Raw genomic sequence first — 121,896 nt, forward strand, 5'->3', positions numbered from 1 at the left:
CAAAACCAAGAACGACAAATGTTGGAGAGGTTGTGGAGAAAGAGGAACCCTCATACACTGTTGGTGGGAATGCAAACTGGTACAGCCACTATGGAAAACAGTATGGAGATTTCTCAAAAAGTTAAAAATAGAAATACCCTATGACCCAGCCATCCCATTACTGGGTATCTATCCTAAGAACCTGATATCAGAAATCTCAAGAGTCCGTTGCACCCCTATGTTCATTGCAGCATTATTTACAATAGCCAAGACGTGGAACCAGCCTACATGCCCAGAAACTAATGATTGGATAAAGAAGATGTGGTATATATACACAATGGAATACTACTCAGCCATAAAAAAAGACGAAATTGGCCCATTCACAACAATGTGGATGGACCTCGAGGGTATTATGTTAAGCGAAATAAGTCAGTCAGAGAAAGACGAACTCTATATGACTCCACTCATAGGTGGAAATTAGTATATTGAGAAGGAGATCTGATTGGTGGTTACCAGGGAAAAGGGGGGGTGGGGGGAGGGTACGGAGGGGGAAGTGGTGTACCCACAACATGACTAACAAAAATGTACAACTGAAATCTCACAAGGTTGTAATCTATCATAACATTAATAAAAAAAAAAAAAAAAAAAATGAACTCTTAGGCATAGCCTTAGTAAGAAAAGGGATTCGTCCAGGGTTGTAAGATCAGTCAATCATCTCAAACTGCTGAGCAATCGTTACTCTAGCTTGCATGCCAATCATACAACACTGAGAAAACAGTAATTAGTTTGAATATTATGACTAATACAAGAATTCCAAGGAGTAATAGAAATAGAAATTGCAATCTAGGTCACAAATGGAAGCCAATACCAGAAGGGAGCCAACTAAACAAATCAAAACCACATATAAGATTGCTTAAGGCATTTACCTGCTTTTTTTTTTTTTTAATGTGCTTTAGCAGAAATGATACATGGACGGACTCGTCAGGTATAAAAACACAGCATTCAGTTAAATGATATATGTATGTACCACCTTGGGATGCTGTAAGAATATCTAAGGTCATTCTATTTTGAAGGCCAGCCTTTCCTGCTTGACTACTGTTAAGGGCCTCTGTATGTGATATGACATCCTCCAGCCCCAAAGGAGGAAGAACTATGGCTGGCTTCTTGGTAGAACACTGAACGATCTCATCAGGCCTTAAAGAGAGGGAGATTGGCAACAGATGTTGCCTCAGTCTGAATCCTTCCTTGCATCCAAAGGAAACTCAGGGTGCAGTGTTTTAGCCATCCAGGCAGGAACCAAGGCCAGAGATTTGTTCCCTATAACCACTGAGTTCCATTATGAGCCAGCCATAAATAAATGTCTGGCCTTCAAGACCAGTCTGTTCCAAATCAGTCAGTTTCTTCAAGCATGATAGTGTTTTGAAACCTTAAATGGAACAAATATAACATAGGTATACAGTTTAAGCATAACAAAGGTTTAAATGTGGAGACACAAGTTTGGGAATACAGGCCTGGTCTGGAGTCTTGGGACAGCTGTCTACAACAGATGCCGTCTTCTTCTCATCCTGGTATGGTCCTTTCCAACAGGCTGCGAAGACGCTTTTATTTGATGCCTGACAAATAAAAATGGCAAGCAATAGGATATATTGGAGCATATGAGGAAGCCATTTGGTGTAAACCTAATTCAGCCTGACCTTGTTTTTCCAAAAGGGCCTGACCGAGGCCGATGAGCATGCACTGTATATCTGCTTTAGATATTCCCTATGGCAAGAGCAAAGACCCTTGAGATAAAGGTGCAACTTCCCTCCCCCTCCCAACGTTGGCATTTCTTTAAGGATTAAACATCTTTCCTTAGGCTAGAAACTGATTGCTGCTGTACTCACCTGTGACCACCCAGCTCAAGACAATGGACTTGCCTCCTGCTACGCCCTCCGAGAGAGCAGCCCCACTACCTGCTGTGTCCATCAAGCGCTGTGCTGACAGGGCAATCTTGTGACTATTGTGGGAGGGACATTTCAATCATATGTGAAACGTCATGTATGGGGGTATATAACCACTCTGTACACCTTACTTCCTTGGTGCCCTTTCTTCCTTCGGGAAGAAAGGCCCCGGGCCATGGTCCTCAGATTTCAGCTCAGAATAAACTCACCCAAATTTTCATTTATAGATTGGTTATGGATTATTTTTGTCGACATGCCTCTTTTGGTAAATAAGTTCTTGGGGTTCTAGTCCATAATCCTTAAGGTCTGGGAGCTCTGTGAAAAGCATCAGCTACCAACCTGTCACTTAAGCGTCTCAATGGGACCCTGATAACAACGTAATATCTCCCTTAAGCAAAGTCGGTTCGTATATTTCCTCATCTAATTGCATAGGCTGTCCAGTTATCATCTCGAAAGGAGACAGTCAGTGCTAACCAAAGGGTGTAGATCTAAGATTGAGGAGCTTTTGGCCATGAGAGATTAAATGCTCTGAAAGCTTTGCCAATTACGTTTGATTATGCTGTTAGTTCCCTCCACCAATCCTGAGGGTCAGGGAGAGTAAGGGCGGTGGAAATGCTGCATTATTGGCCAAATGTTACAAATAGATTTAATTATCTGTCCAGTGAAAAGAGCTCCCTAGTCACCGTGTAACTCAGTAGGAATTCCTCAAACAAGAATTATCCTTTTCAATAATAATTTACCTAAAGCCGTGGCTCTCCTGACGGAAAAGCTTCAAGTTAACATGAGAACACACAGATCATTACAAGATGTTTATCCTCGAGATGGTGGCATTTGGACAAAGTCCAATTGTCACACCTCAAAGGTTTCCTTAGGAAGAGCAAAGTGGCCTTGTGACTCATGAAATCATTTCTCTAGATTATATTTTGGGCATGTAGCACAATGAGTATAGGCTTTATGAGCCACTGTGGGAAAAAGTTTCCAGAAATATTGTTTCCCTCCTTTTGTTGCCACCTTTATTTCTTCTCTTCCGTGGTGATTTCTTGAGCCTGTAGAAGGAAAGCTCTTAGTGGGTTAGCAGAGGTAATGGAAAGTAGCTGGCATTCTTGAGGCTGCACAGCATATCCAGCTTGATAACATCCTTGCTTATAGTTTAAGTAAGGCTTACCTGTAAAGCAATTAAATAATAGAATGCAGCTGTGGTTTGTTCCCCTTGTGATGTTGGAAGCAAGGTAGCAGGGTTAAAATAGTGAATAATCTTTACCTACACAATATAACCAAAGAAGGTTTATCATCATTTACTTGACAATGCTTCCCATGCAATTTAGCATTCCCAACAAGCCTAATTAGTATCCCCCCCTTTATAGGAAGAGAACAAATCTCTTTGAGAAGTCCCAGGGGCCCTCTGAAAACCCTCAGAGAAATTCTCTTCCTTCTTTCAGGTCAAAAGAAAGCCTTCATTCAGGATTTGAATATTTTTTTGAGGGAGAAGCTTGCCAAAAATATCAAAAGGTTTTCAAACACTTGTTCAAATAGGAAACAACACTCTGTGAAACAATGCTCAGGTGTGCATTCAAAAGGACAGCAGAAACAGTCAAGAGCAAACGGTTAACACAGTCACAGAAATCTTTTGTTTTTTTAAAGATTGGCACCTGAGCTAACAACTGTTGCCAATCTTCTTTTTTTGTTTTTTCTCTTTCTGCTTTTTCTCCCCAAATCTCCCCAGTACATAGTTGTGTATATATATTTTTTAGTGGTGGGTCCTTCTAGTTGTGGCATGTATGATGCCGCGTCAGCACATGACGAGTGGTGCCATGTCTGAACCCAAGATCTGAACCAGCAAAACCCTGGGCCACTGAAGCAGAGCACATGAACTTAACCACTTGGCCATGGGGCCAGCCCCAAAAGAATTTTAATAGAGAGACCTCAGTCCTTTTGAACATAGGAAATTATTTTAACAAAACATAGATTTTCTATCTTTTAGGTAGACTTTACTCAAAGAAAAACCTTTTATAACCTCTTTATCAGGAACAGACCAAAAGTTCAAGAAAATGATCCTTTAGAGAGAGAAAACCAAATTTTAGTTTTTGCACCAGCTTATTTTTGACATTGAAACTCAGTTACTTAATTGGATTTCCTTTAATCTTAGCCAACTTGACCAGGCATAACACTCTCTCAGACCTTCTCTTTCACAAACCTTCTATAAGTTTCTTTTTACATTCGGAATTTGTCCCATTCTTTCATTCTTCTGTTCTAGTACTTTAGTACAAATTTATCTTTCTTAACCCAACAAACAAAAATACTTCCATTCTGGGGTCTGCCCGGTGGTGCAGCGGTTAAGTGTGTACTTTCTGCTTCAGCAGCCCTGGGGTTCTCCAGTTCTGATCCCGGGTGCGGACATGGCACCAAGTGGCAAGCCACGCTGTGGCAGGCATCCTACATATAAAGTAGAGGAAGATGCACGGATGTTAGCTCAGGGCCAGTCTTCCTCAGCAAAAAGAGGAGGATTGGCAGCAGTTAGCTCAGGGCTAATCTTCCTCAAAAAAAACAAAACAAAAAACTTCCATTCTTTATACCTTCTTTACTGAAAACAAATTTTACTTTCCTTGTATACAGAGCTGTTTTCCTTACTAATTTTTAGTAGCTTTAATTACGTATATTAATTAGAACGTTTAACCCTTACAGACCTTAATTTCTAAGTAAAAACTAAGTAAGCAATTATAAACTTTCTTTTACATTAGCATTTTGGGGCAAATTTATAACTACCTTTTATAATTTCTAGAAACATGTTACCTTTGTAGTACAATCTTTCAGTAAAACACAAGACATGTTTCCTAATAGACCCAAACACTTTTTAGTTTCTCTGTAATAAGAAGCCAAAAGTAGATAAACTTAGATACATTTAGCAATAATGTTTCAGTATTTTATCTTATTTGAAAATGACCCAGACACTCAACAAGTTTTTATCATTTAACTGAATCCACCAAAACTCCAAAGTTTCAAGTTACCAAAAGGATTTGAAAGCTGGTTTTTTTTAAGTATTAAGACCATAAAACATAATTATTGTACCCACAAACTCTTACTCATTTTTATCTGTCTGAATCATTTGTTTCCAACAATTATATTCAGCTTACCCTCAAAAACTTCATGAGACATTAGACTAAATTAGCCATCATTTAAAGCTGTTATTTTGCTGATGAATTTGTAACAGACAACACGAGATTATTTGACTACTAAACCCTGGCTGCACGTCTGCATCATATCCAAATATTGTCTGAGGACAGCCTATTTCAATCAAACCAGCAAACTTAAACAAGTTTTCAGTTACCAAAGATTAATCTTTATCATGTTAACTTAAAAGACATTGGGTTAATTTCTATTACATTTAGAATTTATGTAAGCGCTTACTTTAAACCAATTAAACAGAGCTCTTGATTTTGGCCACACTGTCCAGAGGTAAAATATCACACACGTGTAACATACACATAGACACACATACATGGAGTCTCCACAGCTATTCTTTTAAAATTACTGCCATGAATCAGGTACAGTAATATAAAGGTCCCTAGTTGTGAATCCAAATTTTGTTTTACGCCTTTTTACGAATATTTGTGGAGAAGACACTAAAGATGCTAGATTTGGGGTGAGGCTGCTCTTATGGCCATTTTTCTGGTCTTTTTCGCTTTTTTTTTTCTTTAGTTTTAGGAATTGGTGATGAGCTAGATAACAGTTCTTAGAGAGGCAAGGCCACAATCCTTTTTGAGATAAAGGAACCAGGTGGAATCTGAACTGCCTCTAGAACTGCTTTTCCAGTCTTACAGGGATTTGTAAGTTGAGGACACCTGTCCAACCCCATCACCCTAATTTGCTTTTTTTTTTCCCTTCTGGGTACTTAGTTTTAATTTAACTTAGGGAAGAAGGCCTGGAAAGAAAATTGCTATCAGACTCTGAATATCAGCTTCCAGTTTAGCTAAATTTCTGATCCTAAGTTGCTTAAATCCTTTCAAACACCTTGTCGGTTTCAGCCACGACCAGCAGTAACTACCTGGCAGTGTGGAACAGCTCCAGTAATCTTTAGCATAGCAGTTTCCCAGAAAATCTCTCAGTCTCATTAACTCATAGATTACGGGGTTGTTGTAAAGTCATGGCCTAATATATTCCTTTGCTTACTACTTATAACATAGCTTTTTGCAGCAAAACTTTCAATAAGATTATTGGAATGTTGAAGTTTTTGCTTTTTAAGTGCACTTTTTAAGTGATCTTATCTAAGGGGAACGTTCCTTTAAGGGCCAACGTAATTCCTCTGAGGCTGGCAGCTCGGTAGGACTCTTAGCCACAAATGGAGTGCAATCCACATTTCTCTCTGACTATCTCTGACTGCAAAATGGGGTACAGTGCATTTTGTCTGACCATATTTCAGGACCTCTAATCTGACAATTATTAAGCCAAGCCCTCAGGACATGAAACAAGCTTGGTAAAATATTTTTTTGCAGTTCTTTGTAAATATTTACAGTTTACAGAACCTTTAGTTTTTGAGCAATTGTGCTGGAAGTTGGCAAGCTTGGCTTTTTAAAAATTTCTTTGTTTCCTTGCTCTTAAAAAGGAGCTCCACAGTGGCCACTGTAATTTCAAATTATCCCGGTTATCTTGCCAGCCATTTATAGCTATCCTTATTTCACTAAGTACTTGCGAGTCACAGCCTGAAGCCAGCCGGAGCTTGGAGGTGAGGCTGCCCATTTGGGAACTGGTCAGCTTTTAGAAGCTTGATTTCCCACTTTCCTATTAGTTTGTTTTGCTATAAAGTCTGAACAATTCCTAGGGACAGTGTAGTAGGTCAGAAATGTGCTGCTTGTGACTGTTACTCCCTAAAGAAAGATCGTAAACACTCTCTTACATGCCTCGGTTTCTCCTGCTGGCATCCTAAAACCGTCGTGGGGGCTCAGAGCTCAGGTGACCAACCCTTTCTGAGCTTCCCCGGATGAGCCTGTAATTAATTAACGTGAATGATAGTGGAGCTCCCTATGGGGCCGCTGCACGTTGTGAGGATTTCACCCCCAATGCTCCTGCTAAGGTTCTTAGTCACTTGAGAACGCCTTTCGGCCTGGAGGAGCTGATGTCCCTTTTTTTCAGAGCTGAACACATTCAGTCTGTCATTTCTCTATCAAGCAGTTTGTTCAGACTTTAGATAAACACAATTCTTTACAATTTAAAGCCAAATTGAAAAGGTCAGCCTGCCCCGTTCACTCCAGACTTCCTTCCGGGTTCCCCTGGCCTGGGAATTCCCTCCAGGTTCCTCTTACCTAGGGTGTGTACTAGTACCCCCTTAAGACGCCTAGTCTTAGGGTTTGAAACAGCTCATATAAACTCTGGACCATCGACTTGAAATAGGGAGGTCTGGGTTTCAGGAGAGCTCACCAGGGTCACCTGAAGAATGTCGTGATCCAGAGGGGCTCAATGGGCCCCTATCGGTACTGAATGCCAGTTCAGTCTAGATTTCAGGTGGTCTCTGGTGGGTTTCTCTGAAATCCTTCGGTGACTACACGAAGAAATGTTGATGCAAATAATCCATAACCAACCTATAAATCAAAACTGGGGTGAGTTTATTATGAGCCAGAGTGAGGATTATAACTGGGAAGGCCTTAGAAGGCGTTCCAGAGAAGCATGGGTTTCACTACTGTCTTATATCTTTTCAGAACAAAGAAGATACATTAAACACACCCAGGACACATTTTCAAAGAGGTAGTCAGTTGCAAATTAGCAGGTCAACATGACCGTGATGCCAGGAAAGGGACTAATCCAGGTGTCACCAATAGGGTGTTACCAAGAGGGCATAGGAGGTGAAGCATGCATTCTTTATCCTGAGTGCTTTCCTTACTTTAATGGACAAGCAGATCTACAGTGTATGTTTGGCAGGCCATAAATCAGCCTTTCTAGTTCAAGCCGAATCAGTTTTGAACTCATTAGTTACCCCATATATGTCAACACGTGAAAATCTCTTGTCACCACCCACTTCCAAAAAAATTGGCTATGAAAACCCTATGAATAGCAGCAGAGCATTGTCTGATATAGCGCCAGAAGGTGAGAAGATGGCACAAAAAGACCAGGCAGGGTTCTCCTCTGCTGTCCACAGGAGTGGTACGAGTCAGAATCGACTCCACAGCACTAATGATAAATAAATGACAAGCAACAGGATACACGGAAGTATAAGAGAAAGCCAGGTGGGTTAAAACTAATCTGGCCCGACCTTGTTTTTCCAAAAGGTCCCGATGTGGCCTGTTGAGCATGCATTGTATATCTGCTTTAAGTATTTACTATGTCCCGAAGACGAGAACAATGCCCTTAAAGATAAGGATGTAACTTCCCCCACACTGGCATTTCTTTAAGGATAAGCATTTCTCCCTAGAGTAAGGATTAACTGCTGACTTGCTGTGCTCATCGGTGACCACTCATCTTGTGACCACCAGCCTGCTGTGCTCATCGTACCGCTGTGCCAGAAAAGCAGTCTCCTGACTAGCATAATAAGGGACCTTCCTCTCACACGTGATGCATGCTCTTGGATGGTGTATAGCCACCTGTACACCCCCCTTCTTTGGAATGCTTCCTCCATTTGTGAAAGGACTCTCCCAGGCCGTATGGACATGGTCCTCAGAGTTGGCTCATAATAAACTCTCCCCCATTTTAATTTATAGATTGGTTATGGATTATTTGCATCAACACTAACAACAAACAGCTCAATAATAATAAGACAAATAAATCAATTAAAATATGGTCAGAGGATTTGACTAGACATTTCTTCAAAGATGATCTTTGAATGGCTAATAAGCATATGAAGAGATGCTCAAGGTCCTTAGCCATCAAGGAAACAAAAATCAAAACCACAACCATACCAGTTCACACACACATAGAATGGGTATAATAGAAAAGATAGACAACAAATTTTGGCGAGAATGTGGAAATTGAAACCCTCAGGTATTGCTGGTGGGAGTGTGGAATGGGCAGCCACTCTGGAAAACACTTTGGCAATTCCTCCAAAATTTAAACATAGAGTGACGTACAACCCGGTAATTAAACTTCTAGGTATTTACTCAAGAGAAATGAAAACATATGTCCACACAAAACTTGGATTCAAATGTTCGCAGCAGCGTTATTCATAATAGCCTAAAAGTGGAAACAACCCATAATATGAAATTATGAATGGAAAAGCAAAGTGCAGTATCTCCATACAATGGAGTGTTAATATTCAGCAATAAAAAGGAATGAAGCACTGATCCATGCTACAACAGGAAATATTGGAAATATTATCGTGAGAGGTAGAAGCCAGTCACAAAAGACCTTGTATGATATGATCTCATTTACATAAAGTGTCCAGAATATGCAAATCTGTAGAAACAGAACGTAGATTGATGATTGCTGCCAGCTGGGAGGGGAAGGAGAGAGTTGGGCGAGGGGGTGACTATTTTTTTTTAAAGATTTTATTTTTTCCTTTTTCTCCCCAACGCCCCCCGGTACATAGTTGTGTATTCTTCGTTGTGGGTTCTTCTAGTTGTGGCATGTGGGACGCTGCCTCAGCGTGGTCTGATGAGCAGTGTCATGTCCGCGCCCAGGATTTGAACCAACGAAACACTGGGCCTCCTGCAGCGGAGCGCGCGAACTTAACCACTCGGCCACGGGGCCAGCCCCGAGGGGGTGACTATTAATGAGCATGATGAGAATGTTTTAAAATTAGATTATGATGATGGTTATACTACTCTGTAAATACACTGAAATCCACTGAATTGTACACTTAAGTGGGTGAGCTATATAGTAGACAAATTCTATCTCAATTAGACTGTTAGAAAAACAGTTAGAAGTGGGTCTGGTACAGAAAACAGAATTAGAGAAAACAAGGCACATAGTGGGGGCATTGAATGCATTTCCCACCATCTCCAACAAGGTGACTTCTAGAAAGTTGAGCCTCTTTCCACTTAATCCAGCTAAGTCATCAAGTGGATTTTCCAGCAGAAGGATCCAATGAATGACACTTGTCAAGAATTCCAGTCCCGGAGCAGTTCCAAGGTGCGCACACTCTAGAAAACCATGGTGCTTCGATGGAAAAGTGTGCGTCGGCTAGAGGCCGCGCCTCCAGCTCTGCAGATTTTAGCCTTCCTTGTCTTTGCACTATTTTACCCCTCCGTAAATTATATGTTGTTGATAGACATGCAAATTCTGCCCTGTCTGTGATTTCCCTTCTCCCTGTGGAAAAACCAGTTTTGCTCTCATTTGCAATTCATTTTAACAATCCTTACTCTGTATTAATTTGGGCTTCTGTGCTTTTCTTTTGAACCGGTTATTACATCTGCCTAGTTCTCTCATGAGTAGACTAAAATCTCCAACACATTTTCATGTTTCCTATCTATATGACAGTCATGACTTTCCCTTTTACTGAAAATTGTCTTTTTACAACTCTTCTCTGCATGTAGGGTCTCGCACGTGCTGCTGGCTGGGATATAAGGAAGACTAACGTCAAAAGCTTCAACTTAAAAAGGAGAGGTAAACAGACCTACCAAACGTGAAAATTGTGATATGTTTGAAAAACTATTGGAAAGTCAGTTTCCACTAAAACATTCTGCCAGGCACACACGACAGCAGCATTGGGCTGGAACCTGAGAACTAAGAAACTAGAACCCTGGATTATCCCGCCGCCACCAGTTGGCTTCAAGAACTCCAAGTTCAGCTCACGCCCGAGGTGGTGAGAGGCACAGATTGCGTACAGGAGCTCAGTTTGCACCCAGGAGCTCAACTAGATCTCCACGCTCTGTGGAAGTCAGAGAGAACACTGGCAGCCAGTGCCTTCTTCAAAACACGGGGTGAGATGAAACCAACGCTGTGGGTAAGAAAATGCCTTCCCACTGTGCACTTCATCCGCCTAGCATTGCAGACAGGCACCAGGGCGTAGGGTAATTGCTTGTGCCAAGTGTGCAGGCGAACTCGGGCAAAGAGTGATGGCCTGACACAGGTCTGTTCAGAAAATGTTTCTAGAGTCAGCGTGTGAGCACTTACAGGTTAGGTGTGCTGAGAGAGAGAGCATGCGAGTGAGACTGAATCAGTACTAAGATGTTCCTCTGCTCTCAGCCCATCCCCTGAAGTAACGCCACAAGTTACAGCGTGCGGGGTCGGGGGAAGGGAGCCCACAAGTTGTTTGTATGACTCCCAGCCTCTCAGAAACACGTTCTTACCTTTTTCATCATCCCTGGGGAAGGTGTTCTGAGCATTTATTGGTGCAAGCCCTGGGCAAAGACCAAGGACTTTGGGTACAGAAATGGAAGCTGTGCATTCGGAGGACTGCACACTTCATGTGTGAGCAACAAGGCCAGGTCCGAACCCTCCAAAGCCCCCCTCCTGCAAGCTGCCCCTTTCCCCTCCAGCTGCTGGAAAACCCCTGGGGGGTTCAACCTACTGTAGGCAATATTCTTAATACTGACAACCCATAATACTTTATGAAGGGCTGCTTCTCTGACTTTTCTATTTTCTGCAACTGATCTTGATATCTTTTCTCCAAGTTGTACATTTTCCCCAAACATTGTGTTTTGTTTTGTTTTTCATATCAAGGCAGAGTTAATGATTTCTCAGAGGCGCTGCTGCGCAGTGGGGAAGAACACAGAGTCTCGGTCAGTCGGATCAGGTCCCCACGCCAGGGGCTCCCTCCGTGATCATGGGCAGGCTGCTCACTCACAGAGGCGATTTCCTCGACTGTAAAATGGAGTTGATAATAGGGCCAGCTCCTCGAGGGGCTGTGCGTGAAGCAGTTCACGGTGCTGGCTCAGAGCACAGGTACGGGTCGTTGTCGTCATGGTCGTGACTTCCGATGAGAAGGGTGAACACATGTCAGGGGCCTGCCGTGACCGACGGTCTCTTTAGTGGTGTCTTCCTAACAAGCCCACAGGCTAGATGCCTCTGCTTTTCTCATTTTGCAGGTGAGGCAGGAAGGTTAAGCAACTTGTCCAAGGTCACGGTAGGAAGGTAGCAGCTCACAGAAGTCTGTGGAAAGTTCACAAAGTATACATTCTTTGCGCCAGGTTCTGACAAACACTGTATAACAGAATTTTGTTCATTTAAAAATACTGCTGTGGCAACCCTTAGTGCCTATAAATCAGTGGTTCTCAACTTGGCCACGCATCAGGAATTTAAAAAATAACCCACGCCTGGAAAAATACCTGTCCCCAGAGATTCTAGTTTAATTGGTTGGGATACAATGTGGGTATCGGGACTTTTGAAGCTTCCCAGGTGATTCTAATGTGCACCCAAGATTGAGAGAAGACGCTCTAAAAACCAAGGAAATGAGAGGTTCTCGTAGCTGCAGTCTGTGGTTGCACAATGGATGTTTCGGGAAAGATTGCTAGGGGACCCCAAACCTAAATGGATTCCCTGTATTTTCCTCAATAAAACTCGTGTTGAGCTCGGAGGCCATGCGAGGGTCTTCCAGTCCATGCACTTGCGCAGGGTCCCTAAGGGTTGGAACCTGATGAAAGTGAGGTTCTGTATAACGTGTGTATGTTTCTCATAAAGTTCTGCGTTCAGAAATTGGCTTCAGAGACAAAGGAAGGTGAACTTGTTTGGACAGAAGGAGTTTCTCTTCCTTTCAGCCACGCCAGCCTGTGAGCCTTCATAAAGCAGTGCAAGTGGCTCCTCCTTTCTTTGGCAGACACTGAGAGACTCAGCATTCACCAGTGGCCCGTTTCTAAGACAAAGGGTGTGCACTCCCTGGCCAGGAGACCCGCGCAGTGAAACTATTTCCTCTCTGCATCAAGGCCCCAGGATATGCAGAAATTTGCTGCAGGGCCGGAACCGCCACCATGGGGCCCTGCCTGCGGAGGCTCAGCCGTCTGGGCCAGGCTGTCCAGTGGCTCTTGCTTCTGGCTGTGTTGCTCTTCTTTCTCTTCACCCTGCCCTCCTTTATTAAGGAGCCCAGTACAAAGCCTGTCAGGTAAGACTGCGATCCTTTCCAAATTCTCCATGGTTTATCAGAGGAAATTGAAAATCTCTATCCCAGGGAGGATGGAAACTCGGAGACACTACTGTGTCCACGTGGTGGTGCTGGGAGCGAGGAAGCCCCGGGGGCCGTAGAGCCTGTCTAGAGAGGAAATGGAGGCAGGAGTTTGAGAACTATTGGACTGGGTCTCCAGGAGGCATAGATAGAGAACAAGGCTATTTCCCCCTCTGCAACTGTGAGTAATAAGAGCAGCTTTGGGGTTAGTTCTTACATGCCGTTCTCTATGTCCTACAGCAAAAGTCTTACCACGTGGGTTCCATTCATTTCAAAGTTACCCTCTCCCTGAGAAGTTTGCAAGTAAGACGGGAGGCCTCTCACCTAGGGAGGCGGCTTAAATTCCGGGCCCCAAGTAAATCCTTCAAAAGGACCTTCTCTGCCATTTTTCTTATAAAATAAACACATCCAGCAGTGAGAGGCCCCTTTCTTTCCAGACTCAATGTACTTTGAATGATTCGTTTCACTATTCTTAAAATGTGAAAGTAATACATGCTCTCACAAAATTAAAAATACAGAAAAATGAAGCAAGGGGTGAGGGGCTCTCCAGTGTACTCCCATCTCTCCCCACTCTTCAGGGATGACCGCTCCATACTTTAGGGTACATATAATTATTATGCTATTGCGGCTAACACTTCTACAGCGTTCGCTATATGCCAGGGACTATTCTAAATGCTGCATGTATATTAACCTACTAATGCTTATGCAGATGAGTGTTCTGAGACGTGGAGAGCTTACATGAATCACCCAGGTTCACCCCGCAAGTCAGGGCCAGGATTCAAACCCAGGTGCTTGGGTTCCATAGTCTGTGCTCTTCTGTCATACAAGCCCTTACAACAGATGGATAAACAGATAGGTAAATGGATGGATGGATGGATGGATGGATGGATAGATAGATAAATAGGTAATTACACTCTACACATTGTTCCACAGGTTGACTTTTTAAATCAACACTGTATCATGGATATCCTCCAGCCTGGGCACATGCAGATCCACTCCCTTCTTTTTCTTGGCTGTATAGCGTTCTATAGAACGGATATAGTTTATTCAACCTGTCCCTCTCAATTGACACTTGGCTTGCCACTCATTGTTCACACATCTTGTGCACTTGTGTAAATATTTCTGTAGCTAGATTTCTAGAAGTGGAATTGCCAAGACAATGGATATATTCATATTAAATGTCAATGGATACCATTAAATTGTCCTCTGAAAAAGCGACACCAGCAGGTGTGAGAGTTCACTTTCTGCCCCTCTGTGGCCACACCAGATATCATTTTTAGAGTTTGATCATCTGACAGGTAGAAGCGTGTTTCTCTTTTTAATTTGCATTTCTTAGGCCGCCGGTGAATCTGAGGATCCTCTTTAGTTTACTAACATTTGCATTTTTCTATGATGACCTGTTCACATCTCTTGCTCTTTTATAAAATTAAATTATTTACCTTTTTATTATTAGTAGGAGCTTTTGTGTATTAGGGATATTAACCCTTTTCTATTACATATGTTACAATACTTCAAGTGTTTTCTGCAGCCTGATATTTATTTCTTTTTATTGCCTTGTTTATGGTATCTTACGTCATACGTAAGTAATTTTTATGTGGATAAAATTTGTCTATCTTTTCCTTTATGGCCGCTGGTCTTTGTGCAATCTTTAGAAAGTCTGTCTCACTCCAAAATTATATAAATTGCCTTCTACATTTTCTACTAATATTTTTGTACTTTTGTTCTTTAAGCTAAATAGTTAATCTATCTGAAAGTTATTTTTGTGTATGGTGTGAATATGGGTTTGTACATGTTGGAACTCTTTTGATAGCAAGAGACAAAAATCCAACTCAATCTAGCCTGGATAAGAGGAGAAGGGAGAGGGAGAAGCTCAGAGATTACTGTACTCCTGGCGAGACACTTCAGGGGGGAGTGGGATGCGGGGGGAGGATAGCTCATTGTGACTGGGGAGCCTGGTCTCCTTCCCCAGTCCATGCCATGTGTCCCGGAGTTAAGGTGAGATGTAGGTAGACTGATGCCTGTTTCTGGTCTAAAGATTTCTGAAGGCGTGATGTAATGTATCTGGGAAGAAGACCGGAACCGCCCTGCCCCATCCCAGGGTCTTCACGGTCCAGCAGGCTGTGGAGGGCAGCTCAGTACTTCCTGAAGTGCCGTGGAAGGATCAGAGCTCCAGAACTGCCCAGTTACCTGCTGGAGCCAAGGAATGGGTCACCGACTCTAGGAAAGTGCTTTCCCGTGGTTTATGAAGGTTATCGTTCTGGTGGCATTTGCACTTTTATGGCACATCAATATCATTTGGTAAAAGAATAAAAATACTAATCTTGGACAACAATTGTGAAGATCAGAAACAATGCAGGGAAAGCTCCCAGAGCATAGTTCTTACTCAGAAATCTTCTCCAACTCCCAAATGATATTGACGTGTCATAAAAGTGCAAACACCGCCTGAACGATGACCTTCACAAACCACGGGAAAGCACGAGCCGGGTCCGTTTCGTTTCTGATTTGACTCTCGCCGGCTGCCCGGGCAGCACTGTGGCGAAGGTGGGCCACCACCCGTCTCCAAATCACAAAAATCCCATCGCTTTGGCCTCTTCCTCTCTCACCCCTCTCCTTCAGAATAGCTCTTGACTTTTCCCTTCCTCCCAGTCCACTGTCGCTGTCAGGCCAGATCCTCTTCACGTTATGTTTCAGTGGCCAAAGTTGCCTCCCACGGCATTCGTCAGCCTCGGTCCCTCCCTGGAGTCAGGATAATCTGCTGTGAGGTCTGTCCGTCTCTCGCCCTTGGTTGCCGCCGCTGGTTAGGCCACAGTGGTGACTCACTCCTTCCAATCTATCCTGTTCACTGCTGACCGACCAATTGTCTTAAAATACGCTTTCCTGAGGCCGCCTCCCTGCCTCAAAGCCTTTCGTAGCCCCCGCGGCCCCACCTTCTTACGTGCCCTCTGCTCCCCAGATAAGCCCTTCATTTCTGTGGGGCATCTTCTTCCATGGCTCAGCACAGAGGTCAGGTTTTCGGGTCGGCCTCCCTGTTTGTCTGTTCTCACCACACACCTTTCCCCTAGACGCCCCTCCAAGCCCGGTCTGTCTCCCACACGCCATCTTCTCTTTGAAGCTTTCAACGGTCACAGACTCCTATCCTCTGAGTAAGAACTATGCTCTGGGAGCTTTCCCTGCATTATTTCTGATCTTCACAATTGTTGTCCAAGATTAGTATTTTTATTCTTTTACCAAAATGAAGCCTACAAGGCTCAATAAGTCAAAGCCAAGGGGCCGGCCTGGTGGTGCAGCGGCTAAGTTCGCATGTTCCACGTCGGCAGCCCAGGGTTCGCCGGTTCGGATCCCGGGTGTTGACCCATGCACCCCTTGGCACGCCATGCTGTGGTAGGCGTCCCACATATGAAGTAGAGGAAGATGGGCACGGATGTTAGCTCAGGGCCAGTCTTCCTCAGCAAAAAGAGGATTGGCGGCAGATGTTAGCTCAGGGCTAATCTTCCTCCAAAAAAAAAGTTAAAGCCGAATTCCACCCAGCCAGGAAGTAGCAAAACGGATGTTTAAATTCAGAGGATTTGGGTCCAAATCCATGCTTCTCTACTACGTCGTATGTGTTGACTCTTGAGAACTGAAAGCCTACTGGAGGAGAGAGGCAGGCACCAAGCGCAGGCATGCGCGGATGTTATCAGTAGTGGTAACCGCAGTGGAGTCAAATGCGACAACTGCTATGGGAGCAAACTGAGGATTCATTCCAACCAGAGGACGGGGGAGGGACAACAAGGTGGAGACGGTAGCATTTGCATAATGCCTGAAGGCTGTGTGACATTTCAGCAAGCAGGAACGTCGCAAACTAAAGAAACAGCGTAAGCAGTGGTGCAGAAAAGGGACAAGGCAGGATGCGTTCAGAAATGAGAGGTGATTGACGACCAATGCAACGAACACTGGTACGGCGCTCACAGTGTGCCAGGTTACCAACGGCACATCAAGCCTTTCAGGTAGAAACTATTATCGTCATTAACCCCTCTTACAGAAAAAAGAGGTTGGGTAACTCACCCAAAGTCACCTGGTCACTCACGTTCAAACCCAGGCAGGCCAGCTGCGGAGTCCACGCTCCCAGCCCAGAGAGCAGGCTACCACCCTCCGCCTCCCTCTACCACATCCATCGTGACATCACGTCACAAACCCAAAGGCTGATTTTTCTGCCAGACTATGAATTTTCTCGTGGGTAGGAATTGTCTCATTTGTCTCCATTTCTCCCGTAATTTAAACAGGTCCTGGACCGTGTAGGTGTAACACGGTGTAAACGCTTGTTCGTGAAAGAATGAACATGTGGCCTTAAATAACACCCCAAAAGTTTAAACTTTATTCTATAGCTATTAAACATTTTAGAGTAAGGGAGTAACTTGATTAAATTTGCGCTTTATGCAGATAACTCTGTTAATAGATTGTAGGGTAGATGGTGGGGGGAGGTGGTTTTGTGGGGGAGGTCAGAGGCCCTTGCAGTGGTTTACTCAATGAGGCCCTGGGCAGGGAGGGTATGGTGGCAGTGGGACTCGGAAGAAAGGACTGAGAATAAATCAAATCAGCTGGATTTGGCAACAAATAGGATGGAGGTGGGGCTGGGGACTCGAAGACAATTCTAGGATTTCAAACCGAGGTTATGGGGCCACTCCTCATATCACATTAAGACAAACCCAGGTGCACCAAAATGGCGAAAATTTTGGTCCCAGTCCCCAATTTACTCCCTGATACGTAGATATAATCTAAGACCATGTCTGCCTGTTTGGCTTTCCTAGTCTGGAATAACGTGTTTTGGAAGATTTTATGCCTTGTTTTGGCTTTAAAGATGATCATTAAGAGTGAACTGTAATGGGGCCAGCCTGGTGGTACAGCGCTAAGTGCCCACATTCTGCTTTGGTGGCCTGGGGTTCGCCGGTTCGGATCCCGTGTGTGGACACGGCACTGCTTGGCAAGCCATGCTGTGGTAGGCGTCCCACACATAAAGTAGAGGAAAATGGGCACAGATGTTAGCTCAGGGCCAATCTTCCTTAGCAAAAAGAGGACAATTGGCAGAGACGTTAGCTCAGGGCTAATCTTCCTCAAAAAAAAAAAAAAAAAAAAAAAGAGCGAGCTGTAAAATCAGACCTATGGATTCTATTTTCTTTCTTTTTTTTTTTTTGAGGAAGATTAGCTGTGAGCTAACATCTGCTGCCAATCCTCCTCTTTTTGTTAATGAAGACTGGCCCTGAGCTAACATCTGTGCCCATCTTCCTCTACTTTATACCTGGGACACCTGCCACAGCATGGCTTGCCAAGCGGTGCCGTGTCTGCACCCGGGATCCGAACCAGGGAACCCCAGGCCACTGAAGTGGAACGTGTGCACTTAACCACTGCGCCACGGGGCCGGCCCTTTTTATTTTGTTTTGGTGTAAGAAATACAACTTTATTTTCTATAACCTCCTAATTTCTGATTCTGGAGCCCCATTCACCAAGCTGCAGGAAAACGTAATCTCGGCCATTCTTCCTCCTCTGCTCCATCCCCGGGATGGCATAAAGGGCTCCAGGACAGCTGATGCTGTGCCGAGGCATGAGAGGGGACAGCTGATTCTTAGCCAGGAGCTGCTGTGAGACATCCGTCATCCCTGCCTTTTGGCTCTTCACGTCCCCCTGGCTTAGGTGTGGGAAGTGTCTGTGACGCTGTCCATGGTTCCACATTTCTAGGTTCAGCATGCCGCCATTCCCTTTCGGGGGTCTTGTTAGACCCTTGGAACACTACCAGGAAGTAAGGTCTCTGACCTTGGGACCCACAGATCCCTGTCTTCTCTCCCTTTCGCACTCCTCCCCTATAAATCTTCTAGGGAGGGGATGATGGTGGTAGGAAATGGAAAAGTCCTTCTCCAAGATATTTTCTCTTTTTCACCAAATCTCCCCTATTTAGGGCTTAGATACTTGGTGGGGAAAGCCAGAGGTCTTACACGGTCTTCCGTATTTTCCGGCTCTCATTTGCCTCATGTGTCCATGGAGGTAATGAAGGTGGAGCTGACTCTTAACACCTGGTGGTAGGTGGGAGGCAGGTAGCAACGGGGAAGGGAGAAAACACGGAGAGGAAAAGAATTAAATAAAGTTCCAAAATAGTATACAACTGCATTTGTGAGTATAACAGGCATAGACCAAGGGTCTGGATGTTCACACTCTAAGGTGCCAACAGCAGGTTCTTTGAGGGCGTGTGGTTCCAGGGGGACATCCTTTTAGGCTTAAATTCATGTTCTGCTTTTTCAGCAATGAGCACATTATCACCTTTATAAAAGGAAAACTAATTCAGAAGAGTTCGTTTCTGAAGAAAGACTCCGGAGAAAAAGACCCAGTTTAGGTCTCGCCTCCATATTGAAGTGCCCCTTGAAGCAGAACGGTCCCCCCGGGTTGTAATCCAGTGTCTCCCACACATACGACTGACATGGCCCTTCCCCTAACACCTTGTTGCAGCTCTTTATATTCATGCCTGCTCCCCATTAGATCGTGAGCTTCTTAAGATCAGTGATCACAGCCTTTTCATCTCTGATCCCTGACAGATAGCTCGAAATGCCTCGCATATAAGTACCAATCAATAAATATTTGTGGAATAAATGTTGCACTGTGCTTTCAAATTCTCATAGAATTTCCAATAAGATGTCTCATTTAGTTTTCAGAGTTTTCCCTTTAACTTTTTACTTTTGTTAAGGAAATGTGCAAATTTTTAAGTCAAATAGTATTATGAGGCTTACGTCCAAACAGAGCAGTCCCCGTGTCCCCTCCCTGCTCCAGGATCCTGATTCCCAATGCAGCTGCTTCAGCTCTCTCTGCTGCTCTTTTTGGGACTTACTGCCATGTTTCTAAGTGCCATGCCCACCTCTAGTTCCTGATATCTAAATCAAGTGGTTAAGTGGCATAAATGAAATATGATTTACCTATGGCCTCGAAGCCTGTCACCCCTTTAGATTTTCCTCTCTAGGCACATGAACTGAGAGGCAAGCCAATGGGGCCTCTAACCGTCGCTGTGTGTCTTACAGTGTTAGCCCCCAATCCAGCTTGACCAGCTACATTTATAGGACATAGCTTTTCTCAAAGTGCCTTTTAGCACCTGGCTTGTAAAATGCTCACAACTGTTTTGTGAGATGGTTATTAAGATTCTCATTTAATGGATGAGAAAACTGAGGCTCAAAGGGTTGTGCGACTTGCCCAAGATCACACGGCTGGCCAGCAGTGGATGGGGAAGGAATATTATTTTTCCCCCAAAGTCATTATCTCAAAAATGCCAAGATAAAAATGTCACTTAAGGGGCTGGCCCCGTGGCCGAGTGGTTAAGTTCGCGCGCTCCGCTGCAGGTGGCCCAGTGTTTCGTTGGTTCGAATCCTGGGCGCGGACATGGCACTGCTCATCAAGCCATGCTGAGGTAGCGTCCCACATGCCACAACTAGAAGGACCCACAACAAAGAATATACAACTATGTACTGGGGGGACTCTGGGGAGAAAAAGGAAAAATATAAAATCTTAAAAAAAAAAAAAAATCACTTAACCTTGGGATAACCCCTGAGACAAATTTTACTCTCAGGTCTGATCATCCCCCCTTAGGGGATTATCTAGGTGCCAGATGTAGGTGATCAAAATTGGCTTTGCTTTAAACAACCTTCATTTGAGAGTGAGAGTTCCTAGCCACGGGGCCACACAGGTCTCATCTCGTATCTGTGACTCTTGACCTATACCTGCCATTATTTTATTTAAAATGTTTTCTTACCTGCTTATCTTGGTCCCTCCCATCCGCCACCCCTTTCAAGGTCTTCCCTCAACGCCTTCGCCCTATAATTCTGTAACTCCCTCTGTGAGTCACTCTTTAACGAGCCTGTGGGTCTGGGGAGAGCTGTGTGTTTCTGAATGTGAGTATTCTAGGGAGGGAGAATGTCCAACTTTTAAGCCAGTTTTCCATCCTCCTGGCCCACAGTGAGTCCGGCTGGGTGAATGGCATCGCAGACAGTGCTCGGGACTCCTCTGTTCAGGAGAAGCTTTGGAAATTGGATCCAGCCAGTGAACCGCGACTATACGCGTATCGCTCCCATTGGATTTAATTGGCCGAAAACAAAACAAAACAAAGAATTGGCTTTAAATTGAAAAAAAAGAACACTCAGAATAACAACAGAATACAGATTTCTGGCTGTTTTTTTCAGCACACAAGAGAATGAAGGCAAATTAAAGGCAGAGTACAGCTTTTAGTCATCGAAGCAACTTGTAGATGCATCTGAAGTTTCAAAGTAGAGTGCGAAAACTTTCAGGATTTCCCAGGAAAAATAAACTTCAAAGTTTGAAAAGAAAAGCAGATACGACCGGAGACCCTGAAGAACTGTGTGGACACCAAGGAGTTTCGGGAACTCAGGGCCGGGCTGACGAGGTGGGGTGCTGGAGGCGAGAGCCGCCCCATGTGGAGGGTGCTCAGCAGGGAGTGAGAAAGGGCGCTACTGGGGAGCCAAGAGTTTGCCCCACTTTCAGGGAGAAGCAGAAGGGAAGCTGGGGGACCCGGAAGTGTAACATGGAAGAGGAAAGCACGCTCTAACGGAGGGGCCGAGATACAGTGAGCAAGTGAGCAGTGAAGCTGATGGTGGGGATTGCTGAGAGAGTCCAAGACTGGAGGATGTGGAGTGGAGGCACACGTGTGACCAGCCACTCGCCGTGGTGCAAGCACACCTGGCCTGGAGCCTCTTGCAGTGTCTGGACCAGAGAGACGCAGAGCCCAGAATTATTTAGGTGATCAAAGAGGTCTTCTGAGTTCTCTTCTCCTTGACAACACAATCTGCTAATCCTGCTGGGTTCGTTAGTACCTTTGATTTGGGTGTTATTGCCAAAGTTTGTTTTGGACAACCTCTTATGAACTGTGGACTTCACAGTTCCCTGTTATTTCTATTATCTCTCTCCCTATTAACTCTAGGGCTGTATTCTTGGGAAAACACTGCTTTCTTGCCAACAGTCGTTTCACGGCTTCAGGTATAAATGAACTTTGAACCTTTTGCCATTTCTCTGCTTCCAAATGCCCCCTGGTGATGTGTACTTAAGAATTTAGAGAGAGGAGGATGCCAGATAATTATTCTTTTGTTGTTTTTTTCATTTATTGAATAGGGCTGTATGATCTCTGCTAATGATAAACGTTAATGGCTTGGGTGCGATCCGTGACTGACCTGCCTGTGCCTCTGACCTGGAGGCCCTTCATAGAAAACAGCTTGCCCTCCCGCTGCAGTCCGGCCCGCGGTGCGCAAGTTCGGCGTTGCACAGGGTCTAGACAGGACAAACGCGGGGCATTCAGCAAATGCACACAATTTGAGCATTCAGGAAATACCGTGTCTGAGCACAAGGAAATACATCAACGTCTGCATCCCCAGCAATCATAGGTGTCTTTAATTACAGGGATTTGAAACGAAACTTAATGACACAATTTTGTCTCAACCTGGGTCATTGCTGCAACTTCCTGTAAAATTGAACCGAGTCATCAATAACCCGCAGCATCTGCAGGCAGAACAGTCCTGCTGGGTGTCCTTGCACGACTCTTGCCTCTAGACAGGGCTGCAGAGAGGACAGCCGTGTGCTGCATCTTTCAGGGCCGCCGTGACCACTAGGCAGATGGCCAGCTGTCCACGCTGTATGTTTGAGGTGTGTTATGTTAAGACCACCCCTGCCTCATCATCTCCCCAGTCACGGCCACGTGAAGGTGCTTGCGGTTTGGAAGGAGAACGTTTCTAGGCCCCTGGAGGTTTGGGGTGGGAAGTGGACGTAGGGATAATCCACCAGGAGTCAGAGCTGAGTAACAAGGGCTGTTTGCTAAGTGGGGTTGACACCTAGGCTTTTGTTTTGCCGAGCAGTGCATGCGAGTTTAGAGCTTAAGCTCAATTGTCAGATTAAAGAGGGGCAGAGCCGAGTCTCACCCCAGGATCCCAGTGCCAGAACCTTCCGAGTGACAAACAAATCAAACAAGAAAATGCTCTGGACTAACCAGCTCTCCACTCTGCAAAGTGGTATTCTTTCAGAACGAATACTTTGGGAGTGTCTTCCTAGCTCATGAGCCAATAACTCCCTCTTTCTCTTGAAACTGTTCTCCTCCCATGCACAGCGTGGACCCCAGGATGTCATGAACCATGTGACCCAGACCCCTGGCCAAGGATGGAGGAGGGATCCAAGCGGGCCAGAATGTCTCCCCTGAAAATTAAAAGTTAGGAGCAAAGAGAGCCAACAGTTCCCAAAACAGGTGTTACGGGGTGGCCACCCTCTATCCCCATGTGGGCTGAAGAGTGGAGAGGGAAGGAAAGAGCAGAAGAAAGTAGACTCGGAGGGAGCAGAGGTAGGAACAGAGACAAAGTCTAGAGGGAGACTCCTGCTTCCAGGCCCTTCCGGAGGTTCAAGCACTTCTTGCTCTTGGGTTCCTCGAGACACTTTCTATTCTTATAATAAATTTCCCTTTTTTTTCTTAGTTAAAAGTGAAAAACAAAAAAGAATAAGAACTTGAAGGCTTGAAGGCTGTTACCCTTTCCAGGCTGTTCCATGTCACAGTCCAACCCTGTCCCATAGCCTTTCTCTCCTTTCTGCTCTGAAGTATCTCCCACTCAAGCTACTTCTTTGAGCCGTGTAATAAAGGCAGAGGCATTGGCTACATAAGGCCAGTTAAAAATGATGTGTGTTCCAAGGAGGAAGGACCCCTGGGAGATGAGGAGCAAGGACACCACAGCCAGCCCTTCCCAGCTACCTTCAGAGGATTTAGGTCCTCGCTCAGTTTCAAGGTCAGAACAGAGAGTGGCCCTCCTGGATGACCTGAACAAATGTGTTTCCTTGGGGCCAAGGAAGGCAGGAAATACTGTCCCAACCAAAAGAGCTGGCCACAACTCAGGAAGGAGGCCGTAAAGGAGGAAGGGTTAGCAGAGGTAATCTGTGGAGGGTGTGTATCGCCTGGGCCAGCCCTGCATTTCTCCAGCAATGAAAGAGCGCCTTTGTCTCCCACCTTTCGTAACAATCACTGCGTATTCCATGGTCCAAGGTCTGTGACTAATTCAAATTTGTATTCCAAGGACCTACACATTGCACAGAGTAGACATTTAGTAAACATTTGTTGAATGAGACATTCTTCCGCATGTACATATTTCAGATTCTATTCCACTTCTGTTTAAATCCCTTTCCTTTTGGGCTCAGAAAGCCTGTGGAGAGCACTGATGTGACGTGGCACTGTGATAGGCTTAGTAGCAAGGGCTGCTTAGAATGACTTCTGCCTCCTTGGAGTTTGTACTTTAAGAAAGAGACGACATTGCCATTGAACAGACACAACCCACGAAACATAACTAATTCGATGACAAGTAGAATTTTAGCATCAACGTTGTCACAGGAAATAGAGCTTGGGTCAGGCCACCTCCCTGGCCTCTTCATGCTCACCCATTTCCTAGCACGTCTCCCAATTACAATTGACATTTATTTGTGTGACGACTTGTCGTCCCCTTTGTATCTTGGGCTCCACGGGGAGAGGGATGTGTCTGTTTAAGCTCATCGCTGAAGCCCCAGTAACTAGCACATAGGACGTGCTCAATAAATATTTGCTGCATAAAAGAAGGGACGAGGAACTGTTGAGCTGGGCAGTGGGTAGAAGTCAAAGTAGCAACTGGAGGAACTGGAGACCGGGCCAAGGAGGTCTCCAGCTTACACATGCTGTGTCAAGAACGATTGAGAACCAAGAGCCTCAGTGGGGGCGAGAAGGGATGGAACCTATATCGGGTGAGCACGTATTTTGTGCCAGGTGCTGAACGCACATCATCAGCTACCACTCACAGCAGACTTCTCTCAGAAGCAAAAGGCAGCAGCCCATTTTACAGATAAGAAAACCGGGGGTCAGCTACATTAAGAAGATTTCTCCCCGTCACACCAGCTAATAAGCAGAAGGGCCAGCATTCTTGCTCAGGGCTATCTGGCTACACATTTCATGCTTTCTTTTTCTCTTCCTGTAGCCTCAGTACGTCTATTACGTATAGCTCAGAAGAAGACTGGTAGAAACAGAAAAAGGACAAGACTGACCAGGACAAGTCAGGGGGGCCTCGGGCACCAGGGGATTAGTACAGAGGCAGGAGTTAAGGACACCTGGAAATCCATCTGGGTCATGGCTAAATTGTGAGAGAGGAAGATGCTTTTTCCAAAGCTCCCAGGGATCCCCCCCAAAACCAGTGTAGAACGGAGTCCCCACCCCAGATTCCAGTTAGAGAGCTATGCAGAGCAGAGAGTCCAGGCTCTTCTCAGCAGAACACCTGATGCTAACTTGCATAGATTGATATTTTCAAAACCTCACATAAAAGCAGAAAATATAAAGAAAATAAAGTCAATACAATTCCTGCGGGCAAAACCTTGAGTGCCAGAAGTCAGACCAGCCACCCTGAATCGATCTTCTACCACTGCCAGAAGCAGCATTCTAGGATGGGAATCAGCTTATGTGCCCCACTCCCTTCTTTCGACAACACCCGCCCCCATCTCCTACTTGAAATTCTTCGATGGCTCCTCCTGGATGAGTAGACCAATGATGAAGTCCAAACTCCTTGGCCCAACATACAGTGCAAATAACAACCTGACCCTGCCCACCTGTTGGGACCGTCACCTGCCTCACGGCCCCCATCCCCACTCTGCTTTGTAATTACTCAACAGCTCCAGCGCCATGAGCTTTCACGCTTCTGGGACTCACACTTCCTCCTCCCTACTCCTAGTCATCTTTGGAAAGGAGCCTTTCTGGGAAGCCTTGCTCACTCCCATGGTGTCCCTTTGTGCTTCCATCGAGCTTGCACGTCCCCCGGGGCTATCCGTGTTTTGTATCATAATTCATGACAATCCCTTCACCAGAGTTCCTCTTGCCTGTGGCTGGGAAACAGGCCTTTCACTCGTGATCTCCAGCACCTAACATGAGATGTGGCAAATACAGTGGGCCCCCCCCCGCAAATATTTGCTGAGTATGTATATTTTTCCTAACAGTGCCAACAAGCAACAGTTTGCTTTTAAGCGGTGTTGGACTCATGACAGCGTTTAAAGTGAATCTTTAAGACAGATCTTTCAAAATCATTTCCCACTTCCTCATGAACAAGGTTACCTTTGTTACCTATACTTCATTTAAAAAAACAAAAAAAGGATCAACTGACTCACACAGTTATTAGGTGGCAGGCCCAGGGTCACACAGACAACCCTAGAACTCACAGTCCAGAACACAGTGTACGCCGGGAGCCAGCACAGAGAGGTCTAGGGGTGCAACATTGGTGAGCATTTCAGCTCTGCTCTTGGCACCCGGTTCCAGCACCCGAAACTCCCTGCCACCACTAAGGTTTCTTTACGGGTCAGAGGTCAGCTTCCAGAGCGCTTGCCAACGGGGGCAGCTTAATTTTTGGTGGTGGACGGTAGTAGTCATTCCCCTCATCTCTTAGGGAAACTGGTTGAAGTCTACCTGAGGCACAAGTCTAGATACTGGTCATGCTTCTGACCTGTGTCCACAATCTTCAGCTTCACCAAGTTATCTCTGTCCCTAGGCATCAATATATACAGAACATTAAAGAAAGGTCCCCAGAGTTGCTACAAAAGTCTGTGTCCCAGTCGCCGCCAATGGGAAGTAGGACCATCGTGCGTGTAGAGTCAGCGCAAGAGAAGAGCGTGCCGGACACGCGCCCCACGGCCAAGGCCCGCACCGCTGCCGATGGTGGAGGAACAGAGGCGGGCAGGGCCGCGGCGGAGCAGCGGGGCAGTGCGCCCAGCACAGCAAGGACGGGGGCACCGAAGAGTTGGGAGAGGAAGGACATCGCGGTGGACACACTCTCCCCGAGAAGTCAGGATGGCGGGGTGGCCTCTGACAGGACAGAGGCACTGAGGCTGAAGAGTCAGAAAGCGAGGACAACTAAGGGAATGGGGGACCAGATGAAGAAGGCAGAAGCTGCAAAGACGGTGCCAGTGAAGCCTCAGGGCAAAGCAGCAGTGACAGCAAAGATACCCATTCGGGAAAGCGAGGCCAGGGCCCTGACCACCACAGCAGCAGGGTCAACGAGGAGGAGAACGAAAGGAGCGACCACGGCGCTTGTCCCGCCCAAGCAGAGAGCCCAGGCCACGCCAGCCTCTGCCGGTTCCCAGAGCTCCACCACTCAGAGAAGCCAAAGCCTGAAGGCCGCCAACTTCAAGTCTGAGCCTCGGTGGGATTTTGAGGAAAACTATAGTTTGGACGTGGGGGGCCTACAGACGGTGAGTTTTTCTGCCACAGCTGCCCTTACACCTCGGGCTCTGAAGCCTCTCCTGCAGACAGCCCACCCCACCCCTCCCTCACCTCCCAGGCTCCACTCCTCAGCTTTGCCTTGTCCCACCCTACACGGCTCTCGTCCCATCCTTCCTTTTGACAATGGCCGCAATGGGGGAGGAGGAGGCAGGCTCCAGAATCCTGGCCCCGGCAGCCCGGGGAGTTGTGAGCAAGAAGGGCCTGCCCCGGAACCTCTAGAAGGCCTGGGGGTCCTCAATTGGGGTGCAAGAGTGGACCTGCTCTGGGACTTGACTCCTGAGCTCCCAGCCTCTGTCAGGGGGCAGAGGTGACAGCTGAAGGGTGGCATGGAGGGAGCAGGGACTAACAGACAAGATGCCCTGGGGATGCCTTGTCTCCCCTACATAGAAAATCCTACAACTGTCACTCTCTTCCAACCCTAAGGAAAACAGCCTGGGCCCACACCCAGAGGAAGGAAGGGTTCACAATGTGTTTGTTTATGCACTAAGGAAAACAGCCTGGGCCCACACCCACAGGAAGGAGGCGTTCACAATATGTATGTTTACACACATAATTGTGACCATGCACCACGACAGCACACTGGGACGCATTCCACCTTCACAGGCTCTTCCATTCTTCTCTCGCTGACATGGGGGCATTCGCCTTGAGGGCCAAGAACCGTCCATTCCCTGGGGACCTCCAGGACCGCAGCGGGCCTGGGCAACGGCAAGGGAGGGTCAAGGAAAAGGAGGGAAGAGATAGCAGAGGCAGGGCCTTCCGAGCTTTGAGGGCGCTTTCTGCCCCCTGCGCCCCGCCCAGCCCCCGGCCATGGCCTTCCCGGGCCTCTCCCCGCCTGACCCATCCTCCTGCATGTAGACCTGCTCTGACTCGGTGAAGGTCAAAGCTTCCAAGTCACTCTGGCTCCAGAATCTCTTTCTGCCCAACCTCACCCTCTTCCTGGACTCCAGCCGCTTCAACCAGAGTGAGTGGGACCGCCTGGAACACTTCGCACCGCCCTTTGGCTTCATGGAGCTCAATCACTCCCGTGAGTCCTTGCCCCGGGGGTTGCCTGGCTCTGCACTAGGCCGTGGCCGAGGGCAGCTGGCTTTCTTCTCTGGTCTGCCTCTTCCCTGGGGCCGCCAGCCCTGGGAGAAATGATGGGCCCTTCCAGGGCTCTCAATGGAGCCCCTCCTTGTTCCAGTGGTGCAGAAGGTTGTGACACGCTTCCCTCCAGTGCCCCAGCAGCAGCTGCTCCTGGCCAGCCTCCCTCCTGGGAGCTCCCAGTGCATCACCTGTGCAGTGGTGGGCAATGGGGGCATCCTGAACGACTCCCGCATGGGCCAAGAGATAGACAGCCACGACCACGTGTTCCGGTAAGCTGCCCCTCCCCTGTGCCCCCTCCAGCCTCTCTCCTGCAGAGAAGGGCTCTCTGAGAGATCTGAGAGGGTGTTCCAGGCCTGTATCTGGAAGAAATTCCAGAGAACTGCTGCAGAGAACTACTGCCTCCCCCGTTTCTCCTTCCTTTCCCCATCCTCCTCCACGCGTCTCCCTCCTGCGCCCAGGTGTGCTGTCTGGTTCTGTCTTTCTGTATAGGTTGAGCGGAGCTGTCATTAAGGGCTATGAACAGGACGTGGGCACTCGGACGTCTTTCTACGGCTTTACTGCCTTCTCCCTGACCCAGTCACTCCTTATATTGGGCAATCGGGGCTTCCGGCACCCACCTCTAGGGAAGGTGAGCAAAGAGGAGTGGGCCTGGCCACACACAGACTCTGGGTAAGGGAGCACGCAGTGAGAAAGGGAGACGAGCATCCTGCGTCTGGAGTCTGGGGTTGGCACAGGCGCTGTTCCTACGAGGGCTGAGGACAGGGAGGACAGCCAGGCCAGGCTTGAGAAGAGCAAGCGGGCAGTCTGGAGTCAGAGCCGGGCCGCCCCAGCCGGTAGTCCTGAAGGCAGTACTCGTGGACCACTCGCTGTCCTTGGTCCTCAGGATGTCCGCTACCTGCACTTCCTGGAAGGCACCCGGGACTATGAGTGGCTGGAAGCGCTGCTTCTGAATCAGACCCTGGTGAAACAGAACCTTTTCTGGTTCAGGTACCCAGTGCCCGCTCCCCTTTCCCCAGGCTGAGCTGTGTAGTGAGCAGCTGTGAAGGCTTGACAGGTGGGAATGGTGTTAGCTGTCACCTGGAGATGGGGTACCGGTTACGCCCATGACCCTGACCTGGCCCACATGGGAGGAGGTCAGAGAACCGAGCCTGCTGACCCGCTCCTGCCCACAGGCGCAGGCCCCAGGAAGCTTTTCAGGAAGCCTTGCAGCTGGACAGGTACCTGCTGCTGCACCCAGACTTGCTCCGATACATGAAGAACAGGTGAGAGCAGGGAGCTGTGGAAGGGGCCGGCCCCTCTCATCCTTGCAGCTCCTGACAGCTGCGGGGGCTGGGATGTTTCACAGGTTTTTGAGGTCTAAGACCCTGGACTCTGTCCACTGGAGAATATACCGCCCCACCACTGGGGCCCTCCTGCTGCTCACTGCCCTGCAGCTCTGTGACCAGGTAAGACTCTGCTTCAGGAGCAGGAGTGCCTGCAGAAACAGCTCTGGGGGACTCCTGGCCAGCTCAGCATGGCATGATGGCTGGACTGGGTGCCCACCCTTCTGGGGTGAGGAAAGTGGGTGTGTGTATGGATGCATGCATGCGTGCAAGTGTGCATCCAGGGGGGCCTGCACTGATCCCTAAGGATGGAACCAGGATAAAGGGACCCCCCAACCCCTCGACACACAGAGAGCTAGCCCATGAGAAGAAGCCTGGGAGAGAGCAACTACAGGCCTTATTTCTCCTCCAACCTTGACGTAGGTGAGTGCCTACGGCTTCATCACCGAGGGCCATGAGCGCTTCTCTGACCACTACTATGACAAGTCATGGAAACGAACCATCTTTTACATCAACCATGACTTCAAGTTGGAGAGAACACTCTGGAAACGGCTACATGATGAAGGTATCATCCGGCTGTACCAGCGTCCTGTAACTTCCAAACCTCAGCTCTGACTGGAGCCTGGGCTGCAGCAGTCTCCTTGACCATGCAAGGTGCAGTGGGAGCCTTGAGACTCTTCTGCCGTTTTCCCAGCGCTCAGACCAGGCTTCCAGCCCCTCCAGGCTTCCGCGGGGGCAGGAGCGCTGGTCCAGAGGAGGAGACGCCCTCAGGGCGGCAAATGACTGGCTGAGGTTTTGGAGACCTTGAAAAGTCGCTACCTTGGAAAGTTCTGTTCCCTGGAGGGGGATCTCCCTTCTTGAGACCCAGGAACTTTAACTAAATGGGGTGGTGAGCGGTCAATACCACAAACCTCTGTGGAAAATCCCCCTTCTCTGGCCCAAAGCTACTGGACACAGAGGAAAAAGCTGGAACTTACGGAGACATATAGATTTGCGTTTGAATTCCAGATCTTCTCCTTAGCAGCTGTGAAATCTTGAAGGTATTACTTAAGTTCCCCCTGGATTGAAGCTTCCAGGGGTTATTGATTCTAGAAGGGTCGGCACCTGTGTTTTGTCTTCGAGCTATTTGACAAGTCTCTGGGTTGTAAAAAACTGATAGTAATAAAAATGATTCTTGTCCATGGGAGATGCAAATAAATTTCGTGCAACGAAGACACAGGTAATTGTTCCCCTGTGGATAGTGACCAGTTTTGTACCTATCAGCAAATTCGTTTATCGTTCCTGACTGCCTATATGCGTGTCCATACTTGGGGTTCTCAAGTGAACAGTTTTTACATCTTACTAGTTCCTTCATTAATTAATGAGCTAGATAAAATATTTGACATGTGGGGGCTGGCCCCATGGCCGAGCGGTTAAGTTCGCACCGCTCTGCTGCAGGCGGCCCAGTGTTTCGTTGGTTCGAATCCTGGGCACAGACATGGCACTGCTCATCAAGCCACGCTGAGGCAGTGTCCCACATGCCACAACTAGAAGGACTCACAACAAAGAATATACAACTATGTACTGGGGGGATTTGGGGAGAAAAAGGAAAAAAATAAAATCTTAAAAAAAAAAATATTTGACATGTGTTCATTTTATATCTGTAGCAGAGTCACAATTTTACCCTTTAAAAAAATTATCCTTTGGGGCTGGCCTGGTAGCACAGTGGTTAAGTTTACACACTCCAGTTCAGCGGCCCGGGGTTCAAGGGTTTGGATTCTGGGCACAGACCTACACATCGCTCACCAAGCCAGGCTGTGGCAGTGTCCCACATACAAAACAGAGGAAGACTGTCACAGACGTCAGCTGTCAGCTCAGCGACAATGTTCCTCACCAGAAAACAAAAAAAATTATCCTTCAATATTGCCTTAGGCCACCACTTTCTCATCTGTAAAATGACTTTTGGGGTATTCACTTCATAAAGATTTTTTAAAGTGCTGTATGTCAAAAGCCTGATGCAACAAGGAATTCGTTTTCCTCCTGCTTTTACTCTTCTATCCTCCCATCAATCTGCATTTTCTCAAACCCCACGATGAGAATTTGGGCTCAGCCAAAGACGGTTCAGTTCACCTTACCCCTTTGAGTTCTGTCTCCAGGATTTGAACTCTGAACTCTGAAGGTGCTAACAGAATAAAGACCCTCGGTGAGGGCATGGAAGGCAAAAAAAAAAAAAAAAAAGCAAATTTCCTTTTAGACCTAATGCTCGGGATTCAAAAGCTAATTAATACCGATAGGTCCGGATTTGCGTTGCTCAGAAAGGGTGCAGTACCAGCTCCGAGCAGCAGGTGGCGGCATCGTGGTGCCCAGCTTTCCTTTTTCAGGTTTTGCTAGCTATTTTTACACGTTCATTCTTACCTACGAATTTTAGTATCCCGTTAGGATCATTACTATCAGCAGAGGACCCCCAAATCCGCCTCCTCCGATTTCAGTTCAGGCCACCCAAACATGAAGGCTGAGCCTCAGTTATCTGGGTCCAAAATGGTCCTGGAGGTGTCAGTCAAAAGAACCAGAAAAGAGAAATCAGTTAGAGGCATACGAATTAGAAAAGAATCCCTGTGCAGATGATACGATAGTATATGAAAGAATACACTATGTATTATCGATATAGTAAGGTAGCAGGGTATAAAATGAGCATACAGAAATCAATAGCCTTCATAAACATCAAAAATAGCCAGGGAGAGGATACAGTAATGCAGAGAAAACTCGCTTACAATAGCATCAATGAAAACAAAATATTTTGCAATAAATTTAACAAGAAATGTTCAAAATCTGTATGAGGAAAACATTAAAATCTTCCTGAAAGGCACAAAAGTAGTTTTGGACAAATGGAGAGTCATCTTTTGTCCTTGTAAAGGACGACTCAGTGTAATCAATTTGTTAGTTCTCCCCAAGAAAATGGATAAATACAAGGCAATGCCAATAAAAATACCAAAACATTTTTTCTAGATCCTAAACAGATACTAAAATTCGTATGGAAAAATAAACATGTAAGACTAACTGGGAAAACCTGAAAAAGGAAAGCCATGATGAATGTCTAGCTCTACCAAGCATTGAGACATACTATAAAGTCTCTATTATTGAAACAGTGTGGGACCACTGCATGAATAGACAGATGACCAGCGGAGTGGAAGAGAAAGTCCGGAAGTCTACCCAGGTACACACAGAAATCACTGGGTCACTGGGTCAGACGACCTTGCGGCTAATGGTGCTCAGACAGCCAGATAGCCATGTGGAAAGAGATCAGCCCGGATCTATAACTTACATAACCAAGAATAAACTCCAGATGGCTCAGAGCTCTGAATGTGAAAAATGAAATGATAAGAGAACTAAGAATTTAGAGGTGAATACCTCTTTGACTAGAGTGTAGGAAAAAGTTCTGTATATGACTCAAAATCCAGAGGCAATAAAAGATTGATAAATTCGACTACATAAAAATAATAAAATTTTGTGTGGCAAAAAATCACCATAAGCCTAAAAGCCAAATAAAAAATTGGGAAAAAATATTTGCCACATATATCATAGATAAAGGGTTAATATCTCTAATATATACATAAAGGACTCATAAAAATGGAAGGACGTAAGACCCAAAACCCAATGGGCACAAAACACGAAAAGCAAGGCTCTTAAAAAAGATATAAAAACGACCCTTAACTGTGTGAAAAAATGTTCAACTTGACTCATAGTAAGAGAAATACAAATTGAAATTACTCTAAGACACCATTTTTCACCTATCAGATTGGCAAAAATTAAGCAGCTTGACAACCATTTTATTGGCAAGGCTGTAGGAGACAGGAACTTGTATGAGTAACTAGCGGGAATGCCAAGGGACCCAGCCCTTGTGGGGGAATTCGGCACCACCAACCAAAACCACCTGCATGCTTATCTCTTGCCCAAAAAACCCCTTCTCTAGGAATTGACCCTGAAGGTGCATCTCCAACAACACAAAAGTAAATGTGCTCAAGGTTATTCAGGACAGTTCTGTTTGAAATTGCAGAATATAGGAAACTTGAGGGATGTAAATATAAGGAATGGTGCAGCTCACAGTGGAGTATTGCGCGGCTGAAATAGAATAGGGAGGATCCACATGAATTGACATAGTTGAAAGTTTAAAAAAGTAGACACAAAAGAGTTTTTATAGTATTTATACCTTTTATGTAGGAAAGAAGAAGAAATAAGAAAATATACATGTATCCGCTTATTTTTGCAAAAAGAAATATGAGGAAAAGATACCCAAAAGTAGAGAGATTGGTTACCTAAGGGGGGTGAAGAGAAACAGGGCGGAGGGGATGAGAGGGTAGGAAAGGATGGTGGGAGGGAGTGACGCTTCTGTGAATACCCTTTTTGCATAATTTTGCCTTTGTTCCTGATATACTAAAAAAAAATAAAATCAATAAAGATGGGGGAAAAACGCTAAAATGGAATACAAAGAGAAACAAATGAACCTACCCATATTAAAATGTTATTCATAACCACACAGAAGGGGCAAAGCTACCTTTCAACTATAACATCTTCAGAATAAAGACAGAAAGAATTGCAAACAAACACTGGGTCTAATCGGTAGGTTGGTTTCATGTGTGCTGTGGCTTAGTAGTTCTGAAACCACTTTCAGTGCATTATAGGATTAAGCAAGTAAGCAAATATATTAAGGATAATGGGAACCAATTTTCTCATCAGAAAAGAAAGTTGCAAATATGGAAAGACGCAAGACTGGAATGAACAAGGAGCCTTCTGGTGTTGGACTGGGACTGGAGGCATCAGTATGAACCTGAAATTTAGGTAGACAGAGAGACAGAGACAGAGTTACCTGTAAGGGTGTGTGTGTATGTGTGTATGTGCACACATACATATATTTATTAGCTCTGTCAACTATTAGGGCCTAGAAGTAATGAAACTCCAGTAACAATGACCACATATGGTGCCCAGATCTTGGTACTACACGGTTCCTAAATACCATTTTCCTCTATAAGGAACCAGGGCTTTTTGGAGAAACGGCTGATTCCAGGGCTAGGGTAAGGAAGGGACAAGATGCACCTGGAATATTTTATTAACCCAGGAAGTAAGGAAGCACTTAAGAAACGGGAGACACATCAGAAGAACATAGAAGCCAGCCTTCTCGAAGGAGCTCCCGCTGGCTAAATACAGGACGATTTGAGAATGAAAATAAATAATGATAGTAACGAATTTCAGCACATCGACTGTAACGGGAATCCATGAGTCCGTACTGCGGGAAGGAAGAAATGCTTTTTCTCATAGTGGAATACTACCAAATAATTGTAAATGGAACGAAGTTAGAAAATCGCTGTTTGACGAACGTCATACAGCTGGTCCCCGACTTCCAGTGGTCCCACTTCATTAGAAGTGGCATTCAGTAGAAATCGTGCTTCGCTTTTTGCGTTTCGATCTTTTCCAGGGCTAGCGATCTGCCGTCGGATCCTCTCTCGTGATGCTGGGCGGCAGCAGCACCCGCAGCTCCCCGTCAGCCACGCGATCACGAGGGTAAACAACCCATACACTGACAACCATTCTGCACCCACACGACCATTCTGTTTCTCACTTTCAGTCCAGTAATCAGTGAATTACATGAGACGTTCAGCACACGATCATAAAATAGACTTTGTGTTAGGTGACTTTGCCCAACCGCAGACTAACGTAAGGGTTCTGAGCACATTTAAGGCAGGCTGGGCTAAGCTGTGGCGCTCGGTGGGTTGCACATGTTAAATGCATTTCAGCTTACGATATTTTCAAGTTACGATGGCTTCATTGGGACGTAACTCCATTTAAGTCGAGGAAGATCTGTATTTATAGATTCAAGCAAGATCATTAATGGATGCTGAAACTAATGAAAGTCTGATGGGGAATAAGATATCTACATAGTCTCAAACTATCTCCCACAAAATACCTACCGGTTAAAGGGCAAACTAGTGCTTTGCAGTGGAGAAGGCTGCTAGACTCCACCTGTACCAAGGGATCAAAACCAACATCATTAGCAACGGAGCAAACCAACATCACGCGCTTCTGAGAAGGACACGACGTCACTTTTGTGGAATTCCTGCTGAAAAGGCGTAATAACTTCTATCCAATCCCAAGGAAATCTCAAAAGAACCCAGATTGAGGAATATTCTAGAGAACGATTGACCTGTTATCTTAAAAGATGCTAGAGTCATGAAAAGCAAAGACAGACTGAGAAACTGCTCAAGACTGAGAGAGACCAAGAGCCATGAGGACTAAATGCAGTGTGTTATCTTGGAATGGACCCTGGACTGGATTTTTATTGTATTTTACTCGCTACTAAAAACTATTGGGACAATTGGCAAATATGAATAAAACCTGTAAATTAGACAATATTATTATGCCAATGCTAATCACCTGATTTTTAAAATAATTGTGTTGTGGTTGTATAAGAGAATATCCTTGTTCTTGGCAAATACAGACTGAAGTATTTAGGAATGAAGGGGCATTATGTCTGCAACTTGACTTAAAAATTGTTCAGGGAAAATCATGCAGGAAAGAGAATGATAAAGGAAATGTGGCAAAATATTAACACCTGGAGAATCCGGATGAAGTGAGTATGAGAGTTCTTTGTACTATTCTTGCAACTTCTCTGTAAATAGGAAATTGTTTCAAAATTAAAAATAAATAAAAGCAAGGATTTTAAAGGTACAGGATTTCCTCTATGGGCAGGATAGGGCCCTCCTACAACAAAACAATTATATCCTGGAGAATAGAAGTCTTTGAAATGCATCGCTGGGCTCTTAGTAAGGGAGATCTCCATTCCTGTGCTACCCACCCTTCTCCCCCTCCTCCCCCAAATCTCAGCTGAACCAGAGCTAGGAAAGGGAAGCATCCGGCCCTCAAGAAATACAGACTTGTTTTGAGGGCAAATGTCAATATCAGGACTGCAATCTACAGAAAGACTGAGTCCTGGGAGGGGCTGAACCTGGTGCTTTCATGTTAGCTGAGACCCTAGAAGGAGAAGAAAGTCTGCAGAGCTCCCTGGCTGCCAGCGGAGCCAATGGAAATCCTCTCGGGAAGGAGATGACTCCACTTTAGGCCCCAGGATTCCCTTCCATGAAGATCAGCAAAACCTGAGTCCCCATCCCCCGAGGGTTTCAGATACGGGAGTAATCAGATACAAACCATAGGGTACAGATGTGTGAAATCTTTAAAGGAATTAAAGATGCAATTCCCCGGGCCAGCCCAGTGGCACAGTGGTTAAGTTCACATGTTCCACTTCGGCAGCCGGGGGTTCACTGGTTTGGATCTTGGGTGTGGGCCTACCCACCGCTTAGCAAGCCATGCCGTGGCAGGTGCCCCACGTATAAAGTAGAGGAAGATGGGCACGGATGTTAGCTCAGGGCCAGTCTTCCTTAGCAAAAAGAGGAGGAGGATTGGTGGCAGATGTTAGCTCAGGGCTAATCTTCCTCAAAAAAACCAAAACAAAATGCAGTTCCACAAATGAGTAAATGAGAGACTATAGAAACGATCAGACTGAGCTGATTAAGAACTAAATGGAACTTCTAGAAATAAGGGAATATGATTGTTGGGGGGAAAAACCCTCAGTGAATGAGTGAGACAACAGATTCTACACAGTTGAAGAGAAGAGTGAATTAGTGAACTGAGAGAGAGAGCTGAAGAAATTTCCCAGAGTAGACAAACAGAGATATAAGGACATTGAAATTAAGAGAGGTTAGGGGCTGGCCCTGTGGCCAAGTGGTTCAGTTCGTGGGCTCCACTTCGGTGGCCTGGGGTTTTGCTGGTTCAGATCCCAGGTGCAGACATGGCACCGTTTATCAGGCCACGCTGGGGCAGTGTCCCACATAGCACCACCAGAGGCACTCACCACCAGGTTATACAAGTGTGTACCGGGGGCTTTGGGGAGAAGAACAAGAAAAAAAAAGAGAGAAGAGAGGTTAAAGAATATAGAAGACGGAATAAAAAAGCTACTATAAGCCTAAACAGAGTCTCAGAAGAAAACAAAAGAAAGAGAATGGAGTTAAGATAATCTTATAGGAGACAAAGGCTGACCATCCTCGACATGTGACAGACGATCTGAATCTGCAGCACAGGAAGCACACATACTAAGCAGGATAAATGAAAAAGAAATCCACGCTTAGACACACTGTGGTGACCTGCACAGCACCAAAGGCAAAGAAAAGATCTTAAAAGTAGCCAGAGAGAAAAATACAAAACACCCGCAAAGGACTTATAGATTGATAGCCGACTTCTCAACAGTAATAACACAAGTTGGAAGGCAGTAGAATCACATCTTCAAAACGCCCAGAGAAGACGACCTGGACCTGTGTACCCAGGAAAACTATTAAGAACAGGCTGACCCCACGATATTGTCAGATATCTAAAAGCTGTGTTTACCGCTCACAGGAAATTCACTATAAGAACTTCCACAGAATGCATTTCTGGAAGAAAGAAAATGATCCTAACAAGGTCTGAAAAGTGAGAAGGAGTGGCGAGTAAAGAAATTGGTGAATGTGAGATAATAGAAAATATGTTTTGGTCTCTGCCTCCGGTCCCTGGCACGGGGCTCCCTTGTAATCTTGTAAGTAATGAGAGCACGAGGAGCATCTTTTGTTCTAACGTTTGGCCTCTGCCCCTGGTTCCTGACTCCAAGCTCTTATGTCCCTTGGAATTTCCTGGGTGACAGGAGCATCTTTTGTTCTAAGGAGGTGACTTTGAGTGGGCTCCTGGATGGGGCTGGTCACCAGAAAGACCAAGCCGTGATTAGAGGCTTGGAAATTTCAGCCCCACTGCTATCCTCCAAAGAGGGCAGAAGGGCTGGAAACAGAGTTGATAACTGACCAAGCCTGTGTGAGGAAGCCTCCATAGAGTACCAATAGGATGGGGTTGCGAGAGCTTCCAGAGGGTGAGCACATCCACACACCAGGAGGGTGACACCCCAACTCCAAGGGGATGGAAGCTCCTGTGCTTGGGACCCTCCCAGACCTCACCCTGCATATCTCTTAATCTGGCCGCTCCTCTGCATCCTTTATCATATCCTTTAATAAACTGGCGATAATAAGCATTTCCTTGAGTTCTGTGAGCCATTCTAACAAATTAATCACACCTGAGGAGGGAGTCATGGGAACCTCAGATTTATAGCCGATCAGTCCGAAGCACAGGTGACAACCTCGACTTGCGATTGGCATCTGAAGTGAGCTGGGAGGAGTCTGGTGGGACTGAGCCCTTAACCTGTGGGATCTGCCGCTACCTCCAGGTAGATAATGTCAGAATTGAGTTAAATTGCAGGACACTCAGCTGGTGTAGCAGAATTGCTCGGTGTGGGGAAAACCCCGCCACGTTTGGTGACCAGAAGTGTCAGAAGTGAAGTGTTCTGTGTGAAAGTGTAAGTGCGCAAAAGTGAGGCCATCTTGTTTCGCTAAACGGCCCCAGCCCCTCCTCCGTGTGACTACTCGCTGCTCTGCACACACTCTAAAAACTTCACCTGCTCTCCTAATTTACGGCCTCCACTTATGCACGTACTCCTCGATGGCTTGATAAATTAAAACTTTGTTCTATGAGTTTCTCTCCGGGAAAAGGCTAACTACAGGCAGGAAACATACTTACAAGGGGTCCATCACAGTTGACAGAAGACTGGAACCATAAAAGACCCTGGAGACCGTCACGGCTGAAGGAAACCCCCTCCTTACTCCCATTTTCCCTGTATAGCTGCCTCAAGATTCTCTAATCTGTAATGACGAGTTTTTGAGACATTAGTCACCTGTCTTCCAATTTGCAGGCTAATCTAATTAAACTTCCTTTCTCCGTCTCTAACTCGTGATTAATTTGCTCAGATCTCGGCGAGCAGAGCCAGCCCATTGCTTGGTATCGAAGGTAAAGGAGACACGCAGAGGTTGACTGGGTTTTTCTTTTTTCTTTTCTTTTTTTTAATTTTTCTTTTTTTCAGATGTACATCATATTTCGAATTCTGTATACATTACATCATGTTCACCACAAAAAAATTGGGTTTTTCTAATATAGTAAATATATAGGAAAATTTAACAATTTTGTGAATATGCCAAACCATATAGTAAAATCCACTGAATTGTACTCCTTAAAGGATTCAATAAAAATGTTATCTATCTTCCTGGGAAATAAGGAGAACCTTTAAAAATGCTCTAAGACCCATTCTAGTAAAGATGCAGAGAATGGAGTTCCTCCACCCTCATCACACATCACTAGACACATCTAAAGATTATCCTACATTGCGGGTGGGAAAATATATATATATAGATATATATCACTTAGCATTCATCGATTAGAGTCATTTTTACAAACTTCTCCTTCAGAGGCTTACCAAAAATCATCGCCAGAGAAGAGCAAATGGTGTAACTGGGGGACAATTCGAGCCCCTCCCGGGACACTGTCCAAGAAGCACGCAGCAGGAGAAGGGATAAGACACACGCTTCTCAGAAAGATAGCTGTCTCTCGCCTGAAGAAAGGTGAAGTCGCTCAGCTGGCATTTCTGGCGCTAGAGTTGTGCAGTCTCCTGATAGGCTATCAGAGGCAGAGTCTGGCTCGCCAGGAGTAACAGACTATTGCAGGGGGACCCACCCAAATCCCTGTCATGGGCCAATGCAACGGTCCCCAAGCTATTGGCTGACACCTGTGCCCCTCTCTGGGGGACTGCCCTTGGCTGATGGGAGCCCCTCGCCCTGACAATCTTGGGGCACTCCACCCCGCCCCCACGCCTGGAAGCCGATGCCTCACCAAAGGGGTGCGAGAGCCCACCCTCTTGCCTTAGGTCAGGACCATTCTGTGGTGTGATCTCCACTTGAATCCCCAAGGCTAGACTTCACCTGAGATCTCATCTTGGTTGTCCCTGTCCTCTCTGCCTTACATGTATTTTCTGAAGAGCCCTCCAGTGGCCACATGCCTCCAGATCCCTGCGTCAGGCTCCGCTTCTGGGAAGCCAGTCTAAGAGAAGCCTTTCTAGGTGGTCTTAACCCACCAGGGAGTAAGCCTAATGCATTTCACCAGACATTCCTTCCTTATACCTGGCTTCACAACAGTATCGAGTCATTCTTTCTTGCTGTAAACACTCTCGACCAGATATACATTTTGAACTCGTTTTCTTGGAAGCCTAGTTCTCTCATAAATTTGAAATGAAATTTTGACAGGAACACACAGTTCAGTGAGAGAAGTTGTCATACTAAATAGCTCCCACCCTTTTCCTTGACCCATTCCAGCTTGGACCAAGAACTCCAAGGGCAAGTTCAAGCTTCCAAACCCTAAGGCTCTTCCCACCAGGAGTGAACTTGTAAGGATTCAAAGCAGGGGCCAGGAATAGAGGACTTGACCAACGGGTGGAGCCATGATCCTCCATTCAAGGTTGCAGCATCATTTGTCTTTCATTAATCCCGGTCTCTCTCTTTTCCTCCCTCCTTTCAGGAGTCACTGATCAGGTCCCCACTATTGCTAATCCATCTGCCTTTAATTAACATTGTTCCTCATTTTTCACATTCCTGGGGCTCATGTTTCTAAGTCGGCAGATGGAGAGGATTGAAAATGTTGAAGTGCGGCTAACACTGCTCGCGGTTTTCTGCTTTGTCCACCGCTGTTCTCCCAGCTGCTTCTCGGTCAGCAGATTTTGTTCTTGCTCTTTTGGTAATCAGGCATCATTTGGGGTTTTTTGAAGTGTATGAAAATGAGAGCAGGTAACAGCATGCAAAAGTTGTCCCCGGGTCGTGAGTGCGTTAGAGGGATTAAGAGGATTAAGCAGCAGGACGGATGTTGGTGTTAGTAATGGAAGTCTGAAGTTTACTTAGGAAAGGATGCTGGCGTGTTCACTCTGCTGTCGTGGCAGTCCTCACACATCCTGTTGACTGGCATAGAAAGGAAAGGCTGAAGTCAGACACTTATGTCTGCAGAAGGAGAAAAGTATACCTCACTAAGCCTGACGACTTACACTTATCCACAAAATTGTTTGCAAATTGGTTTGTGCTAAAACACAGGCTTCTCTGGATTATCATGTTCTGGGCAGGCGCACAGAGCAGCAGTGTGCTGGCTACCTGGCAGCCAGGAAACCAGAGGCCTTGCCCTGCCCTTCACACACGCACGCCCGCACGCGCACACACGCACACATGCACTAGCTGCCTCAAGATCTCAAAGCAAACAGCACGCCCAGGCTGATGCATGAGTTTCCACCACGAGCTGCGCTCGAGCGCAGGAGGAAACATGGCCCTACAGGTCCTTTCACGTCGTGTGGGCACCACGCTCCTCCTGAGTGTGAGGGTAAAGGAAAGAAAAGCTCTTGGCACAGCCAAACCCACGCCGTGCGGGAGCTCCTCTCCCACAGACGCAGCGTATTGACCCAGCACTGCTTGCTATTTTGGGGAGTCAGAAAATTGCAACGATTATCAGTGTCTCAGAGTTAGGGCCTAATGAAACGGGGCAAACCATCTCAGGCGATGTGATTAGGATTCTAAAGGGAGGCTTGGCGAGAAAGGTGTTTGGGGCGAGAGAATACGTAGGTTTCTGACTTAGATGGACACCATTTCAACAACCAGAGCAGCGTCCATAATCACAGTACTTGGCTGGGTGTAGAGACACGCGTCACCTCTCCCTGGGGGAACTTATGAATCTATAAACACAGCCACCCAGCTTACAGGAACCTCTTTCCCCTGCCCTATTGTCTTCTAGCCTCCAGTGCTGGAAACTAAAAAGAATCCAACATTAGGCTAACTCTCTTCCCTTTCTTTTTTATTTTTTTGAGGAAGATTGGCCCTGAGCTAACATCCATGCCCATCTTCCTCTACTTTATACGTGGGACGCCTGCCACAGCATGGCTTGATAGGCGGTGCCATGTCCGCACCAGGGATCCGAACCAGAGAACTCCGGGCCGCCAAAGCAGAGGACACAAACTTAACTGCTATGCCACCGGCTGGGCCCTCTCTTTCCTTTCTAAGTGACCTGTTCTTGCCAAGCTTCTTTCTCCTTGGAATTCCCAAGTTTCACCAGGATAGGCCCGGAGGCCAACTGTTCAGAGGGAGTCCTACCTGGGCGTCCATGAGTCCCTCTGACCTGCAAACCCAATTCTCTTTTGGTCACAGGAGGAAGATCTTTTGCCTATTAATGTGTCTTTTCTTCATCTTCTCCTCGTGCTGCCTTCTCTCCTTGAGATGCATCCTCCAAGTCTCTTGTTTGTTTTCTAATTTACATCTTAAAAAAATTTGTTTTTGCCCTGTGCATCAATGATTTGGATTTCAACAAAAACTACCCTCTTTTTCAGGCTGTCTAATGAATTTTTTAATTTAAAAATCATGGTTTTTGGTTTTGTTTTGTTTTTTTTTTTTGGTCCCAGAGCAGTTTTTAAATGTTCTGATAGAAGTTCCTTGAGAGACTCTTGTTACCGTTTGGTTAATGTTCCCCTCTGGCCCTTCCCTCCTTCCGCCTCAGTGGGTGAACTGGGTCGTCCTCCTTCTGGAGGCACGATCCTCCTCAACGAGCCCCTCTCTTTCGGCTGCTTAGAGCTTCGCATTTCCTCAGCGACCAGGCCCGGTGTCTGGGATCTGAGAAGAGATACCGTAGGAAATAACGGTTTCCACATGTGTGGGCAAGGGGTGAACAGACACCCTGCCCTGAGCCCTCTGCTGAAGCCCAGACAGCAGCGCCGCTGCTCCTGGGGCTCCAGGGTCCAAGCAGCTCTACCCCAAAGACGTGCTCCAAGATGGCCTCGCTCTCCTGGCTGGCGGTTCACGCTGGTGCTCACCTGGGTGCCTCGATTCTCCCCCACGCAGCCACTCATCCTCCAGGAGGCTAGACAAGCTCTAACCCAGACGTGGTGGCCAAGGGTTCCAAGAGAACAAGAGCGAAGCTACAAGGCCGCTCGAGGTCGATGGTCAGCAGGCACACAGTGCCATTTTGGCCACATTCTGTTGGCCAGAGAAAGTCACAAGGCCAGTCCAGAGTTAAGGGGTGGGGAAATAGACTCAACCTCTTGTTGGTGGGAGTGTGTGCATTTCAGGACCAGAGGACTTTTGCAGGCACCTCTGCCAGCAACGTATCCGGTGGCCGTGTGGGCAGATACAACGCTTCACCAGAAAGAGCCCGGTCTTTCTCACGGTCCAGTGTCTGTCGCCACACATCACATTTCAGTCTGCACGGTGCCGTAACAGCCAATATTTGTAAAGTGCTTCCTATGTTTCCAGAACTGAGGCAGGCACATTTCATGAGCGTGGCGATCCTTAGGAAGTTACACTTTTATCATTCCCATGTTACAGATGAGGACACTGAGGCAGAGAGAGTTTAAGGAACTCGTCCCAGTCCACAGTTGTCGGTAAACAGGGTAGCTGAGACTGAGGGCTTTGCAACCTACTCTCTAGAGCTTTCTGCCCCGCTGCCTTTTGCACGTCTGCCTCACAGGCATCTGGAAGTGTCCTTGGTATTCCTCTCTCCTTCCTTGTCTAGTCCAAGGGGGCCACACTCAGGGATTTGGGCGGATAGTGGCTGGAGCACACATCCCTGCCTCTCTCTCTCCCCAGCTATCTCTCTGAAGTAACACCGCAGCCAGGGAGGCCAGCAGGCGGGGCTTGGCAAGGACATCTGAGCTCCAGGGTTCTCTGGGGAAGGAAGCAGGTAAGGACTTGATTTGTTTTGGTGCTCAGGTGGGGGACTGTCACCAGGGACCAGCAGCAAAGAGGAGAGCTTGCCTGATCTTGCACTCTGGGAGAAAGTGCAGCCCAGGGGGTGCCCCAAAAGGACCCAGCCAGAGCAGACGGGAGGGTGGGGCAGGTGTGTGCAGTTCTCGGGTACCCACTGAAGGTCACTGGTTTGCACTTTGCTCGCCACACCCTGATGTGTACACACACACAAAATCTCATTTATGTCATCTTTTTTTGAGGCCAATTCTCAGACAGAGCTCTCACAAGGTATAAAATTAAATCAAAATAGGCAACCATATGACCAGGCAGCAAAGACTACATCCAAGATCTTGCCACTGGAACTATCCATCGGGGATGCCACTGTGTCGCTGCCACCAGGTATTTGCCAACACTCCAGTGAACTTGGATCCACCCACTGCATCACTTGCAAGAAATCCTTGTTTATTCCTACACTTCTGTCTCAGTCTTTCATGACACAAATTCCCAGGAGGAGCATTTGGGGGACATACTCTCCGCCTGTGCTTGTGCTCCAGCTGCCTGTGAGTGGGGAGAGGGCCGTCCGTCCTTTAGCTTCCACGATAGGAGGGAGACCTTTCCTGCTATGTACTTGACAATCGCAAAATAATCAGGTGTTTGGATCCTAGATAAATACCTGGCGAATTTCCTTTACATGTGGATTTTATTGTTTTTCTGCTCAGTATTGGCCCAGTAGATTTGTTCGTTTTTAAGACTTTATGTTTTTAGAGCAGTTTTAGGATCACAGCAAAATTGAGAGGAAGGTACAAAGATTTCCCGCATACCTACTGCCCCCGCACACGCACAGCCCCGGCCATTATCAACATCCCCCACCAGAGCAGTACATTTGCTACAGTGGACAAGATAGACTTTTTTTTCTGAGGAAATTTCACCCTGAGTTAACATCTGTTGTAAATCTTCCTCTTTTTTTTGCTTGAGGAAGATTAGCCCTGAGCTAATATCTGTGCCAGTCTTCCTCTAATTTGTATGTGGGTTGCCACCACAGCATGGCTGACAAGTGGTGTAGGTCCGTGCCTGGGATCCAAACCTGTGAACCTGTGCTGCAAAGCAGAGCATGCCGAATTTAACCACTATGCCACGGGGTTGGCTCCAAGATAGGTCTGTTTTTAAATTAAGAAAATTAATTTCAGATTTGCAGATTTACAATGTAAAGGACACTTTTAACAGTGGCTTTATTTTCCATAGATGAGCAGATTTCAATTGTGAACTTGCAAAGGCCCTGTTTCTGCATATGGACCTGTATCTGCATCACAGGGACGCTCAACGACATAGAAACACACCAGGGGCTCGCTACTGTTAAAAAGAAAAGCAAAGAGAAGAAGATGGGCTGCTCCCATGCCTGCTCTTATGGGAATCGATTACTCTACCGCCTCAGTTCAGAAACACAGACGCAGAATTGAAGTCCATCTACAACCCAAGGGAAAGTTTTTGAGGGCATTGCTTTATGTTGAACATTAAACAGCAGTTAACAAATTTGAATACAGCAAGGTGTACAGAATAGTAAAGCAGTCTTGACACGATTTAAACTCTCCAAGAACTCAGGCTGCACATTAGGACTTTGAAGTGCCTCTCATTCTAAACATAAATTATTATTGTAAATTCTCTATCAGTATTTTGATTCCCTTTTATGATTTTTTAGAGTATAGATAAATGGTAACATATTTTGTTCTGGGTCGTATATAAACTTGGATGGATAGGAAAGAGTAAAGATAGGTCGTAAGACAGAAAGGGAAAGGAAGAATGTACACGGTATGTATCCACTAAAACACAGGCAGACATACATACCACAAACATCCACCATTTCAAGGACACCTCAGTCTGTGAATGACTAGGACAGATATTGGATAACATTAAGAATTTCCATGGAATCACCATATCAGAGTGACTAGAGTCAGGCTCTGCTGACTTGCAAGCTTTTCATTCGCAGAGTAATAACCTTGAGAAGCCAAAAAGAAAGAAAAGGCCAGGGTACTGGAGACAAGGAGTTGAGCAGGAAAGGAGGCAGAAATCTGGACAGGGCTCCTCTCAAGTCTGGGGCTGAATACCCACTTGAGCAAGTGGAGGGCAAGTCTCCACAAAGCCAAGCAAAGGAAAACCACCAGAGAAAGAATAATTACCAGGAATCTGGGAGCTGAACATCTACCAGACATCACGCAACTAAAAAATCCCTGGCCAGCAGACCCGCACTACAAGAAATGTTAGAGGAAGTTCTTAAGGCTGAAGGAAATGATAGCAGGTGGAAACTCGGATCTACGAAGAAAGGAAGACTTCTGGAAATGATAAATGTAACATAATTTTCTCTCATTTCTCAATGTTTTTAAAAGATAAGTGACTTTAAAGGAAAAATAATGTCAGTGAGTTGTAGGATGTTTAACATATGTAGAAATAAAATACAATAATATTAGCACAAAGGATGGGAAGGGGAAATGGAAGTACACAGTTTTTACATTATAAGTGAAATAGTATGCTATTATTTGAAAGTAGACTATGATAAGCTAAAGATGAATAGTGTAAACCTTAGAATAACCATTTAAAAAATAACTCAAATAAATATAGCTAATACGCCAATAGAGGAGATAAAATAGAACATGAGAAAAAAAAGAACAAAAAACAGATGAGACTAATAGAAAACATGCAGTGATATGGTGCGCATAACCCAATCATATCAATAATTACATTACATGTAAATGTACTAAATACTCTAAAAGACAGAGGTCATGAGGCTGGACAAAGAAGCAAAACCAACCATATGCTGTTTACAAGAGATGTACATTAAATATAAAGACGAAGATAGATTAAAAGTAAAAGAATGGAAAAGAATTACACCATGCAAACACTAATGATAAAAAAGCTGGAGCGGTTATATTAATATCAAAGAAGATAGACTTCAAGACAGGAATACAATCAGAAATAGACAAGGACATTTTGTAATGATAAGATGATTAATACATCGATAAATTAGAACAATCCTAAATGCATACACAACTAATAACAGAGCTTCAAATTACATGAAGCAAGAACTGACAAAACTGAAGAGATGGGGCCGACCCCGTGGCCGAGCGGTTAAGTTCACACGTTCTGCTTCACTGGTCTGGGGTTTTGCTGGTTCAGATCCTGGGCGTGGACATGGCACCGCTCATCAGGCCATGCTGGGGTGGCGTCCCACATGCCACAACCAGAAGGACCTACAACTAGAATATACAAAGTGTGCCAGGGGGCCATGGGGAGAAGAAGAAGAAGAAGAAGAAAAGAGAAGATTGGCAACAGATGTTAGCTCAGGTGCTAGTCTTTAAAAGAAGAGAGAAATAGACAAATTCGAACCTGTTTTGGAAATAGTCAGATGTTTTCTTCTAAAGTTAAAGATATACTTCCTCATGACACAGCAATTCAACCTCTAGACATTCACCCAAGAGAAATAAAAACGTGTACATGAAAAGACTTGCACAACAATATTCGGAGCAGAATCAGTCGCAACAGCCAGAAACCAGAACTACCCGAATGTCCACCAACAAGAGAATGGATAAAAAATGTGTGGTATATTCATAAAATGAATAATAAATACTTACAATGCACACAATCACAAAGAATACATACTCTATGATTATATTTTTATGAAGTTTGAGAAAATCAAAGCTAATTTATACTGAAAGAAATCAGAATAGTAGTGATCGTCTCTAGAGGGAATGGCAGATCGACTGGAAAGGTAATAAGGAAACTTTCTTGGGTATTGGAAATGTCTATACTTTGTTGGGGTGTGAGTTACATGGGTGATGCAATTATCAGAATTCATTGAACTGTACACTAAGCCCTATGTATTTCACTGTATGTAAATTACTCCTCAATTTAAAAATACGGAATAGCTAAAAGCAATGTAATTCACATTAACTGAGGAGAAAGAGAAAATTAATATGATTATCTCAATTGGTGCAGGAAATGCATTTGATGAAATTCAACCCCTATTTATGATTTGCAAAATTTTTAGGAAACTAGGAACATAGGAATAGAAGGGAGCTTCTTTAACCTGATAAAGAACAGCTACCAAAAAAATTAAGTTGGCAACAAATATCATCCTGATATGGCAAAATATTGAAAACTTTCCCCCTGAGATTGCAAAAAAGATAAAGATGCCAGCTATCACTATTACTATTCAACATTAAAATGGGTATTCTAGCCACCACAATAAGGCAGGAAAAAGATATAAAATGCATAAGAACTGGAAAGTCATCATTGCCTAGTGACACGATTACACACATAAAAAATCCAAAATAATCTGTAAGCTATTATGTTTTCTAAGTGAACTTAGCAACTTCTCTAGATGCAAAGTCAATTAAACAGACTATTGTGTTTCCATATGTCAGTAACAAACAAATAAGAAAGGAAATTTTAAAACAACATTATTTATAATAACATCAAAAAGCACCAAACACCTATGAATAAATCTAAGGGGAAATGTGCACCTCTCTATACTGAAAACTATGAAACATTATTGAGAAATTGAAGAACCCAAACAGCTGGAACGATATACAGCATTGGTGAATTGGAAGATTCAATATTGTTAAGACATCACATCTACCCAAATAAATCTACAGATTTCAGGTGCTCTCAAATCCCAGGGCATTTTTGTAGAAATCAACAGCTGATTCTAAAGTGCATGCGGAAATGCAAAAGGCCAAGAAAAACCAAGAAGGAACACCACGAAGTTGGAGGCCTCACACTACCTGGTATCCAGACGTTTACAGAGCTACAGAACTTAAGGCCACATGCTATTGGCACGAGGATAGACTGACCAAAGTAACAGAGTAACAGAGTACAGTTCAGACCTGATGAGGAAAGCTAAGAGGATTCCTCACCAGCAGAACTACCCCGAAGGAATGGCTACAGGAAGTTCTCCAAACAGAAAGGAAATGATAAAAGAAGGAAAGATGGAACGTGGAATGAAGAACGAACAATGGAAAGCGTCAAAATATGAGTAAACATAATAGACTATCCTTCTCTTCTTGAGTTTTCCAAATTATGTTGATTAAAGCAAAAATTGTAGTCTGATGTGGTTCTAAATGTATGTAGAGGAAATATTGAAGACAATTGTATCATAAATGGGAAAGGATAATGGGGTCTAAATAGAGGTAAGGTTTGTACACGTCACTCAAACTGGTCAAATGTGGAAAGCAATAGACTATAACGAGTTACGTATATATAATATAATACCTAGATATAAAGGCCTATAATATAAAGCTCTACAAAGAGATACACTCAAAACTGCTACAGATAGATAAAAATGGAATGCTGAAAATAAAATAGCCCACAGGAAGGCAGAAAAAAGGTGAGGCAGGTGGGAGTTGGAGGGAGTGAGGGAAAAACAGCAAGCCAGGCAAAGAGGCGTGTAGAGGCAGGGGCGCCAGTGCCAGAACAACACGCATATATGAAGCCTACAAGAAGACAGGTGAGGCTGTCACAGAAAATATAAGACAGGAGCATTACTAAAGCAGTAAGCGAGGTCCAGACCAGTGACAGCCTGGAAGGAGAAGAATCAGAGCTCGGGCAAGTTCTGTAGGCACTGGGTCTGAGGACAAAATTCAACTTGTACATTCCCCGGGAGAATTTTGTTTTCCAGAATCAGTAGTCCCCAGCCACTCTCCCTCTGCTATTTCCTCTTGCCCGGAGGCAGCCACTTTCAAGTCTTCCAGCTGAGCCCTTTGGCATTTACCTCCAAACTTCTAAATTACATGCTTACATCGATGCTTCTTATGCTTTTGGTTTTAGGCATTACCCACTGACGTGCACACGGAAGATGAGGATCTGGCTGCCTATCCCACATCTGCCCCATTGCCTACATGCATGCTTCCCACCCCTCAACCTAATTGTATCGTAATTTTGGTTAGCGCCAAATTCAGTGTTCACGTTATTACAGTTATGGAAATGCTATCCACAGCTGGGCTGTGCTGTAAACTATAATTACTTTTTCTTTGTTGCACAACTTCCATCGTTCTGCCCCAGCATTAATACTTGTTGTATTCTGGGGTTTGCTTTGTTTTCCATATAGTTATAAGCAATTCTACCCCAAATTTTTGGCCAGTTGCCTAATTATCTATTCAGGCTGTTTATTTACACCAGAGAGTCCATCAGTTCCATCATTTTGAGGAATGAGTCTTTCTCTGAGCTTCTGAGCTCCTGCAATCTGGCCTGGTTGCCCTCTTTGCCTGGTTCATGTTTTTGCTGTCATCCTAGCAACTCTTTTCTGTGTTGAATCTCTTTTCTTTAGCCCATGTCTTCTTCTTCCTAGTAGAGAAAGTTCTCTAGTAGCTTCCTTTTGAAAAGGAGTAGGAGAGAGGTAAAGTTTTGAAGACGTTAATGCTGAAAAAGCTTTATTCCTCCATTGCATCAATAGTTTGGCTAGGTATAGAATTCACGATTGAAAATAATGTTTTCTCATGGTTTCAAAGCATTGCTCTGTTGCTTTCTAGCCTCCACTTTTGCATTTGAGAAACCTAAAGCCATTCTTGATCTTTCTCATGTGACCTGTTTTTGTCTTTCTGGAATCTTACGGAATCTTCTCTGGGCATCATGGGCCCTTTCATTATAAAAGCTTATGTCCTTCAATGCTGGGAAATTTTATGGAATTATTTTCATTGGATGATTTGCACCCTTCCATTTTTCTCTCTCTTTCCGGAACTTCTATGATTTAGGCATTGGGGCTCCTACATTTACCCTATAATTTTTTTTAAATTTTTTCTCCTATTTTCCATCCGCTTATCTTATTTGCCCTCCTTTCTGGAAGCATTCAGAATTTATACATTACCTTAATATGCCTAACTTCCTTAATGTGCCACATCTTCAACTGTACCTGGTATCCTCAAGACCAAGACTCTATTTAATACTCCAGAAAAAACCCCAAAAAACAAAAAACACCTCTGGTCTTTTGCCAAGGTTGGGAGGGGCAGTCAAGTGTCTGAAGAGTGTGTGGAAAGGAACCATCTTAAACAGATTTCTACCAGTCCTTATTATAGTTCACCCCCTCATCCTATTTCCAGAGGTACAAAATGCCAAAAATCTCTAACCCTTTTGAAGTTTCTATAGTATAAATCGGGTTGGTTCTTGACTCCCCATTAAAAGCATAGTATTCAGCTATCTCAAGATGCTAAATCACTTACCTCTTATCCTTCTGCTTTCCATTTCCAGAATTGCGTTGCTGTGATCTCTACTCCTCTCCTCCTCAACCTTGTGGGTTTATGCTTTAAAAAAAAAATCCCTTTATTATCATCATAATGAGGTTTCAGGAGGAAACATAATTAGATGCATGTGTTCAGTGTGTCATATTTCTCCAGAAGCCTACAAGGAATGTTTAGTCCAGTGCGTTTATTTTTAATGATGTTCTTTTAAAAGTTTAATATACACCTTATTGGTCATCTGGACCCTTATAATGAAGTATTGCCATGTGGTTTCAGTGCCCACATTTGTATTTAGGATTATCTAGCGATCTCCTAAACTGTCATATTTTAACTAACTTCTGACACAGCATTTCTCACCCTGGAGGGCAGGGCTTCCCTCCCTAGTTACGTGTTCTCACTCTTGTCGGTAATATGGACCCACTGAAAATTTTTAAACAGAAGAGAGATACAGTCAGATCTTCATTTTATATCAGTCACATTGGCAGCTAATGGAGTGAAAGGTGAATTTGACAGGACAAGGTAGAAGGCAGGGAGGTGAATTAGAAGACAGTTGTAACCTAAGTGGATTTGGGAGGCTTAAGTAGGGTGGAAGTGAGCACAGATCTGAAAAATATTTAGGATCAAGATGGCAAACGCGTTCAATTTGGAATCCAAACTAATTGAAAAAGTTGCTGTGGACAGTTTTAAGCATCATAGACAGAAAAATAATAAATTGCTATCATTCATTTTGAAATAGTGAATGGATTATAAGAAATACATTATGTATTATGGCAGCACAATTGAGATTAATGATAAAATTCTTTTAAGTTTCGTAATTTTAACATTTTTGTTTCCTACTGTTACCAGCACCAATTATAATTGTGCAAAATTTTATCAGTTGCACTGTGTGATACAAATAGGCAAATAGATTATCTATTGTTGGAACTAGTGTTTCATTTCTGACAAAATAACATTCATTTTTTCAAGAAATTGACATTTCTAAGAGGTTGAAAAAAATCTTCCCACTAATAGGTCTATAGGAAAAAATATATAAAAAGAAGCCTTTTGAATCTTGAAAATCATTAGATGCTAATTGTTTGCATCACAAGTGCTAATCCATATTCTAACTGATCCAGAACACCCCAGCTGATATTCAAAATCTAGTCATCAACTGTATTTTCTTTTTGCAAGCTCAGTATCTATTCAGCTTCAATTCAGTGCAGAAATTTGTCTTTTGACAAATTTTTGAAATACAACTGGAACAATTTTCATCATGGCTTTTTTTTTCATAAAATCACTAATCATCTAAAAATGATTTTGATTGAAACGACAAAACCAGCCTCTGACACATAATTAGAACACCTAATAAGTTTTGATTAGGAACTTGCTTGAAATTCATGCCATTTCAGATACTGAAAAATAAACTGATTTTAGTAAAAATATATTTTTACAAAGATGCTTACACAAGCTTGTCTCAGAACATAGAGAACTTTAAGTTCTGATCTCTCAGTTTTGTAAAACCATAATCCACAGTGCACCTTAAGTGAAAAGGATGTGTTTTTACTCTTCAAGATTTTAATTCAACTTAATGACGACCTTATATATCTAAAAAATCTAATGAAGTATACTTCTCATGTAGACAAGAGGAAAAAAGTTAGCTTTTTATTATGGAAAATTTCAAATACATACAAATGTAGAAAGAATAGTGTAATGGGCTCCCATCGTGCAGCTTATATTAATAATAACGAATAATTATTATTATAGTAATGTAATAATTATCAACTCATAGCCATTTTTGCTCCATCTGTATCCCCTACCCCCTCCCCACTTATAGCCCAGATTTGATTATTTTAACAAATCCCATGCATCACATTTTTCATATGTGAATTGATGAATAAATCAAAAGCAATAGTATATATTGGAGTATATGAGGAAGCCATTTGGTTCAAAACTAACTTGGCCTGACTTTTTTTCCAGAAAGCCCTGACGTGCATGACCTGTTGAGCATGCATCATACAACTGCTTTAAAGATTTACGATGTCCCAAAGACAGGAATGATGCCCTGAAAGATAGGGATCTTCCCCCCATGTCGGCATTTCTTTAAGGATAAGCATCTCTTCCTGGAAACTAATACCCACCAGCTGTGCTCACCTTGTGACCACTCACCTGCCGTGCCAGCTAAGCATCTCATGACAGAAATAAAAGGGACATTCCTGGGGCCACCCTGTGGCATAGTGCTTAAGTTCAGCATGCTCTCGATATTTGTGTTGACAAAATACTTCAGTATGTATTACTGATAGGTAAGAACTCTTTAAAATAATAACCATAATACTATTATCACACCTAAAAAAGTTAACAATTGCTTAGATTCACTGAATGCCCAGTTCATATTGCCCTGCTTCAAACAATAGAATTTTAAAATAACAAATCAGTAGCGAAACCAACAGTAAGTTAAAAACCACTCCAGGAGGGCCCGGCCCCATGGCCGAGTGGTTAAGTTTGCGCACTCTGCTTTGGCAGCCCCTGGTTCACCGGTTCCGATCCTGGGCGTTGACCTACACACTACTCATCAAGCCATGCTGTGGCGGCATAGAAAAAACAGAATGACTTACAACTAGAACATACAACCATGTACTGGGGGACTTTGGGGAGGAAAAAAAAAAAAGAACATATTTAGAAACAAAAATAAAAGTTACAAATGCTTTAAAAAAAAAAAACCCACTGCAAGAGATGGACTTCCAATGTGACGGCATCAGGCACTCCACAGACCCACTCTCCAGTGAAAGTGGAGAAAAGTCTAACAAGACAACCATTTAAATATCTGGAGATGGTCCGAAGGGCATGCAGCAAATGAAGAAATATCTATTCAAGAAAATCTACTAAAATTTGATAAGAGTCTGTGGTATTTGAGCCAAGGCTGCTTCCTCTCTCCTTACTCCCAGCTCACCGAGAAAAAAGTCCACTCCAGACTGCAGCCAAGAGCACAGGGCTCACTCTCCCCTCAGCTCCCCGTGAGGGGCTTTCTTCCGGGGAGGAGCCGGACATCAGCATTTCTCATGCTGCCCCAGCTACCTGTGGCTGAGGCTGAGTTCCGGGCAAGTATGGCCAAGAGGTGGGGACTCCTGTTCCGCAGTGGAGGCTCTCTCACGGCATGATGTCACAATCATGCCTGACCTGAGTTAGAAAGTGCTGGTTTCACACCAGGAGAGGCAAGCTGAGAAGACCTGAGGCTAATTCCTCCCTTCCACCACATGCTCAACTCCTAAACAGGGCTATCACTCTGAAAGAAGCACACCATTGTCCCCAGCCCAGCTCCAGAGCCCTGGCTGGGGGATTTTGCCCGGGACAGAAGCAGGCTGTAAAACAGATAGGTCCTAAACTCTTTCCAAAGGAACTGACTATCTGCAACAGAGGGTGGAGAAGTTCAAGCCTAAGGCTGCTCTCAAAAACTGGAGTTTGTGAAAGGGAACTTGGAGGAGGTTGGTAGAGCCGGCGAAGATGCAGTCTAAAGTGTAAACCGGCTAGTTTGCAGGGGAGAACCAGGGAAAGAGTCAGCTGGGAGGAGCCCTCCTGAGGTCAGAATACTACAGGGGCTACTCCTTCAAAGGAGCCTAAGCCTGTAGAGCCATTGATGCCCCTGAGCCTTGCTGTAAACAATAGAGCGATCAGCTGGCAATTAATGGAGCTTAATAGCTGGATGTGGTCAGGGAAAGAGATGAAGGGCGCCTAGCCCAAATCATTGCCATCCCAGGGCGTCTGTGGGCATACCCTGAACTACGCTCCCTGCAGAGCAACACCAGGGGGTTAACACTTCAAGTGAGCGGAGGGAAGGCTTCACCAAAATAAGCCAGCCAGTCACCAAACATACAAGCAAATAACAAGCCTGGGGCAGTGGGGGGCAGAGGAGGGGGGGGCCGTGAACCAGGACCAAGAGTTGCTACAATACATTATCTAAAGTGTCCAGTTTCCAAGAAAAATTTATGAGACAAGCAAAGAAGCAGGAAAGCCCGACTCTTAGACTGGAAAATGGAGTCAGCAGGAACTGCCCTGTGCCAGTGGCCGTATGTCGGATATAACAAAGCCTAAAAGCAGCCCTGAGGAGGACACTGTCAAATTCAAATACAGAGGCAGACACAGCAGAATTAGTGCTGGAAAGCATCTGCTCCACCGGGAATGATGAAGGCCCCTGGTGGCCTCGGTGGGGACAGTTTCAGTGGTGCAGTAGGAGAAGAAACCAGACGAAGAGAGAAATGGAGACAGCACAGACTTCCCCTACCAAGAACTCGGATGAAAAGAAAAGAGAGTAGCTAAGAAAGTGCCTGCTGTGGCCCAGGTTCCTCACCAGGTCAGGGAACCACACCACCTGTCTGGGGGTCATCATACTGTGGCAGCTGTGTGTTGCTGTGATGCTGAAAGCTATGCCACCACTATCTCAAATACCACCAGGGTCACCCATGGTGGACAGGTTTCAGCAGAGCTTCCCACCTCTGGAAAAGTTGGTCATGAAAACCCTATGAACAGCACCAGAGCATCGTCTGACAGAGTGCTGGAAGGTGAGAGGATGGCGCAAAAAGACCGAAAAGGGTCCAGCCCTGGTGTCCACAGGGTTGCTAGGAGTCTGAATCGACTGACAGCTCCAAAAACAAGAGTGCCAGCTCAACAGAGGTTTGCGTTTGTGTGACTTTGTTTTGCTGTGCTTTTTAGGATGAGATATTTGGGGGCATATTCATAAACTGGGATAAGGACCCAGGTGGGGGGGGGGTGGGGAATGGCAGCCAAAGCAAGGCCGGAAGAGGTGGGAGGACACAGGAGAGAGGCTGGCTTTCACTGGAGGAGGAGAGCCTGGAGGAGGAGAGCCTGGAGGAATGCAGGCGAAGATGTGTGGGCAGGAATATGTTAGGAGACAATTCTGGGTGGGTCTGTCGCATTTCTGCACAGGAGCAGAGGCACTAACTGCCCTTTTGTTCCAGATTATCTTTTCAAGAATGTTGGTATAGCAAACTGCCTTGGAAGATAAAGATAGTGCCCCCTCTGGAGCGCAGGGCAGATTTTCTTACAGTCCAGTATCATAGATAATGTCTCTCTCACCCTCACGGGGCTTGAGGGGCAAGGAGGAGTGACACAATCATGAAGCCTACTGCTGTTAGCTGATCCTTGAGTAATAAAGTCCTTTGTCTCTGACCCAGGAGTCTCGTGTCTCCCGCCAGCATCCATAAAGCTGCACCAGGCTGACCGGTTAGTTTGCACCCTGGGTAAATCTCAGACCCTTCGCAGTTCCTGACAGGAGACAACTTTGTAGTCAGGGGCCTGGGAAGCTGAAGCTCCCCTCTCAGAGGTATGGCAGTGAGAAGAGGAGTCTTGAGGAAAGAGGTGATGTTCTGGAATCATTGTTGGCGGGATGGAAGCAGGAGCTCAGCAAGGACAAGGAAAAGGCTGGTGTAGAGAGCCCAGCTGAAGCTGACCGTGTGGTGGTATCCTTCTGCTCTGGAATGAGAGACTGGCCAGCACAGCTCTCAGCCAGGCCAGGGAGTGGGCAGCATGGAGGAGGGGATGCTGCACAGGCAGCTCAGAGCGTGAATCCGGGTCTGAGCTCTGCTGGGCCGAAAGCCAGGAACACAAGAGAATCTGGGTTATGATGAGAGAGTAGCTCAGATTATGACCATAGGGTCCTGCCTGGATAGGAAAGAAAGCTGTGGGGAGAGGGCTGAGACACTGGGAAGCAATGGAGGGGTGGAGAGAGGAGGCCTCGTGAGGCTGCAGACTAGGAACAGAGCTTTGGGGAGGAAGCTTTGGTCTAAACAGGGTGTTGCCCCTGAAGGCACTGGAGGTGGACAGGAATCATTAAGACAGGTGGTGGGGGGTCAACCCACACAGGAGGAGAGTGCCCTCCCCACCTTGAGGCTGGAGTCTGGGCAGGTGGAGGCTGGGCTGCTGTGAGGGCCAAGTTCATAGGTTTGAAAATGGAAAGTTGAAGAAATTGATAATTAGTGATTCCCTTTTTTTTCACGCAGTAAGTGAGGCTTTTTCTGAGAGCGAGGGGTATGCGTGGGATTGGGGGGTTTCAGAAAAAAGTCTGATGTTTTATTAACCACTGAGGAAACGGGAGAAGGTGCTGATCAAGGGAGATGTAACCTCTACAGGGACTTTCACAACTGAAAACCATAAAGATTGAAATAAAAGACGTGAAACCACCAATTCTAAGTAGTGTCTATCAGCAGGGTAGCAAAGCGTGGCATTTTTAAAAGTTTCGAGAACTGAGCCTGAATGACCCGTTCCTGCCCACAGAGGCAGGCCCCAGGCAGCTTTTCCGGAGTCCTTGCAGTCGGACAGAGAGAGACCTGCTGCTGCGTCCAGACTTGCTCCGAGGATCAGGGTCTGAGCTGGCCGGGTTTGCTCTTCCATCCTCCCCTTCCCTCCTCAGCTGTCCTGGTGAACTGGCCCCTCATTACGCCCGCATTCTGGAAGGACTCGCGGTGCCAGGGCCAAACCGACGGGTCTTGAGGGTCCTTCCGAGGGGAGCCTCCCCGCCGCCGCTCCACCTGCTTCGGGCGTCCAGAGGGCGCAGTACGCGTGCCAGCGTCCCCCGCGCCCCGCCGACTCCCCGCACTGCGCGCGCCCGCCCTTGACCGCACGGGGAAGGCGGCCGGCCCACCCCCAGACTCGCGGCGTCCTGGGGGGCTGGGCGCCGACAGGAGCGCAGCGGCTGGGGGCCCACTCTCCAAGGCCCGGGGGCGACACTCCCGCCTCCGGAGCCGCCGTGCAGCCCCCGAGGGTGCCGGCCTTGGGCGGCCGGGCCCGGGAGAGCAGGAGCGGCAGGGTGGGGAGGGGCCGCGGGGGCAGAGGGCGGGCAGGGCCTGGCGGGGCGGGGCGGGGCGGGGCAGGGCAGGGCGGCCGCCTCCGGGAGTCCGGCCCGGCCCACCCAAGCCTCTCCCCTCCGCCCGGGACGGCGGCGGACAGGGCGCCCGCGGGTCGGGGCTGCATGGGGCTCCCGCGCGGCCCGTTCTTCTGGCTGCTGCTCCTGATCGCGGCTGCCTGCTCCGGGATCCTCTTCGCCCTGTACTTGTCGGCGGGGGAGCGGTACCCGGGGCCCCGGTCCAGAGCCAGGTAGGGGCTGCCGCGCGGGACCCGAGCGGGAGGCGCAGGGGCCGCGCAGGGCGCCCAGCCCAGGGTCCTCGGGCCGCCCTCCGCCCCGGCCTCTCCGGGGTGGCTGGCAGCGGGGACTCGGGCTGCCGCCCTTTGTCCCCAGAGCCTCCAGCCGGCGTGCAACTCGCGCTGCCGGGCCGCACAGCCGCTGCCCGGGTCCGAGAGGGACTTGGCCCCTTGCGCACCGGCGAGCCGCTCTCGACACTGTCGCGGGTTAATTCCCTCGGGCCCTGATTAGAAACACTTTCTCTTGTCGAAAGTCGGCTCGGTCAAGCGAGTTAGATAAAAACAGTTCCGTTTTTGTCGGGAACTCTCCCTTGGGAACGTCACACTTCTCTGATTCTACTTTTAAGGCAGGGACCCAAGGCTCCCGATTCCCGTTTCGCCGGGCTCAGCAGCTCGAGCGTGGCGGGCGCCTTTCTAGCTCGCCCGGCTCCCTGCTCTCCCGGCGCTCTGTTTGCCCCCTTGTTTATTTTGATAAGTAGCGTGTGGGCGCGACCTGCCCAAGAGGCAGGTTCCCTGGGGAACAGGGGCCGATTCGGGGCTCCATCCAGGTTCCCCTGCCTGAGCCCCCTCTGCGCTCGGCTCCCACCCGCTCGCCCTGGGCACCTTCCTTTCATTCCTGCCCCATGAGGAGAAACCTGAGAGCCTGCCTTTGGTGGGTGATGGTTCCAGTTACTGAAGAAGCCTCAAAAGGACTTAGCTTTACTTCTGGAAGGCAGACCGAGCTGTGCCCAGAGTCTGGATTTGGGAGGCCACAAGACACCCCCGCTCCCGCCCCCGCCACCTCATGGAGAGCCCTTTGGGCCCAGGAGTTCCCTTCCCAGCGCTTTCCCACACGCGCACTCCTCACCAAACCTTGCTCCAGGTATAACAGGGTGAAAGCAAAATTAGTATCTGTTCTCAGGAAACAAGGTCAAAGGGCATCCAAAGTTGCAAAACAATATGAACCTGCTTGCCACTGATTGAGTCCGGTCGCTTTAGAAGGAAGGGTGTTCTAGCAAGTGATACCTGAAGTCAATTTCCTTGTAGTCAGAAATTGCACAAGGAGGACTAAAAACGATTGAGGGTGTGAAGAAAGATCTTTGTCAATTTCATATAAAAATGTTTTGAAACACATTTTACACCTTCTTTGAAAGCATCTAATACAACTTTAAATATGAGGTTTGTTCGACGTTCATTATACCTCAACAAAGTTTTTTTTGTTTTTGTTTTTTTGAGGAAGATTAGCCCTGAGCTAACATCAGCCACCAATCCTCCTCTTTTTGCTGAGGAAGACTGGCCCTGAGCTAACATCCGTACCCATCTTCCTCCACTTTATGTGTGGGATGCCTGCCACAGCATGGCTTGCCAAGCAGTGCATAGGTCCACACCCAGGATCTGAACCAGTGAAGGCCGGGCAGCTGAAGTGGAATGTGCGAACTTAACCACTGCGCCACTGGGCCGGCCCCCAAAGCTTTTTTTAAAAGATCTAATCTCTTAAAAATCTACAACTCAAGAACCTGTCCATTTCCTTGTTGCTTCCCTGATGTCTATGCTATAGCTAAACCCCAGGGGGCAGGTCAGGACTGGCCTCCTTATAGGAGGTGGATATTTAGTGCCCAGAAAAGCAGGGTGGGAGGCAGGATGGCATTCTGGGCTGGGAGAGCTGGCTGTGCGACCTCTCCAGCTGGGGACAGAAAACAGATTTGCCTGGCTACAGTGGAAAGTCCAGGGGAGAAGGGTGCTGGGACCAGGGCTACCGTGCCCAAGGTGGGACGGGACTGTCCTTGCAGGTTAGAGAGTGGAACCTAGTCTGGGGATTTAATCCGGATCAGCAGTTCCCAGGCATGGGGATTTCTAGACTTATAAAAGATTTTTTTTTTATGGAGGAGGAGGTGACGATAGATACAGGGTGCCAGTTACTTGCCAGATACCATCTATTGTCAACATTATTTTGTAAAGGAAAGGACATTTTAGGGCCAAGAAGTCCTAAAAATATGATTTGAGTAAATTTAGTTTTACGAAAAATGCACTATATTGGCCTTATTTCTCCTCAGGCTGGTAAAAGTTGCCGGAGGGGCATAGGTGGGCTGGCCCACTTCCCCACTCCTTCCAGGCTCCCCAGGCAGGTGTCCAGAAGCCCTTGGATTCCTAAGAGGGAGGGGCTGGGACAAGTCACTGAACACTGGGGGGTGCTCTGGAGATGAGCAGGCCTTGCCGAGGAGGCGAGAGTTCAGGGCCGCAAAGCTGAATTGGGGGGTTCCGTCATCTCCCCTGCAGGTCCCCCCTCCTGTCTCTAGTCTGCCCTGTTGCTCGGTTCTGCCATCAGGGCTCTCAAGCCTGGCTGCACAGAAGAATCACCTGGGGAGGGGCCCAGACCGATCAAATCAGCATCTCAGGGGTGGGGCCTTGGCATGGGTGGTTTTCAAAAGCTCCCTGGGAGTTCTCGCCTTGGGGGTTCTCGCTGCAGCGGAGGCTGAGCGCCGGGATCCCAGTACCTCCTCAAACAGGGTCCTCTTGAGCTGCGGGAGAGGAAATACAGGATTGTGTGGGTGAACAGGTGGCCAGTCTGAGAGGGAAAGGGAGGGTTGGGGGGGGATCAGCCCTGCTCTTTCTGCCTGCCCCTCCAGGCTCTTGGAAACCTGAAGGGAGGCGGGTCACAGGCTCAGCTGGCTCAGCACTAGAAGCAAGTAACAAGAGGCCTTTGTTTCCCTTGCAAACTGCTGATCCCCAGTCCTGCCCGCTGCTCCCGTGTGGCCAGTGGGGAGAGGGCAGGAGCCTGGGAGAAGCCTGACACCCGGCTGAACGGGCAAGAGCCCCTATTCCTTCCTTTCTGGCTGCCCTCGGCTCTGATGCTGGGGCCACCTGGCAGGTGGGGGTGGGCATGGGGTGGTAACATCAGCCCCTTACCTCCCTCCAGAAGGGACACTGTCAGAGATGCTGTCCCCACAGGGTCCTTTCCCTTCTTCCTGTAGGTCAGGATAGCTAACATTTAGAGGACACTTTTTGTGTGAGTTAACATAGATTCTTTATTCGAATCCCGCCAACAACTGGATGCTATGTGATGTGACTTTCAATCCTATCAGCATGATTATCCCGCTGTACAGATACAAGACCGAGGTTCTGAGAAGTTCAGTGCCTTCCTGAGATCATGCCATACAAACCCAGGGAGTCAGCTGCAGACTCATGCCCCTCACCAGGACCTGTAGGGCAGGAGCCAGGAGTGGCAGGATGGCTGATGCCAAGGTGAAGGGGGCCCAAGGCATCTGGGACCTAACTAACGCCTGCCTCTGGGACCTTGGCAGGGAGAGACCTCAGATGGTCACAATTCCAGGGGACTGGCAAGGTTTCCTATTTTATGTTTTCATCTTTTTTTTTTTTCCTACTGAGGAAGATTAGCCCTGAGCCAACATCTGTTGCCAATCTTCCTCTTTTTTGTTTTTGCTTGAGGAAGATTAGCCTTAAGCTAACATCTGTGCCAATCTTCCTCTACTATATATGTGTGTCACCACCACAGCATGGCTGACGAATGGTGTAGGTTTGCACCCAGGATCCGAACCCGTGAACCTGGGCCGCCAAAGCGGAGCGCACTGAACTTAAACACTACTCCATGGGGCCAGCCCCTGATGTTTTCATCTTTTAGCCACCATCTCACTGATGCTACAAACTGCACATTTCTGCTGCTTGCCAAGGGGCTTCTTGATTTCTGGGTTTATACAGCTGGGCGGAACATAATAATGTGACGGTATTTTGTGCCTAAAGAGAGAGATGTGGGCAAGGATCAGAGCATAGAAATAGAAGAAGCAAAGGATCGGACACTTTTGACCCTGGCGGGCAGCGTCAGCCCCTGGAGCTCACTGAGTCAGACAGAAGGCTCCCAGGGACAGGTCAGACCCCTGCTTTACTTCAGCTTTCTTCCCCAGGAATAGTGCATCCTCTCAAGCATTCATTGGACCCAAGGCATCGAATTCTGGGACAAGAAAGGTACAGTGGCTGGCTTCTCTGTGGCGGTTTTGAGCATCTTCAAGTTAGTGAGGACAAGGGGAAAGAGAAGAGCAAACCAGAACGTGCTTGTGAGATGCCGAGGGCCGGGGGGTGCGGGTGCTCTTTGGAACCACCAAGCTTGAATCATAGAGCCGAGCAGCCAGCCAGTCAGGGCTTCTCAGGCCTGGCCAATAGGTCCTGTACCCCAATAGCAGAGAAGGACGGATCACTGTGTACCTTTGGGGTATAGCCAGCTGAAAAGTTCTTGGAAATCTTGTGATTTATTTTATTTTTATTTATGTATTTCTTTATTTTGCTGAGGAAGATTAGCCTTGAGCTAACATCCACCACCAATCCTCCTCTTTTTGCTGAGGAAGACTGGCTCTGAGCTAACATCCGTGCCCATCTTCCTCTACTTTATCCGTGGGATGCCTGCCACAGCATGGCTTGATAAGCAATGTGTAGCTCCATGCCCGGGATCTGAACTGGCGAACCCTGGGCCCCCAAGCAGAGTGCGTGAACTTAAGTGCTACGCCACCAGTCGGCCCCTGATTTCTCTTAAAGTCCTGCGAATTTTACATTCTACTCCTGAAAATGTCATTTTACTGTAAAAGTCACATTTAAACCGCTCACCATAGAGTAAACACCAAACCCTGGGGAGATGCTGCATGTTTACCCAGAGGGTTTGAGACTCTTCTGGGCCTTACTTCATAACTAATAGTCACCATTGACTGTGGGCTGATGAGCCAACTCAAGCACTTTCACTTAAGCGACCCTGTCAGGTAGCTTTTACAGACGAGCAAAATTAGGCACAAAGAGATCAGGTCCCTTGTTTAGGGTCACTCAGGGAAGAGGTGGTACTGGGATTTGTGCCTCCTGTTTGACCCCAGAGCCTGGCTCTGAACCACCACAAGGTGTAAGAGACGGGCCATATATCTGGCTCTGAGCTTCCTGGTGGCCACAGCGAAGAAAGCAGCTTTGCCATCATGTCCATGAGATAAAAGCAAGCCAGCTGCCCAAGTGAAGTACAGCCTTCCCTGATATGCAGACCTGAAGATTTTTCTCCTGGAGCCTGGTAAAGAAGGCCCTGGAAAACACCCCTATGATAAACTGAATAGTAGTGAAATTAGTACAGTGTGATCTGCTGTAATGCTTGCTTTGAAAATGTGAATTTGTTTCAACAAGATTCATATCTTAGGAAACAATTTGAGCATAACACAAATTCTATGTTTGCTTATGAATGATTTTGTCAGCAAGAACACTAGGTTAAATGCAGAAAACCACACCCAACCAAAGGGGGCCTCATAGGATACACAGAATGCACACACATGCAGGCTTCAGATATGCAGCCATTTCATCACGTGTTATAACTTCCTTCCCACCACTTTGCAATAACTCACAAGCCGCCACCCTTCAGACACCCACTGCCACAAGCAAATGTCAAGTCTTTCCCAAGGTCAAGTGCCGTATTTTTAGTAGTACATATATATTTCTTAACCATTGAATGTGTGCAAAACTGTGCTACCCTCCTCCGTAGGTTCCTCTCTGTTTCATGCATCACTGACAGAGCTTTTGAATGTCATACCACTCCTCCCATTTTCACCAAAGTCCTGTGGTTTCGAGTGCAAATTTTGCCTATTGTGGTGGTTTTTACGCACTCTTACGTCACATTATAGCAGAAATGACTGTACAGCTCTTTCCTGCCTTGCCCTTTGATCAAACCAGCGGCTTAACCAAGAGCCCCCTTCAGTGCTGTGAGCAGCCCTGCACGGGCAAAGGCTGTGTGGGAGTCTGATGTCGAAATCGCAGGCAGACGGGGCTGGGCGCTGCTCAGTACTTCACTCTCGCTCAAGGTCCCTGTGAGCAGAGGCACTGTATAGTTTCCTAGGGCTGCCGGGACAACTGACCATAAACCGGTGGCTTAAAACGAGAGAACTTAATTCTCTCACAGTTCTCAGCCCCGGAAGTTTGAAATCAAGGCGCTGGCAGGGCCGTCCTCTCTCCAGAAGCTCTAAGGAACAATCCTGCCCTGCCTCTTCCAGCTTCTAGGGGCTCCAGGTCTTCCTTGGCTTGTAGCTGCATCCCTCAGTCTTCGCCTCCATCAGGACATGGCCTTCTTAAAAGGGCACCAGTCATTGAATTTAGGGCCCACCATAACCAAGTATGACTTCATCTTAAAATTACATCTGCAAAGACCCTATTTTCAAATAAGGTCACATTCTGAGGTTCAGGGCAGACATGAATTTTGGGGCAACACTGTTCAACCCTGTTCAGGCGCCACCTGGAAGAAAGATAATCATAATCTTCCCGGAAGCCCTTTCCACGCAAATCCTACAGCGAGGACTGCCAGAACTGGGATCTGCATCCAGGCTGATGGGTTCTGAAGCCCAGGCTGGAACTCCTCCACCCAAGGGCAGGCAGGTCATACCCATTGGTGGGAAGATGCCCCAGAGTTTCCCCAAGGGTGAGGTGAAGGAGTAGGAGGCCAGAGCCATCAGGCCACGGAGATGTGGCATCCAGGAAAGGAAGAGCTGGGCCGGGGAAATCCAGAAAGCTCTCTGATGCCCACCGGGCTGCTGCACCACAGGCCAGCTTGGCTCCCAGCTCTGTGGGTGGCCCAGGTCTGGATGGGGAAGGGCGGCTCTTCCCTTCCAACCCTCCTGTGGGGTCTGCAGGCTCCCAGGAAGGCTCCCACCCGCCCCAGCCCCAGCTAACAGAACTCAGCCCTCTTGTCTTCTTGCTCAGAGCCTGCGCTGCCGACACCCACTTTCTCTCGACATCCGGCGGCACCCCCACTTCCGAGGCCTGTTCAATCTCTCCACTCCAGTGCTGCTCTCGTGGCCACTCTTCACCCAGGAGCTCTGGGACAGCCTGAGCCAGCACAAAGCCCCCTACGGCTGGCAGGGCCTCTCCCGCCAAGGTAACCTGCAGCCGCTGCCTCTCGCCCAGCCCTCTGGCCTCAGCTAGTCCCTTCCTCCCACTTTTGGCCCCGGTGCAGGCCAGGCCTCCCTGCCCTACAGCAGCGTGATGTGGGACCCCCGTACCCCTTTCCTCCCAGAAGGGCCTCAGGGCTCAACCCCCCAGCTGTGCGACTCCTGCCTTACCTCCCTGCCCCTGTGAGCACCACCGGTCAGTGAGGGGGGCTTGGCCGCCCTGGCAGAGAAGCTCTCACCATCCCGGGGCCTCCCTGGCGTGAAAGGTACCAGTGTCCAAAGGTGGCCGAGGACAGGGGCTGTGGGGCCCCTGATGGTTGCTGCTGTGGGAAACCAACCAGAGCCCCCTCCACTGGGTTAGATGGCCCCTCCACCCCGACCCCTGCATGCCTCAGACTACTTTCTTTTGGAATAGACAGTCTTGAGAGGACTAGTTATTCGAGTTCTTGAGGCCTTTCAGGGCCCAGCCACACCCCCTCCCCCACCATCCTCTTTTCAGTTCTCCTGGCTCACTGACATTTCATTCCCTACCCACCCTCCGTGCCTCCTGGGAGGGGCTGGTGTCAGGCCTCTGGTGAGGTGGGGTACCAGAAACAGTCTGGGAAGGCTCCAGATGACCCCACACAGCCCTCCTCATAGTGTCCCACCTTGCCCTGCACCCACAGCCATCACCTCCACCCTGAGACTTCTGAATGGCTCCGAGAGCACTGAGCTGTTCACTGGCTCCAGGGAGCCACGACCCCACTGCATTCGCTGTGCCGTGGTGGGTAATGGAGGCATTCTGAATGGTTCCCGCCAGGGTCGGAACATCGATGCCCACGACTATGTGTTCAGGTATGTGCGGCAGAGCCCAGGGAGGAGGTGGGAGGTGAGCTGGGCAGAGAGCTGGTCTGGAGCCAGCCCCTGGGGAAGCATCTTCCGTGAAGGCTGCAGCCCAAGGCAGCAGTGGCCTCAGGCAGCTCGGCAGTTGTAATGGGCAGACAGGCATGGACGAATGCACATGCAAACAGACCCTGAAGACAGAGCGTGGGTGCCACATGCCAAGGGGACCCGGGAGGAAGGAGCTGCCAGAGCCAGTTGTGCCCATTTCACAGGGCATCCCCTGAGTTTGGAAGAGTGGGGATGGCACCTGTGCACTGGTGCTGCCATGGGCAGAGGGAGTGGTCCGTATAGAGGCATGGGGACAGGCGTGGCACAATACTGGGGATGGAAGTACAGAGACGCAGCATGGTGTAACCACAAGAAGGCTGATGGGCCTCTGTTCGGACCAGACTCAATGGTGCTGTGATCAAAGGCTTCGAGGACGATGTGGGCACCAAGACCTCCTTCTACGGTTTCACTGTGAACACGATGAAGAACTCCCTCATCTCCTACTGGACGCTGGGCTTCACCTCTGTGCCACAAGGACAGGTGAGGCCTCTGATAGGCATGCCATTGTTGTGGACAGTTCGTGCCTTTCTTCCCAGAGCCCCTTCCATGGGGTTCCCAAGCCCTGGTCCAGTGGATGGAGAGGTTGTGCCAGGATCTCGGACGCATGTGACAGAGCCATTGAGGAGGATGTGGGCAGGGACACCCTGTTGTTTCAGGCTTCACAGGACAAGTCTGGAGTGGAGCGTGAATGGCTAATATTAACTGAAAGCTGCTGGGTGCTGGGCAATTTACAGTGCCTCATCAGCCCTGGTTTCCTGCAGAGGAGACGACGGCTCAGTGCCCTTCATTCAGCAAAGCAGCCAAGGGCCAGCGCTCAAGTCCAGACTCCCACCCCAGAGCTGTCCACAGGGAAGGGCATTTATAGAGTGCCTCCTCTGTTCCCAGCGTTGGACACGGTCATCACAGTAGCCCGTTTCCAGATGGCATCATGTCTAAGGCCACCACCCAGCTAGAATCATCAAAATCTAGGTCCCCTGCCCGCTAGCGTTGTTTCCATTGCCCCATGCTGCCCACCAGAATAATGATGTGTGCCCTCCTGAATCCCCACTGCAGCCCTGTGCAGGCAGCTGACATTCAAGAGACAGGGGAACATACCCAGTCCCCGCTGGGGAGTGGGGGAGCCAGAACTTGAGCCCGTCTGCCGCCTCCAGGTCCTTTCAACTACACCCAGTTGCCCTAAGACCTCGCTTTCCCTCCAGCGTAGTCTGGGTGCCACATGCAGCGTTAGGGAGACCCCAGGATAAGAGGTTCTGTGGTGCTCCATAGGGCTACTTGGGTTTCTAGAAGCTTCCTCCACTGAGCAGGGAATGCAGGAGTGTCCTAGCCACAGTGACTGTGTGCCAGGGCCTCACGGTAGAACCTCCCTTAGCTCATGATAGGACAAAATGGGGCAGCTTTATTTCTGGGCTAGCCACGGCACCTGTGTGAGTTACCTATTACTGCATAACAAAATACCCCAAAACTTAGTAGCTTTCAATGACAAACATTTATTATCTTCCAGTCTCAATGGGTCAGGAAGTTGGGAGCAGCTTAGCAGAGTGATTTTGGCTCAGCGTCTCTCAGGTGGCTGCAGTCAGGATCGACAGGGGCTGTAGTCATCAGAAGGCTTGACTGGGGCCAGAGTCAAGATGCCTCCCTCACAGGCCCTTGCCATGTGGGCCACTCTGTAGGCTCCTCCAGCGTCCTCACAACACGGCGCCTAACTTCACCAAGAGCACGTGATCCCAGAGAGCAAGGACCAGCTGCAGTGCCTCTTACAACCACAGTCACACACTGTCACTTCCATTTTTTTCCTAATCATTAGAAAACTCTATTCTTTAGTCAGTATGTCCAGCCCATACTCAAGGGAATGGCAAGTAAGCGTCCCCTGTTGAAGGAAGGAGAATCAAAGAATTTGTGAATGAGTCTTGAAACCATCACACACACTAGCTGGGAATGGGAATACAGGCAGATACGGGAAATTCTCCCACCAGGACAGGTGGCAGGACTGGGTGGAAGGATGTCCATTCTGAGCAGGAGCTGGATGTGGTCTTGTTTCCCCCTGGGGCTCAGTGTCTTTGTCGCCCCCACAGGACCTGCACTATATCTTCATCCCCTCAGACATCCGTGACTATGTGATGCTGAGATCGGCCATTCTGGGTGTGCGTGTCCCGGAGGGCCCTGATAAAGGGGACAGGTGAGCAGCCAAGCAGGGGCAGGGCATGGTAATGCTGCGGTCATCTCTCCTTGCTCCCGGGGCCCACTGTTGGGTGGGGAAGGTGGAGGGCGGCAAGAAAACCCCCAAGAATTCAACAGAGCATTGGGGAATCATGCTCTTTTGTCCAACACCCAGGAAAGCCCAGGTAACTGCACTGGTCCCCAGGAATGCTCCTGGAGAGGTGGGCTGCAGGCTCACGGGGCCGCTTTTCTGAATGGAGCAGGCAGGCTCCTCAGCTTCGAGCTGCTGTCCCCACAACCAGCCTCGCCACCCAGCCAACAGCATTCACAGGGCCTGTCCACAGCGGGGCTGCTGTGCTGTTGAGGACGCTGGTTCTGGAAACTAAGAGCAAGAGCCAGAATCCATGCCCCTCGTGCTGGTCGGCACCCCCCCCCCGCCGGGGCTGTGCCCGTGAAATGGGGAACGCAGGCAACATGGGCCCAGTGTTCTAGGAAGTGGGAACAAAGGATACTCTGTCTTTTCTCCCCCACCTTCTGGGCAGCAGGCCCGTGTCCAGCTCTTTCGAACCACGTCCTGGCCTTATCTGAACCTTCTCCTCGTAGTGCTGACAATTTCTTGTCCCTGAGGCAGGTCCTTAGAAATCTATGCCACCCCTGTAGTCACGATGACCAGTTCTCCTATCTCAGTGCTCCTGGAACATCTTGCCCACCCCCTGAGAGAGCAGCTTCTGAGGTGGTCCTTAGGGATTAAGCCCTCAAAGGCCAGGCCAGGGTCCACTGGCCACCCTGTGCCCCACCCCCGCCTTGTGATTACCCAACAATTGCTCACAATGCTGCTGCTGGTCATGAGGGTGGGCTTTGTGACACTGGCGGAACTGGGCTCTTGGGGGGGTGCTGGCTCAGAGACATCGGGTGGACACAAGCCTCCCCAACACCAATGAGCTCCCCCTCCCATACCCCTAATCCGTCCCCTACCCAGTCCCCCTCCCAGTCCCGTTCCAACAATATCATCACCTCTTCCAACCAGCAGCCCTACTCTGGCTCCGGGGGCCCGGCCCCTTCCCCATCCCCCACCCGGGGGCCTTCCTCTCGGCCCCTCTCTCACCCTCCCACCCCAAATGCCTCACAGCCCTCTTCCCGGGCTTCCTCCCTGACCCCCAGCCCTCATACCCAACATGTGCCTCGAGGGTCTGCCCAAAACCCCACTCCACCCACCTCCAAATCTCCCTCCCAATCTGGCTTGAAAACCCTCTCTAGAAACTCTTCCCAAACTCCTGCTCAGCCTATCGGCAGGTCCCCCTCCCAAAGCCCTGTCCCCTCGGCCTCCTACATCGGGCCGGTTCGGGGCATCCCGTCCTACATCGCCCCCTACGTGCCCCGCTTCCTGAAGGAGCCCCCCTTCTTCCAGCCCCCTACATCACCGCTTCCCCTAGGCCAGTGCTGCCCCTGCCCCTGCCCCTGCCCCTGCCCCGCCCGCAAGCGCCCTCCGCCCCCGGAGTCGCTCTACTTACCTCTGCTGCCGCCCCCTCCGGCCCACTACAGCAGCAGCTGCTCCTACCCAACTCCCCCCGCCCTGTTCACGCCGCCTTCCTCGCTCTCCTACAGCCCGCCCCCCGAGGTCCTGGTGAGCGGGAAGCCGCACGTGGTCCCCACCGTGCTGCCGGCCACCTTCTACACCCCCTTCTCCCGCTACTACGCCCAGCCCCGCCCCTACCGGCCCCTGCGCCGCCGCCGCCCCAGTGTCCTGCCCCTCCCCACGCCCCCCAACGTGCAGTACGACGGCATGGGCCGCTCTGTCCACTTCTTTCGTGGGTCCTAGGCCTTGGACCTACTTTGGACCAGAAGCCTCTGCCAGTAAATTCAAGCTACTACACCCAGACTTCATCAGCTACCTGACGGAGAGGTAGGTGGTGGGGGGGGGGGGTGCCGGGAAGAACAGCTGCCCTTCCCCTCTCTCCTCCACACCCACCCCCCAGCAGCGCAGGCCCTCCCTTAGGAGGATGTCTCCCTTAGGAGACCCGATGTCTCCCCGCACTGTAGCCCGCAGCCGAGCTGAGCTGTATCGAGTGCCACGTGCCAAGTAGGGGGCCAAGCACTTAATATCAGTTCGTTCACTACTTTAAGACCTCCACGGAGGCGGTGTTCCGTCAGGGCCAACAGGAAGTGGGCAGGAAACTCAGGAGCACTCAAGGTTTATTTACCAGGGATGTTTAGGAAGGCACAGGCTGTGGGGGGACCACAGAGGTTGAGCAGTAATGGGGCTAGTAGAAGCAGTCTTGTCATCACCCTGAGGCCCCAACACAGCCAGCCCAAGGCGACCAGAGGGGAGGAGCCTGGGAACAATCAGCCTGATCATCTCACTTGCCTCTCTCCCTCCTATCAGTAGGGTCAGTTGTCCCTGTCTAGAGACATTTTTGGTTGTCACTAGGCAAGTGTGATTGTCACTAGTGGGCAGAGGCCAGGGATGCTGCTTAACAGCCCATAATGCAGACGATGGCTCTGGTAATAAACAATTATCTGGCCCCAAATGTCAGTTCCTGCAGTTGAGAAACCCTGCTGGAGCCCATAGGAGCCAACATCCCAAGACAGAGAGCAGGTGGAGGAGGGGGGCAAGTGGCTCTGGGGAGGGACACTGAAGACCGGGCACAGCTACTGCTCCCTTTGACAGAGGAAATAGGCTGAGAGGCTTGATTTGCCTGGCAAAGCTTAGATGTGAATCCAGGGCTGCGGTCCAGGCCCATGATCACCATCCCGTGGCCTCACTTTTGGACTGTGGTTGCATGTGCGCACATGTGCGTGCACACACGCACCATCTCACCAGTGACTCCAGTCACAGGACCTGCGCACTCTGTCCCTCGTACACGATTCCTGCTTGGCCACTCTGGGGGTGGAGAGAAACTTAGGTCTCAGGCTCCATAGGCCACCTGTGCATTGTGGTTACTTAGTAGCCTGCAGTGAAGGCAGGGTGTCTCAGGGAGGAAAGGCGAGTTAGGCTAGGCTCAGGCTTCTAGAGAGCGGGAGGAAGTGGGGAGGCTCTTACCTGTGCTGCTTCCAGATGGGCCTATTCTTTCTCATCCCCACTCTGTTACTTAAGGTGGTGTTTCAACTGAAGATTTTTGCATTAAGCCCATTTGGTCTTTTCCCAAATATGGAATGGACTGGTGTAGAAGGGCCAGAAGTTCTGGATGGTTTTCCAACCTGTTTTAATTTGCTAGTCGTAAAGCATACAGGCACAACCATCAAGCTAGCGTGCGAGACCTAAACGTCTTGAGTTTGAATGCCTCTTTTTGCTTCCAGGTTTTTGAAATCAAAGTTGATTAACACAACTTTTGGAGACCTATATATGCCCAGTACTGGGGCCCTCATGCTGCTGACAGCTTTGCATACCTGTGACCAGGTAAGAGGTCTTCCCTTTCAGCAGCACACAGCAGTAGAGTACAGGTGTGAATGGAACCTAATTTGATCCATGATATCCCCTACATGAGGCCTGTCACCCCTAATCGGACTCTGGGCCTCTATCCTGCAGAGGAAAGGATCCCTCAGCCGCAGGAGTGACTTGGTCAAGGGAAGTGGTGTACGCGTTATCCAGGGTCCTTTAGAGGACAGCTCCCGGGCCAGCCCTGCCTTCCCTCCCTCAGCCACCTGCCCCACCACTTCCTTCTTCCACTCCCTCTTCCCCAGAGCAGCCACTCTCTCTGGCATTGAAGGCACACATTATCAAATTGCCCTTGTGAAAGCAAAATCTTCTCAACAGAACTAGGTAGGGACACTCTTTTAGGAGGACATTCTAGAACTGCGGTGGGACAGCAATTTAGCCTCCCAGGCACAGAATCTTTAAAATTCCCATATGAGATGGTCCCAAAGGGAAGTTGCCTGCATGAGCCGCGTGGAGGCAGAGGTTGAGTAGCAGTTTCCAGGGAAAGGCAGGGACCCACGCTAAAGCCAGCACAAGAGCTGGGCCTACACCTTTTCTGTATTTTAAAGCAGGAATCTCTCGTCTGCGGTCACCGCTAGAATGGGAAACAGACAGTAATGGGCTTTTGCCTCCATCTTCAGCTTAATGATCACCATGGCCCTGAAATCACAGACCTGAGTTCAAAACCTGGCCTGGCCACGAGCTTGTGACTGGGGACACGTTTGGTTACTTCTCTGAGCCTCTTTCCCCACTTGTAAGATGGGGATGACAGCCACCTAAGATTATTGTAAAGCTGGGGTGAGAAAATGTGTGCAAAGAGCACAGTGCTGGGTGTGGGTGTGAGCTAGAACTACTGTGCATCTGCATCTTCACCACGCTCCCGAGGAGAGGGGCCCTGCCTTTCCAAACTCCTGTCACTTCCCACGAGTCTGTGTGCACAGAGCAGCTCAGTAAATGCTAACTCCATGACTGTTCTTGTCCAGGTTAGTGCCTATGGATTCATCACAAGGAACTACTGGAAATTTTCTGACCACTATTTCGAACGAATAAAGAAGCCACTGATATTCTATGCGAACCACGACCTGTCCCTGGAAGCCGCGCTGTGGCGGGACCTGCACAAGGCTGGCATCCTTTGGCTGTACCAGCGCTGACCCTGAAGCACCAGAGCCTTTGTTCTTACAGAGCTGTGGCCCTTGTCCCAAGTGGCCAAAGCCGCCTTCTTGTCTTTCCAGCTTTTGAGAGGGGCTCCAACTCCGCCCGGCCATCCCCTTCTTCCCTACAGAGGACATCAGGAGGTGGATTCGTGACTGTCACTGAAGCCCGTTCACTATGGGACACTCCATCTCATCCTTGGCTCATCCAAGAAAAGTCCCCTCTGGGTCTGAGATAGATGTCCCACCCTTGGTCAAGGAGAACTGGACTGCTCGGCTAGATTTGTTTGAAAACTTTGACACTCCCAAGATGACTGTGACGCTCACCAGCAAGGGGCAGGCACACTTCAGAGCTAAGCAGCTCAAAGGCAGCAGTGGTACTGAGCGACTTCAGGAAGTCAGGGCAGTGACTCGGGGCCTGTCGGTCAACCAGGGTCAAGCAGCAGTTCCAGGCAGACACACTCCCCAGCCAAAACCCTCCTCCTGGCATGTCCAGCCTCACACAAACTCCAAAGCAATTCAACTCAAGGACACGTCCTAAGAACCTTTCTGAGAACATGACCTACCTACTTCTGCCCCATGATAAAGTAGGAGCACACAAGGCAGAATGTAAACTTGAAACTAGGTAATCACATAAATGATGGAGGGCCATTTTGTCTTGTGTGTGTGTGTGTGTTGGGGGGGGGAGGAGTGCTCCGTGCAGGGTGTTTAGCACGGAGATCACGCAGAAGTCACGGACCATGGGAAGGTTCTGTTCTTTGATGGGGTCACCTGCACAGAAGGCAGCCTGCCTGAGGGAAGTCCTATGAGAGATGGATTACCACTTTGTCACCAAAAGGATGACATTATCAGGGATTGAACCCTCACTGGGTATTAAATATCGTGGCTTCAATAAATGTGAACTTAGTTGACAGGCAGTTTCATTTCAGACAGATTCGGGCTTCTCTTGGAAGTATAAGGAAGTCTCAACCGACCAAGTTACCACCGGCCGGCCCTTAAGCAAGCCCAGGATTTCCTGTCCTGATGACTAGTGGCTTTCGACAATCTGATGGGTGGGGTGCAGATCTCTCTCCAAAGGGCTGGCTGGCAAGAGCCTTCCCAAGGCATCACCCATCACCGATGACCAATACACCAAGGCCCAGGCCCTGGCCTCTGGTTCTGTGGTTTTGGAAGATGATCCTATCAGCATGTTTAACAAGAGGGATGAACAGTCACCAGAATCAAAGCACTGCTTTAGGAATGCAGAGATGTGATCAACAGAATGCACACTGGGGCTTTAATGACTAAAGCAGCTACCTGAGGGAACCGTGGCTTCCCGGGGAGCAGGGTTTGCTTTAGACGAGAGGGAAGGAGTGATGAGTTCAGTTACTGCAACAGGCCAAGGCCTCTCACCCACTTTACCCTAGCAACACCAAACTGTCCCTTGGTCTTGAGGAAAGCAGTGTCCCAAGTATGTTTCTCTGGATAGAATAATTGATCTAATTATTCTATTGACATTTGAAAAATGTCAAATGTGGGAACATGGTACTGCCGATAGTCAGTCCACTCTGGTCTATCTTAGAGTGACAGTGAAGAAACCCAACTGTCTTGATAACCCAGCGTTGCCCAGACTTGGGACTCCTGACTCCCTTGTATCCATAATACTTTTTACTTTCCCCTATTCCCATCACAGCCTTAGTTATCAGAATCCATCAGACTTCAGAAGTGCTAAGGTTATGTTGTGGGTGGCAACCCATTAGAGGGGTATGAAATCAACTTGGTGCGAAACAAAATCGGATTGCATCCTGTGTAACTGTTAACCTCAATTTTTATTATTCTGTGAAACTTTCATTTATATAAGAATGTGTAGGGGCCAGCCCTGTGGCCCAGTGGTTAAGTTCACGCGCTCCGCTTCGGCGGCCCAGCGTTTTGCCGGTTCGGATCCTGGGCGCAGACATGGCACCGCTCGTCAGGCCACACTGAGGCGGCATGTCACAACTAGAAGGATCCACAACTAAAAATATACAACAATATATCAGGGGGCTTTGGGGAGAAGGAGGAAAAATAAAATCTTAAAAAAAAAAAAATGAGTTTACCCAGTCACAGAATAAAATACTGTTCTCACAAGTGGGTGTCAATCTGAAATCCACGATACCAGTGAGTCAATTTTTTTACAATTTTATTTGTGCTTCAAAATTTAAGCCTAAGACACAGTGACTTCACAGGAAATGAACTGAGAAATGTTTTTCCAGGCTGAGCACCTGTTTCCCCTCAGTCTCCCCCAACAGAGCATGTACATATTAATTACTTTCTATTTACAATCACTGATTCTCGCCAATACAGTTGTACCCAGATCACCCAAACTGGAGTTCTGAGTATTGTTAGTTCTCCTCTAATTTCACTAACTACCCAAGATCTTCTGGGAAAAGCTCACTGTCACTCGAATCCTTTGGCTACTTGTGAAGATGAAGTGCAAACAACCCTCTAAGTGATTCTCCTTTTGGGGGCTGATTTTACAGGCGTGAGCAATTAGCAGCAGAGGCTGTGCGATCCCGCCTGGCATCGCTGGGAGACAACCTGTAAAGCCAAAGGAGAGTCATTTGATCTAACAGCCAACCAAGTGACTCAAAACCGAAGTGTCAATCTAACGGACACACTACCTTAGAGAAAAAAAACGCCATCAGAGACACTGGTTCTAACCGACCGCTAGGCCTGTGGTGTGTGGAGGCACAACCGGTCGGCTGCAACACAGGCTGCTGAGGCTCCCGGCAGACCCGGCAGCACAGCGCCTCTTCAGGAGGCCGTGCTTGGGGGGAGTAGGGAGGAGTGTCTGGAAAGTGGCCAGGAGAGAACCACCATGGAGCACTGGGGACATTGATATTCAACCCCCCTCTGGATGTCACAATTTCAAAGTCAAACCTAAGGTTTTCTCGAGTCCAGCAGAGCGCCAAGTCTACTGAAGCCGACTCTGACCCAGGAAGGAGATCCCCTGCTTGCCGACACCTCCGTTCACCTGGTTTGACTTACAGGCTGTAAGCTGCTGTGGCCAGTTTCCAGGATCATTAAATCTGACCCCAAATACAGCTTCCGTGGTGACCAAACACGTGACCTTAAACATAAAGAGCCTGCACGTACCTCCCAATTTCAACAGAAAAGGCAACCTGTGCCCACTTCGAGACTGACATTTGAACGGGAACACAGCCAGATGCCCTCCCTGCCCGGCGCCACTTCGCTACTTTCTTGCTCGTATGCCAGCCGAGCCCTCTGCTGCCCAAGGAGCAGCCCCATGACAGTCAGCCATTCAGACAGGAACTGAGCTAAGCTGAGAGGCCCGAGGCTCTGGTGTGAACAAAGCACCTGGAAACCAAGTAGCTCTGCTAGCGCCCTGGTGCCTCTTCTTTCCTGAATGTCAGCACACACACAGAGGCAGGAGGTCAGAAAGCCCTTCAGTTTTCTCACTGCCACAGCTGGCAAACATTCTACATTCCCGTCGGTTTCAGAGAGCACATTCGTTTCCCTGAAATATGTGACAAGCACTCTTTCATTCCACAATAAGAGTATAAACCGAATCTGGGCCACTTGCCCGTTTCTGCCACCTCTTATAGCCTGTACCCTCAGAGCCATTAATCAAAGGGCTTAGAGCGTGACAGGGCAGCCACAGCACTGGCTTCCGAGTTGCAGATGGATGATGCACTCGACTGGGGTCTCGGCAGGGTATGAGCAATTCCCTTTGGAGTCCACTCAATTCGAGCCCTTATAAAGCCTGCGCTTCTTTTAAGAGCAAAAGACAAACGCTTAAGCCTCAGAATAGATTGTCTTCCCTCAGTTGAGATCTTCAGACAGGGATAACTGAGCATCACAGGCTTGTGGGGCTTCTTAGGGACGTGTAAGATGGGAACAGAAAGCTTACAAACAACAGGAGGAATCCTTGCACCTGCTTCAGGCAAAGCAGCAGCTCAGTTCTGTCCCACATGCCGCAGACACCTGGTAAAGACGACAAACGTATGTTACAGTCTCCCTGCCACTGAGCACAACCCTCGTCCAGGGCAGGGGAAGCGAAAAGGACATCCCACCCAAGCCCACTCCAGGTCTTCTCTATTACATGCACGAGCGAAGTCCCACTTCGGGCTCAGGGCAGCTGACACCACGTGGCTAGCTAGTGTCTCCTTCCGGAGGATCCTTTGGAGCCTCAGAAATCGTGGCTGAGACTGTCCCTGGCAAGGAGAAACTGAGAAAGAAAAACCTATTCAAGAAGATAGACACGCCTCTCTCTCAAATAGCTCGCTTCTAAATCAGGCCTCAGTTTTCTATAAAGCAAACTTGGGAAACTGAGTCTCAGACAGCCCAATTCCACACAGAAAGGCCTTTCTTTGCCTTCAGACAGGGATAACTCGACATCATCATGGACTCAGCTCCCACCAATCTGCCAGCCAACAGCACTGATAAAACTATTTTTTCCTTACCAGATTCTGCTTTCCTTCCCTCCTGAGAACTCTCCTTCGACCTTGTCTACTTTACTAGAATGCGCTTTCCCTCAAAGGCAAAAACTGTTCCTATCTAGTGCCTAGGTGTACCAGTATCCCAGACCCGACACTGACAGTGCCTGCCCTTTTAAAGACGAGGTCTGTCACGGTACAAAGCGGCTGACAGCTGAGTATGGAGCATACTAGCCTCTTTCTAGTGTTGGTAAAATGCCCGAGACAGTGCAAGCCACTGAAGGCCGGCTGCACAGAAGGTACCTGATGCCAAGGGGTAACGACATCACAGAAGGTCACTTCTCCTTCACTCACCTCTGTGTACAAAAGATCCTACAGAGCAAGCATGTGGCTTTCAGTTTTCTAAGAGAGGATTATAAATCTACCCTGAGAGATACTTAAAAATAGCCAGTACTATAATCTTGCTGCAATAAAATCCCTGAGCTAAAAGGAGATCAGATCACCTACTCGTTCCCAAATGCTCGCTGCTGAACTGCTACACTATTCTCAGGCCCCACTTCGGAGTCCTTCTCATCCACGCCACAGGTGGGCTCCAGGACTGCATCTATTTTAACACTCTGCAGGTAGCTCTGATGTACAGCCAGGTTTGAAAGCACTAACTTCATTTATTTCACAAATGAAGAATAAGACTCTGGTGCCATGATCCGATAAGAGGCTGAGGCTAGAGCCCAGATCTCTCAAGTGAGTCTAAGAGGGTTTCAACCTCAGCTCTACTGACATTTTGGGGGACAATTCTTTGACACAGGGACTGTCTCGTGCACTGCAGGATACTTAGCAGCCTCTACTCTCAGTTGAGAACCACTGGTCTATCTAACTAGCTGTTCAGTTATATACCAATAAAGCTGAAAAAAGTAACAATAATATTAATAATGCCCCCCCAAACAAATCAAGTAGCCATATTTTTATGGCTCTTAAAAAAAGCAACTTGTGTAACTCTGGGCAAGTGAACTCTAAGCCTCAGTTTATCCACTCAGCAGCAGAGTGGGGAAAATATCTACCTCACATAGTGTTGTGGCAAAAAATACTGTTTGTGAGACCACTTGGCAAGGAGCCTAGCAAAGAGTTCCGTACTAATTCCCTTCTCTGTGCTCTAACAATCCTGGAAGACCCTCACACCCTTGAAATCTTAACAGACCAATACTTAGAGGGATCCCAACCTACGCACTTCTGTGAAAGAGCTAAAATCTCACCATCTGTAGAAACTTCATCACAAAGATCCTTACACCCAGCATCCTAAGATGATGGTTTTCCCGTGACTTTTTTCAAAGTCCACAGCCAACGCCTTTAATCTAAAAGAGAAAGATGGACAACACAATTCATTCTAACAGAAACAATCTTAAGTATTCATTCTCAAGATTGGTATTTAAAAAGCTGAGCCTCAGCAAGTCAGAACTCCTCACAAAAGATGTCCCTTCAGACAGGGATAACTTTAAATCATCCTTGGCTCAAGCAGCAACAAACACCTCCAAATCCCAGCCAACCAAAACTCATTTTCCAGTCTCCCGTTCATCCCTGTATGCAGTGGCATCCATTTTGGTTTCAAACACTGACACCTAGCGGCGCCAATTACACTGGGACAGACCCTCCTCTTTTCCGGATTCTGGGTCGATTTCCTACTCTAACTGAACTTAGGGGTCAACACATATTCACAGAATTTGAACCGTAATGAAAGGCCTTCACACTGCCTGGCTTTCCCATTGCCGGCGCCCACCCAGGTCCTGCCTGCTCCCGTTCTTACTTATGCCGGGGCTCCATTCATTACTTTTAAGCTTGAACCTGCAGGTTTGCTTCTCATTGTCTCTGCAGATGCCAAAGAAAGGCCTGTGGGGAAAGAAAAAAGTGAGCATGTAAAACGACGGCTTTCCAAAGTCCACAATCCCATGACTGCTCTCTGTGAACTAAATAAAACTGCTGATCGGGGCCGTCCTCCGGGCACTCCAGGAGGAGTCAAGCACCCAGCCGTCGACACTGTCGATGTGAATTAAGAACCGCACCGTCAGCCTGCCCGTGGGCGGACCGGGGAGACACGCGTGGCTGTGCGGCGCACCGGGCGGCGCAGGTTGGAAGGACCGCTCTCCCCCGGGAGGGGCCCTCCGACGCCAAGGGTGGGCCTGGGCTCCCTCCCCTCAATCGGCAACACTCGCGCAGTTCACGAAGCCTTTTCTCACCCAGCATCTCAGCGAATCCCAACCACCCTATGAGGACGGAGACCGGCCTATCGTCACCGTTTCGCCTCTGGGGGGGAGGCCAAACGTACTAGCGCCGTGTCAAGGAAGACCCCGTCCCTCCACCTCCGCAGCCTTGCCATCGCCAAAGGCCAGTGACAGCTCGCTGCGCATGGCCCAGACATAAGGCGCCATGACTTCCAGCCACGCGGCCGGCCTCGGAGAGAGAGCGAGGTAGCGCCTGCGCGCAAGTCTTCTCGGCGGTCTCGCCGGAACTCTCGCGATGATGAGAAAACGCTGATGGGAAATGTAGTCAAAACACCGGTGCTGGGGTCGGTCGCGTCCTCAGCTAGACTCTGGAGCCAGGGGTAAGATGGTGGCCGCCGCCAGGGACAGTAGCGAGCCTAGGGTAGGAACCCTGATCTGTGAAGAGCCACGGGCGTTAGAAAAGGAAGATGGACGGGCGCTGCAGCCAGTCATTTATCTACTGAGGGCACAGGTTGTTCCTGGCCGGGACTAGGGGCGCGCAGAAAGTTCGAGGGGTCCTCATGCGGGGAACGGATGAGAAAATCGAGGCCGAGCTGAATTTCGTTCTTAATTGCTCTGCGGATTTCATTTGGAGTAGTTGGTTGCGTTCGTGAAGAACGGGGGAGATTCCGGGGAGTTGTTCGAGGTCCCCCGCTCGGCTGCTTTTCAAGTTGGGGCGAGAGCGGTGAGGCCGGGGCGCGGCGGCAGAGGGCGCCCGAGAGCGCGGGCCGGCTCCGGACACCCCGGCGGCTCGCAAGTCCCTGGAACCCGGGTGTCAGCCCCTCGCCGCAGGTCCCACCGGGTGGCTTTAATTCCCATGAGGAAAGAAGAAATTAAAGTATGAAAAGAACAGAGAATAATGTAATACCCACTGCTGCTTCTCACTGTTATTTTTCTGGCAACCACCCTGGCTTCATTTTTGAGCTGAATTTTAGGCAAAACAACAACTAGAGTCAGGGCCAGAGTTTACGTCTATTTGGAAATTGGTTTCAATTTGCAAGACCACGAAGACTTTTCTGCATTACCCTCTCCCCATTCTCATCAGCCGGTGGCATTTCGTCTGGTTTGCATTATTCTGTATATGGTAATATGTTGCACGTGCCTCTTTTCGAGTTACCGCGTTCCTTTGTTTGCCTCCCTTAATTTGAGTGTAAGCTCTTCAAGGCAGAAGTCTCTTGTAATTATTATTTTTCCTTTTTAATTTCCTCACAGTGCCTAGCTGTGTACTCTGCTGCCTCTGCTCACAGTAAGTACTCAAATAATCATTGACTCACTTAGCATGAAGTGTTAAGTTTCTCTATTTTATTTCATATAATTTTTATTTTGTATAATCTCGAAAGAAAATAATGGGTTCCCTGCCTGCAAACTAAGTGCCTTTCGTTCTGACTTGTCGAGGGAATCTCAAGTGTGGAATTTGCCGAAAGCTCCTTGTGAAGCTGGTAGGCGGGTGACCTGTTGCAGTAACGACAGCTCAGACCTCACTTAGTATGTGCCAGCACTGCTTGACGACCTTCCGTGTATTCGTTCCTTTCCTCCCCGCCACGGCACAGTGAAGTGCACTATCGCTGTCCTCACTTTACACATGAGGAAATGGAAGCGTCGAGAGATTAGGTAACTTGCCCGAATTCACACAACTAGTAACTGGTGGAGCAGGGTTTGACCCCAGCCTGTAAAGTCCGTGCTTTTACCACTAAGTTGTCCTGCCCCGTATCTATATAACTCCCTGTGTTATGTAAGGGCTTTGGGTTTGAGGGAGGCAGGAAGGGGCGGGAAGAGGGGTTTTGTGTGTTTGCAGGGGTGGTTAGGGATGAAGTTGTAGAAGGAATGAAAGAGCCCCTTTGTGGCAGGAAGAGTGAGGATAAGAGGCGACGAGAGCTGCTCCGTGAAGGACTGTGAGGCAGGGCCCCAGCAGGGCTCTCCTGGGTCCCAGACTAGGTTGCCACCCAGTATGCGGTGAGAGCCATTCTTCACAGCTCCAGAAGGGCCACGGTGCTGTAAGCCACAGTGTAGCTTTTACACCTGCCTGGGCACTTAGGGGAACAGCAGCAGGCTCACGGCGGATGGGGTGTCGTGGGCTGCTGGGCAGTGGCCAAGAGGCCAGAGCAAAACGCAGTGGGAGGCCACGTGCCTGAGCACATGTCAGGTACACTGCTTAGGCAATCCAGAAATAACTGGGAGAGACTTCCAGGAATGCATCAGAATTCCTGAATGAGTAGGCAAGGGCTCAGAGCTGCTGGCACTGAAGTATAAATGTCGTTGTGATTTCATTTGCCCTCATTGCTGGTGAGGTCTAGGACATTTGAGTTTTATGTACGGTGGAATTATATTTATTGAATGGAAAGAGTGACACGGTCTAGTGCTAAGTGACGGAAGTAGATCACAAGCTGAACAGGGCAGGAGTCCCCTGCTGTCCAGGGACCTGGCTCTGAGTGCAAAGGGGAAATCCAGCCAGCTTTCCTGCTGTGTTCAGGTGGCCAGCTCCCTGGGTTCCGTTCATGACAGGGTCTAAGACATGGTATGGAAACCCACAGAACAGAAAACAGTCTTTGCAATATTGAAGTTCATTTCTTAACCTGGAAAGGACTCTTTAATTTTATTAGGAAGACCACGAAGGAGGGTAGGTATGTCCCAGGCAGTTGGCCGCTTACATCGGGAGCAGCTGCCCCAGGCCTTCACCGGAAGCTCATCCGACGGCCAGCACTGTTAGCTGCCAGCCTGCGGCTGTTCTTCCTCTGTCTTACACAGAGAGCGCTGCTGGGCAGCTGTGCGCTTCAGGGGAGGCAAGTCCCTCCGCAGCCCTAAGGGGCTAATCTTGGTTAGTCTGCACCAGACCCGTAAGAAAAATCTCTTCCCTTTGCCGGGAATTGTTCTAGGAAAAAGTCTGTGATGCAATTCTGCTAAGTTTGGGAAAGTTTTCTTGTTTTTAAAAACAACAGCCTCTCTTCTGGCTTTGGGACATCATGAAGATGCGATGCTTGAGACTGCTGCAGCCTTCTTGCATCTGTGAGGCTTGCTTCAAAGCAAGAGCCGAAGGTCTGCGATGGCAGAGCAGAAAGAAGAAAGAGCGTGTCCTTGATGATGCTTTTGAACCGAGGCCTAACCAGTCCTGAAGCTCCCCACCTTCAGACCTTTTGTTTTGATTGGAAACACATCTATTTTTACATTTTAATATTTCTGAATGTGGGATGCATCTTCTGAGCAATGGCATCTTAGTTTCAGTGCAATACAGAATGTGACATTTAAAAAAGAAATCTCCTTCCTGTTTAAGCTTTCTTAAGTTGAATGTTCTGTTAGAGTCAAAATCATCCTAAATGATATGATCGGTATTTCGCGAAGCTTTTTTTTCCGTTACTAATAATTCCCTGGAAGAATGGGCCATGGCAAAATAAAGAAAATGAACTGATGTGTGCAGGTTACCCTTCTCAAAAAATAACAGCTAGTGTATATGAAATATTTACTCCTTTCCAGACACTTCTCTACACACCTGTTTTTTTAAACCACTTTATTGAGGTCTGCTTGACATACGAAAAGCTGTACATTTTTACTGTATAAAATGTGATGAGCCTAGGCCCCTTTTATGTGCTAACTCACTTGATTCTCACAAGAGCACTGTTACTATCCCCCGTCTTTCAGCCAAAGCGCAGAACAGGGAAAGCAGTTAGCAAGTGGAAGCACTGAGATCTGAACTCAGACAACCCAGTCTCCAAACCTCTGGTCTTAACCACTGTGCTGGGTTTCCTGAAAAAATACACTATGACAGTGGAACATGTTTGGCTTAATTTCAGTGATTTTAATTCATCCAGCTAGGAAGCCCATCATGAAAGCACAGAGGAGTTTTCTTCTGTGATTTCTCAGGACCATGAAAAAGTGCCACAAGTCCCATTTAGCAGAAATCAGGATCCTTGAATGTGGCTTTAATTCTCTCCAGGAGAAATATAACGATGAGTACCCTCTTTAATGAGAATAGACGCCCTTGGGGTTGCAGTGGCTTCTTTCCTGGGTTTACCAGTAGCGCACATTTCACTTGCCTGCTGTGCAGAGCTCTTGCCTCTCGTAAAATTATACTACTTAAAAATGGATTTTAAAAACATAAACATAAGTGAACTGGAAGAATATGTAACATTCCATTGACCTCTTCTGCTGCCTGGACGCATCTCTGTCCTCAGAAGCCCCGCCTGCTCCCAACTGTTGCACACCTTTGCTCGTGTTTTTTGCTCTCTTCACCTTGAAATTCCCTTCCCCTCGTCCTCTCCTCTGCTCAGCAAATCGCAGCCCGCACTTCAGTCCCTTCTCTTCAAAGTCTAGCTGAGACACCAAAACAGTCCCTGGACTTTCTTCAGCGCGCCTGTGGCAGGCTGGTTTAGCATGTGCCGTGCAACAAGGCCGGCTCTGCTGAGTGGAGCTGAGTAACCTTGGGCAGCGAATCTCTCTCTAAGCCTGATTTCCTTATCAGTAACCTGAGGAGGAGGGTGATCATGCATGCAAAGCCCTTAGCACGTGCCTGGCACAAGAGAAGCACTCAGTAAACGGGACTCTTGTTATTTCAGCATATAGTCATGCGCCGCATAATGACATTTCGGTCAGCGTTGGGCCACACCTACAACTGCCGTCCCATAAGGTTAGTACCATACAGCCTAAGTGTGGAGTGGGCTACACCATCTAGGTTTGTGTAAGTGCACTCTGTGATGTCCGCACAACGATGAAATCGCCTAATGACGCATTCCTCAGAACATATTCCCACCGTTACGCTACGCATGGCTGGCCTGTTAATGTCCACTCTTTTACACTTGTTTTCATGTCTGGCTTTTCCACTAGACTGTGAGCAAGACAAGAATCAGGTCTTCATTCTTGCTGGGTTTTTTTTAACTCTTTAACTCATCTTTATTGAGGTATAATTCACATACTGTAAAATGAATCCAGGTAAGCTGTACAGTGCGGCAGTCAAAGAAATGCACACACCCACGCAACGACAACCCAAGTCCTGATTTCAGAACATTTCCATCACCCCAAAAGCACCTTCACGCCCTTTCACAGACAGTCTCCACGTCCAGCCCTGGCCCCGGGCAACCAGTGGTCTGCTTTCCGTCTCTGTAGTTAGTTTTTTTTTTTTTTTTTGAGTTAATGATAGGTTACAATCTTGTGAAATTTCAGTTGTACATTAATGTTTGTCACTCGTGTTGTAGGTGCACCACTTCACCCTTTCTGCCCACCCCCCACCCCACCTTTCCCCTGGTATCCACTAAACTGTTCTTAGTCCGTAATTTTAAATTCCTCATATGAGTGGTCTGTAGTTAGTTTTGTGTGTTCTGGAATTTCATATCCACAGATTCATACAGTAGGTGCGCTTTGGTGTCTGGCTTCCCTCCGTTACCATGCGGTGGCTTACATCAGGAGTTCATTTCTTCTTTATTGCTGAATATTAGTCCATCATATGAACAGACCACAGTGTGTCTATCCTGCCACATGTTGATGGAGATTTGGGTGGCTTCTGGTTTGGAGCTATTATAATAAAGCTGCTGTGAACATTTTGGTGCAGATCTTTTCTTGGATGTAAGTTTTCATTTCTCTTGGATCACTTCATAGGAAACTGCCAAACTCCTTTCCCATGTGGTTGTAACTCCTTCCGTCTCCCCAGCCACGCGTTCCAGGGTTACGGTTGCTCCACATCCTCGACAACACCAGTATGGTCAGTCTTTAATTTTAACCATTCTGGTGGGTGTGTAGTCATATCTTGTGGTTTTGATTTGCATTTCCCTAATGATTTATAACATTGAGTATCTTTCTATGTGTTTATTGGCCATATGTATGCTTTTTGTGAAATAGCTATTAAAACCCTCCTTTTTTCTTATTGAGCTGTCTTCTTATTATTGAGTTGTAAAAGTTCTTTATATATTCTGGATCCAGGTCCTTTCACAGATATTTGCCTGGCAAATATTTTTTTCCTAGTCTTTCCAAGAATTTTGATAAAGTCAAATTTATCTGTCTTTCTTTTACGGTTAGTGCTTCCTGTATTCTGTTGATAGGACTTTTCTTTCTCCATTGAATCACTTTCCTTGTGTCTATTTCTGGATCCCTTTAATCTGTGTATATATCCTTAGGAACACCACACTGTCTGGAACTCTGATCTTGTCTCCTTACCTTAGTGAGGCCACCATGGTCTGCCTGGTGTCCCCTCCCCAGGACACAGGCAGGGGACTATCCGAGGCAGGTGTGGGGTCCCTGTCCTGGGTGCTGCCCATTGTCAAGTGTCTGTTTCTTAGATTTGCCCAGTTTTCTGGTCGTTTGTGGCAGGAAGTCTTAATTCATTTCTGTATCCACAGTACCCGGCACATGGGCACCCCATAAATGTTTGCTGAGTGGGCGAGTCTTTGTTAGCACCTCCAAACACAGTCCATTTTAGTCTCTTTTGATTGGGAGGATCTCGGGGGCCCGTGGAGGCCATCTGGTCCATCCCCTTCATTTTAGTAGACAGTTCTTTTCCTGAGGATGGTCATTGGTCCTTTATGTCCTCAGCACCAGCCCACCTGGGTTCAACACATGCTTATTAAATGGGGAAACGGAGGTCCAGAGAAGGGAAGGCCAGAGGAGCAGGCCACGGCTGAGCTGGCAGCACTGGGCTTCCTAGGCCAGATCTCACTGCTGTGCTGGCTGGCAGGGCAGGCACTGTCTCCCATCGCTGTATCGCTCCCAACACCTAACGCGGGATGGGCACGTTGGAGGCTCCCAGAGCATGCCTGTTAAATGACCAAGTGAGTGAGTTAAATAATTTCTTTTAATGCTCAGTTCAGGTGGCTTCTGCCTATGGTATCGTGTGTGTGTGTGTGTGTGTGTGTGTTCACATAGGGACAGGACTGGCCATTCCTACTCAGGTTCATAGGTCATTGTCGGCCAGTAAATCTTCCTTTTGTTTTAATTTTTCAGCCACCCTCTAGACTTCATCCCCACTAGGGGGCATGGTATCCCACAGAGAGGGTCTGTAGTCCTTAGGTGCAAGGACTTGTTTCCCAGCTTAAGTCAGTGGGTCCCTCCTGAAGCCACCTCCTTGGTCCCCATGCCCTGTGCCCTCCCCCTGCAAAAACAAACAAAGCCTTCCTCCTCAAGCTCTGGCATCTCCAGCTGGGCTGCTGGCTGCCATCCTCTCCTCTCCCTGGGGCTCTGTCCCTGGTTGAAGGAGGCAACAGAGTGGCAGTGGCAGTGGCTGTGAGTGATGACTTCACTGTGTGTCACCCCTGCCAGTGGCCACTGCTTCCTTCCTGAGGGGGATGACAGATCCTGGAGAGGCAGCTCTCTTCACTCCCCTCACCTGGCAGACAAGGACTAGCCTTTCGGGGCCCAGAGTCTGGTCTGCTCTTGAATGATGAGTTCCTGAAGAGAGCAGTGGAATAGCCCTGGCCCACCTGGCCCACCTGGCCCACCTGCAAGGGCAGCGCGGGTGGGGCCCAGCTCTCCTTCCTTGTGCTGCGGCAAACGGGTCACACCCGGGATCTCCTCACAGCCTGCGACTCCAGGCTGAGGTCCTCCTTGCCCCAACAGCTTCACGCGCTTAGGCCTTACGTTGCCCAGGCGCAGGTCCTGGCTTCACTACCAGCTGTGGGTGACCTTGAGCAGGTTCTGTGAACTTCACTTTCCGTGTTGGGTAAATGAGGATAACAACAGTTCCTGCCTCATAAACCAGACAAGGCTTATAAATAAAGCGCATGGCACAGTGCCCAGCACGTGATTGGTGTTTGAAACATGTTAGCCATTATTAATCATATTATCATTATATTAGTGTAAGCCACTTGGCCGTTCCCTTTCAAGGCTCCCAAGGAAGCGTGACTTTCCTCTAGCTCAAGGTCTTGAGCTTCTTCCTACCAGTGAGGCCCCTTCAGAGGGGCCCCGGGGGCCTGCGGGACCAGTGGGGTACCCTACTCTGGTGCCATCGTGCCTGCCTCAGATCAGGCACCATGCCCACCTCATCTTGGACCAGGGCCTCTGCTGTATGCCCTGGCCCAAGACCGCCCTGCCACACACACACCACACCATTTGGGATGGGCTGGTACTCCCCGCAGTCGCAGCTGCATCCTAAGGTGACGCAGGATAGTGGCAGCTGCTGCAGCTGCTACAGCTGCTTCCCTTGCTCCCCCTCCCCCCCCACCCCCACCCCCCCGCCACGCCACCTCATTAGCTCTCTGGTCATGTTCCAATCTCCAGGAGAGACTGGCAGCTACCCTGAGTCTCAGCCCCAGAAGTAGCAGACAGCAGCACCCCCTGCTCCTGGCTGCTGCCCTTGGCCGCCCTGCAGCTCAGAGCAGCCTTCCCTGTCACTCAGGCTCCCACCAGCAGAGAGATTAGCATTCAGACGGAGGATGGAAAAGCATCGGGGCAGGCACCTCCTGTCTTCCTGAGGAGCTGAGATTCATTCGGGGACACAGAGCCAGTGAGGGGGCAGGTGTCCAGGCCATGACCCCCAGTGGAGCTTGGGGCAGGGGTCGGGCCAACAGAGGCAATGGTGGTGCCTTCTCGTACAGTCTTACTGGTGCTGGGTCTTACTAGGTGCCCCCACCTAGCAGTCCCTGCTCTGCTGTCCTCTAGTTTGTTTCAAACTGCCCATCGCCCACCTCGTGAGTATGTGGAAAGACCAAGCAGGAAGGGCCACGGGGTGAGGAAGCTAGGGCCTCTACTCATTGTTCTGAAATTACTAATTGTTCAGTGACAGTTCACAAACAGTCACAGCAGCTCGCATAGAGTGAACACTTAACTAAGCCTGCTAAGCACATTACACACATTACCTAATTTAACCTGTCTAGTAACTCTGTAAGATAGGTTTGCTGTTACCGCCATCTTATAGATGAGCAAATTAAGGCACAGAGATGTTCAGTAACCTACCCAAGGCCACAGAGGTAGGAAGTGGTGGTGGAGTCAAAATTCCAATCCAGTGCTCTGGCTCTGGCCTCCCTGCTCTTAGACTCTTTATGGTTATTTCATAACAGCCAGCACCCTGGACCAGGACTGACCCAGCCTCAGCCTCAGCTCTGTCTCTCCAGTTGCCCTTAATCCCCTCCCTCCTATTATGGTCAGTCTCCCAAGCCCCTGAACTTTCCTGCTCCCGTTTTCAAACAGCAGCTTTTACCAAGGAAATGGGAAGGGAGGACTCAGCTTCACGGGGACATTGGGCCCGCCCCCGCCATGGGCTCCACGCCAGTCCCCAGGATGGGAGATAGTGGGCCGAGGAAGGGGCGCCTTGGTCCCAGGCAGCCTTCTGTAGAGGAGTTCTAGGCCGAGGGCGGCAACTTTCTGCAGCAGGAGCTGCAGATGCGCAGATTGTGCAGAGAGCCCCGGGTGGGGGAGCCCCGGGAATAAGCTGCGAGCGGGGGCTGCGTGTGTGGGGAAGGTGTAAACACAATCTGCTCCCACCAAAGCCAGCCTGCTCCCTGGGGAGAGAGCCCCTCCCTCCCAGCCCACATGGCACCCCAGCTGCCAGGGCCCAGGCACCTCCAAGCCCGGGCAGACACATCCCCCCGTTGCCAGCAGCCCCTTCCTCTCGCTTTCCCTCCCTTCACCCGGAACAGATCCTTGGAGGAGCCGTGGTCTCCTGAGCAGGTTCTTAGAACAGTGCTGCAAAGGGGTGTCACTTTGTGGATGTGTGTCTGGGCTGTGAGCCAGCCCCGGTACAGCTCGGTGACCTTGGCCTGACAATTCCTCGGACCAGTGGAAGGAGACAGGCAACTTGGAAATGGCAGAGAGCAGCGGCAAGGATGAAGTGACAGGAACATGGCAAATAGATTAGAGAATGAATGCAGATAGGATCGGGGGACACAGACTGGGGCTCAGGAACAGTGCCCTCTGGCCCCCAGCCTGTCAGTCCTGTCACCAGGAAGGCCCATGCCTCCCAGGAGACAGACAGGCTGACAGGAGTTGAGACAGGTGGTCACAAACTCATGGCCCGTGTCAAGTGGGCAGTGGGGCTTGGACGCGCTTCCAGCACAGAGCTCCTTCCCCTGGTGCGACCCTTCCTCTGCCTCCGCCCTGCCCTACTTAGCGAGGCTCCCACAGAACTGCCAGGCTCCTCGCAGGGTACAGCCTCCGCCCCCTGGCTTCAGAGTGGGTTCCCTCAATCTGCATCTCACCCTCCCCTCCTTCCCTCGGATGTGGAGTGGTGGCTGCGGGGCTGCTGTCTAGAGAACTCCTCCATGTCCTGCTTCCTGAAAGTCAGGGGCAGGGGCCAGCCAGGCATGGACCTGGCCACTGAGTGGGTAGAGGGGGCTGGATGGGATGGAGAGATGCACGTGCATGTGGGGGGCGGGGGGCTTTGGAAGATGAATGGCTGTGAGACAGTCGGAGCAGCTGCCTGCAGGGTCTGCGCCTGGATCTCAGGGAGCAGAAGCGGAAATCTGCTTTTATCTCTGCTCCAGATCGGGCAGGATTGTAAAGAGAGAGAACTGGCAGAGCAGCTGGGGGCAAAGAGGCTGCGCCGCTGTTACTGAGCAGTCAGCAGATTGACAAAAACAAGTGTCATGCTTTTTCCCTTCCCACATGCTACTGCCCATTTGGAACACACGCACGCGCGCACACACACACACGGAAAACACAGAGGACAAGCTGTGGGTTGCTTCCATCCAGCCACAGGCAGACATGTCACAGATCCAACTGGCATTTCTTACTGATAATCTCAGCAGAGCAGCCAGTGACAGGGTGAGCTCTGGGGACCAGGGAGAGGCAAATGCCACAGGAAGTGAGTGCCACCACCACAGACTGACACCGCACTGCCCTGGACCACAAGCCAAGGTTTAACGGGATAGCTCCAGAGCTGCCAGAACAGGCGGCCAGGCCAGTGAAACCCCTTCTGTCACCTGCAAACTTCCAGGTGGTTTCAGGCTAAGAAAATGGGTTCTGCAGCCTCCATATGAGCCTGGGGTCCCCCACTTACCAGACGGGCGATGCCGGGCAAGTTAGTTAACCTCCCTCTGTGCTTCTCGTTTCTGAAATGTGCATAACGTGTCCAGTGTCCGTGCATTACTGTGGCGAGGATTAGACTAGAGAATGAATGGGAGCCCTTCCTTAGTAAACACGAGCTCCCAGCTGCCCCTCGGTTCTGGAGTCTCCTCGCCCCTGTTTGTTCCTCCCCGTCTCCTGGGGTGCTGCGCTGGCCCAGAGTTAACCTGGTGCATCCCACCCAGTACCTCTCTCTGGGGCTGCCTCAGATGAGCCTCAGGAACTCAGAGGATGGGAGCCTGTCCCAGAGCAATGAGCACCTCTGTCCCTCCTGCCTGCCCTGGCCAGGCCTTGCTGCAGGAGCCCGGCAGCCAGGGCCTGGGGAGAAGCAGGACCGGCAGGGGCAGGGGCTGAGGCGAGGAGCCTACCTTCTCGATTGCCTCTTTTTCCCATTCTCCCTCTTGCTCCTGCCTCTTCCACCACAGCATCCTTCTGGGGTAGGGGGCAAACCAGGACTTGAGCTGAAAAGAAAACCAGACCAGATCGGCACTTTCTCCCATGCCAAGGTGGGGGCTGCTGTTGCAGAGCGGATGTTGCAGAACACCACCTCTCCCTTGGAAGTCCTCTAGCACTGCCCTCAGTCCCCCAGCGTAACCACTGCCTTATCCCAAGTCTAGAAAATGCTCTAAAGATCACATGTGGTTCTCTGAAAACTAACCTTGGGCCCGCAGCCTGGAACAGAACAGGCTCAAGGTAGGGGCTCATGGAAGGAGTCCACCTCCCACTCCTCACCTCTGTCGATGATCACAGAGCTGAAGACGGCCTGCTCTGCTCCCCCGTGGCCAGGCCTTACATATCCTTCCTTCCTTGTCCCGAGCCTTGCCCTCTGCCCTCCCGGGCTCCCGGCCCTGCCCCACTTGCCTCGCAGCTGATCCCGGTCCCTGGGCTGAGCTCGGCCTGCAGAGCTGAGGGCTTACTTCAGGGGCTCGTTCTCCCTGACAGAGAAAGCGCAGGAGACGGAGAACTGGAGAGGATGGCCTTCCCGTGTTTCCCGACTTCTTCCTCCACCCCGGGCCCAGCAGTTCACCCACCGCAAGGGGCAGGAGCACCCAAGGAACCGTAGAGTTGGAATTTATGACTGTGGAGTTGGCGAGCAGACGTTTCACCCCTACCATCACCCTGGGCCCGCCCTCCATGGCAGCCACCATCAGCAGGAGGTGTTAAATGGTAAGCCAGTTTTTCTAGTTAACTGGGTTCCAAGGAGTTAATAGGCAACTGCTTCCTTCTGGCTGGGCCACACCAGGCCAGGCCTGGCCAGATGGTCCCAGATTTGGCCTTTCATTTCCCGACAGGAGGTCCAGGCCCACTTCACATAGAGGAGATGGACTGCCTGAAGTCAGGGACCTGTCAGTCCCACGTCAGCCACAAATTGCATGGATGACCTTGAGCAAGGAATTTACGTCTCCCTGCCCTGGTCGTTAACAAGAGATAGAAGCAGTTGTCCTCCCAACCCTTCAAGGCTATTGAGACTGGGGGTGAGTAAAGACGGGTCAAGTGTCAGATCCCAACGAGAGAAGAGCCAGCCTGCACTGTGTGGTCGCTCTGTGCCCACTGCTTCACACACACTCAGTTAAACCTCACAAAACCCTCGCAACCACTCTCTTAGGAATCCCAGTTTCCACACAGGTAAAAAGTTACATAATTTGCCCCAAGTCTCTCAGTTAGTAAGAGGGGAGCCAGGATTTAAACTCTGGCTGCCCAAATCTAGATCCAAACTCAACAGTGAGGACCACTTGGCATTTGAGGGCCTCCTCTGTGGGAGGCCCAGGGATGGTCATTTAAATATGCCAGCCCATTGCACTAGTAGTAGTAATTAGGCACTTTTGTGACCATCTCAGCTAGCCTAGATGTGGAGGAAGGGCATGACAGAAATGCCTCTGTTCCCCCGCACACACCCAGGGCTTCCCCGTGGGACTTGTGACATTCAGAACCTGGGGGAATCCCAGGACTGAGAAATCCGGGGCAGAGACATAGAGAAAGCCTCAGGTTCTCTCAGCCTGCCAGTCTCCACATAGCAAGGGGGCACATGGCAGGCAAGTGCCCCACCCTGAGAGATTCGTGGGGTGCACAGGATGCATGCATGCTGACTCAGCCTTCTGAGCCCTGCGGGCAGACACCCTCCTTCCAGGGGTCCGAGCCGAGTGCGCCACACTCTTTGTTTCACTAGGAACTACGCTCTTTGTTTCACTAGGAGCGAGAGAAGCAGCGCCGGGGAGCTAGTAGACACTCCTGCAGGGGAGAATGTCACTCTTCAGATTGGGCTTCGGCACTAGCTGGGTCCATAGGCATAAAGGAACACTTCAAACAGTACGTTCTTAATAAGCATTTGTTTATTTTTCAGTATTTGAGGGGGGCAAAGGTGCCTCTATCATCAAAGGACACTGGTCACCCAGGGAAAGAAAAGTCTGTAAGTTCCCAAAACTTCACCCCTCGTAAAGGCCACATGGCTTCCACCTAGGGAAGAGTTAACTTTCTGGCCACTGGAGACAGTGTCCTGCCCGCAGGGGCTGCCCAGCCAATGGCGCTCAGTGCCGATGATGTCATGCTTCTCCTGCGCCTCCTATTGGGGCCTGGACAGCGAATCCTGCTGGAGGCTCAGGCAGTGGAGCCGCTGAGGCTGGGCGGGGGCAGTGGGAGAGGGAGGGGGGAGGGAAGGCGAGCAAAGCAACGCTGAGCTGCGTCTGCCTCATCCCTCTCTCCACTGCCCCTGAGCCTTCCTTCTGACAGAAGGGACCCTGGGGACCACCCTGCACTCAGACAAGCAAGGCAGAGCAGCTTTGGTCCAGAGAGGCTGGGGGCTCCCATTCCCAACTGGAGAATACATTCAGCATGCCCACCAGGCATACAGGGAACAGGGTAGCTGGGGCGAGGGCCAGCATACACCCCTGCTCATCACAGACAGGGTCAGGGGACAGCGGCACCTTCCTTGGCAGCACCCTCCCTCCTCCACCCCAGACTCCCCTCTGCCTTACCTGCCCGAGGACTGGAGGTCTGTTTCCGTGCTGCTGCCTGTAACTGCCCCATCCACTCCGCTGGGCTCTCTGTGGGAGGGAAGAAGAGGCAGGAAGCGCTGTGGGCAGCGCTCAGACCCCAGACCTCTTCTCCCGCTTTTCTGCAAGATTTAGCCACACTGGGCTGTGGGACTGCAGGCTGCAGCCAGTGTCTTTAAAGAGCTCCAAGTTCCCCCTGCTCTGTGGGGGAGACCCTCAGGGATTTCTTGCAAATCCCTCCCAAGCCTCCCGGGAGGTCCAGGCAGCCCCTGGCCACCTTCAGCTCTGCTGTAGCCCAGCCCTGTGGTTCTCCCCGCACCCCAGCCCATGGCCTAGTCAGTTTCTCACGGTTGGACCCGGTTGGCGAATCGGCGGCGCCAGAGCATGGCCAAGGTGCTAAGCAGGAAGAGGGTGGTGCACATGGCTCAACCGCCCCATCCCCTCCCGGACCGAGTCTGCAGAGGAGGCCAAAATGGCCCCGCCAGCTCTCCCAAGCCACCACTGTCTGTCCTGAGGTTCCTGCTGGCGCTGGATTAGGAGGCTCAAGCTGATTAGTGGGGTCAGCAGACCTGACCTTGTGAAGACTGATTAACCTCACTGGGCCTGGGTTGTCCCCCTCTGTGGCAGGGTAAATCGACCTCAATCTATGCTGGATGTAGATACGACCAAGACCTGAGTCTGGCCCTCAGGGGGCTTATAGTGTAGACAAATGCATTGGCAAGTTAAACGGATGACCACAGTCGAGTGACTTAGGCAATTACCGGCACCTGTAGAGCACTCTGGGCGTTGCAAGCATCAGGGGAAGCTTCAAAGAGGAGCTGGGGGCACCTGAAATTGCAGGTGCTCGAGGAAGGACGGGCCGTCAGAGGACTGCCAGGGCTGCAGATGTGAAAACACAGGGCATGTTCCAGCAACTGGAAGTTGAGTGGCAGCAGAGCAATGATGTCATGGGAGGCATGGGGAGGGGAGGAGGACGGGGAAGAATATTAGATAATGAAGCCAGAAAGACAGGGGAGGCCAGGGAGTGAAGGGCCGGCTAAGTGGTTCAGGTCTGCACTCTGGACATTCCTCTCCAAACGTTTCTGATTCCATACCCTCTTCAGTAAAAGGCACTCATGAAATAGATATATGCATCCACTCACAAATTATGTATTATACTAATGTGCAAATACAGTCCTGCACCATAGACATACGTAAACCTGGTAAAGGATGACAAAGTAAACAGAAATAAGATTTCTCCTACTTTCTTTCCACATCCCAGTGGACCTCTTGGGCACCCAATTTGAAGGCCACTGCCACTGGCTTTGGGAAGCTATCACAGGAGTTTTGTGAAGCAGCCCAGGATGGTGTGCTCAGTCTTGGCCTAGGCAGCAATGGCAGGGGGGACCAAAGTGAAGACATGGGTCTGAGAGTGATGTAAGAAACTGAACCCTTGCACTCTCCTCCATCCCCGCTAAAGACCCCCAGGAGAAGGCATTTGGTTTTTCTTCCCTCAGCTGAGATGGAGGCAGTGTGAGAGGCCTCCTGCCCGGGATTCCAGTAAGGTACCTGAACCCCGAGCTCCAGGGAGGGCCTGCACTGGGGCTGCGCTGGGGCTCTCTACTTTGACATATGATTTTTAAAATAAACACATAAACCAAAGCTGAAGAGGAGAGCCAACCTCTTGCAGTACTTAAGCAGTGGGACACAAAGTCTTGAGAAGGTCAGGGTCACCACGGAGTCTTAGAGAGAACTGGACGCACTCCACGCGTGCTGCTATGCGTTTCAGATGCTGCAGCCCTGGTCTGGCATCAGGCTTCGACTGGGAGTCAGAGGTGGCACCTGGCTTTCCCAGTACTGAGTAGCTGCTGGCAGAGTGGGGCCCCTGTGGCTCTCAGAGGTATAGTCCCCACCTCTGGTCCAACGGCACTCACACCTCCCTGAGCAGGGCCACTAGAACAAGAATTTGTCTCCTCCATCCACAGCACCCCTCCCTAATCCGGGCCTTGGTGATTGAGATGTCTCCAGCTGCCTGGGTCTCCCCAAGACTTCTTTACCTTCCCAGGTCCCCTTTGCCCTGCCCGGCTGCCTCCTTTGGACTTTCCTCCACCAGGGCTGGAATTCGGGGCAGTGCCTGTTTTTTGCCGGCCTGTGTCGTTAATAAGCCCCCAGGGACTTCTTTCCGACGCCATGTGAGTGCACCGAGTTGCGGGGGGGGGGCGGGGGGGGGTGCTGGCCGGAAGGAAAGCGGGGCTCAGGCCTCTGGCGCTCAAGTTCTGCTCCCCCCGTCCTCTCAGCGGTGGATTCTAGTAAGGTACTGCAGCAGGCAACTCGAGCAGGGAGACGACCCCAGCCCTAAACCCTCCAGAGCCTGGGGTCCAGAACTCTGGGAGCGGCGCCGCGGCTCCCAGCGGCTGGCTGGGGGAGGCCTGGAGCGGGCGGGAGCTTCGTTCTCACCGCGGCGCCGCTGGAGGGGCTCGCGTCCGCCCCCTCGGGCGGGCGGCCACGCCGCAGCTGTCTGGGAGTGTTTGACTTTGAGTCAGTTCCCCGCCGCGTGAAGGGTGCACACACGCACCCGCCCCGGCACCGCCCGCAGCGTGAGCCGGGACACGGTGCCCCCAGACCCGCACGCGCCGGGGCGCACTCCTGTGCGGCGCGCGCCACCCCGCCCCGGGTGACTGCCCCCTCCTCCCGAGACCCCCCAGCACACCCGCCACACCTACACCCCAGCCCCGCCCGGCGGTCAAACTCCGCGGTGGCCTTGCGGGTGGGCGGGAGCCAGCCGCGTTCCCCCCCACCCCCCCCAGCCTTCACCTTGCCAGAATTGGCTCACGGACACGGGGTTGGGGGTTTGGAGCCGATTTATTTTTTTTTTACATTTTTCCAGCAGACCACATTCCCGCCCCCCGCTCGCGGTCCCCCGCCCCCCCCCCGCACATATACCCTGCACACACACACACACACACACACACACACTACACACACCCGGCGCGCACAGACAGACACGCTCCCTCCCTCCGGCGCGCTCTACCCCTCGCTCGCCCGCCCGCCGAGCACGCAGCCGGCCCCGGCTCCCCGCGCCCCGCCGCCACCGAGCGAAGCCGGGCTGGGCTTGGAGCTGCTCATGGAGAAAGTGCCGGGCGAGATGGAGATTGAGCGCAGGGAGCGGAGCGAGGAGCTGTCCGAGGCGGAGAGGAAGGCGGTGCAGGCTACGTGGGCCCGGCTCTATGCCAACTGCGAGGACGTGGGGGTGGCCATCCTGGTGAGGTAGGTGTCGCCCCGGCTTGGCCGGGCCCGGGGGAGGGAGGGCGGCAGCGGCTCCGGGCAGGGGCGGGCTCGGCCCGGGTCCGAGCTCCGGCGCCACCTCCCCAGCCGTGATTGGGGCCGGGCTGGCGGCGGCGCGGGCAGCGTGGGGCGCCTTAGGGTGGGTGAAACCCTAGCTGAGCCCTGCCTGGCTTTGGGCGCGGGGCTCACGAGGAACTATGAGCCAGACGCAGAAGGAAGGCACCTCCGTCCCCCACCTCTCCCCGGCCTCAGAACTCCGTGCTCAGCCAGCCATGCCTTCCTCACCAGCGACCCCAGCCAAGCTGTCGTGGACACACATCTTACCAGCCCTTCACATGGGGGCAGTGGGGGCTCCCCATTTCAGAGACAGAAACACTGAGGCTCAGCCAGGAAGGGGGACAAAGAGGAGCAGACCACTGTCTCCATCTCAACCCCTTTCCATAGTCAAAGCCCCTTCGAAGCACAGAGCAAAGGGCGAGAGAATGGAGCTCAGAAGGAGTAGATGCTGAGGTCCAGTTTCCCAGCTGGCTGCTTCCTGCCCCAGGTAGGTGGGCCAGCAGGCAGCTCAGGGCCAGACACAGGTGAGTGGAGAAGCAGACGGTCCCTAGGATACAATCCCTGCCCAGTTTGGTGGAGGGAAAGAGAGATGCTTCAGGAGACAGGGCCCCACCCTGAAACTCCACCTGGACAGGAAAGGCCATGTGTCATTCGGGCACCAGATGCCCCCAAGGGACACACACACAGAGGCAGTGTTGTGATTCACACCTCCACCCTGGTACACATACACCGTTCCTGTGGTTAATGTTGATGTCCCAAAGCCCTACAAGCTAGTAACAGACTATAGCTACAGATCGATGCTCTCTTCCCACGTGTGCTGGTCCCTGGGGGTGCGGGCAGAGAGGCCCCAGACCACACTCGCGCTCAACCCCCTGTCCTCGGCAGAGGCAAGCTGTCAAATCTAGGACAGAGCAGGGCAATCTTACTATTTGAAGACGGGTGAAACCTCGCTTGTGGAAAGGACAGTTGAAGTGCACGGCTGTCTCCCAGGCCTGGCCCCATCTCTGGCTCCTCTTTCTCCCCCATACTCTCTCCCTTCTACCAAGCTCCATAGTGAGACACCCTGATTCTAACTTAGAAACAGATTTTGGAGGAAAAAGAACAAGCAGCACTCTTGAGGAGTTTCAGGACGATTCCTGAGGAAGGGGCAGCTATTTTGGCAGCTCCCAGGCCCAGAAACACAGCCAGGGGTGACGGGGAAGCTAAGAGGGGATTTCAAATCCCACAGCCATCAGACGTTGGGAGACGCAGATCCGCACGAGCGAGCACCCACACAAGCTCCCGGTGGGTAGTGGAGTCACAGATGCGCCAGACTGCATCCCTCGAGTGCTGCTGTCAGCCGTGTGTTGGCACACACAGGTGTGCCAGGCCTCGGGATGCACCCAGGTGTGCACATAGGTCACCAAGAGGAAAGGAGGCAGAGTCCACAGGACCTGGGAGATTTTCTGTCCCAAACCCTGTCATTTGTCAATGAGGACATGTAGGAGATGTGTCCAAGATCTGGCTCCTGGGGCACCATCCAACCTCCCCAGGAATGGGGGATACAGAGGAAGGAACTGAACACTGAGGGCAGAGCTGTTTCTGGAGAGTCCGAGCTTTCAGCAGGTCTTCTTTCTCTCTCTGCTCCTCTCTAGTTCCCTATTCCTGACTCTTAGAGGGGGCTGGGTGTGGGCTGGGGGAGGCATCAGGCCTGAGATAGCAATTAGATCTGGCCTGCTGATAACCTCACACTTCACCTGACCGCACCTGTGTGTTAGCCTGAGCCCAGCCTGGCCCAGTGGGGGAGAACCCAGCCAGAGCCGGCTCAGCTCCTCCAGGCCAGCCCCAAGTCGCACCAGCCTTCCTTTCCTGTTTCTCCTCTTCCTGTCCCAGGACCCGACCAGTTGGGGAGGGGAGCGTTAAATTGGGGGTAAGGGAAAGATAAGCTTCTCTGCAGTCCCAAAGGCCACTCCCCAGATCCTCTGCCCCTCAGTTTGGTCGCAACTCCCACCTATCTTCACACACACATCTACGAGGACAGGCCCCAGTGAGAGCCTGAGGCACAAGCCCTCTGACCCGTCACTCTCACCTCCTCTCTCCCTACTGGGCTGAGGCCAGCCACACCCGCACCCCCCATCCCCCACCCCCCATGGAGGAGTCAGCAGCCACGATGGTGGTGGTGGTGGTGGAGCTGCCCGTGGGTCTGAGCTAGACCCACACCTCCACTCCCTGCCGGGGAGGAGACCCAGAGGGAACACCCGTGCTCTAGGAAGGCTCCCCTCCCGGTTGTAACTCTGCTGCCTTCCCCCTCACACTCAGACAAGCCTATTTCAGGCTCTCCTGGAAGCCTGGATGCCTCTGGGAGCTGAGGAACTCCCAAGGCTGGCTGATGAGGCTTCTCCCTGGCAGCACAGGCCTGGCTTGGGTGGGTCAGGAGTAAACACGAAGGGGCTGGGAGAGAAGCCAGGCAGGAGGAGCAGAGCGCATGGCCCCTAGACTCCCCCGGTCCAGGAGAGAGACTCCCTGGGTCTGTCATTCCTCAGGGCCATAACCTGGAGCTGGGTGTCCGGGCAGGAGACTGGCAGGAAGCCATCAAGTAAGGGTGGTCTGGGCTCCTTCCTGGCCCCACCACCTACTTTGCTGGGCAACCTTGGGCATCAATTCCTAATCCAGAATGTGTAGACAAAAGCAGTGCCACCCTCAGGAGAGCGTTGCAGGGACTAATGAGATCATATAGTAAGTGCTCAGTAAGTGTTCCCTGTTCTTTCCTCATCAGTAAAATGGGTATAGTACCTGCTTAGTTTTGGCAATTAAATGAAGTAACAGGTGGACATGCTCTGCACATTGTAACGCACCAGGCAAATAGAAATCAGTATTTTTATTTCAGTGTAAAACCCCCGAAGTCTGAGATCCTCATTTAAGTCCGGATTGGGTTTTTCACATTTGTCCCTCATTACAGCGCTTCTCCACAAAACCCAGTGTATTTGCAGACTCCTCACCTCATTTATCCTCACCAGTATACCTGTGAAGCAGCGAGCGGGAGGGACTCCTCTCACATTTCTGCAGACAGGAGGCTGTGAAGTGGTTTGCCCAAGGTCACACTGGGCCTCCTAGTGGGGCCCTCCTGGGTCTCCACATGGACTGTGTCCTGGTCACTCCCCTGCCACAGCACCTTTGTCACCCAGACGGATGGCCTGGGCCAGATGCTCTTTCTGCATGTGTTCCAGCTCTCAGTTCTGAGACTCAACGCCTGGCCAAAGGGCTGTTTTGGCAAATTCTCAGGTCTCTCTGGTATCAGAAAGGGGGACACTCCAAAGGTGTGAAACAACCTGGAAAAGTAGGTCCCAGACATTCCACACATTTCCTGAGGCTTCAGTTCGTAAGTTTGATCGAGTCTGCGTGGACGTCCCGTGACATCCAGCCCCAGCTAGAAGAGGGAGTGCAGATGTCATCACATCATCCTGTAAACAGCAGGGCCCGGGGCCGGGCGTTGGGGCAGAGGCTCCGTGAGACCTGGGCTTGGTTGGGTCCCACAACCCAGTCCAACAGGCAGAGAGGGAAGAAGCAGTAGATGGTGGCAGGGAACCCACGAATGGCCTGGAGGGGAAAGCAGTAGCCCTGGGCCAGCCTGGGTGCTCAAGGAGAGGCAAGGCTGTTATGGGCAAGAGCAAGGAAGGCCTTCCACCGGGAGGAAAGGACGGCTAGCATGCCCGAGGAACGTTTTACCAATGGTGAGTGAAGCTGTTGGCTGGAGCGAGATGGGTCACGTGTAGGGGGGAGTGTGGACATGATGGTGGAGAAGTGGGTGTGGGACAGTTTGTAGAGGCCTGGACTGCCAGGGTAAGGAGTTTTGACTTTGATGGTAGACAATGGGGAGCCACTGAATGTTTTTGAGCACGAGAGTGACCTAATGAAAGTGATATTTGGGGGAATTAGACAGTTTCAGATAAACTGGAGAGGGGAGGAGGAGAGCTATAAAGACCTGAGTCTGTCCCAAGAAGTGCACAGGCTGGTCGGAGAGGTGAGATGTACTGGCCCGAAGTAATTACAGAACCACACCAGGCAGGTCCGATCAATCAGTATCTTTAATTAAATCAATCATTCTATAGTTGCTGCCGGCTGAGGAGGGAAGCAGGATAGCGAAGAGGGAAGAGACTGAGCCTGGAAGAGAAGGACCAAGTCTCGTTTCTTCTCTAGGAGGCTGGGTGACCCTTACTTTGTTTCTAAAGAGAGCCCTAACTGTATCATAATAAAGGCCAGCCGTTACTGACACCCCAGTGTCCATACCGTGCTGAGGACTCCACGTGCAGTTTCTCATTTCATCCTTGCAACAACCCACAGCAACTTACAACAAGATAGGAACGATGATGCGATTTCACGGATGAGGAAACTGAGGCTCAGAAAAGTTAAATAACTTGCCTAAGGTCACACCAGCCCGTGATTCCAGAACTGAAGCTCTTAGCCTCTCGGCTGTGACTGCAGCAGGCTTTGAAGGGTGTGTCAGGTTTGGAAAGGAGGCAAGAAGTACGGAAGGCAGAGGCCTGGAGACGAAGCTGCAAGCCTGAGCAAGCCTGGTGGATAGAAACGGCCGGGACCTGGGGAGGGGGCTGTGGGAAGCCAGCTCGGCCAGAGGGAGGGTCTGTGTTAAGGACAGCTACACACGGTGATGAAAACAATGATTGTGGTGTGGGTGGGGGTGTGGGTGGGACTGGGTCCTGCCTCTCCCACCCCCGAACCCCCACATTGTCCTGACCACTTCAGGGTGGGGCCCAAGGCAGCCCCCTGCTTCAGCGTCCCCCACCTCCCTCCTGCCAGGTTCTTTGTGAACTTCCCGTCGGCCAAGCAGTACTTCAGCCAGTTCAAGCACATGGAAGAGCCCCTGGAAATGGAACGGAGCCCCCAGCTGCGGAAGCACGCCTGCCGGGTCATGGGGGCCCTCAACACTGTTGTGGAGAACCTGCACGACCCCGAGAAGGTGTCCTCTGTGCTCGCCCTCGTGGGCAAAGCCCATGCCCTCAAGCACAAGGTGGAGCCCGTGTACTTCAAGGTATGTCACCCGGTGGGTGCCACCAGCCCACCGCCCACCCTGCTCCACCCCAGAGCCCCCCAGGGCCCACTCACTACAGCCACCTGCAGCCAGAAGAGACCACTGGGCCACCCAGCTTCTTCCCCTGGCGTGGCTGTGACAGGGACAGGCAGCAGGGTGGGGGGGCTGGGTCCAGGGCAGCTTTTGTCTTGAGGGCGTTTGGTTCCCAAAGCTGCTGGGCCGTTCTGTCATGAAGGGTCCCTTTGGCCAAACACCAGATAGAAGGGATGCAGGGGGTGCTGTTGGGGGCAGGCACCCAGGCATTTACTCCTCCTTCCTCCCTCTGCCCCCAGATCCTCTCTGGGGTTATTCTGGAGGTGATCGCTGAGGAATTTGCCGATGACTTCCCAGCTGAGACGCAGAGAGCCTGGGCCAAGCTCCGCAGCCTCATCTACAGCCACGTGACAGCTGCCTACAAGGAAGTGGGCTGGGTACAGCAGGTCCCCAACGCCACCACGTGAGGAGGGGTGAGGGTGGGCCGGGCAGCTCCCTGCCGTGTCCTCCCCTGTCCTGGTCTCCTATCTCTCCCGGGGCCCAGGGGCTGACTGCCAGGGCAGGAGCACTTCCAGCAGGCTGGGTCTGGGGTCTGGCACCATAGGAAAAGACCCAGGGGCCCCACTCCCATCCACACAGAGCTGCGAGCCCTGGGACAGGGCCATCCCGTTCCCTAGAACAAGGGAGTGCTCAGAGCACCCCAAGACTGTGGCCGCCCCGGCAGAGAGGCGCCGAAGGTTGCTGGCGGGAAGGCTGGCTAATCGGGCCCAGAGGCAGCCCAGGCCAGCTCCGGCCACTTCCTCCCTGGGTATCAATCACATGGGGCTGTTTTTCATCTAATGCTGACCAGTGCTCCCTCCCACCTCTGCCTCAACAGGCTGGAGCCAGGAGAATCACAAGGACATGTGCACATGTGTGCACATGCACGAGCCCACCCGGGGTCTGCGGAGGCGTCACTCTCACGCACACCAGCAAGGGCGGTTACTTCTGGGCTGACCCCGGAGGCCGGGTTCCCAGTTCTGGAGTGAGGGCCCGGAAGATGGGCTCAAGGAGGGTGGCCAGCCTCAGTGACTCAGAGCACGAGGGGAGGGCTGGCCCCCAGACATGGCGGCTGGGAACACTCCGGCCTCCCTGGGCCCCCAAGGGGCGGCTGGCTCTGGGAGCTCAATGGAGGCAGGGCTGGAGTAGGAAGGAGAGAAAGAAGCAGAGGCGGGAATGGGAAGCAGGGGTCAGCCAGCAGCTCAGGACACGCGTTTGTAGAGAAACATTCCCAGCAGTTTCCCATGGAAAAGGCGGGTCTCCTTCCCGGGCTTGCAGCTGGCCCGCGGAGCCTGCCGACCGCCTGCCATAGGCCTTGCTTCATGCAGCTCTGCGGAGGAGGTCCCCTGAGGGCAGCCCTGGGAGGCCAGGCCTCCTGACCTTCCTGCCGCTGACCACACTGGGCCCGGCTTGCTCCTGCTCCCTTCCCCCGCATCGGCACCACCCCAGGAGAGCAGAGTCCCAGGAACTGCTGGCTGCAGCCAGGCAGCGACGCCAGATGTGCACAGCTGGGCCCTGACCTGCCCGGACCCCGGGGTGGATGGGAAGCAGGCAGGAGATTTTTACCTGCCCGAGGAGGCGCTGGCAGAGCCGGGATGGCTGCCGGAAGCAGCCAGAGGGGCCAGGGAGGGGTCAGTGGGGGGAAGGGGGCTTGCCCTCCCACGCCTCTCCCCAGGCAGGCTCTGCCGCCAAAGATGAGTTTGTTTACAGCCAGGAGACAAGACTTCCTGCTTCTAGAGAAAAGGGCTTTTTTACAGGGGCCTAGAGGGACTGGTGAGAGAGAGAGCTGGCCGGCACAAGCCCCAGTGAATCAGAAACACATGGACAACGTTTCCCGACACGAAGCCCCATCCCCTCCCCTCTCTTGCCCCAGCTGGACCCCTGGGACTTAAATCTCGCCAAACCCCAAACATTAGGAAACCGATGAAATCTTCTCCTCTGCTCGTTTCTGCTCTTGTGGACTGAATGGAGATGGGCAACAGTGGGTAGGGACTGGCTGGGGCCCTGCTCCCACCGGGGCCTAGGCACCTGGCATTTGGGTTACCCCCCAGCTGTGACGTCGTGGGGATCGTCCCCTCATCCCTTTGCACTCTCTCCCACCCCCTGGTCCCCCTGAGGGCACGGTGTGGCCCCGAAGAAGGCATATCTCCCTAGGCCTGCAGACCCGACTTGCTGCCAAGGTCCAAATGGGCTCAGAGGGTGGAGAGGGTTACAGAGCAGAATTCTGGAAGGTCTCCCTCCGACTTCTCTTATCAGGGGAGCAGTGGTGGGCCAGATGCCACTGTTTACTGAACTGTCTCTGCTTAGGGGGCTGTGTGTGTTTTTGTGGGTCAGGGAATTGGGAGGTTGGGGGCGCTGCATGTGCCGAGAATGCCTGTGGGTGGCCGGAAGGGGTACCCAGACAGGCCAACCAGAGTGCATGGGTCTCAGAATTAATAGAAAAAGAGCTCACATTTGTACGGTTCTTGGCAGTTTGTGAAACGCTTTCACATAGTTGATGTCATAGAATTCTCACAGAGGTAGGCGAGGCAGACATTATTCACATTTTAGAGAAAAAGATCTGGGGTTCAGAGGGGCCAAATGGCTTGCCTGAAGTCACACAGCAGGTTCCTAGCAGAAGGGGAATTGGAACTTGGGTCTAGTGGGTTGCTTTCAACTGCTCTGCACCGGGTAGCTGGCAGATAGGGTGCTGCCTTGCCGTTCCCTCCCCTTCTCCCCTCCCTGCCAGGATCCCGGGTCCCTCCCCGTGCCCCTTGTAACCTGTTACCTCCATCTCCATCTCATCCACAGCCCACCGCCCACGCTGCCCTCCTCGGGGCCATAGGACTCCCTCTCTCCTCCCCCCTCCCTGGCAGCACCTTGAGCAGAAGGCCGAGTTCTGAAGACCCTCCTTGACCCTCCATTTCTGGGTGCCAAGGAAGCTGGAGGAATCCCTGACTCGTCTTCCCAGGAAGAAGCTGCCTCTGCCGCTGCCACAGTCCCCCTGCAGCCGCCGGGAGGTGGCGCTGGCTGCCTGGATGCTGACCCCAGCTCGGTGGCAGGTGGCCTGCTGGGTGGGGGAACCTTCCTCCTTGAAGAGCCAGGCCCACTCTGCTTAGCTTTTCTACTCACGGTTAGGGACCTGGCTGAGCGGCTGGCAGGAATCGGGACAGGTCTGTGAGTCCGGAAGTAAAGCAGCCCCGTTTCTATCTGCCCGACCAGCATGCGGGTCTCCACACCACCTATCTAGAGTATCACACACACATCTACCGTATATACAGATATATTCTATATACAATCTATATATAAATACATATATATATATATATATACACGTACATATCTATAATGTCTATCTGCAGGGCTCAGAGGCACCTGTGAAGCCTCGGTTCTGCCCATATGCGTGTGGGGAAGGGAGGGGTCCTGGTCATGCTTCTGGGCAGAGGACAGAATATTCTGGCAGAGATGGGGCTCCCATATCAGCACAGAGAGGATCCGGGCCTGTGGGCAGGGTTGGGGTGACCCAGCTTGCCAGCAAAGCCCAGCCCTTTCTCTCTGACCAGCTCTCCACATTCCTGCTTTCCACTTCCAGGCAAAAAGTGTTTGCCTCTCCCCACCTCTGCCCCCTCCAAAAGGATGTAGGTCCTTGACTTGCCCCAAAATGGGCAAGGGCAGACAGAGGGGGCCAGAAGTTCTGGACAGGATGACTGCGCTGAGGAGGGACCATGGTAAAGAGACCTCCAGTGCCAGCCCCATCTGCCTTGGCCACTAAGACAGCCCCTGTGGGAAGGGGGATCCAGGCTGCTCTTCAGCAGGGCAAAGATGACAGGACCAGATGCCTCCATCTCATCCTGGAGCTCTGGGGGCCCAGGGCCTTTCCTCACTTGCCCCTCCTGGCTGGCGGTTGGTCCTGTCCATACATCTGGGTCAGCGTTGCTGGGGACCCCTGTGTGTGCCCCTTGGTCACGTGTATCATCCTCAAGGATGTTTTGCTGCTGTGGCTACTGTGCCTGTGTCCCCTCCTGTACCGTCTCCGTGCAGCCGTCCCGGTAACTGCCTGTCCTCCTTTTGTAGTTTCTGATGTTTGTAACCAGACCCAGCCACTGTCATTAAACAGACTCATTCTTCCTGTTCTGTGTGTTTGGTCTTTTCCTGCCACCTGCCCCTCGCCTCTGTCTCCCCCCCTTTGTTCAGGGCTCAGGCCTTTTCCTGAAAGCCCTCTCCTGCAAGGGCCCCCTTCTGTTCCTGGGCCCCTCTGAGTTGGGGCTTACGACTGTGGTGGGCCTCGCCTGTTTAATCAGGAGCGCAGGGCTGGGAACTGGAAGCTGGGCCGGTGGGGCAGGAAGGGTGTCTGTGCTTATTAAAAAAAGTCAGGGGGCTTTTAGTCTTTCGTTCTGGAAATCTCCTCCCTGGTGAGGACAGAATAAGTGAGGGGGGAGTCAAGGGAGAGATGTTCAAAAGGAAGGGCCCTGCTTGTCCAGTGGTCTAGTGAGAGCCAAGGATGGGGCCTCGGCCTTGTAGGCCTGGCACTGGGCGTCCACCACCTGGAGAGCTAAGTGCCGGCCTGCTACTCAAGTTATGTGTGGTGGGTCAGCCCCTGCGTGTTTGAGAAAGGAAGTCTGCTCTTACCAGCCTCTATCCCCAACATCTTCCCTGAGCTCTCAGCTCCCAGACCCCCACTCCCAAGCCCTCTATCCTGCACCCTACAGCCTCAGGCCAGGTCTGCCCAGCCCCCACCCACGATGGAGGCAAGAGTCAGCAGCATCAACTCCTGGAGGAAGGACCAGGAGGTCACAACCCACAATGGAGGCGAGAGTCAGCAGCATCAACTCCTGGAAGAAGGACCAGGAGGTCACCACCCCCAGGAGGTCACCACCCCCTGGCTGCAGGAAAAGCAGGAAGCAGCCTCTGCCCCTTGGGAGGGCTCTCGGCTGCCTGGGAAGATTCAGCTGACACACAGGAAAAGTCTTGTCTCCCAGACCGTGAACTTGAATGCAGGCTGCGCGTTCATCTCCTGGGCCTGGCACAGCAAAGATGCTGGCTAGAAATCCAAAGAATAAATAAATACCACTCTTAGAAAGCAACCAGTACACGGGGCCAAGAGTAAGCTGTGCAAACTGAGACATAAGTGCAGAGTGGAGAGGACAGCACAGCCAGGGCCCTTCCAGGGGGCAGCGCTGCAAGATACAGTGCCAGGCTCTGGAGTCAGACTGTCTCCTAATACTGTGTGACCTTGGGCAAGTCACTCAGCCTTTCTGAGCCACGGTTGCCTCTAATTTAAAACAAGGTGAACATGAGGCCTGCCTTGCAAAGCAGGTACCAGGAGGAGAAGGACGTATGCCACTATGCTGGGCATGTGGGAGTGCTCAGGACAGAGTGACCGTCAGGCCACTGGAAGAGCGAATGGAAGGGGGGAGGCTGGACTGGGCCAAGATGAGCTGTGAGTCTTGAAAGAGAAGGGGCAGAGAAGGAAAGAGGAAGGGAGGTGAATGAACGAGGGCAGTCTCAGGAGGCAGAGGGCAAAGGAAAGGGAGGTGGAAGCAACCCGGGGGTCCTGCCAGGTCCTGGGCATCATGGCCTCTGGTGAGCTCAGGCCAAGCAGGAGCCAGAGTGGGTGGGGCTGTGGGGCCACAGGGACTGTGAGAAGAGAAGGGGCATCTGTGGTCGGGGGCAGGGGGTGGTCTCTGGGAAGAGAGACCCCCTCCCCATTTCCCTTCACTTGGCTTCAGAGTGGTGAACAAGCTTCTGAAGCAGGCAAAACTGGAATCGTTTTGGCATGCGGCCCTTGAGAAAGGTTCTCTCCGCTCCCCTCCTAGAGAGAGGGCATTGGCAATCAGCGATTCACCCCGAACCTGGGCTAGCGAAGCTGCTTGAGGAGAGGGGGGATGAGGTCCAACCAGAGGTGATGCTGGGCAGGGCTCAGGTGTCCTCCGTTGGGGGGCAGGCCAGGCGCAGGGGGCTACGGGGTAGGGAAGCAATGTCTGGGGTTTTGTTTTGTGCTCTACACTCAGGGATAGCCTTGTCACCGAAGAGCTGAGCAACTGGGTCAGCTCCCCGTGGCGTGCTCGCGCTGGGGTGTCAGCAACGGGGGTGCGGAGGCTGCGGGTCCTTCCCGGCCAGACGGCCCCGGCCGCGCAGCCCCACAGCGACCCCTGCTGGCCGCGGCGGGAACCGCACCCGGGGAGCCCGGGCCGCGGCGCGGGAGAAGGTACCTGCCTGCTCGGCTGCCTGGGGGCGACCTTCCTCCCTGGCTTCAAAGCGGGGAGCGCCCGTAACGCAGCCTGAGGCACAGGGGGACAGTGTGCGCCCCTTACATACTTACGAAAATATCCTCCCGTGTTTTGAGCCAAGGAGAAAAAAAATAAATGCTCTATTTTTAAAATGACTGTACATAAAGCCCCACATTTCCCAGGCTGTTGGCTCGCCTTTGTCAACAACTATAAACTCGGTTTGGGACACCAGAGCCACGTGGAATCATTAAAACAAACAACAGCCTGTCTTTGTTTAAAATTTCGATTTTTTTTTTTTGTTCATCATGGATATTTTTGTTTTAATACAGATTTTTTAAAATATTGTATTTAAATATTATTTCTCTTGATTACCATCCCCCTTAAATTTTGTGCCCCAGCCAAGAGCCTCACCCACTTCACCCTATTCCAGGCTGTTTCCCAGTATATCCTGTTTGAGGGACCCCAGCGGAAAAACCCTCATTTTTGACCTCAAGGAAGTCCCCCAGCCACACCTACCAGGGCCGTGGGTTTCATTGTGGCTCATTTCATATCTTTGGTAAAAGAATTTATCTCACCAGTTTGGACTTAGGCAGTCCCTTAGGGTTGGTGACAGGAGCTCAGAAGCTTCTGGTGGCAGGAACAGAAGCCCACTGAGGCTCCCAAAGTGCAGGGGGCTGCATCGTCAAGTTCATGCTTGGAATACGCGAGTCAGGCCTCTGGGATCAGGAAGAACCACAGGGCCCAGGCTCGCTGGAAGGACCGGCCCCGGGCAGCCGCCCAGGAGCCTGGGAACTGGAGGGTGGACTAGGCGAGTGCGGCTCCAGGCCCGGTCATCTCCCGAGCCTCAGCCGCGAGGCTGGGCGCCCCCCACCGCAGCATGCATGCATGGGCTCTGAGACTCCACTCCTCTCCGCCCAGCTTCTCAGCCTTCCACTTCTTCCCACCACTGAGTAACCAGTTCCCAAACTCCGCACAGAGACGCTGTGTCATCCAGCCTTTCTCAGTGTCTGTGGGTGGACAAGGCTCTCATCTGAGGCCACCATACAAGCTACTGCTGCCCTGGGTGAGGTCCAATCAGCCATGGCCACATGGTACGGAACATGGCTACTGCTACAGTACTAGCACCAACGGCCTAAAGGACAGAGACATCATCCCCAGATGACTTCCTGTCAGCTTCAACTTCTTGGTCTTGGGTTCTCTCTCCCACACTCGAAACCCCCGCCCCACAGCCCCCAGTCCTATGGGCGCAGCCCCCATATCTGACCTTTTCTTCAGCTGCCCTGGTGCTTCTGGCCTGACTCCGCAGCCGCCTCCCCGCCTTCTCCAGTCCATCCTTCACGTGGACGCCAGCTCAGTCTGCTGGGGACAAAAGTGGCCCTGTTCCTGTTCCAGAATCTCCAGTGGCTCCAGATTACCTCACAGAGACAGTCTGGGATCCTCAGCCATTGAGAGCCCACAGTCTGGCACCAACATACATCCCTCATCTTACTTGGCAAGTCCAAACTGTTAGTCATTCTCCATCACAGATCTGACTTTCTCCAGCTTCGGGCCTTTGCTCACTCGCCCCCACTCTGGAGCGGCCCTCTCCTCCCCACCCCAGCATCTCCACCTATTGAAATGGTACCCCCTCCTCCAGGCTGCTCCAAGCCTGTCCTTGCCAGAACCTTCCTGGAAGAGCCCTCTCTTTGTGCAACTGAGACTACCTCCCACCTGAGCACTGTGGTGTCCACACCATACGCAACCTCTCTCTCCTCCCTGGGACAGGTTTGAGAGTTGACGCGACATCTTCAAAATCACAGCCAGGCGGCCGTGTGGACGGTGCGTGCGTAGATGGTGGATGCAGGAGGACGGAGTCTTGAACGGGGGTGGGGGTGGGGGTAGTGGAGGTGGTGGGAGGTGATAGATCCGGGATTTATTTTTGAAGTAGGTCCAACACGATTTATTGGTGGATTCGACGTGGCGGGTGGAAGAGAGGACATCTGAGGGTGACTCCAAGGTTTCTGGTCTGCTTGGTGTGATGAGTGGAGTGGCCATTTTCTTGGGGGAAATAGCCTGGGAAGAACAGGTGTTGGCAGGAGGAAAAGCAAGAGCTCTGCTTTGTCCACGTGAGACACGGGGCATCCAGGAGGCAGCTGGATGCTGCAGCCTGAAGCGTGACAACACTGTCAGGGCTGGGACTTAAATTTGGGACTGGATGAGATCACTGGAGAGAGTGTGGGAAGAGAAGAGAGGCCAGGCCAGAGCCCTGGAGTGCTTGACCCTGAGGTCAGGGGTAAGAGAGGAGCCAGCGAGGGAGTGGGGTCAGGGGATGGGACAAAATCTAGAGCTGCCCAGAAGCCTTTCCTGGTGGCCTGCCCAGCTGTGTCAGCACTGCTGCAGGGTCCAGAGCTGTGAGGACAGAGGCAAGGTGTGCCCAGCATGGCTGGAGGGGAGGGAAGCCTGACGGGGGGCAGGGGGAGGGTGTGGAGGAGTGGATGGGGAGGGAGACAGGGACAGAGGAGATGGGGAACATGGAGTCAGGGGAGAGAGGGGCCAGCGCATTTGCGAAGGAGGCTGCGAGGGTGCACGCGGGGCAGGGGGCAGGATTTCAGGAGTGAAGTCCTCCAGAAGGAGAAGGAGGTGGCCTTAGAGGACCTGCTTGGGAAGGTGGGGAGGCGGCTGGGGAGACGTTATGGGGGGGTGGAGAGCACCAGGCTGACTCAGTGAAGTATGAGTCAAGGTCATTACCTGATTACCTGAGGAGCTGGTGGGTGGGGGTGCAGTGGGGTTGAGGAGAGAAGGGAGCTGAGAAGGTCTCAGCTGTGGAACTGGGCAGAATGATGAGGAAGGTGTGAGATTCCAGAGACGTGCACCAAGAACTTGAAGTGAGAGCAGCCAGCGCCCCCCTGGGGTAACTTTTGTCAAAGAAAAACTAGAGCTGGACGGTAGTTACAGTGGTCAGACCAGACTTTATTCAGGACTATTTCAACAGGAAAGAGACCTGAGTACAGAACCAGGCTCGACTCCGAACACAGTGTGGACAAGCGGGGATTTACAGCCAAGGAGCAGGGTAGGGGCAGTGGATGGAAAATTACTAAGAGGAAACACCAGGAGGGAGGCGGCTTCTGGCTAAACCCACCTGCCAGGATTCTTGCTGGAGGCAGCCCGGGGTGGGGGGGGGATCAGACATCACCGGGGCTGGGGGCAGGGAAGGATTGTGAAGGACGAGGAATCGGATGGGGGATTCTAGCTAAACCAACTGAGCAGGATTCTTGCTAAAACTGGACAATGCAGATGAACACGCAAGTCCGGAAGTCAGGCCTAGTGGGAAAGATCAGAGGATCCTCGTCCCTTTCTCCCCCGGGGCTCAGGGGAGGGTGGAGCAGGGTGTGCTAAAGGACTACACAGGGGCGGGCAGGCCGGCCTAGCCCTGGGGCCTCCGAATGAACCCGTCATGTGGAACAGACACGCCCACTGCCCAGAGGGTCCCCAAGAGGCCACCCAGTCACACAGGGGCCTGAGGAGCCCACCCCTCCGTCCTGCTCTTCCAGCCTTTTCTGCAGCCAATGTGGGGCCTGTGCACCTGCGGTGGGGGGGGGCCGGGGAGGGGGGGCCGGGAGGGAGGGCTGGGGGGGAGGGACCTCTCAGGGCAGGTGGCAAAGTGAGCCCTTGACCTTGTCTAAGTCCAAAGACAGAATGTGAAATACTGTTAATTGCTAAAAAACAATCATTTTGTTATGTAAAAACAAAAATTCTTTAACTGCATTTCAGAAAATTTAGAAAAGAGCACCACCGGTCATCCATCACCCTCACCAATCTTCCAGATGTCTTTTGTATGCACTAAAACTTTTATAATGCTTTAAATTTTTAGACATAGTCTTAAAAATAGCATTCACAGGAGTTTTGCATGGTTACAAAAGCAATCTGTGATCTTTGCGGGGAATTTGGGGAAAAGGAAACACACAAAGAAGGAATAAAACTCACCTGCGATCCCTCCCACCAGACGCGGGCCGGCGGTGTTCAGTGCGGATGCTCAGCTGCCTTCCGGGGGCCGCGCTCAGTGTACCCGGCATGTCCACGTCATTTTTGTACTAAGACAGGATCGGATGGTCCGCCCCGGTTTTGTGCGATCCCTTTGCAGCGGGAAGCCTTCTGAAGTTTGCACAAGTAAGTTGTTTACGTCGGGGTCACACAGGGACAACAAGAGCCGTGGACTCCGAGAATGTGTGCCTGACACACTCCCCGGGTGTTTGGCTGGCCCCTCTCCGCCCCATCAAGACCCTCCCACAGTTTCGCACAGTCACACGCACACAGGGCCGGCACCATTGGGTCCAGAGCCCACCTCTCCAGCCTCGCTTCCCTCGTGCCCCCTGCTATCTTGCTCTAGCCCCTCTTGCCCTTGCCTCCTTGCTGTTCCTTGCATGTTCCTGCCCCGGAGCTGCTGTTCCTGTTGCAGCTGCTGTTTCCTGTTCCCAGAATGCTCTTCCCCTGCATCATCTTGCAGCTTCCCCCCTCCCTTCGCTCAGGTCTCTGTGCAAATATCACCTCCTCAGAGAAGCCTTCCCTGACTACCTCTCCGACACAGCAGCCCCAGTCCCTCTCTCTTTGCCCTGGTTTGGTTCCTCTGGCTCTGACCTTGACCTGACCTTGCACTTTTGGATGTCTGCCTCCTTCATTAGCACATCTCCTTCAGGAGGACGTGGACCTCACCTATGGAAGCTGGGACCAGGGTGAGGTGAGTGAATTTTGCCCTCAGGGGCAAAATTTCAGGGGGCGTTAAAAATCCCAGGAATCAAGAGAAATAATATTTGAATGCAATATTTTAAAAAATTGAAATTAATGCCCACAAAAACCATTATGGAAAAAATATCAAAATTTTAACTGAAGACAGGATCTGTTTTCCTTGCTCCTCTATCGTGAGTGTCCAGAGCCGCCTGGCCACAGCTGATGCTGGCAGATGTTCGCTGAAGGAGTTAAGGAGAGCAGGGGAGGGGGCAGACAGAGCTGGGTGGAGGCAAAAGACCAGAATGGAGGGGACAGAGGGGCCCCTGCCCTGGGAAGTAGGGAGGTGAGAGGCCAGCGAGTCCCCTGGAACAGGGCAGAGACCAGAGGCAGTGAGTTGGGGTTCTGCTTTCAGGGGAGTGGGGAGCACTGATGAGGAAAGTCTGAGTTAGAGTAGATGCTGGTGGTGGTAGTTGTTGGGGAGAAATTTGAATTACTCACTGTGTTAGCTTCCTGTGGCTGCCATAACAAATTATCACAGAGTGAGTGGCTTAAAACAACGGAGATTTATTTCCTCACGGTTTGGAGGCCAGAAGTTTGAAATCAAGGTGTGAGCGGGGCTGCGCTCCCTGTGATGGCTCTTGGGCAGTATCCTTCCACCGTGGACCGGTTGTTTGTGTCCCCCCCAAATTCATATGTTGAAACCTGATCCTCAAGGTGACGGTAATCAGAGGTGGGGCCTTTGGGAGGTGATTAAGTCACGAGGGTGGAGCCCTCATGATGTGATTAGTGCCCTTGTAAAAGAGACCCCCCCAAGACCCCTATCATCCTGCGGTGGGAAGACACAGCAAGAAGATGCCTTCTGTGACTCAGGGAGCAGGTCCTCACCAGACATGGAATCTGCCGGCATCTTCGTCTTGGACTGCCAGCCTCCAGGACTGTGAGAAATAAATGTGTGTTGCTTACAAGCTACCCAGTCTGTTGTATTTTTGTTATAGTAGTTCAAATAGACTAAGATACCTTTGTCCCTTCCAGCTTCTGGTGGCACCAGGCGTCCCTTGGCTTACGGCTGCATCACTCCAGTCTCTGCCTCCGTGGTCACATGGCTTCTCTGTGTCTGTCTCAAATCTCCCTCTGCCTTTCTCTTTTAACGAGATGTCGTTGGATTTGGGGCCCATCCTAAATCTAGGATGACCTCATCTCGAAATCTTTAACTTAATTACATCTGCAAAGACCCTTTCCCAAATAAGCCCGCATTCACAGATCCCCAGTAGATGTGAATTTGGGGGCTTCCATTTCAGGCCACTACACCCATCGTGGGAGGAAGGAGCTGTGGAAGAGGCAGGGACCTGCCGTGACCATGAGCCTAGGCCCTGCTCCTTCTTCTGTGAGCCGGACAGTCGCTGGGCCCTGCCCTGGAACCGTCCATCCCCAGGGAGGAAGAACACGGTAATGATCATGTGAACAGCAGGGTAATTTCAGCCAGGTGAGGACAGAGTCGCATGGGCCGGTGGCGGGGGGCGGTGTTCTTTTAGATGGGCCTCATCTGTTCTCCATCAGCCCTCAGGACCCCGTTTTATAGCCCAAGAGCTGGGCTCAGTTAGCAACTCGCCCGCAGTCACAAAGCAAAGCATGAACCCCAGGCTGACCCCGAAATCCGAGCCCCCCACCCCCAACTCCCACCATTAGTGGAGAGAAGCAGACAGAGCAGAGAAGGAAGCCGTCATCCCTGGCCCTGACCCCTCGCCTGGCTTCCTTGCTGCCCTGCCGGCTTCCACAGTCACCTCCTGCAGCCCGTCTCCACCCAGCAGCCTAGCAGTGCCTCCTCCAAGCGTGCCAGCCCCAACTCAGGCCTTCCAATGGCCTGCAGGTCCAGAGGCCCTGTAGAAGCAGCAGCTATAATGGGGGGTGTTAATGAAGCCCGTAAGGAACCTGGGATCTGAGACCGAGGGGAGGGGCAGGAAGGCCTCTCAGAGCCTGAGGGAGAGAGCGCGTGTTCATAGATGTTGCCGCGTCCTCCGTTTCCTCCTGAACTGAGATCTGGGCCGCCGGTGGAAGGGCAGGTGTTGGCAGCCTGGGAGGAGCAGTGGGACCCAGTCTGCGCGTCCACCTCTGCGGGAGGAGCGGACGGAGGCCGCCCTCTGGGGACGTGGAAAGGCCTTCGGGAGCCTCGAGAGAACACAGCTCCTGGGAACAGGCTGCTGTGTCTCTCAAGGGCAGAGGGTGGCCTCGTGGGCAGCCCCATTTCAGACTGGCGTCAAGAAACCAGACTGGCTCCAGATCCCCCCTGAATGACTGTGCAACTGCGGGCAAGTCTCGCCCTCTGTTAGGCTCAGTCACCACAGCCCAAAGTGAGGGGCCAGATGACACCTGGCGCCCCGCCAGCTCTTTAATTGTTCCTTCTTCTGCTGAGCCCAGAGTCTCCCCTGGGAGTTATTTGGAGGAGCCCCAGGGAGCTGGAATCCTAGTGGTGACCAGCATCCCCCCAAGTGCAGCTGGGGTCAGGGCGCCAGGCCACGGCGGAGCAGGAGGGGGACGGACCAGGTCCCAGGAGGAAGAAGAACACAGGCCACGGATTTCGTTTTTTTTTCTTTCTTTACTATTTTTCTCTTTTTAATTACGTAAGTATCCATTTATATATTCTCATTGTAAAAGATTCCAGAAGTGTCTATGAATATAAAGTAAAATATGACAGACTCTCTCCAGGCTCCACCTGCCCCTGCAAGGTCTTGAGCAGGTGACTTGAGTTTTCGGGGCTGTCCGGAGGCAGAGGGGCGTCAGTCGCCATGCAGGAAGCAGTGGCGAGTGCCTGGCTCGCAGCTCGCCCTCGACAGCCTTAGCCATTTCTGTTGCTCACCAGCTCCCACTCTCGCTTCTTTCCCCAGAGGCAACCCACGAATGCGTATGTGTGTATCTTTCCAATCCTTTTTCTGCACAATTGTGTGTATGTACACACACACCTTTATCTTAGGGAAATGGAATCATACTTTAGGTATTTCCTTTTCCTGCCCTCATGACCTAATCTCCTCCCAAAGATCCCACCTGCAAATACCACCACCTTGGGATGAGGTTTCAACATATGAATTTGGGGGACGCAAACATCCGGTCTATGGCAGAGATCTCTCCGGCTCCGTGGGCGGAGGCCTGCCACGTTCTTCAAAACTGCCGCTTGGTACTCAGTTGTGTGGATGTTTTTTAGGAAAAACTCATTGTTTTCCTCTGCTCACACTGCCAACACTTCTGACGCCAGATGTGTGGGTTTTCACACCCAGCAATTCTGACACTAACTGCCTGGAGTTAGCACAGACCCCACAGGTCAGTCCCACCCGACTGTCCCCCACTGCAGATGCCAGTTTCAAGTCGTGGGTCCCCAAGTTATCTACAGCTTCTGTGAGACTTGGCTACAAATCGGAGTTTCCTGTGATCCCCTCCTTGGGTTCGATAATTTGCTAGAGCAGCTCATGGAACCCAGCAAAGCAGGTTACTTGCTGTTACCAATTTATTGCAGAGGATAATTTAAAGGATAGAAACAAACAGCCAGATGAAAAGATCTGTGCAGGAGCCCCTGTCCCCGTGGAGCTGGGGCGCATCACCCTCCCAGCACGTGACTGTGTTCACTTTGGAAGCTCTCCAAGCCCCGTACTTTGGGGAGTTGATGGAGCCTTCATCATGTAGGCATGATTCACTCAATCTCCAGCCCATCTCCTCTCCCCGGAGGATGCGGGATGGCGGTGGAAGGTCCAAGCTTCTAATCATGGCTTCGAATCATGACCAGCTGCCATCCAGGAGCCCACCCAGAGTCACCTCATTAGAACAAAAGACGCTCCTGTCACTCAGGAAATTCCAAGGAATTTAGGAGCTCTGTGCCGGGAACCAGGCGACGAGACCGATTTATATATTTTTAAATTATTACAGGATGTGTATACTATTATTAAACCCATCCCTAATTGTTGAACGTTGCGGTGGTTTTGGATTTTTCACTCTTAAACATGCTGCAGCAAATGTCTTTGTCCGCATAAGTCCTAAAAGCAAATTGTTCAGTCAAAAGGTAGGAAAATTTTAAGTTTTGATAGAAGCTGCCAAATTGCCTTGAAAAAGGTTTTACCCATTTGCGCTCATAATGGTTTATGAGTGCCCTTTACCCATATCCTTGTCGATACTGAGTATTATTAATCTTTTTAATTTGTACTAATTTTACTGGGTAAAAATATCTCATCATTTTTAAAAATAATTCATAGATTTTACTATTTTTTTGTTTTTTAAAGATTGGCACCTCAGCTAACAACTGTTGCCAATCTTCTTTCCCCCCCCTTTCTGCTTCTTCTCCCCCAACCCCTACAGTACATAGTTGTATATCTTAGTTGTGGGTCCTTCTAGTTGTGGCATGTTGGACACTGCCTCAAGGGCCTGATGAGTGGTGCCATGTCTGTGCCCAGGATCCGAGCCGGTGAAACCCTGGGCCGCTGAAACGGAGCGTGTGAACTTAACCACTTGGCCACGGGGCTGGCCCCTAGGTTTTACTTTTTAGTACAGTTTTATATTTACAGAATAATGGAGCAGATAGTACATAGAGTTCCATATACCCACACCACCCCCAATTCCTGCCCCGTCCCTATTACTAACATCTTGCATTAGTGTGGTGCATCTGTTACACGTAGTGAGCCAATATTGATACACTATTATTAACCAAAGTTCATAGTTCACATTAAGGCTCATCCTTTGTGTTGTATTTTTCTATGGTTTTGACAAATGCATAATGACATGTATCTGTTGTTACAGTTTCAAACAGAATAGCTTCACCACCCTAAAAATCCTCTGTGCTCCATCTATTCATCCCTCCCTCCCCTAGCCCCTGACAAGCACTGATCTTTTTACTGTTTCTGTAGATTTGCCTTTTCCAGAATGTCATATAGTTGGAATCATACAGTCTGTAGCCTTTTCAGACTGACTTCTTTCACTTAGCAATACGCATGTAAGGTTCCTCCATGTCTTTCTGTGTCTTGATGGCTCATTTCACTTTATTGCTGAATAACTTTTTTTTTTCCTTGCTGAGAAAGATTGGCCCTGAGCTAACATCTATTGCCAATCTTTCTCTTTTTGCTTGAGGAAGATTCGCCCTGAGCTAATATCTGTGCCAGTCTCCCTCTATTTTGTATGTGGGTCACTGCCACAGCATGGCTGACGAGTGGTGTAGGTCTACACCCAGGATCCAAACCTGTGACCCTGGGCCACCAAAGTGGAGCGCACCAAACTTAACCACTAGACCACAGGGCTGGCCTTGCTGAATAATATTCTATCATATGGATGGACCACAGTTTGTTTAGCCATTCACCTGTTAAAGAATTATCATAGTTTTTTTTTTTTTTACAATTTTAGTATACATCTTTTAAAAAGTGAAATCATTTTTCTATATAGCCAAAGTCAAATTTTCACAGTTGATGAAATAAATAACAATTTCTTAGTATCATCTAACATTCATATTAAGATTTCACTAATTGTCTCAAGATATTTTTATGGCTAGTTTATCCAAACCAGGACTTTACATCAGGTGGCCGTGTCCCTTGGGTCTCCTTTTATCTAGCACAGCCCTTTTGTCACTGCATTGCTTGCTGTTGCAGAAAGCCCCCTGCTGGGGGCTGCTCACTTTGTCACCGTGTCTTGTATTTTGTGCCTCCAGCCCCTGAATCTCCTGTAAACTGGAAGTTAGAACTAGTCTGAAGTCAGTTCAAACGTTGCTGCCCAGAAATCACCACAGGGGAAGCTGTGTGCTTCTTGCTACATGCATCCCACAGGGAGACACCGGGCGTCTGGTTGTCCCACAAGTGATGAAAGGCTGACCCCTGGGATAGGTGACGGCAGTCTGATCCTTCCACGTGGAAGCAGAAAGGAATCCTTGTGGTTTTGCTTTGTCACCAATGAATGTCTGCTTCCCCTTTCACATACATGGCAATCACCGCCTGACTCCGTGGTGTAACACGATGGTTTTCTGATCTGGTTACTCCTACCACATCTATCAGCTGGGGGGTGGGCGGCCCCCAGGGTGGCCCCCAGCGAGCCCTGCCTCCTGGTATTTGTGCCTGTATCAGTTTGCTAGGGCTGCTGTAACAGGGTACCACAAACTGGGTGACTGACACAACAGAGTTCTTGTCTCACAGTCCTGGAGATTAGAAGTCCAAGTTCAAGGTGTCACCAGGGCCACACTCCCTCAGAAGGCACTCAGGAAGGGTCTGTTCCAGGCCTCTCTCCTGGTTCCTTGGCTTGTGGTAGCGTAACTCCAGTCTTCACACAGCATTTTCCCTGTGTGTGTCCAAATTTCCCTTTTTATAAGGACACAGTAATACTGGATTAGGGGTCCACTCTATTCCACATGACCTCATCTTAACTACATTAATGATGTTAACTACATTAATTACCCTAATTACCTCTTCAATGACCCTATTTCCAAATAAAATCTCATTCTGAGGATTAGGACTTCAACATATGAACCAGGGGGAATGCAATTCACCCCCTAAGAATGCCCGTATGTAATCTCCTTCCCTGAGTGTGGGCTAGACCGGGTGGGGTTCTTTTTGGTTAAATTCACATAAAATAAAATTAACTATTTTCTTCTTCTTTTTTTTTTTTTTTTTTTGAGGAAAATTAGCCCTGAGCTAACTACTGCCAATCCTCCTCTTTTTGCTGAGGAAGACTGGCCCTGAGCTAACATCCGTGCCCATCTTCCTCTACTTTATATGCGGGACACCTGCCACAGCATGGCTTACCAAGTGGTGCCATGTCCGCACCTGGGATCCAAGCCGGCGAACCCCAGGCCACTGAAGTGGAACGTGCGCACTTAACTGCTGTGCCACTGGTCCCGCCCCTAAATTAACCATTTGAAAGTGAACAATTCAGTGTTATTTAGCACATTCACCGTGTTGCACAACCACCACCTACATCTAGTTCCAGAATATTTTCATCGCCCCAAAGGAAACCTCATACCCGTTAAGCAGTTTCTCCCCACGGCCCCCGGTGCCCAGCCCCTGGTAACCGCTAACTCTGCCTTCTGTCCCTATTCTGGATACTTCATATAAGTGGAATCATGCAATATGTGGCCTTTTGTGCCTGGCTCCTTTCACTGAGCACACGAACCTAGTGACCCCCTCAGAAACTCAGCACAGCCACAGGGAAGCTACACAGACAGCTTCCATCTTGCTGGCCCTTTCTAGCTCTGTCACCTGCTCCTCTGATGGACGCCAGCTCAGGTGGAAAGTGGGAAGGGGCCCCGTGGAAAGGCCCCCCCGGCAGGGAAGTGAGGGAGGCGTCCGCCAGTGCTGGCTACATGATTTCCGGGAGCCAGTGCAAATGAAGATGTGGGCCCCCCCCCACCCCCCCGTTTAAAAGGCAGGAAAAAGGTGTCATTAAAGGGACCAAAATATAAACCTTTTTCTTTCTTCTGTGGTCTCCTTTGACTTGTCATGGTGTTTTTTATTTGCTATTTAATGTCATTTATTAATGTCATTTACTTTAAAATGAAATTTTAAATTATAGCATGAATTTTACTGTTCATCTGTATATTGCACAGTGCCGGTCTTCCAGTGTTAATAAGAGCACTGACTTAGCTCATGTGCAGAATCGTCAGACTGACACCATTGGGATCTCATCGCCGGTATGTACATACGGACCGAGTTTCGTTCTTACCGGAACAGTGAAACACCGCACCAAACTAACTCAACCGTTTCTACTTCACTTCTGGATTCCACCCAGACTCTGTATGGAAGCTGGTGGCTCCCTCAACGTGCTCACCCTGAATCTCACTGCACTCTCCCCCACACGGTGTGGGTCCCCAAGAACTCTGCACACGTGGGGCATCTCAAACGCTTTACGAGGATGGGGCTGCAAGGAATGGCGGTGGATGTGCATATGGCGGATCTCCTGGGCTCACGGGCACGCTCCACCCTCCCGTTGGACTTCACTTACAAAACACAAGTTCAAAGATGAAAGTACGCAGCAGAGCATTAAATCTGGCACAGGTCACACGCCCATGAAGTCAGCCCTGCCTCTGGACAACAGCCAGCAAGGAAGTGAACCTGCCGATGAACTTGGAAGTGGATCCCCCCCAGCCGGGCCCTGAGATGCTCACTGGCCCAGCCAATACCTCCATTTTACAGACCCAGCTAAGCCATGCCCAGATTCCCGACCCACAGAAAGTGTGAGATAATAAAGTGTGTTGTTTTAAGCAGCCAAGTTTTGGGGTAATTTATTATGCAGCCATAAATAACTGATAAGCGGGCATTCTTCTATCAAGCAGAGCTTCCTTCCTCCAAATTAGGGCTATTTGGTTACTTTGAAATACAGTTTCTGCTGGAAAGGCAGGATAGATGCTGTGTCTTTCCCCTTACTCACCAATTTTCAAAGTAAGATATTGGTTTAATAAATATCCCATTGGGGTCCCAAGAGTTTCTCAGGAACACATGACCTTGCATGATTTCGATGTATTTCAATCACCTACAATGCTTTTTCTTTTTGATGCTCAAATTGTTACAATTTGACCCCTGGGAGTCCCTTTCACTGCTCCCTATGTCCTTTTGACATGACCCCATTAATCTCTGAAGGCTTCCTTGCTTTCTGCCACAAACAAGGTGTCCCAGGCTCCTCTCACACTTTCCCTGCCCCAGACCTGGAGCCGCCATTTTTCCAGGTGCCTCCTCCCCTCCCCTGTTCCTTCAGTGGTGGCTTCTTTATCGACACAGATCTGGATGCTAGGGGTCGTCATGGTTTTAATTTGCATTTCCCTAATTACTAGCTGAGTGC

General features: G+C 50.0%; 4 protein-coding genes, 4 long non-coding RNA genes and 2 other non-coding genes across 23 annotated transcripts; 4 read left to right on the forward strand and 6 right to left on the reverse strand.

Annotated features, from left to right (window-relative positions):
• The first annotated feature begins 10,652 nt into the window (after positions 1-10,652).
• On the forward strand, positions 10,653-30,800 carry ST6GALNAC1 (ST6 N-acetylgalactosaminide alpha-2,6-sialyltransferase 1). Of its 3 annotated transcripts, none has more exons than XM_070559924.1 (9): positions 10,653-10,785; positions 26,481-27,180; positions 28,067-28,235; positions 28,392-28,563; positions 28,784-28,922; positions 29,178-29,281; positions 29,467-29,556; positions 29,640-29,739; positions 30,040-30,800. In XM_070559924.1, exons 2-9 carry the CDS (start codon positions 26,554-26,556, stop codon positions 30,229-30,231), a joined length of 1,593 nt encoding a protein of 530 aa, XP_070416025.1. In that variant the 5' UTR covers positions 10,653-10,785; positions 26,481-26,553; the 3' UTR covers positions 30,232-30,800. The 3 variants fall into 3 exon arrangements, with proteins under 3 accessions (XP_070416025.1, XP_008539811.2, XP_070416024.1); XM_008541589.2 differs by lacking the exon at positions 10,653-10,785 and adding an exon at positions 12,526-12,879; XM_070559923.1 differs by lacking the exon at positions 10,653-10,785 and adding an exon at positions 21,407-21,702.
• A 3,883-nt stretch (positions 30,801-34,683) lies between these two features.
• On the reverse strand, positions 34,684-54,585 carry LOC103565525 (uncharacterized). Its single transcript, XR_011522891.1, has 6 exons — positions 54,399-54,585; positions 51,455-51,535; positions 40,665-41,492; positions 39,965-40,099; positions 35,559-35,610; positions 34,684-35,448 (listed from the first exon to the last, which is right to left on the reverse strand). It is a non-coding gene; the product is annotated as an uncharacterized lncRNA (long non-coding RNA).
• A 3,745-nt stretch (positions 54,586-58,330) lies between these two features.
• ST6GALNAC2 (ST6 N-acetylgalactosaminide alpha-2,6-sialyltransferase 2) lies at positions 58,331-74,057 on the forward strand. 3 transcript variants are annotated; one of them, XR_011522890.1, is made up of 9 exons: positions 58,336-58,555; positions 62,500-62,560; positions 65,306-65,480; positions 66,159-66,327; positions 66,765-66,903; positions 68,496-68,599; positions 70,186-70,483; positions 71,878-71,977; positions 72,979-74,057. XR_011522890.1 is itself a non-coding variant. In XM_008541590.2 (9 exons), the coding sequence occupies exons 1-9, from the start codon at positions 58,431-58,433 to the stop codon at positions 73,144-73,146; spliced, it is 1,125 nt and encodes a 374-aa protein (XP_008539812.2). In that variant the 5' UTR covers positions 58,336-58,430; the 3' UTR covers positions 73,147-74,057. The 3 variants fall into 3 exon arrangements, 2 of the variants coding, with proteins under 2 accessions (XP_008539813.2, XP_008539812.2); XM_008541590.2 differs by having other exon boundaries at positions 70,400-70,483; XM_008541591.2 differs by lacking the exon at positions 70,186-70,483 and having other exon boundaries at positions 58,331-58,555.
• Positions 67,895-69,403, reverse strand: LOC139073829 (uncharacterized). Its single transcript, XR_011522892.1, has 2 exons — positions 69,112-69,403; positions 67,895-68,290 (listed from the first exon to the last, which is right to left on the reverse strand). It is a non-coding gene; the product is annotated as an uncharacterized lncRNA (long non-coding RNA).
• A 1,230-nt stretch (positions 74,058-75,287) lies between the features above and the next one.
• LOC103565529 (uncharacterized) lies at positions 75,288-80,068 on the reverse strand. 2 transcript variants are annotated; one of them, XR_548311.2, is made up of 6 exons: positions 79,879-80,068; positions 79,360-79,442; positions 78,812-78,910; positions 77,228-77,353; positions 77,036-77,109; positions 75,288-75,702 (listed from the first exon to the last, which is right to left on the reverse strand). It is a non-coding gene; the product is annotated as an uncharacterized lncRNA (long non-coding RNA). The 2 variants fall into 2 exon arrangements; XR_548310.2 differs by having other exon boundaries at positions 79,790-80,054.
• Positions 77,454-77,537, reverse strand: LOC139074256 (small nucleolar RNA R38). Its single transcript, XR_011523792.1, has one exon. It is a non-coding gene; the product is annotated as a small nucleolar RNA R38 (small nucleolar RNA).
• On the reverse strand, positions 78,993-79,070 carry LOC139074255 (small nucleolar RNA R38). The gene has a single exon (XR_011523791.1). It is a non-coding gene; the product is annotated as a small nucleolar RNA R38 (small nucleolar RNA).
• CYGB (cytoglobin) lies at positions 80,053-106,307 on the forward strand. 8 transcript variants are annotated; one of them, XM_070559928.1, is made up of 10 exons: positions 80,053-80,154; positions 81,026-81,059; positions 91,730-91,954; positions 92,080-92,262; positions 93,129-93,194; positions 95,822-95,948; positions 96,644-97,023; positions 101,893-102,124; positions 102,457-102,620; positions 104,987-106,307. In XM_070559928.1, exons 7-10 carry the CDS (start codon positions 96,881-96,883, stop codon positions 105,018-105,020), a joined length of 573 nt encoding a protein of 190 aa, XP_070416029.1. In that variant the 5' UTR covers positions 80,053-80,154; positions 81,026-81,059; positions 91,730-91,954; positions 92,080-92,262; positions 93,129-93,194; positions 95,822-95,948; positions 96,644-96,880; the 3' UTR covers positions 105,021-106,307. The 8 variants fall into 8 exon arrangements, with proteins under 8 accessions (XP_070416029.1, XP_070416028.1, XP_070416030.1 ...); XM_070559927.1 differs by lacking the exon at positions 93,129-93,194; XM_070559929.1 differs by lacking the exons at positions 80,053-80,154; positions 81,026-81,059; positions 91,730-91,954 and having other exon boundaries at positions 92,102-92,262; positions 96,647-97,023.
• On the reverse strand, positions 84,883-94,318 carry PRCD (photoreceptor disc component). Its single transcript, XM_070559934.1, has 5 exons — positions 94,126-94,318; positions 93,760-93,828; positions 91,520-91,722; positions 91,156-91,248; positions 84,883-86,547 (listed from the first exon to the last, which is right to left on the reverse strand). Exons 1-3 carry the CDS (start codon positions 94,197-94,199, stop codon positions 91,701-91,703), a joined length of 165 nt encoding a protein of 54 aa, XP_070416035.1. The 5' UTR covers positions 94,200-94,318; the 3' UTR covers positions 84,883-86,547; positions 91,156-91,248; positions 91,520-91,700.
• A 4,420-nt stretch (positions 106,308-110,727) lies between the features above and the next one.
• Positions 110,728-121,324, forward strand: LOC139073830 (uncharacterized). 2 transcript variants are annotated; one of them, XR_011522894.1, is made up of 4 exons: positions 110,728-110,812; positions 112,388-112,551; positions 113,064-113,119; positions 114,408-121,324. It is a non-coding gene; the product is annotated as an uncharacterized lncRNA (long non-coding RNA). The 2 variants fall into 2 exon arrangements; XR_011522893.1 differs by lacking the exon at positions 110,728-110,812 and adding an exon at positions 111,333-111,454.
• Positions 121,325-121,896: the final 572 nt, after the last annotated feature.

The sequence above is a fragment of the Equus przewalskii genome, chromosome 10, assembly GCF_037783145.1.
Source record: "Equus przewalskii isolate Varuska chromosome 10, EquPr2, whole genome shotgun sequence".
Classification (NCBI taxonomy): Eukaryota; Metazoa; Chordata; class Mammalia; order Perissodactyla; family Equidae; genus Equus; species Equus przewalskii.

Coding starts and splice junctions, on each gene's coding strand:
- ST6GALNAC1 (XM_070559923.1), top strand. CDS start 21,554: ATGGTGGGGATTGCTGAGAGAGTCCAAGACTGGAGGATGTGGAGTGGA. Junction 28,923..29,177: donor GGCACCCACCTCTAGGGAAG/GTGAGCAAAGAG, acceptor CTTGGTCCTCAG/GATGTCCGCTACCTGCACTT. Junction 29,282..29,466: donor CAGAACCTTTTCTGGTTCAG/GTACCCAGTGCC, acceptor TCCTGCCCACAG/GCGCAGGCCCCAGGAAGCTT.
- ST6GALNAC2 (XM_008541590.2), top strand. CDS start 58,431: ATGGGGCTCCCGCGCGGCCCGTTCTTCTGGCTGCTGCTCCTGATCGCG. Junction 62,561..65,305: donor CGAATTCTGGGACAAGAAAG/GTACAGTGGCTG, acceptor CTTCTTGCTCAG/AGCCTGCGCTGCCGACACCC. Junction 66,904..68,495: donor CCTCTGTGCCACAAGGACAG/GTGAGGCCTCTG, acceptor TCGCCCCCACAG/GACCTGCACTATATCTTCAT.
- PRCD (XM_070559934.1), bottom strand. CDS start 94,199: ATGTGCACCACCCTCTTCCTGCTTAGCACCTTGGCCATGCTCTGGCGC. Junction 93,829..94,125: donor TTCGCCAACCGGGTCCAACC/GTGAGAAACTGA, acceptor TCCCTCCCACAG/AGAGCCCAGCGGAGTGGATG. Junction 91,723..93,759: donor GACCTCCAGTCCTCGGGCAG/GTAAGGCAGAGG, acceptor TTTCTCTGTCAG/GGAGAACGAGCCCCTGAAGT.
- CYGB (XM_070559933.1), top strand. CDS start 96,881: ATGGAGAAAGTGCCGGGCGAGATGGAGATTGAGCGCAGGGAGCGGAGC. Junction 97,024..101,892: donor GGGGTGGCCATCCTGGTGAG/GTAGGTGTCGCC, acceptor CCCTCCTGCCAG/GTTCTTTGTGAACTTCCCGT. Junction 102,125..102,456: donor TGGAGCCCGTGTACTTCAAG/GTATGTCACCCG, acceptor CTCTGCCCCCAG/ATCCTCTCTGGGGTTATTCT.